Source organism: Varanus komodoensis, unplaced genomic scaffold (genome assembly GCF_004798865.1).
Source record: "Varanus komodoensis strain SLA01 unplaced genomic scaffold, ASM479886v1 scaffold46_3, whole genome shotgun sequence".
In the NCBI taxonomy this organism is placed as follows: Eukaryota; Metazoa; Chordata; class Lepidosauria; order Squamata; family Varanidae; genus Varanus; species Varanus komodoensis.
Genome location: NW_025336044.1, coordinates 1693565 through 1836705, shown reverse-complemented (window position 1 = coordinate 1836705; position 143141 = coordinate 1693565). Strand labels below are relative to the sequence as shown.

General features: G+C 50.6%; 1 protein-coding gene across 1 annotated transcript; it reads left to right on the top strand.

Annotated features, from left to right (window-relative positions):
• Positions 1-83108: 83108 nt before the first annotated feature.
• Positions 83109-142314, top strand: RGMA (repulsive guidance molecule BMP co-receptor a). Its single transcript, XM_044445004.1, has 6 exons — positions 83109-83211; positions 83405-83553; positions 109236-109444; positions 117327-117442; positions 138229-138740; positions 141601-142314. The coding sequence occupies exons 1-6, from the start codon at positions 83109-83111 to the stop codon at positions 142312-142314; spliced, it is 1803 nt and encodes a 600-aa protein (XP_044300939.1).
• The last annotated feature ends 827 nt before the right edge of the window (positions 142315-143141 follow it).

Below are 143141 nucleotides of genomic sequence, written 5' to 3'. Positions count from 1 at the left end.
GATGCTGTTTTATACATTTTAAATTGAGCTTTTGTTACCAGCTCTAGCCGTTAATAGGAAGATAATGAAAATTCAGAAATTAAATAAGCACATTGCCACAGCTGAAAGAATTGTCTTTTTCAGTCACTAAACACTGCAACGGGATTAAAAATAGCTTGGGGAATTGATTTTGAAGACTATGGGAAGGGTGGCTTGCCCTTTGAAGCCTGGACTCAGCAGGAATTAGCCCTGGAAACTCTTCTTAGTGCTTGGAATCAGTCCCAGAGCACTCGGAGACGGTGTCATAAAGCACGGGTAGAATGATTTCCTTGAACCGTGAAGGATGCTTATGCGGCTCCCGTATCTATGGGGTCAAGCATTAAAGAAGCAAGTTGGCATCTCAGTGCTGATCTTGAGGACAAAATACGCATTGAGGAAAAGGCCGGATACTTTTTCAGCTTCTCCTCTTCCACCATACTCCAGAGCAGGACTGCATGTCCTGAGAGGTGGATTAATAAACTGAATCTTCAGCTGGTTAACGAGTAGGTGAAGTTTTAATCCATGGACCAACTGAAACGGGTTCTGCTCCAAGGATGAGATTATCCCTGTATCTTGTTGAGCTACTTAGGCAGACAGAAGAGTGCAGTCCCACATATGCTAAAGGAAAGGAAAGGAAAGGAAAGGAAAGGAAAGGAAAGGAAAGGAAAGGAAACATTCCCAGCCTAACAGCAATGCTTAATTTCTCAACCAGTCCATCCCACTAGACAACAGAGCAAAGGGACGAGCATTTGTTGTGCAAACCCTTTTGTTATCCTTCGAGGAACTTTCTCCTGGGTTATGTATAATATGCTCAAGAGATGTCTCCTAACAATATATTAGACCAACCTGGAGAAGAATTTCTAGAAAAAGATACGTGTGTCCCTGTGTGTGTTTAACTCAAGCTACAGTTTATATTTTCTCCATCCACCCTGAACAGTTAATTCACAAACAGATGCATAATAATAATAAAAAGAGATAAACATAGATGGCATACCTCATTAAAAAAAATTAGCATGTCATATTTAAACCTGTTCCCTTGATTTGCAGGTTAATAAAAACCCAGCCAGTAGCCACAAAGAAAGTAATTAATTGACAAGCTATAAAATTAACATTGTGTGTGGTGCTGAAGATAAGGTTTCCCGTTATTGCAAATACTCAAGGCCACTCAGCTCAAAGCAAAGGTACATGTTCTTGTAAACGGAAACCATGTTCAGAACTGCTCTGAGATGTTATCTGCTTCAATAATTGCTTTCACCTACTCCCTGGCTTGGCAAAAAGATACCATAAGAGTAATTCAATGGAGACATTCAACCTTGCCTAGAAATTACTTGCGTTGTTACTGTGTTCATTAACTGAGTCCATCTCTCTCCCAGAATGAGGAAAGGACGCCTGAGGATGGCAGGCAAAACATGGTGTTTTTATTCCAAGGGGTGGCCCCATCCATTTCCCAGGCCTTCCTTGGGGGTTTGTTCAAATGCACACATAAATGCCAGCAGAGTTTTCTAGAAAAGGGAGTTTCCAAGGTGAACCCTGCAACCAGTCTAGACTGGTCTTCTTCATCGTTGCCAGGTGGAATCTACTGTATATATATTAAAAGAGACCCCTAGAGACTAGCCATATAACACAGAGGTTTACTCTTTGGAATAAAATCCCTGATATTTTTCATCATCCTCAGACTTCCTCACTTTATTCTACTGGATCGTTCTGGATGTTTGCCCCTATTTCTCTTCTGTCCTCAGAAAGCCACAGGCAACTTGTCCTAACCTCTCTGCTTGTATTGCAGTCTAATTCCATCTGCACAGTGGCTGTGCTGGCTGGGGAAAATGGGATTTGTGGCCCAACACACCTGGCTTGGGATAACTTGCCAAGTAATGTGTGTGCGTGTTGGGAGCTGACCATCTCAATGCTTGTCTCCATGTCAAGGTCTCCAGAAGCCCCAGAATCCAGGGCTGCGGATCATTTGACGGAACTGCCATGGTAGCAAAGAAGGGGATCGCATTCAGCCCCTGCAATGGCAGGAAGCAGAATCCCCCTGGGCTGGCAGGTGGAACAAGCACATTTCCTGCTGTGCATTTTGTTTCTCAGATAATGCAAAATAAGTAGAAGCCCTGCATGGCCAGAGGGGAAGAGCCAGGCATATTGGCCCAACAGGTCTTCTGGCGTATGTTGTTGTTGTTGTTGTTGTTGTTATTATAACATTTTTATGCCGCCCCTTGCCGAAGCCTCGGGGCGGCTTACAACACAATAAGATACATTGAAATAAAATAGAGCATAATAAATTACCACTAAATACAAAAATACAAAAAATACACTGAGATACAATAATATAAAATTAAAATTAACAGTATAAAATAAGTAAATAAAGAATATAGGAGGAGAAAAGAGAAGGAAGAAGAAGTTGCCCTGGCCAGATCATATATTTTAACAATTCAAATGATGTTTAAATAAAAAGGTCTTTACCTGGCGCCGAAAAACCAGTAACGACGGTGCCAGGCGGACCTCTTTGGGGAGTGAATTCCATAGGTTGGGTGCCACCGCAGAGAAAGCCCTCCTCCGAGTACTTACTCTTCTAATTTCTTTCATGGAGGGTTCCTGGAGAAGGGACTCTCTCTGTACGTGGGAGTGGCTGCACCTTCCAGTCTCTTTCCAAAATCTTGAGAATTTATTATTATAAACCATGGGGAAAACCCAGGGCAGGCAAACACAAACTGAGAGAGAGGAGAGGAGAGGAGAGGAGCTTAACTGAGAGTTCCCTGACTCTTCCATTGTCTTGCCTCCTGGTTCATTAGCATGGCCTGCTCATCCAGGTAGGCACACACTTGTCTGTCCCCAGCCTTGAGCAAGACAAGCCGCTGTGTTGGGCAGCTCCAGCCAGGGCTCGCAAGGTCAGAGCACCAGGATCTTTCCATCAGCAGGGAAGATGGCGCCATCATCCATGGCTTTGCTGTTTCCTCTGGGATGTACAGTATTCCCCAGTCTGAGCCCTGAGGACCCTGTGCTGCAGCCCACTCAGCCACAAAGCCTGCCGAGTGGCTTTGGACACTTCGCTGACTCCCAGCCTAACCTGCTTCACAGGGTTCGTGTAAAGATGAACAAGAGAGAAGAGGAGGTGGATCAGGGACATCACTTGGGTTCCTGGGTGGAAAGAAGGGATCAATACCAAGAGCACGTGTGCTGTAGTGGTTAAGAGCACGGGACTGGGATGCAGATGATCTGGGTTCCAGTCCCCAGTTGGTCATGGAGCCAACTGGGTGATTTTGGGCCAGTCACAGGCTCTCAGCCCAACTTACCCTGTATGGTTGTTGTTGCAAGGGTAAGATCGAGAGCTGGAGGAGGAGAATGATGTAAGCTTCCATCCATTCTGCAAAGACAGAGCTAGTACAGAGGAAAGAGCAGGATCTGCTAATGGCGTGTGAGAAATCTGGTCTGTGTGTGGGCCTCCGTCAGATCTTCTTGGCTCAGCTCCCCAGACTCCAGCCCCCTTTCTCTTTGCCCCAAGCCCCCCTCGTGCATCTCCAAGCAAGTCCGTGGGGCCAGCTGCACACTTGCTGCCTGGCACCCACACGCCTGCCTTGCAAGAGGAATTCCGCTTCAGCACAGAGGATGCCTCTGTAGGCATCCCCAGCACCCGTGGGCTTCACCTCGGTGTGGCCTTCTTCCTGGCCAGGCCTGAGCCCAGAAAAGAAGTCCAGCAAGAAAAGCGAGACGGCAGCTTGATCTTCACACCCCCAGCATCAACCCCACTCCCCAGACTTTGAGACTGTATCCTGGAGACGTGGCTGTGGAATTGCCTTCTGCACCACTGAAGGGTTTGGCTCCCTTGCATGTGTTTTGCCATTTAAAAATGACCACTTGTCTGCAAAAAGTATCACCCAGCGACGAAGCCCTTTAAGTGCAGGTGGAAGTTTTGAGCCGTACCTGCGCCAGCGTCCATTGCTTCATTGGTTGGGAGAGCTTCTTAATTTCATCCTCACCCATCTGCCGGAGAGATGAGGCCTACTAGGGAAGGATGTCCTTCATTTTAAACCCCAAGCGGCTCGACTTGGTGCTTCTCCTTCTCTTCCCTCACCCTTGTGCCACAGCCTTGGGGGATCTAGATGTCCTCATGTCATCACAGTGGCCTAATAAAATGCAGCAGTGGGAAGGAGAAAGGAAGAAAGAGAGAGCATAGGCAGTGATTGCAAAGGAGCGTTATCGCTGAGGTCAAAAGCAGAGGCATGATTAACCATTCAGATATTTGAAATTTGCAAGGAAGAATATTCTGTGTGTTTCTGTGGTGAACCACTGTAGGCGGCCTGGACTGCAAGTGTATTTTATATCCATGGATAAGAAAAAATGTGAATACCTGATTTAAATCCCCTCTGGGTCTCTCTCCACACTTGGCCTTGCAGCTTGAGTTCTGGTAGGGAAATAAGAAAATATTGCAGGAGCACCCACCATTTTTATGTGAAGGCAATCGGGAGACAGTCCATACCATCTGTTTGTTAAGGGAAGCAGGAAGAAACGGGGCTATTACATTGCATTTTCTGGATCATAAACTGGATTGTGTTTTTGTTGGCTTGTTTGTCTCAGATACTAGATCGATGGCATGAGCTTCGACTTTTTGCCAAGCCCATCTCCGTATGACCCAGCTAATGCCTACACCTAGCTAAACTCCAGCTCAATGTAGGAAGACATCCCTTTGTCCAGGATAGCCGCATGGCTGGTGATGAAGATGGGAAATATTTGATCTGTCACAAAGGAGTCAGCCCCATTAGTCAAGGGGGCTGGAGCTCCTCAGCAAGCTTTGATGTCATGAGAAATAAGACTTTTCTGGCTTTTAGAAGCTTCCATTTTGCAGTGTATTAGGAATGATTTATTAGCATGAGCAGAAAGACAAACAAGTGGATCCTAGCTGGTCTCAAGCCAGAACTTGCCCTCGAAGGCAAAATGACAAAAATGAAGCTGGCATATCCCAGCATATCATGTGAAAGTGAAACTCACTGGAGAAGACCATCATGCTAGGGAATATCAAGCACAGAGGAAGAAGAGAAAGGCCAAAAATGAGACGATGCATAGGATCACCATAAGCCGGGGACAACTTCACAGCAGGTTGCAGCAGCCACATCTGAACCTAAGAATTCAGCACTGGACCCTGATAAGCAGTTTCAAATAACAGAAGCAGCATTAGCACAGTGGCATCCATGGCAGATTTGTCTGACGTCCTGAGGCAGGACATGAGGAAGGCCGCATCTGGAAGCATAAGAATGCAGAGCAGGGACTAACGTTTAAGATCCTCATTAGGAGTTGGCTTAAAGGCAGCAACCTGAGTAGAAATCACTTGTGGTCTCTCTCACTTGCACATTCCACCAACTTTTCCTAAGTCGCACAGATTCGGAAGACCGTTTGGTTTTGTTTTACTTTCTACATTTTTTCAAAATTTAGTCATCAAAAATATAAAAATCTAAAAAGATCAAAACTCTGCATAGCATGAAAATGCACGTGGGGGGATCTGTGTATTTTGGACCAATTTGTGCATTTTTGAAGTGTGAATTTGTGCAAATTTGTGCAAATGCAGCTGCATGAAATCTGATTCTGTCAATGCACTGAGGATGGAATGAAAGTTGCCCACAAATCTCTCTCTCTAAGCTTTGCATGTTTCACTGCTGCTTTTCTCCTCTTCTTTTCTGACCATGGGGAATCTATGGCGGGGGGTGCTATATTTTGTGACTGGGGACATTCGGAGGCCTTTATCTAGACAGCTACCCTTGGACTGGACAGAGGACATCTTCTAAAGGTGCTCCCTAAGTCCACCCTACCTCACACCCTTCTTATGACTTTTCCAGGACCTTTGGACTAACCAATGGGAAACAAATTGCTCGACTACATGGACCTTTGGTGCGATCCAGTAGAGCAATTTTTCATCTTGTGATTTCTTTCAGAGGATGTGAGAATTTCAGTTTTGTAAAGTGGATCCCAAAAGTGAGCACAAACACACAGCTGCCAAAGAGATTGACAAAATATCTACCCCATGCTCACATTCCTTTCATCCCCACTTCCAAGTTCTATTTGTGCAAATACCTTTCACAGTCCAATTCAGCCCCATTTGCACAAATTTGAAGTGGTTCTGTTCTTACAAAGCTCCCATTTGATCTCCCATTTGAGCAGCATCACAGACATAGATCGACATCAGGCACGGAATGCAGGATGACATTCCAAGAGTTCTGGCCATCTTGGCCATGGCTCAATCACCTACCCTACATTTCTCTCCCTGATTTGCATGCCTGAATTGGATTTCCCCTTGATAAGCTTGCAGAATTCAGATCAAAACCATCATGTGCTCTATTTGTATCCATATCCCCAAGACTCTCAACAGGCAAGGCTCTCTAACGCACTTTATTTCAGTCATCGTAGATGTAGAAATATCCCTATCACTTTGCTGCAATATCGTGCTGTAGATTCATTGGCCATTAAATGTGCAATTCTCGTGTTAAGAGCCTCACACAGCCCCATCAGCGTAAATATTAGAATGAAGGAAAAAGACGCCTTTTCAGGTTCAGAGGAATTGTCTCTGTGATCCACTTAACTATTTTTATTATGCAGTGTCTCCAGAAGAAACCCATTAAAGGAGGTCAGCTGAATGCAACAATTCCAGCCCTCAAAGGAAAAGAAAAGCAGTGATTTGTATTCAAAACTACATGGTGCAAAGGAAGGCAGAAACACGGTTTTTCAGAATATTTTATGAGCTCCTCTCATTAGAAGACAAAATCTTTCAAGGAGCATTTCTTTGCTTTTTGCTCGTATTGTGGAACCAAAAATTTCAAGCAAGAAAAGTGTTGGGGCATCACCCCTTCCACTTGCTTCAGGTTCAGCTGATCTCTTTAAAGTCAGAAGGGAAAATTTTATGATTCTCTGTTGAAAGGACTTCAGGATGTTAATGGAGCTTTGCAATAGAATTATAGCCTTGCGCATCATCTGCTGTCTTTCATCCTTTTCTAGCCTCACACACTCTTCCATTTAAATGATAATCCTTAGCCCAGGACTGGTGCCTAATTTTCATGGCTTGTATCTTCCCTGCTAACACTCAGTTTCTCTCGCACTTCATGGAATCCACACACATTAGGTTATAATGCAATTGACAGGTTAGAATAGCCAGTTAATGGGAATGGCCTCTGACTCCCATCTGGAGATATTCCCGGTGGATTCTCCAAATACCAGACATTGAAACTGTTCTCTGTCTCGCTCACTCTCAATTCCTGCAACCTGTGGCCAGGTCGTTAGTGATATTCACTGTAAATGTTAACTCCCCAAGTCAGCAGGTGGTACGATTTGGACCTCTGATGATGAATCATTGAAGGAATACTGCGTGAAAACCTCAAGGAACGACGCAGACAAGGACCAGCCCTCCCCTGAAACAAGGAGAGGCAGGCAGCCGCCTGAGGAAGTGGTGCGGGAGGAACAATGGCGTGAGCCGCTTCTTCCCCCCACCCCTGCTGCTGTGCCACCTCCAGTGGGGGTACTGGAGAGCCTCTCCAATTGCGATCCAGATGTGGAATTTGCCACTGTGGACAGGCATCTGGTGGGGCTCTCTGGAGCCACAGCCCACCCTCTGTGGCCTTTCTTTCAAGCCACTGTCAGCTTCTCTCCTCCTCGGCGCAGAAATTCAACTCTGCTTCCCCGTGGTGTGGCAGTCGCGTGGCTCGCTGTAGGACCAGCATCGTCCTGGCAAGGGCAAGGGGAAAGGGTGCGCGACGGGGGGGAGCACATGATGTCACAGTGGAGCTTGCCTGAGGAGGCAGGAGACTGCACGCCAGGAACAATCAAGCACTGGACCTTGGCAGAATCAGACTGGATGACAGATCAAAGGATGATGTGATTGCACAACATATGAGACAGGGCATTTCCATGAATGCAACCGGACATGAGACATGCCATTCAGTATGATCCTAGAGATACACACCCTGGTAAGAACAGTCTACACTTCTACACTTCTTAAACAGAAAGAGCTGAGGGCATTCTTTCTTAATTTAAAACATTTGTATGCCGTCCAAGTGTGCCGGAGCACCTCTGAGCGGCTCACAGTCATAAGATAAAAATTCACGTTAGAGTTCTCCTGAACACTGGACAACCCTGACTTAGGAAACATCTTCCTCTCGCCCTCTGGAAAGGTGCTATGCTTGCGCTATGCTTGTCACCTCCTTTGGAAGTTAGTTTTGCATGCAGCAGGAGCAGGGCCTTCTCCAGAGTGGCACCGCACTTCTTGAATGCCTTTGCTCACCAGGCACCACCAACTCATCCATAGCAAGGGAGGACTCGTTCAGCCCATGGAGCAGAGCACCCTGTTGGATGCTTCACCCTGCCCCTCAGTCTCCTCCCCTTCTCCTCTTCCCACACCAAGAACCCCTTTGGAGAGAACCTTTGGGCACCCCTTGGTTGTCTTCAGTAAGAGAGGAACTGCTGATTCCTATGTGCCGCATGCTACATGGCCCAGCCCCCGAATGCTCGTGGGAAGATGATTCCAACTTCACGGGAGGCAGCCCCGGCGGGTGGTTGTGAATCCCCTTCCCACGCTCCTTGCGTTTCAAACCAGGTGCAAGGAGCACGGGCAGCCTGTCGGGGCCTCCAAGCCAAGGACCTTTCTCTGCCTACAGAGGTGCACAGACCTCTTTCAAGGCGGAGAAAAATTAAAATCGGGTGGGGCAAGACAAAGGACATCACTGGAGGAAGAATGTCTTTGCGGTGCCTGGCCCATGCCCTGATGTCACCTGACCACCAGCTTGGTGCAGGGATTATCTGGCACATAGATCACCAGCGGTTGCCCTCCACAATCTGTGAGTACATAAAGACCGTCATTTTCCAAACAAAAATCAACACGCACAAACACACACACACACACAATGTGTTGGACAGTTTGGAAGATCATAGAATATTTGGGTCAGAAGGGCCCAAGAAAGCCATCAAGTCTTCTGGTGCTGGGCGCCAGCTACACCATCCCACTCAGATGTGCACTTGAAGTGTATTCTGAGCTGGCCTTCCACTTCAAATGCACACCTGACCTGCTTTGGTTCCATTACACAGGAAAACATAAGACAAGAAATACATTCAATATATAGATGATAGCAGACGGTGGTGGTGGTGGTTGTTCCCTGGAGGGCCATCACCTGCCGTCAGTTTTATCCCAGCGCAAGACTGTGTGACGTTCCAGCAGAAAACTTAGCAAAGCAGTAAATGTTTATGAGCTCGCGGGATTCACAGCCAGGGACTGGATGGACTGGAGCGAGGGAGAGGGACAATGGACACACCTGGCGAGCATCATTCATTATCTGAGCAGACGGCTCTTTCCTCAGGGTTGAGTCTGGGGGCTGCTGTGGGAAACCACCTGGACCAGCCCACCGTGGGGCCGAGGCATGTTTCAAACAACTGGAACGAATTTGCCAGTCACGTTAAAGGTCTGGAATGAGTCTTTTTAGTGATGGCGCTCAAATCTGAGCCTCCTAACCTACCATTATGGTCATCAAAGAAGCAAGAGGCCATTATTTGAAAGACCGCTGGAGAGAATAGATTGGCTTAGCCCGGCCGGCTTTTGGTAACAGCTGGAATGTTTCTTTTCAGCAGGAAATAAGCAAGACATTGCAGGGGTTTTGTCTGGAGAAGAATCGTGCAGAAATCACATCTTCTGCTACATGACCAGGGATAAGGTGGACCGGAGAACTAAAACCCGTTTCTTAGTGACCTGCATGTCTTCGCTCGGCATTTCATTTCCTTGGAGGATGCATTTTTCCCCTGCTCCCTCTTATTGTCTGTCTCTCACCAGCCTAGCTCAGAGGCAAAACAGCTGTGGCACTGGAGACCTCAGAACGAAAAACAAATCCAGACCTTTGGAAGCTTTTAAAACATATGATTACATTTGTATCACAGCTTGTTTTCCTCTTGCAACGAACTGGAGACGCCTTGATGTGGTAGCCCTTTTCTGCCTTTTTCCTTGCAATAACCTGGTGAGGTTGAACATCAGTGGCTGAACCAAAATCACCCCCTGACTTCCATGGGGACTAGGACACAGATCTCCCAAGTCTCTAACCACTAGGCCACTCCAATTGGAGCAGCAAACAGGAGAATGTAGGGAGCTGCCTTAAACCAAGGCTAATCCATGCTCTACTCAGTTCAGTCTTAAGGAAAGCTCTCTCTGCAGGGTGCAGAACCCACAGCCTGTGGGCCTAATCCAGCCGATCAGGGGGATTTCCTGGTGGGACCTCTGCTGCTGTTTCCAACCTGAGATCAGAGGTAGCAATTGCAAGCCCCCTGCAATTCATCTCAGCTTGGAGAGCTCACCGTCCTGGAGGATCCGGCCAGTGCTGGGAACAGCCTCAGTTCCTCCAGGCTCATCAGAGCAGCTTCTTACAGTGACCCCACCAAGGGTTGCTACCTCTACACTTTTATGTGCAGTGTTTATTTATAATGACTCTCTCTTCTAAGAGAGATGAAAGACCTCACCTTTCTCTCTCACAGCACGGAGAACAAAATGGAGCTATTAATCCCACTAGGGAGCAGGTGGATGGCTGGGGAAAGGAGCGTGTGGTACCAGCCTCTGCCTTTCTCATAGAAGGACTGAAAGCAGAGCTACAGGGGGAAAATTAGCTGAAGCCAGCAGACCCCTTCTCCCCAGAGTCACTGCCCGGGTTCAGTTTATCCTCCACAAGGCTCCTTTTCAAGTGCATGTTCGTATCTTGGTTTTTGCTTTCTTTCATCAGAGGAGCCAATCACAGATTCCCATCTGCTTACACATCACTTTTACTGCAGAGGGTTACCCCGCTAACCATGCCTTCAGTTTGTGCGTGGCAAGCTTTGCAATGCGACTGGGGCCGTGGTCATGAACCGCTGAACATTTGGGAACATTCTGGCAGTGATCATGGGACCTGCTCTCCAGCACACTGGGGCTGCACCAGATTGAGGTAGCTTAATGCCTTATTTTCTGGTATTCAAAATACATCTGCCCCTGTCTAAAGAAATTAATTGCATCTGCTTTCCCCAACGAACTGGATAATCCAGGGTCCCCAGCCTCTGCAGGAGCAGTTGCAAATTTCAGCTTCTGGCGAGGCCCCATTCCAAAAGGCTGCATCAATGCATCACCTGCCACATTTATGCATTTTGGCCCACCTCTTATTCAGTGACAGCTTCTGCTTCCTCTCTGTTGACCGCAACTTCTCTTTAATAAGGAATCAGCTAATTTGGCTAATTGCTGGTGGTACCAACAGCTAATCTTTCTTTTGAACATACAGTTGGTAATGTCCTGAAATCACTTCTTTTGGTGGGGGGAGGTTGTTATACAGATAAATTTTGTACTGGAACCCTCTTGTATATTCCATTATGTACAAATTCTTCCAGATTATACCAGCTTCGTGGACATTATCAAAGGGAACGGGGGAGGATTCTCAGAATCCTTTTGGCAACTGAATGATTTTACACAACTGGAGAGATAAACAGTCACCTCCTATAATGCAATGGACTCATGAGGCTTTCAATAAATGAATTGGGGGTTTATACGCACTCCCACCAGATGGTTGCATGTTTAGATATTTAGCCTACTTTTGCTGAAACCTATGGCTAATTGCTGGAAAGCTGTATGTGTTTCATGCAAATCCATGCAGAAGTTCTTGGAAGTTCAAGAAGTTGCATTTAAAAACAAACTTTATTTATCCAAAATACAAAAAAAGAGAAAATTGGAATGATATTTTGGATTTTTTTTTAATGGAGTACCCATGGGCAGCTCTTGTGGGGAGATCACTTTCTGGGCAGCTTTGGGGGTGTCTGCAGGTGCTGTGATGCCTTCAGGAGCTGCATTGGTGACCTAAAGGCTAATCGATTAACTCTGTTTGCCTAAATGTGTGTCTCAGCTTAAATACAAACCCAGTTCTGTGGCCACAATCCTATTTTTCTTGGGATGATAAAGGGAATGTGTTGCTAATAGACGTCAGTACAGACAAAGCAGGCCCACTTATGCAGTGTGGGGCATCTCTCTTCAGATGGTTGTCTCCTTCTACAGTTTTGACAAGTCCGTCAGGAAGCTTGTTATCAATTCAGACTGTGCTCTTATAAATACTTGCCAGACTGTCTGTACTGCTGAACTCCATAGGACTCTCTTCTCAAAAAGGATTATATAGGATTGTGTTGTACATGTTTTTAAGCAATGAAGTTAAGCTGCTAATTGACTGAACGTGGCAATTCCCCGCACCACATCACCAATTCCAACAGTTTCTTCGAAATTATTTCAGTGCTGTATGAGAACACAACAGCCTTACAGCAACCAGGTTGGCCCATCTTATTTTCTCTCTATTTCAAAAGCGAGGGCTGAGCTTGAGAGAGACCCCCCCCCCAAAGCTTCATGGCTAAGATGCTATCTCAGCCATTGATGCCATGTTGTATGGGGCCCAAACTGCTTGCACACGCCGTGGGGCTTAGCATGGCCAGGGGGCAACATGGACTGGTAGCCGGTGGTACGAGACATTGCCGAGTATGAACAGCAAGTCTGCGCATCAACATGATGCAAACACGTCATTGATTTGCTTTACCAAACTTAGGTAGGGTGGCCCATGAGTTGGACTTTATATAGGGCAATTCTATATTCAAAGAGCAGATACAGGGCAGTTCTCTATTTCAAGGTTCCTCTGCTTCATGGGTAGTCCAGTACGAGTCCAATTCAAAGTCAAAAAGCCATAAAGGAAGAAAGTTCCAGGGACCATGAAGTTGTCCATCAACCCGTGGTACCTGGAGAGCAGGTAGAGCAAGCAAGCAGTCACCTAGTCTGTCTTCACCGTGGAGAGATCTCTTGTATTTCTATTTAAATGACAGAGTTTCTCAATAGGCATGCGATCCTATGCAAATGTCATGCAAATTAGCCTCCTGTTTTATCCTTCTTTTTGATGATGGATTTCTTCTTTTCTTCCAAGGTATAAGTGGCTGCCCTAACATGGAGGCTTTCCTTTCATGGTTAGAGGTCTGTAGTACATCCCCACTCTAGTATCGCTTAACCAAACCCCAAAATCCAGCCCAAATTGCCATGGGAGAAGAGTTTGGCTGCCATTCCTGCAAGATGATTTTTCTCTTTCCACATTTGCAAGGCAACCCTTTGAAGGTTATGCCGCAAATACAGTCAAGTGGCCCAGCTGTTCTAACTTCTGGTTCTGAAGCTTGCAACGCCAGCTCTGGGTGTCCCAGCCCTGTTCTTGTGCCTGGTCCTCTTTCTCCTCCTCTGCTCAGTGCCAGAGTTGCTCAGGAACTAGATGTGGGCTGCCTTGCTCTGCGTGGTGCCAAAGGCTGTGAACCCCACATTAGTCACAGCCTCGTGGCAAATCTCATAATCTACCTTGGGAACTATGCAATCGAAGGAGGGGAGATGCATTTTGCCATCAGGACGACCCTCAAACATGGGGTGGATGAAGAAAAGGGAAGCCACAGCCAGGAGAAACAGATAAATGTACATGCACTTCTCTGCCACAGAAATTTAAAAAATAAAAATAAACAGAGGGATCCCAGCTAGGATGGTGGAGACTGCCAATCCCATCATGCTTCTCCGGGCCTCCTAGTCTGGGCTTAAGACAATTACACGGTTATTTTTTGTTGGAGTCGCCAGTGAGTGGGGGAGACAAATGGACCTCTGTTTCACCCGCTCCATGAAAGATTACTCAGACCTTTAACTCATCTGTCTTTGTACCATTTTCCTCTCATTATAGGCTGGAAATGGAAAGTTGTTTTTATCACTGCGGCTGACACCTCGCAGGTTGAAAATGATACCCCAAGAGTTGATGCGTTCTGCAGAAGGTGAAGTTCATTATCCGCAGGGCTAGATAATGGCCTCACATGTTTCCTATTTGTCACTTGGGCATTATCCATTATCTTACGCCCCATCCCATAGTTATGCCCCAGGATGTTTATTTTTTATTTTTGCCAGCAGCAACACCAATGGAATACCCCATTTCTGGAGCTAGCAGTAAATGAGGCATGTTCACGGAGGCATTCGTGATAAGGTTCCTGTACAATTCATTTAAAATGGAGCTATAAAAATAAATAATATTAATCACGGCTGTGCCCGTGATCTCAAAGGTTAAAATAGCTACACATACATTTCAATGTACATTACCTCTACCTGCAAAACCCAGGTGAAAGACGGCAGGAGCTGGGGACTATGTCCAGTTTAGGAACAATGATTCCTAAAAGGGATGAGGGCAAACATGTTTTTATGCGCCAGAAATAAGCCCCAGGTGCCCAGCAGAACATGATTGCCAGGTGATGCGCCCATGCTGAAAGATGCACATAGCAGAGATATTTGTAGAGGAGCGCCACGGATGGGTGTTTCTGTGCTAAGGTTAGAGAGCTCTAAGCCAAACTAGGGAAGTTGGAGTGCTTGGCTGGGGAACACTGGCATGGTGGGCATAACAGGAACTGAGCTTCACCACGAGAACCTTTTGGAAATGACCAGCTCTGGATGCGACCACTGTATAGAGAAGAAGGGCATCTTACCAGGGTGGAACCCATGAGAAGAGGGACCCAGGATCTTGTGTGCAATCCAAGTGCAGTTAAATCCATTGGAAAGGACGGCCACAGCGCTATCAAGTCGAAGCCTACATGGGAAATTTCCCGGGAAGTCAGCCAAGCCATAGCTGACTTCAGAAGAAGAGACTACTCAGAAAGGAGGGCACAGATAAAAAAGGAAATTGAAAGGAAAGGTCAAGAGGATCAGAACCCTCCAGAATGCTTGGGGTTACTCAAAAGCCCAAGCTCAGCTTAATGCATGCACCACAGACCTAGAAAGCTACCACGCGGAGCTTAACTGCATGCTATTTTTTTACACTACATTCAGTGCAGAACCCTGATCCACTTCAGCAATCCAGTTTGATGTGTAGCTCAGTCTTTTAACCATGCCCCGTTTGACTGCTTTAAAAACATGCTGCAAAATCCAAGCGTGTGTCCTTTTGCCCTTCTGTTGGTCAGCAGAACTCCAGCTGCAGCTAGAGGGACTGTGGAGAACAGATAGCTTCACGTGTTGGGAAGCAGAGAAACAAAATCAGTAAGGATGACAATGAGAATAATAATCATAAAAACGATAAAAATAACACAGCCTTTGGTTTACATGAGCTGAGCAGGACTGCCAAGGACAGGACATTCTGGGGGACTTCCGTCCATTCACCGGGTCTCCATAAGTCAGAGACAGCATAACAGCACATAACAAAAACATCATCTGGATGTTTTAGACTGAAACTCCCGTAACAGGAGGCTGGGTGTGGCGGTCCCAATCCGCTGGGTGGAAGCCAGACTGAGCCAGTCCACTTGCACGAGGCGGAGTTGTGGAAGGCCTGGAAGAACAGCTTTTAGCCACGAGCGATCCTCACCTTGCTGAGAGTAAGCCCCGTGGAGTGGTGTTAATTTCCCCAGGTTTGGGACATCAGAAGAACGAGAGGCACTGGGGAGAAATGAGGGGTTTGGTGGAAAAGCGGGGCTTGGGGCTTCCACCCTCCCCAGACTATCTCTGTGAGCCTGACTGGAGCATCCTTTCAGTGCTACATGACTTCTTAAAACCAGGCGCATTTCCTTGGGGTGGGGAGGACACACACGGCAAGCCTGACGGCGTGCCAGACTGCTAGCGCTTCTTCACTGTGGGAAGCCCAGCTGTGCATGCGCGAGGGAGAAGAGCAGGGACAGGTCAGTTTTTAGAGGTGGGATGTGATTCTTCCTGCATTATTTCTTCTCTTTCATTATTTTTTCTTCTTCGTGACTTTCCACACCAAGGACGTGAAGGGGAGAACAACCTCAGTGATGGGAAGGAAATAATCTAACAAAAACCACATGTATGCAAACAGTGTCCTTCCTGGAAATCCCTCAGTGCCCCCCACTAATATCAGCACGACTTTCTTTTCTCCGAGTTTGGCTCCTACAGAGCTCCAGTCAGGGCCAATCAACTAGATAAGGCAATGCAGCCGGTGCTTGTGGGGCACCTCACAGGGCCTGACTGTGGCTTTATTTACATACAAGACAGGATGACCTTGATAAGAAAGAGGAGAAAAATCAAATCTGTACGATATTCAATAAATTTCTTTGTATGCCAGCCCTTCAGATGCTCTGGGGATCCATCGACCTAAATGCCTTCGAGACAGAAATATATGGCCGCTGATAGATGCATCAGCAGCTGCATTCTGCATGGATATTCATGCAAAGCTATTGTGTATGTCAAAGGATATTCGCCTGCATTCCAACTTCTAAAGGAGAAGATGCTTGAGCTGCAACATGGACTACATGGTGTTCAGCCATTCCTGCTGCAACTGAGAGTAGCTAAAGAACTCTCAGATCTTCAAATCATGGTTTGTTTAGTGTTACATGTTCAGCTGGAATTCTGGCTTGTCTCTCCCCTGACAAGCGAGAGGGGGAATTATGGTTGGTTCTTGGATTATTTCTCTTGCTTGTTTGAAGAGAAACCTGCTAGAGTCCTTGGTTCCCATGTAACACTAAACAAACCACAACCTCTAACTGATCCAGCTACTCCTGCTTGCAGCAGGACATCATACATCAGTTTACTGTTGCATTCATAATATTTTGTTGTGCTGTGCAAACTGTGACACAGGAAAATACGGGGAGGGTCAGTCGAACTGAGTGAGAAAAATTGACAAAGACTGGAGGAAGGTGGGATTTTGAAAGTAGGTTTTCAGAAAGCAAATGAAAAAATAATTTCCCTTTGGAGGCTGTACTGCACACTGCCACATACTACCAGCAGGATCAAAAAACGCCCTACCTGCTCTTTCCTAACAAGGACTATACTGGTGGGATAATACACTTGCAAAAAATCTGTCTGCCCTTCCATTATTTGGAGAACAACACAGAGGACTTGGGAGGGTGGGAGGAGGGAATAATTGTCTTGCTGCATCATTTACTGGGTGCACCATCACCCCCATGGCCCATTAACTGGGCAAGTTCGATTCGGCATGTGTTCGTGGGGATTAGTGCCGCAGTAGCAGAAGAATTTGGACTGGTGGGGAGCGAGATGCACTGCTGGGGGATGCACTGCTCATTGGCTTCACTGCTTACTCTCCCTGTGAATTGGGCAGCCTGGCAAATGGGCAGCCAAGATGATGACGGAGGAGCCGTGCAATCTGAGCTTGTCCCAGAAGCTCAAAGGGACTGAGGACCCTTCCCCTGGTGGGGATGCTGGGATGTGAGCTTCGGAGAGAGCCAGCAAGATGGGGATTGGAGTCCAAGGTGAATGAAGCAAGCATGGGGGAAAGCGGCAGGGATGGTGGACAGAGAGACAGCCAAGAAGTTGCACCCAGACAAAACCCAGGGCAGAAATGGAAGCCTTCTCAGAGCCCCTGTGTGGTCAGGGAAGACTAAGAGGATGACTGGGTGAATGACAGAATAGTGAAACACACACACACACACACACAAGGCTGCCCACAGTGTATCAAAGCTTAGCCTTTTGGACTAATCCATCACAACAAAAGGAAAAACACACACACACAAGAGAAAAACCAGGCTTAGGGCCCAGTTACCTGAAGGGGCATCTCCTTCCATACATGCCTGCCCACCCCTAAGATCTGGGGCGGAGGTCCTTCTCTGGGTGCCCTCCCTGAAGGAGACTAGGAGCGTAACTACTTGGAGAAGGGCCTTCTCTGCGGTGGCACCCTGATTGTGGGATTCGCTCCTCAGAGAGGTTCACCTGGTGCCATCACTTTATTCTTTTCAGCGCCAGGCTAAAACCCTTTTATTTTCCCAATTTTTAAGAAATGATTGTTTTAATCAGTGTTTTTTTGTCAGCTGGAATTTTTAGGACACTTTTATTTTACATATTGTATTGTTAAACTGTCCCAACACTTCCATAAGAGACGGTCTAGAAAATTTTTAATAAATAAAATAAACAGCAAAACAAAAGAGGCAGATAAGCATTTGCTTGGTGGGGCCAAGAAAAACAGCCAACCCCCAGGAAGCAAGGCACTGTGTCCGGGATCAGACAGCTCAGTCCAGGTGCCCCCAGCTAGCCACCACTGACCTCTTTCCTAGCCAGTGTGGCCAGTGGCTTGAACCAGCACCTCCCTTGGAGGCCACTTGGGAAGTCACTTCCCCAAGCAGTGACGGCCACCAGTGAACCGCCGGTAAGTAGCACACACAGTTATTTAGTCATTCGTTTTAAGTATTTCTATACCGTTCAAATTAGCATAATGCTCTCAGATCGCTTTACAGAAAACAATTGAAATATACCAAAATAACAGCACTTTAAAACAGAGTTACTTGCCATAAATCATCCCTATAACAGTAAAATTTGGCAGGCATATGCAAAAAACAATAAACCAAGCAATATAATATAGTGCATAATAACAGCTGAAACACCTGTGCCAGAGCAATGTTTAAAAATCAATGGTTAAACTGGAGAGAAAATGACCTGATGCCAAAACTTTGATAGTGGCAGCACCAGGCTTGTCTCCCTGGGGAGCTGATTCCAAAGATGGGGTGCCACAGTCAAGAAGGCCCTTCCCTTCCAATGGGAAGAGTAGCTTCTGGAGGAGGGTTGATGATCTCCGTAGATGATCTAGGGCCCAGGTAGGGGTTTATGGGAGAATATGCTCCTTCAGGTATCCTCCATCGCCTTCCATGAATCAGCGAACCAAAGTCCCAGCTCAGGGCATTTTTGAGCTGTTCCCACAGGAGTTCTCATGTTCATTCTTGGACTTGTAGTTCCCTCTGCCCTGCGTCTCTCCCCAGGACCTGCCCAACTCGAGAGCTTCCTCCACGCACATATCCTGCTGGCTCCTCGGGTTTTGTTTTCGTTCAGAGGGTGGGGCAGAGCAGATCAAGACGGGGTTGGCTGGCTGGCTAATTGCCTCTGGGAGATCCCCTGGCAAGCTCCTTTCCTCTCCTCCCAGGACTTTGCAACTGGACAAGGGGCTGGAAAGAAGAGGCACCTGCTGATGTGACAGAGATGCTACTTTCTCGCTATGTTTGGTGATCCTTATTTTCTCTCTCTCTTTTTATAGCTGCATTTATTGTATTCATTTTTTACAGCTTGCCCTATGAGCGTCTGGGAATGTTTGGGGAAAGTGAGTGCCAGGTTATACATGCAAAATTAAAAGTTAATGCCACTGATTACATCATGGTTTGAAAAAATGCTAAGAACAGTACCCTCACCCCAGACCATGTACCGGAATATCTTTTTCAGGAGCCATCCATCTTGGCCGCCTCTCTGCATTTTATGCCAGAAGATGTAGGCTTGCATGACTATGAATCATATTTTCAGCTCCATTGAGAAAAGCGACACCATTTACCAACAAGGTAACTGTGCAAAAGTATTTAGGAACACAATAATCTCCACCAGCCTTCGAATGGAAGTCGGATGGGAAGAGCTCTCCCCTCCACGGAGGGAAGACCTATGGTGTCAAATTCTGCAGAGATCAGCGGAGAACAATTGAGTCAACAAAAGATTGTTCACCTTTCACAGTGTCTGTTATCTGCCAGCATAAAAATTGCTTTGGAGGCAACGGAATTTGCCAAGGCTGCCTTGGGTCAGGACTGAGCCATACAACCAAGCTGCAGTGTGACGCTTGCAAGCACATAATGCGCCTCTCTTCTCCACGTTACACCTGCTGAATGGGCTTGTTTGGGCCAGGAATTTGGTGCTTGACTTTGGTATTATTCCACGCAAAAAGCCGACTTTCTTTGGCTCCTCTTTCACTGACACTCAGTTCCCGTACATTATTTTATTTAATTAAGGACACCTGAAGCCATAACGGAGGCCGAGCCTAACAGTCCGCTCCGTTGATGCTGTGCTAACAACAACAGGAGGCGCAGGGGGAGAAGAAGGCGCCCAAAGTGTTTCGCACTTCCAGATAAACTTGGCTCCTGAGTGCTGAGGAAATGAAAGCAAACAGACTTTAAAAAAACGGTCCAGTGGAACACTCCTACCATCGCTGGCCTTAGCTGTTGCAGCACACGAATTTTTAAATTAAATGTCAAGTACAATTTGGCACCAAAGGTGTGGGGCTGCCCTTAGAGAAAATGTGACACCTTGGGCTTAATGGTTTCCTGTAGCTCTCTAGTGTTTTCATGGAGCAGAGTCCAAGTTTTCTCCATACAGCGTTCCTTGGGAGCTCGCTAAAAGAACTGGCCTGCCAACGGGATGGGGCATATATTCCAGGTCCCTGGGCCATTGGGAAATTCAGGGAAGGGCCAGACAACCCCCCGCTAAATGTTCTGTTGGCCCAATTTTTCACAGATGAAAATAGAAACCTCCTTGTCTCACCTTAGCCCTCTGGCACCCATCAACAGCAATCATTAATTGACTCCTGCCAAAGTCAAACACGTCCCCCAGTGCTCTGGTCACAGGGCATCCCCACCCCTCAATCCCTACCTCAAGCAAGTTGGGCTTCTTCCATCCATCCTTCTTCCAAAATTCAGTTGCAGAGATGTCTGGTAGGGGGTGTCCATGGGAACGGGGCAAAACCAAAAGGACAGGGCCAAGCTAAGGAGAAAAACGCGGCATATTCGCATATTTTAGATCTGAGTACTTGCCATCCGTGAGAATCATTTCAACATGTTATGGAGGGCAAAAATGATAGAGCAGACAGGACATCACCAAATGATACGTGGTTGCGAAGAAACACACGTGGCCTTCTGAAGAACCTGAGAAGGGCACAACGGGGCCCCAGGGAGGGCAGAAGGCACCCCGTCTTCCTCCCGTTCCAGCATCATCACCCTTGCCCTCCGGCCACCCCTTCTCCCTCAGCGTTAGCACCTTGATCCATCCCTGCCTGCGGTCTTTGCCCTCCAAGCCCACCATTCTCCACCATCCAAAGGTCTCTTCCTTCATAGCAGGTTCAGACAATGTCCCAGGAGGCGAGAAGGTAGGCTCGCTGAGGGAGGGGCCCTGTGAGTGGGACGTGCCCTTTGAAACTGGTCCTCTAAACAAAACCAGGAAAAGTTTTGAAGGACAACAGAAGCTGTTTGGAGAAGAACTGGGCAGAAAGCATTAGCCAGAGCAGGGCACAGAAAAGGCGGTGCAGTCATACCAGCAAGTGGGATCAAATACATTGGCCTCCTCATATGCCGGTTGTATGAGCTGAACCCTTTGCTTCCTGCATGTCCAAGGCAGGGTTTACTGCAAAGGAGCCTGTGAAAAGAGCTGAGGAGATGAAATATGATTGATGCTTTCCCTTGAAGGCACTGTTTGCATGAACTATGCCTGAGCCAGAGGCCCTGAGCCTGCATCATTTTTTATGATGTGCCTGACTTTCAGCCGTGCAAAAAGCCGTTGGAGCTGCACGTGCATTTACACTCCTCCTTCACTGGGATTCACATACTGTAATCACTGAAAAATCTCTACATTTTCCCTTTGGCAATCTGCAACGAGGAAAAAATTATAACCCTGCTTTTGCATCGAAGCGAAATGATAATAAAAGTTCCCCGCTAGCAAAGCCTTTGATAAGCTGGAAATTTCATAAGCAAGGTGTACACCTATTCCTGTATTTGAGGAAGTGAGTCCTGCTGAATTCAGGACTAAACCTGAACCTCGAGCTCTTCAGTGGGAATGACAAGAACTATGTCATTTTCCCCCCAAAGCCAAGATCTTAAAAGCGTTATGGTTCTGCGAGCGAGTGCCCCCCAGTAGTAAAACCAACGAAAGTCGTGTTGGAAGGGGCCAGAAGGCCTTTGGTCAGGTCCAGGCTCCCATCAGGGCAGGGCTCCGAGTTACACCATCCCTTTCAGGTGGCTGCCAATTGCCCCTTGGATGCCTCCAGTGTGGGAGAGCCCCTCACCTCCCCAGGTCATGGGCTCCATTGGGATACTGCTCCAGCATTCACGAAAATTTCCTGATAACTAGCTGGAATCTGGCTTCCTGTAAGCTGAGTCTGTTCTTCCATGTCCAGCACTCTGGGAGGATCAAGAAGAGATCCTGGCCTTCCTCTTTGGGACAGCCCTTCAAATACTTGTAGAGTGCTATCCTAGCTCGGGTCGGTCTTCTCTTCTGGAGGCTAAACATGTCCACTTCTTTCCACCTCTCCTCACAGGGCTTTGTTTCAGGTCCTGAGATCATCCTTGTTGCCCTCCTCTGAACTCCTCTGAGGCAAGAGTGAGGGAACTGGGTCTCTTCAGCCTGGAGAAGAGGAGACTCAGAGGGGATCTGTTGGCAACATGCAGGTATGTGAGGGGGTGTCACACGGAGGTAGACAGAGACCTGTTCTCCCCTGCAGAGGAAGGCAGGACACGCTCCAACGGAGCAAAGCTCAGGGAGCCAAGGTTCCATTTGGATGCCAGGAAGCACTTCCTGACAGTCAGGACCCCGAGGGTGTGGACTGGGCTTCCCCGGGAGGTGGTTGAGGCCCCATCGGTGCGGGTGTTCAAGGATAGGCTGGACGTGCATGTGGCGGGCATGTCGTGAGCGGAGTCGGCTGGAGCCAGGGGTCAGACTAGATGGCCTGGGAGACCCCTTCTGACTCGCTCTGTTCCTATGCTTCTATGTTTCCTTCCAGCTTGCCGGCATCTTTCTTAAACGAAGGTGCTCAGACATTTTGGGCTACTGCTCCCATAGTCCTTGAACCACAGTGATTCAGGCTGCAGCTGGTACAGGTTGCAGCACAAAGCATCCAGAGTTCACCAGCTTGGGGACTGGACAACTTTGTGAAATATGAAAGGGTTGCAACAGGGATTTGGGCACCAGTTCCAGGAAGCAAGGAAGGCTTTAACAAGCCAGCCTCAATCCCTTTTAATAAGCTGGCCTTTGGGGGTTTGCTCTTTGCTGCTTTAATGAGGCTGCCCAGGAGACTGATTGGCGCATTTGTCCATCGCTCTCAGGCTGAAATTTTACCGTGATTAAGCTGTTAAGTTAAAAATGCTCGCCTCTGGGTTGTCGTATCTTCTGGTTTTCAGCGCCATTCTGCTCGGGTGCTGCTGCTCCTTCCCCATGAAGGGATTAAGGCTACATCTCTCAGCATTCCTGGTCCTCTCTCACCCGGCCCACCCCTTTCTGTTTTACTGAGATGGTTACTTTGGCATGAGTCGAGCATGAGCAAATGGAATCTCAGCCCGGAGAATATGGGCTTCTCTGTGTATTTGTGAGCATGAGGAGAGAGGGAACGAGTGTGACTCAGGAAACCACTTGGAGGGGAGTCAACCTCACCAAAGCCCTTCTCTGCCCTTCCCCCACATTTTTGAGGGGGCCACGGGTTTTGCCCTTAACCTACTAATGACAGTTTTCTGCAGGGCCAAATTCCGTTTTGCAGCCACTTTCAGTGGCAAGTGTTGCCAAAGGCGAAGGGCTGGAGCGAAAATATTGCAGGGAATGTGTGAGTCTAAGACTTGCCTGGGGTCCTTCCTGTAACACTAAACAATGGTTTGATTTTACTTCCAAATGTAGCTGATGCCAACGGAGGAGACACAAAAGCTTTGGGATCCATGCCTAAGCAAAGAACGTGGCTGCTTTGTGGTGGACGCTTGACATCAGCAGTGTCTGTGGTGAGCTGCACTGGTTCAGCATGAACGTCGGCTGTTCTCCTTCATGCCAATGGACCACAGGGCAGTGGAACAGCTCACGCTTTGCCTATAGGATGTCCCAGATTCAAACCCAGGAAGGCTGGAGAAAAGGTCTGGGGTACTGAGTTGGGTGGGCCCAGTGGGAGAACTAGTATAGAACAGCTCTTCATGCTCCCACTCTTTTAAAAAAGAAATTAGGGTGGCGCAGGGTCCAATACCAGCCAGTCCTCAACAACCCCCACAAAAGACAGCATACTGAGGATACAAAAGGCTCAACGTGTCAGCAGAAACAACGGCAGCTCCATCATCCTGCCTTCCAGTGTCTGAAAAGTTATCATGCCTACACGGGCTCGGAGAAGGTTCGTGAAGAATGGCCATCCACATAGGAGACTCAGTTGACGAGAAAGGATGGATGTTCCCAAGGCGGAACAGTCGGTCCCTTCGGTGACCCAGGCCCATGGATCAGGCCAAGCATAATTTGCAGTAGGGGCCACAGAGAGGCCCTGGCAGAGTCCTTCCTTGCCTGATGCATGAATGGATGGGGCCACCAGATCAGCTGAAAATGGTGACCTTCCCCTGGTGCCATTTGCCAACAGCTCAAATCACCGCGTTCCTTTTATGCCACCTGCTTCACAGGACTGGCAACACCAAGGGTGTTTGCCCTAAGAGGAAAATTGAGCAATTTTGGCTCTGACTTGGAAGAAGAATTTGTGCCAGCTCAGCATCAGAGCTGAATACCATGTCTGGTTGCAGGTCGATCGGGAAGCAGCTCCAAAGTTCTGGTGGTGGCTTTCCTTAATTGGTGGCAGCTCTCATAACCTCAGGGTGCCTTCCTGTGCATGTTTAGGCAAAAGAAGTCCAATAGCTCCCAGCATGCATCACCGGTCCATTAACTGCATGATCTCCCTTTCCCCACACACGGAGAAGGAAGGTCTGCTAAGATGGTGAAGGCCAACTCCAGGTTCGTTAAATGGCTGTATTTTGAAAAGATAAAAGAGCAAGCAGGTACACTAGCATTTCAGGGTTCTGTCCTGTCATCAGAGTGGGAGGAGAGGGGATTATGCTCCAGTCGAAAGGGGACTGACCTCGCTGTCTCTTTCCAGCCCCTTTTCTCCTCCCAACTCACCTAGGAAAGCAAAAGGAACCCACAAGTGGTTCACCTTCCCCCCTTCACCTGCATGTTCCTCCCCTTCTCTCTAAGTTAACCATCTAACAACAAGCCGAGCCCTTCTCTGTGGCCTCTCTCCTTCATGCAGCTCACATGTGGACTGTCGGTGGATCAATGAACTGTTCTAGACATTTTCTTGAAAGTTTCCTAGTGTGGATTCGATCAGAACTGGGTGCAAGCAACAGCCTCTTAACGAAATCTGCTGCTTAGACCCTGCTGAATCTGCACTCAGCCAAATGTTCAGCAGCTTCCTGATGGCAGGGGGTGTAGAGACAAGCCTGTCTTCAGCCAAGCTCTTTCCTCGGTGCCACGGCTTTCATGACCTCCTGAATTCAAAGTTTGCAAAAAGAGGGCATTGTGGTTGAGGTAGAGGACCCACCGCAATCCAAGCTATACAAGAGCTCAAGAAACCTCAGAAACCTGTCCCAGGAATAAGGATGCTTCAGAAATTCATTCCCATTCATTTTTATCAGGATTTGCACCTTCAGGACCATTCACAGACTCAGATTCAAACTGCAGTCAGACCTGTACATTTCTGAGCTTGCAATCTGATTAGCAGACCAAACAAGTGCCTTCAACAGCATTTGTTTTTGTCCGTTGCCTGTCTGTGCCACCCAATAGCTAAAGCTTTCTCAGCAGTTCACAAATGTACATGAAAAAATACAGACTTTTGAAAACTGCCCTTACACATGTGGAGAAGAATGCCTACATTCCAGGTGCATACAACTGATACATATATTTTGAAAAATAGGCACGGAAATACAGGGATTCTCACACAAACAGAAAAGCTTAATATACAAAAGCATAACAATCTAGTACAGAACCAAGTCAGAACAAGAATTTGGAGACCTTCAGCAAACCTGCGCTTTACTGATTCATGAAGCAGTCTGTATTCAAGTCAAGTTAGACCAGCTCCCACACAACTTTGATACAAGACATTTTCATGTTACAGAGTCTGATGTGGGGAGGGGATAAATTATCAAGGAAACAGGTGGAAAAAGCAGACCACTTGGTTCCATTGTCCATGAGATCCTCACATCTTCATCCCTTTCTTGGCTGCCTTTCATTGAGCCACATCAGATCATTTGCTCCCTCTCCTAGTTGCATTTATTCCATCAAGCAGCACTGTAACTCCAAGCTCAAGATGACCACTGAAACCCTCTCCTTTCCCAGTCCTCTTGACACCACCTTGGGAAAGATGCTTGGATAGCAGCAGCTGAGAGGAAGTCAAGCAGCCAACAGTGAGGGGGGAAATCCTTATCTTGACTGGCGCTCTGGATTCGCCAGGCCCCAAAGGGATGAGGCGGGCTCAGGAGAGGATGGCAATGATTGCGGAAGGCAAGGGAACACAAGAACAGCCTTCCTCAATCTGGCGCCCTCCCGATGGGTTGGCCTGGTCAGGAAGTCAATGAGTTGCAGGCTGGCACATCTGGAAGGCACTCGGCTGGACAAGGCTGTCCAAGACACACACGTCTTCGCCATTGTTTTAAATTCTTGCCGGCCCATCCCTTGGGCTTCAGAGGCTTTCCTATTTGGGACAGAGGGCTACTGCCATTGCACTAACTGCAATCCTGAACTCAGGAAAACTGAATCCTGCAGACTTCTGTGCAAGGGTCAATTTCTCTCTCCACTCAATCAAGCAGATCTGCTAATTTGACCATTATCATGGGCCAACTTGCTAAATTAAGTGCTTGTTCATCTTGACTCCAGCAAAATGGAGAGGGACTGCATGAGGAGACTACAGCATTTTAAATTCTACAAAGACATTTAAGGCAAGATCGTTCACTTGGCAATACGCCACATGCACGCACGCACACATGTAGTGTAAGTGTTGATTTGGAAATTACTCCGATTATCCCCTCTCCTGCCTTTGGATCATTATCAGAATCAACTAGCCTTTAACCAATTGTCCAGCTGGCCAATCCTGCAAAGTCTTCTTTCCCACCCATTTAGACCCATAAACTCCTGCTCTTCCTTTTAAACAAATTTACCTATCCAGCCATTGGTGTCAACAGCACTCCAGACACAGTCAGATCTTGCCCATTCTGCCTCCTTCTCCTATTTCTTGCAGGCGCATTATGGGTGCCTGGAGAACAAGTCTCAAGAGGTCTATGTAAGTGTTTATCCAATATCAAGGGAGGAGCCTTGATATGAGTACGAAACATGATGGTTCTGTAGCTAAGAGCAGAGAAGCCAGGACTAACATTTGCTTGAAATTCAGACTCCAAAGCCTTCTAGTAGCAAAAGGAATGAGATCGGGCTGTGAAAGATCTGACTCTATATATGTTCTTCTTTGTTGCCAACTCACAGCACTGATCCAACTTAAATAATTTCCGATTTCTATGCCATCACTATAATGCCTGAATTTCTACCACTTAGGAGTGAAAGGAGCAAGTTTGAAATTGTTGTCCACTAGTTTCGTTCTGAAAAACTCTGTTGACCACTGCTTCTAGTGCTGAGAACCCCCAAGCAGCCCTTTTCCATTAGTCAGTTTCTGGAGATGTGCTCAGAGGCTCATTCCAAGGGACCTTGGAGCTGCTCAGAAAAGAATCTGGCTACCTCCTGCCCTGGATATCTCCTGCGTGTTGGTTCTCAGAGCCGTAGCTTTGAAGTGATTGTTTACACAATTAAAAGGGATAATGCTTGGATGCGGAATCAGCCACTTTATATGATGTCCTCAAAGGCACTTTAGATGGCTTTTGTCTTCTGCACCATGAACATCTCAGAGAGGAAAACAGTCTCAGCTGCTGATGGATGGGTGACGCCTCATGCGAAAAGGTGTGAGCTACAACCGTGTGCCACACGCTCCTACTCAAGGAGAGAGCTGCAGAAACTCTGTTTCCGGGGGATCCAAGAGCTGCAGCATCTTCTTTCAGGAGGTGAGTTGGGGGGTTCGCATACTGGCCACATAGTAGGGGGATGGGGGAATATCCCCCCCCCCCACAGTGCTGCTTGCCTGTGAGTGCCAAAGACTGTAAACCCTCCACTTGCCAAAAGCCTTGTGATAATTATGGTCTGGGGATCGGCAGCCAGGTCATCTCCTCCGTTCCATGTGCCTTCGCCTTGTTCCATGCTTTGCCGTATCGATTCCAGGCCCTGTTACAGGCAAAGGAATGAAAAGCTCGGCTTGTTAATTTTCCAGTATGTCAAACACCCAGGCTATCTTTTGCACGGCGCTCTCTTGAAGACAAGAGAGTGCTTGGCAACCCGACCCAAGTGTGTTTCCTCCCACAAAGCACTTCTGATCAATTAGAGGGCCAGTCAACATTTTCAGCGTTAAAAAAAGAAGAACACCACAAATTAGGGCTTTGGAGGTGGAATGGTGTGTGATGGAAGGGCAGGCAGAGAAGAGAGGCAGAAATCTCAGATTTCACTGCTTGTCTTGTTAGCAATCAAAGTGGTACCACAACAGTTCGATCCACTCATAAACTTTTATTGCATGTTGATTTTTCACCCATTTAGAGCAAATGGCTTAAAAGCAATTGAACAGAACTGCTGGGATCTAATGAAGGATGGATATGAAGGATGGATTTTGTTTTCTCTCCATTTCTCATTTTTGCACTCTTAAGTTCAGTCTGGAATTTTGCTGGTCTACAGTTGGGTTCATCCCACACTTAATGTTGATGCTCTTTCACAAATTTCCATGGAAATCCATAAGCAGGCTTCGTACCTTTCTCCTGTTATACCTATTTCATGCACAGGTTGCCTAATATTCACACCCTTAGCAAGCAGTTTTCCTCATAAACTGCTATTCAAGTGTTATTCTCCCTTAGACGTGCACGTCTCTATGCATGCGTTGAATGCGAATCCAAAACTCGGAAAAGTGCAGATTGCGATGGATCGCTGACTTTTGCTTCAGACAGCACTTCTTAAGCTTGAAATTAGATACCTCTGCATTAACTGAACAAATTCCTTCCCCATCCTTAGGTCTAATCCAGGAACTCTCAGATTGCAGGGCTGTGACGGTCATTGACTTAAAGAGAGTGCCCTTGAGGATTTTCATTCTCTCCTCAAAAGTCACCTTTTCAATCATGGCTTTGTCTTTATTAAACTTTATATCTTCCCCTCTGGTAATCAAGGATCTTGAGGCAATGTGCAAGTCGTCAAGTCTCTGGTGATCACTGTCCAATCCCCTCATTACAGAGAGACCCAAATGAATGGCTCAAATGAAGCCAACTAGAAATGGAATAATCAGCAGGTATCATGCGTTCTCCCAGTTGCTCAGCCATGGAAACAAACCCCAGGTATGGCTGGTTGGGCAAAGGAGGAAGAATCCAGTTAAGGGTTTTGTAAAAGGCCTGAGCACCCTATAATAAACACCTGTTGTTGTTGGCCACAAAGTCGTGCCCGACCCACCACGATCCCTTGGACAACATTCCTCCAGGCCTTCCTGTGCCCCACTTTCCCCAGAGCCCACTTGAGCTCACTCCAACTGCTTCAGTGACTCCATCCAGCCACCTCATCCTCTGCCGTCCCCTTCCCCTTTTGCCATCTAGTGTTCCCAGCATTGGGCTCTTCTCCAGGGAGTCCTTCCTTCTCATTAGGTGGCCAAAGCATTTGAGTTTCATCTTCAGGATCTGGCCTTCTAAAGAGCAGTCAGGGTTGATCTCCTCTAGAACTGACCGGTTTGATCACCTTGCAGTCCAAGGGACTCGCAGAGTCTCCTCCAGCGCCACAATTCAAAGGCCTCAATTCATCAGCACTCAGCCTTCCTTATGGTCCAGATTTCACAGCCATACATTGCAACTGGGAAAACCATAGCCTTGACTATACACACTTTTGTCGGCAGTGTGATGTCTCTGCTTTTTAGTATGCTGTCTAGATTTGCCATAGCTTTCCTCCCCAGGAGCAAGCGTTTTTTAATTTCTTGGCTGCAGTCCCCATCTGCGGTGATCTTGGAGCCCAGGAAAATAAAATCTGTCACTACCTCGATTTCTTCCCCATCTAGTTGCCAGGAAGTGAGAGGACCAGATGCCATGAAAACTAAGATAAAAGCCTGAGCACCCTATAAATTTATCCACAATAAGAGACAACAAAGTGAATAATTGCAATATTTGATGTGTCAGTGTCTTAATTTGGGATGGAAGAAGAGGAATTAGGCTGTGTCCTTCACTGTGAAGGGGTGACATGCCCAAAAACAAGTTCCTTCCCTCTATCATTGTATCATCACAACAGCCCTGTCAGGCAGCTTAGGTTGAGAGATCAGGCCAGGAGCAGCAAGCAGGTTTGCAAATGAGAGGGGACTTGTCACTGCCGGCAGTGGGGAGTGGGAAGGAGGGTCGGTCGCCAGGCCTGGCCGCCAGCGTGCATCCCTCGTACCCCATTTCCATGGGCGTCACCACTGCTGCCCGATGGAGAGAGTGGGAAATGTTCAGCACCACATCCAAGTGCTTCTGAAAGGAAGCGCTGCCAGTTGCACAGCTGGGCCTCTGAAGAATTCCCGGACTTCCCCGTGGCTTGGCTCACTTTGCCAGACCGGGCCAAGCACAAGAGGAACCACATGGATGCTGGAGGGACGGATTCCAGAGGGCTTCTTCCCAACCCTGGTGCTGAGAACCAAAACAATCCCTGGCTGAGACCCCCAGGACAAGAAACCAATGCACAAATTTGCCTACACTCATTTCCGTCTGATCCACAGTCTGGGCATGTGTGCCGTTAAAGGACTTCAGTCTCCTAAGGATGCCCCTGTTTGTAAAAAGGGATGCGAAAGAGGCAGGCACTGGATTTTGGGGGGTGGGGGGGAATACCGGCAGAAATTTGGGTGAGGGGTGTCGGGAGGTGAAACACATGCAATGTGGGCAAACTGCCAACTAATCATAGGAGATGGCAGAGCTCGTCAAGGACCCTGTACCTTCATTTCACCAAGTGCCCATGGACAGCAGGAGGAGGGGGAGGCATCCCCCCAGAGATTTGGGGTCCCAAGTGAAAGATGCTGTCTCTAGCCCCCGAGGGTCTCCTCTCGAATACTGCCTTAGACACAGACACACACATCTCCAAGAAACTACCCACGATGATTGTGGAAGCCAGAGAGATGTCCGTGCAATTCACTGGCAGAAAGCTTGGTCTGAGCACTTCCCACAGCGCCCAGTGAGTTCCATGGGATAGAAGTCAGATCTGCTGTTCAAAATACTTCCTGCTAAAAAACAGGGAGTGGAGAGAGACATTTGTCTCAGTGTATGTTAATCTGCCTGTTCAAATTTTTATGGCCCTGAAGTCATTAATTTTATAAAGGTCAGGTTTAACATGTTTATTTCACTTGGTGTTCTGCCCAATGCAAAAAGATTCAAATATGCTTGCATATATATAGTTCTTGAAATGGATTTGACATTTTGTTCATTCGGGAGAACCATAGCAAGCATTTCCTCTTGAAAATGACACTTCATTTTGGAAGCAGCTGAACCGAGTGTCCCAGTACAAAACATCTGGCTGCCATGCATAATTGAACCCTGCACCTGGGAACATGTCAAATGTTGATTTTGTAACCATTTGTCCATTCTTTGCTTGCAAAAATATATGGTCTGAGGCTGTTAAAATGCACTTCTGGCAGTCTAGTCTGATAATGCAAAAGGGTTTGTCTTGGAACACTCTTCTTCCAAGATTCGCTGGCAGCTCAGCCTGGACATTCATTTGAGAAGAGGTTGTTTTCTCCCCTTCCAATGTAGGAAGTGGCTTTATAGTAAGTCACAGTATTTGCCCATATAACCGAGTACAGTCCACTCTGACTACAAGTATCTATTCAGAGTCCCAAGCAGAAAGAGGAGTTTCCAGTGCTGTGGTGGAACTGGGGCTCACGAGGTCAACATACCAAGGCTTGCTGACTTCTGTCTCTCCCAGCCTTCTCTTTTCCCTACAAGTTTAACTGGATTTTGCCAGCAATGATATATTGTTGGGAGGGACCCCTGCTGTGAGACAAAGTATTTGGTGTGGCTTGGACTTCAACAGACAATTAAAAACCCATTAGCTTTACAAAAAAGGTGCTAGACAAAAGCTGCTACATTTAGGGATGAACACGGTTGCCTGCCATTTTGAGCTCCCCTTGAAGACCATTGTGATGCTTACCTGCATTTTGAAATGTTCACTGTGCCACTGGGCCTGTCTCACCTGCTAATGCCCAACCTTTTAAAGCTGATTGCACCGAACCCCCTCCATGTGAAACATACAGTCTACCCATTCTCTATGCTGCCTGCACTTGAGGAATATGTATCTCGCAGGTCATTAACATTTAGAATTCCCTCTCTGGGTGTCAACATGGCCCATCCCTTGGATGCCAACTGGTCCTTCTGACCTGAGGAATGTGCGAGGACTGTCTTTTGGGGTCTCAGCTCCCCAGACTCTGGCCTACTTTGTTGTGGCCATAAATCCAAGTTTCTGGTAAACATGCCCAGCATTTGCGCAGAATCGAGCCCACGTCAACACCGCAGAAGTTGCATCCCTCATCCATGGCACACGACGCAGCTTTTCCTGGCACTGCCCGTGACACAGAAGGTTGCTGGTTGTGCAACGTTCCTTCTGTGAGGCTACACGGTCTTCCTCTGGGCTCAGCAAACTTCCTAAGACAGGATCAAGCATGCAAGGAAGCCTGCGAACAGAAGGGATACAGAGCCCAAGCAGCTCCCTCACAACCTGCCTGGCCTGGTTAGAAATGATTCCACGTCAGGCTTGGGTCATTGCCTGAAGAACGACTAACTTCTGCCACTGTCCGATTTGCTACCGGGCCTTCTTTCGTGCCTACGGATCTACCCGCTGGCCTTCTAGCTGGCAAGTCTCCTTCCAGGAGTCTTGCCTCTTTACCTACCTGCAGTTCCTCTCCATCCCTATACAGCCTCCTTTGGAAGAACAGGGACATAGACATTCTCAGGCCCATTGTAGGGCCAAAATGCTTGATGGTGGGGCCACTTAGGGCAAACACCTCCTAACAAAACCCACCTCCAAGCACTGGAGTTCTGCGGCAGACAAACATCCACAGGATCCGTCAGATGTGAAGAGGCCTGTGGAAACCCCTTGGCAAAGAACCTGATATTGTAAAAGGCTCACAGGAGGTAGACGTTTGGGAAAACATATTTGCATTATTTTGTATGCAAGAAGTTTGACTCGGCACTGGGCATGCCATGTCATTTTTCACAGCTTTCTTTCTTGATAAATATCATCTGTTCTTAGAGGAAAGAGTGAACTTTCAAGTGGCTTAACTGGCTTAACTCAAATGGCTGAGCTCAGACTCTCACCTTGTGTGGGCCTGGATGAATCTGTTGACCTTTTCGTATCCTAGCGGGACAACGCAGCTGGAATGTCAGGAGAGAAAATGGCCTCTTGCTTACCGCCAGATGATGCTGCTGATTTGCAGTTTGTCTCCATAAATAAATAACATGCACAGGCAAAGCAGGGTGGTTATTTTTATGATACACAGAGAATAACCTCCCACTGAGATAAGCTTAACACAAGTCTGGGCTTAATAATCAGAATAATAATTCAGAAACAAACCCATCCTGCCTCTAAAAGGCAGCAGCACGAGTTCAGAATTAAGGAACTTAACTAAGGATGACTAAGTTAACTGAGAGCTTAGTTAAGGATGACATCACAGCTTCCTCCTGGACAAACCAAGATGATACAAGTCTTCTTGTTTCATGAAGCAACCTAGCCTAAGCAGCATGTACTCGGTAGGGATGTCTCAGCCCTCTCCAGAACCTGCTTCATGCCCACACATGGAACGTCTTCCAGTGCTCAGCCCTCAAAGGAAGAGAACTGAGTCTGAACAAAGTCTGCAGGTGTTCACGGCAGCGTACCCAGGAAACTTCCCCAGCCCACATTCCTATGGCTTGACTTCTGTGGAACTCTCTGCTACCGGAGATAATGGTTTTGCTGCCTTCTGCTTTTTCGTGCAGGAAGCTTTCTCAAATTACCCAGCCCAGTTGTACGGATTCAGTTTTATTTTATTTTTAATATATTGTTTGATTATTTTGTATGATTTATCATTAAGGTAATGAAAAGAATCTCAAGACTAGCTGTATATACACTTTGTAAATAAATGAAAACTTCTCAAGCCAGGGCCTGGGAGATGTGCCCTTGGAGCCCTGAGGGGTTCTGAGCAAGGAAGGGCAGGGCAGGCAGGGAGGAGATGGCCTGGAGCAGGGATCTTCCCTTCCGGGAACAGGGAGCAGTTTGCAGGGATTTGGGATCTAGGACGGACTCAACAGGGAATGCAGAGCTTCCAGTTTCCAGATGCTTTTTCTGCCATGCCCAGAACCCCACTGAGCTCTAGGAAATCAGTGCTTGGCCCCTTCTGGTCTTCTTGGCTTGGCACAGGACATGTAACAGCCTCAGGTGGTCACTCAACATGCCAGTTCCAACTGCTGGAGCTTCTCCTTCTTCTATTGATTGTGCAAGAGGCAGCCTTCTTCTTTCTCACCTCTGGTCACTCTATGCAGTAAGAGCGATATTACTCTGATATTATATATATGGGGGAAAGATCACAAGAAGACAGAAAAGCAGGGCAGGGCGAGGCGCGGTGAGGCGAGGCAAACTGAGAGTTTTCCTAGGCTGTACGAGGAATTTCCTCTCCCCACTACTGCCTCTACCTATGGAGAAATTGCTGCCTCACTGCACAGCCCCACTGATGGGGTTTCTCATTCACACCCAATGTTTATATTTCTGGGCCTAAGGAACTATCTGTGACTGGAACTCAAAGCCTCTAAGGCCTTCTTCTACTTCGGGCCACATCCCCTAAACCTCCACCCCAGCCAAATAGCCTTGCAGGCTGAGACTGGCCGTCCTCTGGAACAAACGCTCCTCTTGTCGTAGCCCTGGCTGCTGGGTATTTTCTGTGGGGTTTTGCAGAAACCTGCTCGGGTAACCTCCTTCAGGGAAGGCCGTGGCACAGCCTCCTGGCATCACACAGCCCCGGCTTCCTGCTCCTGCTCTTCACCTACCACCTGTGGTTATCCCGGAGAGAGAGAACAGCGATTCCCTTTTTCCTCCACTTTCTCCTACTCCGTTTTATGATGCCACATACCAATCAGCAGAGCTCCTTCTCAGACTACCACAAAGTAACCCTCCTCCTGACTCAGTTCCTCTGTCAACAGTTACACTTTAACTGTGCTTTCCCAGCCATTCATTTCCACCTTGCTGGAATCCCCAGCCAAACAGAACAAAGTTATTTATGTATTTTTAAATTTTCTAAATTATCCAATAGCTGAAGATCTCTGGGTGATTTGCATCAACACATAAAACACAATACAAATACAATGCAAAAACACAAATCACAGGAAAATGTCAAAGAAGTTATACTACAAAATGTAAAAGCCAGATTTAAGTGCCCCATCTTACAATATTAGGTGAGTTCTGGATTTTTTAATTGATGTTTGATCTTAATTTTAATGTTTGGTGGTGCCCTTGATATGTCTTAAATCCTACATTTTGAAATAATTAAATTTAAATGGATTCATCTCATCTGTGGGTTTTCTCTATTTCTCTATGTATTTTATGTATTACTTTATTTTGTTTATTCTGGATATATAAACTATGAATTTTCATAGTTTATTTATGATTTGATGGCTACTGGTCCTTCCATTGAACATTGCCATGTTGTCTCTGTACTGTGTTATGGGTTTTCATATGATACAAGCTGCCCAGAGAGTCTGTGGATAGTGGGGCAGCGTATAAATTGAACGAATGAATGAATACTCCATGCGACCTTCCCTCCCCACTCCCCTTCGGGACATCACGCGGCGACTACTGCCAGGGTTGGGAAGCTGCTGGATCCCCCAGTTCAGGTCCCCAGACTCGGCTCTGCTTTGACGCAGCCGGGAGCCCAAGCAAGTGGCAAGCATGCCCGGTGCGCCATCTTCTTTCGGCTCCCCACAACTGCTGCACAAGCAGCATCCCTCCACCGCATCACGCGCGACAGGCATGGTTTGTGCTGCTGCACAGAACACGGAAGAAGATCACCAGTTGTTCTATGAGGGCTTGCAGGCTTCCTTGCCGCTCAGCTCAGTTCAGCAAAGCTCAGTTCCGCTCGCCTACCAAGAAGCTTGCTTTCTCAGTTCAGCCCCAGGCCAAGCATATGAGGAGGTCCTTGGATGCTAGCTAGTTGTTTGCTTGTTTGTTTGTTTGTTTGTTTGTTTATAGCTTTTCTAACCCATCCATCACTAGTGTCTCGGGCCAGCTTAGCAGAATAAGACAAAACACCACAGCAACCCAGCTAAAATCAAACTTTAAAATGACGGGAAAATAAAAAGGTTAATGCTAGTGGGTGGGTTTTGTGCCGCTTTGTTGTAATGCTACTACTGGTCTGGGGACATGAATCCATCGGATTTCCTCCTCTCAGCTCTCCAAACCCCAGCCCAGCTGCTCTCTTCCCTAAGTCCACTTCATGAGGAAGGTCAAGATCTCTTCTTGCTGATGCCAGAGTGCAGGACACAGAATAATCAATTCAAGTTGTGACAACCCAAAGTCAGGTTGGACATCAGGAAAAGCTTCCTCACTGTGAGAGCAACACAACACTGGGACCAGCTGCCTGGAGAGGTGGTGGGCTCTCCCACCCTGGAGACGTTCAAGAAGAAACTGGACAGCCACCTGAGTGGGATGGTGTGACTTGGTGTCCTGCAACATCAGGGGGCTGGACCCAACAGCCTTCAGGGCCCCTTCCAACTCTCCTATTCTGTGATTCTATGCCAAGTATCCATGTGGGCATCCAGCAGGAAGGGAGCTCATATGGAAGTCCGCTTGGTGTTTGTCACACAAAGAAGTGGCAAGCATTCCCAAGGGTCCCTGGACTTGAACTAAGCTCAGCTCACTTCCTGGCCAGGGCCAAGTGTGGGAAAGAAGTCCGATGAGCACACGGAAGAGACCAAGTCTGGCCTCATCTTTGCACCCCTAACTACTACACGGCCCTTTCAAAGTATCAAAGCAAGGCTTGGGGCTGATTCAGACACATCCTCACCTCTTGGCAGTCCCTTGGGGCGCATGTTTTCACAGGAGGGATCTGGCCTCCTTCAGTGCAGAACTGCAAATTCTGGGGGTGATGAAGCCTCTGCAGGTCTTGATCCCCAGAAAATGTCCAAATGTCCCCCGCCACCAAGTAAGCTTTGTCCCTGAGTCCTTGCCTGCCATCTTAAAGGCCCCCTTTCTGACTGTGGCTGGTGCTTTCCTTGGGCAGAAGCAACAAATTCAGTCCCCCAAAGCCAACTTCATCCGCCAGCTCTCCTTGCAAGGATTTCAGCTGGCCAGGGACACAACAGTGCGAGTGTTATCAGCAAAGGTGCCCGGGCACTATAAATGCCTTGTTCCATTGCTCGGTGTGTGGTTTGTTTGTGAAAAGTTTTGCCTTACCTGACTGGCTTTTCCTGCCGATTCAGGAAATAGTTTTGCAATGCATTATTTCCACTTGTGATTTTATATTTTTCAGCCTCTGGCTGGGGCAAACCCAGCCAAAGGCTCAAATGTAAACTCACAAAGATGCCTCGTGTCTGTTATTTTCCAGTGAGGTGTGGAATAGAATAAACTCCTGTTCTGATGCAGCAGAACCAAAAAAGAGAAAGCTTTCATATTATAGGGCTCCAGTAAACCCGTCAGACCAAGCAAAGAATTATTAACAAAATTCTGAAGCCAAAAGTCAAGAGACACCAGGGTGGACTCCACAGTTCAGCTGATACACTCAGATGCTGGTTAAACTGTTTATTTCCAAGCCCCACATGGCCTCACAGGTTCTTAGCAAATGCCTTCTCTTCAGTCACAACAATTTTGGCCTGGGACAGATGGACTGCCTTTTCCCCAGTGCAGAAAAAACTCAAAACTGTTTACCCAGACATGTTTGAACTGGTATTTCAGATAGCAGAACTGGGATTTTGAACATCAGAAAAGCTACGTCCGATATTCTTTGTAACCCTGGCACATGGACCTGGTGGACCATGGCCTGGGACCCTCCACGGAAGATCTGTAAGCGCGACAGAGCAAGAAGCTGAGAGATTTGGAGCCATCCTAGCAATGTTGCTTTTGTTTTGCAGATTCCTAAATCCGCGCTGACAGCCAAAGGACGCATCTGGCTTGCTCCCTCCCTGCAGAAGGACAATTGCTAATTATCTGCACAGGGGCTGACTGAAGATGAAGGGGAGGGGGAGGAAAACCAGAGCACAGATGGGCTTTGTAGGCAAACAGCACAGGCTTTTAGGATCTGGAAGGTGTGACAGGGTGTGTTGGATGCATCTGCTGCTCTGGCGGGGTTTATGCTGCTCTGAATGAAAGCCAAGCAGCATAAGAAGGATTCCTGCGTCAGCCTAAGTGGAGGCTTCTGTGGGGGTTTTCCTGACTTAGTATAACTTTGCTCCAGAATCAGAGTCTTCCACGTTCCAAGAAACTCTGACCTGGTTGCCCATGGCCCTGAACCAAGTGGGTAGGAGCGCTCCACTGCTTGAATTCCGAAGGGGCAAGGGGTGGTAATCTGAGCTGCGCTAGGGGAGGAGAGGCTTCCAGGACTGGTTGTCCCATCCTCATTGTCTCTCTCTCAAAGAGGAGGCAACGTCACCGGTGCGACCCAGCAGGCCAACTCACCTTCAGTCCTTGGCTGATGGAGGCTGTCATTTGCTTTCCTCCTGTATGAGGCCGGATCTTCCCTACACCCTGGCCCAGGGTCCCAGCTGAATGCTCCAGACGCCACGCCGGCCACCCTGCTGGGGCAGAAGATGTCACGCTGGGCTTGGAGGACCCCTCGCAGCTCAGGGGAGGGCTCTTGGCGAAGTCCTTCCTCAGGCAGAGGCCTTGGCTGGGACACAGCCTTGGAGAAGCCCATGGCAAGGGTGGCCCCCAGAAAAAGCTCCCCAGCAAAGCCTTCCGCTGGGCACGGACGCCTCCTGGTGGGGAGACTGGTTGTTGCAGGAGGGTCGTGATTGCCATGTCAGAGGAAGAGGAGGCCCTGCCTGAGCTGACGTCATCACGGCCAGGGAAGAGGCAGCCGCAGCTGGGGAAACGGAAGAGGAGGAAGAAGCACCTTCTTCATGGGGGGGAAAGAGGCATGGAGAGGGGGAGAGCCACCCCCACCAGCATCATGGTCAGGGGGGCAAGAAGAGGGGGCAGCCACAGGAATGATGGGAGGAGAGAAAGGTGGGCGGTGGTACCACAGCATCGCTGATGTGTGATGGGATGGGGAGGGCAGCATAGCGCCCGTCGTCTTCACCACAGCTGGTGTGGCAGGAGAGGAGAGGGCAACTGCCCTGCTGCTTTTGCCCCGCCTGGCTAACCAGCAGCCCCACCAGCATCACTGCCTCTCCCCATCCATGCTTTGGGGTCCCAGGCTTGGATGGATGGAGCCTTCCCCTCCCTCCTCCCAGGGTCCAAGCAGGCAGCCAAGGACCCTCATCCAGGAGCTTGCAGGAACATTCTAAGCTGAGTCATAATCAGCTGAAGAGGGGAAATGGCTGCCTTTCCAACTTTGGCACATTTTTATTCCAGAAGTCACACACAGCCCCTCATCCAATTTTCTTAATGCGAAAATGGAGGCTAGTTCCCTGCATTTGGCAAGATGGGGACAGCCTCAGTTTTCAAATGTGCCCCTCTGAGATCGGAGCTCATGCCTCGGCCGCTGCCCAGGAAGGGGGCCCAGCTTGGTTATATGCCATGGTTTTTAAAAACCTGCTCAGTGTCAGAACCAAACCACAGGCCAGGTTTTTCGCAGCAGGAGTGAGATGGCAACATTTGCTATTTCCTTCCTAGTTTCAGGCTATGCACACACACACACAATTTAAATGATCATTTGAGTCTCGTGTTTACTAATATCCACAACTGTAAGCAACTCTTCTTGGAAGTCAGTCCCATAGATTTCAATGGGACTAACTTATAAGTAAATAAATATAGGCTTGCAGCGAAGGCATCTTATTGTTAAACCTTTTAAATATTACTGTAACTAATGAAGGTTATTTTTGTCCTTTGAAAATTTATATCTATCATCAGGATCTTGTTTCATTTTGTTCTTTTAAGAAGGTCACCAAATGTGCTATTGCAATGACAAGGTTTTTCCGAACCGGCAGGAGACCCGACTGTTGCTAGGAAGAGACCGCAGTGAAGAAACCAGCATCTCCAGAGAATTTATTTTATTGCAGTATTGATCGCAAGGTGAAAGGAATAATTAAAATGAGGTGTCACGTCAATCTTAATAAGTCAGAATAGCCCCCAGTTGCAGTGCAAATCATTACTGAAAGCCCCAGGATTGCTTGGGGGCTTTGCTGCTTTTGTTCTGGCTTCTTCTTTCCAAAATCGAAGAGAAATACAACCACAAGGCTGGCCTGGCCTCTCAGTTTCTGCAGTGACCATTACAACTGCTGCCATTTGTCACTTATCTGGTGCCCACCTAGTGCTAGGAGCTGCACATACATGAGCTTAGAAGTGGAGCAGATTTCTTGCCTTAGGCGCTTGAAACCCACAAGATGGCCAAGCTGGATGAAGGCGAGACCAGGGGTTGGCCAGGCTACACCGAAAAGGCCAAGTGGTGGCCCAGGTATAGTGGCAACTAAGGGGACAGGGGATCTCAGCGGGGGGCAGAAGTTGTCTGCACCACTGCTAATACAAAAAGTGCCAGTGCGAGAATCCCATGAGATTTGTGTCCTCTGCAAAGACCAACAAGACTTTGGAAGGAAGTTCAGGTGGAACGTCTTGCGCTCTCTTTGTGGCACAAAGGTAAGGAATCCGTCCATGATCAGCCAAGTCCTTGGGTCAGGACCACCAAGGCGGCCATTCCTACTCAAAGCAGCAGCAGCAGCAGCAGACTCATCTCCTTGGAACTGGGTCCCCAAATGTCCACAACTTCTGCTGGTCAGAATGGCTTTGGCATCATTTCAAGGTCTGCATCTCACCTTCCGCGTTCCAGTCTTCTACAACAGCGTGAAGCAGCCTGATCTGGACTTGATAACTTCTACAAAAGCTTCAGCATGGATTTATCAGACTACAGGGCTACAGCATGGGGAAAGGTCATTGCATGGACAGAACAGGCTGATAAATATTGCTTTCCACAGCTTTGTGACAAGTCAGCAAGGGCTAATCATTTCTGAGGGCTACAGGATTTCCGGGTTACTTGGAAAGTGGCAACTGTTCATGGTTGTTCCAATGGCCCAGGTTAATCATCCGAGGGGCAGCCATTCCTCTCCTGCTTGACTGAAGACATGAAAATGAGTAAGGGAAGATGGTAAAGGACCTCTCTGGGAGTCCTCAAAGTCTGTTTCCAAGGCACCCTCCAAGTTCCTCCCCACCACACCCCCCAGGAGTCCTCCATCTCCAAGGTCAGCCTCCATCCCTAGAAAGAAGCAGGCCTCGTTCTCCCAGCACAGGCCAGGGAGAGGGGCAGGGGAGGTGGGCAGAGCTCTGATTCTGAGCTTTGGGACTGCAGCCCTGTCTCGGACCTTGAATCTGGGAGTTTGAAATGTCCTCTCTGTCAAGCGGGAGTGGGTTTGCATCCTCCGCATTTTAATGTTCTAATGAGCATGATGTTTTCATTGTGTGATTTATTATTTGGGTTGCTGCTCTATTGCTTGGGTGGTGGTGTTAGGGAGTTTGATTCGGTTGTGGGTTTGTTTGTCTTTCCCACAAACTTCTCTTGGAGGATCCGCCAGATGGCCAGTACATGCACTCAGGAATACATAAACGCGTAACACTACCCAGAAGCCTGTGCTACACTCAGTTTTCTAGCATTGGAGGTGTTGCAAAGCTCCCCGCAAGCCCCTGTGCCCTGGCAACAAAAGCGGCAATGAGGAGGGGCGGGAGATGCCCCGGCCCCCTTGTTCTCTGCCTGTCGAGCGAGCGAGGAATAGCCATGACGAGAGACCAGATGAGGAGCAGCAAGAGGGACGGCTGCATGAATGGCGGCACGATTCACAGCGCTTGCACCAGGGCCCTCAAAACCCTGCAGCCGGCCCTGCCTCCTGCCTCGACAGAGCTTGGCCTTGTGTCAGCTTCCCCGTCATTTAGGCTCACGCCACTTCCAACTAGGCGGGACACACAAATGGTTAAGTGTGCTTGGCTCAGCAGTTCCAGCTGCGGGGACGGTGTGAAATTGATAAAGCTAGGGTTACAGCATGCGGACCTTGGAAGGCAGAGCAGATAGGTGGAGGGGGAGGTTTGACCCCAAGGAAACAGGTGTCAAGGGCAGCGGATGGTTTATCTTTCAGGGAAGGAGAGATGCAGGATGCATTCTAAATGAGGAAGAAGCCAGAGGGAAGGGAAGGCTGAGAGGACTCCCTCCACCCCCCCACTCCCCCACCCCGACTGTGGTTGGCTTTGTTGTCAGAATTGCTCCCATCATGTTCCACACGTGCTTGCCTGGACGTGAGCTTCAATCCATCTTCATCCACTGATGAACGCCTAAGATCCAGACACTAATGCAGGAAGGAGCCAGTGAAATATAAAATCCCATCCCATAGTAATAGGAACTTTGTCAGTTGTTAATAAGCATCAGTATGAATGCTTAGTACTTGAGAATTCACCAAGTTAATGTCATAATTGCAAGGTATTAGGTGTTTCTTGTGCTAGGCATCAATATTCATTTTATTTATTTAAAACTTTTTAGACCGTCCCTTACCATGGTCTCGGGATGGTTCAACAATAAATAAAATAGAATAAAACACAGCATACTAATAAAAATGTTCCAATCAACAATAAAACTCCCTATTAAAAGAATCAAGTCTTAAAACATTGGGAAAATAAAAAGGGTTTACCCTCTATATAATGGATTGGTATAATTTGTATGATTAGCAATATAGGCTGCAAATTTTAGATCAGTTTTATTGGTAGGAAGGACTTTACATGAAATACCATTGGGGACCAGCCTTCATTCGATGAAGAGCATTGCCAAATTGGTGAGGCTGAAAACTCAGGGCAGAACTGCTTGTGTTTGGTGGCTGTTTTGTTGCAACAGGACATAGGTGAGAAAAAAGAAATCTTAGAAACAGTCCTGTCTCCAAGTTCCAACTACTCCAGTGGCAAATCCTCCAATAACCCAAAAACCCTACTAGATTCCCACCAACTGGGCAGTGTGGGAGATCTGGCATTTGTTTCCCTTCTTCTGGCCTGGTGTGGGTGAGGAAGTATGTGCGCATGTGTTGCCACATCCCTCTCGCTGATCTTTATCTCCTGTGTTGGAGGTGTGACTGCAGACTTTCTACCCTCCCTAGCGGAGAGGTGACCAGGCAGATGTTTCCTCAGGAGCAGGAAGGGCGCAGCAGCTCTTCCCAAGACTGAGTGCTCTCTCTCTCCAACCTGAGGCGGGCGAGCCGATCCATCAGGGTGGGCAGAAGGTAGTTCCCAGCATTCCTAACTGCCTTGGGGCCAGGACATGTAAAGGAGCGCCTCTTCCCATATTTTATTTATTTATTTATTTATTAAAACATTTTTATGCCGCCCCATTCGCCGAAGCCCTGGGGCGGCTTACAACATTAAGTTAAAAAATATACAAACATTAAATTATAACATTAAATTAAAATGTTTGTAAAATACAAACATTAAGTTAAAATGTAAAAAATAACAATATAAAATAAGTCACCCTGGCCAGATAAAATCCAATAATATTAACAATTAAAATGCACCTACCTGGCCCCTTCGGACACCATGGGGCCCTTCTGCAGGACTCCCCTTCTCAGGAAATGCAGAGGGCAGCTACTCGAGGAAGGGCCTTCCCGGGGGTGGCATCCAGAACCAGCTCCCCAGGGAGGTCTGCCTAGCACCCTCTTTGCATTCTTTTTGGCTCCGGGCAAATACCGTTTTCTTATTCTCCCAGTATTTTATCTGTTAAACTGATTTTAATTATTTTAAATGTTGTATCTGATTATAGATTGTGCCTATGCCTTTTATGTTAATGTGGTTTCTGTAAGGTGTTACACTGGTGTAGTTTTACTTGTTTGGTTGTTTTTATTTATTTTTTAAATTTATTTTAATACACTTTAATATTGCTATATTAATGTTTTATTATATATTGCAATTTTGTTTGATTGTGTGTTGTACATTTTTATTTGTAACCTGCCCAAGGAGCCTTATGGCTAAAGGGCAGGATAAAAATCCAATAAATTAATAAGACAATTCCCAACCATTGGCCATTTTGGCAAGATTGTACAGCACAGAGGTTTTCAGCTTCCGGTCGACGGACCGGCTCTGTTCTGCAGGAGCTTTCCTGCCAGTCCATGGAGGGGATGCATCCCACTGGCCACAGACTGGCGCGGGGGCTGCTGTGCCCCACCACCTCTTCCTCATTTGTCATCCCATTCATGGGGGGGGAGGGTGCACTGTGGCCACCAGGGGGCCAGGGAGGGGAGAGACGGCTCAGTGGGAGCCAGTTGGGATCTGTTCTCTGCCAATTTTGGTATTTTGTTCTTTCATTGGCAATTTTTGTTGCTCACTTTCTGCTTGTTTTGGAGAATTTTCTTTCTGTCTTTCTTTCTTTCTTTCTTTCTTTCTTTCTTTCTTTCTTTCTTTCTTTCTTTGGTATTGGAAACTAACGCACAGAATACTGTATTATGTGTATGATGCTTTTTGCTTCTGCCTCAGCAGTCCCCAAGGCCATTTTCCTGTCTTTGCCAGTCCCCAGCTGTGGAAAGGTTGAAAACCACTGGTCTAGCTGTTGAAATCCAAAACATCTGGAGAGCTACCTTCTCTCTGTCCCTGCACCTATTGTCTGGTCTCTCAGGCTCTCTCCACTTGGGGAGGCTGGGGCTGATGAGGCCTCGGGGGACCAGCAGGACCCCCAGCCTGGGACATCAGGCTGCAAGGGGGCCGCTGCGGGAGAGGCGAGGGCCAGGGCACGGCCGCCCACCAGCACCGGGAAGGTATGGCGGGGGTGATTGTTGCTGGAGACTCCCTGCTGAGGGGCGCTGAGGCAGCGGTGTGCCGCCCCAACCTGGAGACAAGGGAGGTCTGCTGCCTGCCGGGCACACGCATCCGGCATGTGAAGGACAGAGTGGAGTGTCTTGTTCACTCCAGGGGTCACCAGCTGCTCCTGGTGATCCATGTGGGCACAAACGACGTGGCCGGGCAGGGTGTGGTTGGGACCACCAGGGACTTTGAGGCCTTGGGGAAGAAACTCAGGGAGCTGAAGGGCCAAGTGGCCTTCTCGTCGATCTTACCTGTCCGGGGATTTGGGCCAGGCAGGGACAGGAGGGCCTCCGAGGTGAACGACTGGCTTAGGGTGTGGTGCCAGAAGGAACGCTTCAGGTTCCTCGACCACAGCACTCGTTTTCTTGCCAATGGACTTCTGGCAAGGGACGGGTTACACCTCATGAGGATGGGAAAAGGTCCTTTGGAGATGCTCTAGCGAACTTCGTCCGGAAGACTTTAAACTGAGCGGGGTGGGGGGGTCAGGCCAATAACGTGTCTGCACTGAACAAGTGTGGGGGGAGGATCAGGGCTCTGGGAGCAGGTTTTTAAAGGTACTGCAGGGACTGACAGGACTCCTACAGAGAGGGGCCAAGTATCAGGGAGGATGGGAGGAAGGAGGAGGCTGGGAACTCCAAGGAAAGGAAGCGGTGGGAAGGAGTTGAGGTGCATGTACACCAATGCTAGGAGCATGGGTAATAAGCAGGAAGAGCTTGAAGCTCTCCTGGGAATAGGAGGGTATGACCTGGTGGGAATCACAGAAACTTGGTGGGATGAAAGGCAAATCTGGAATGTGAACATAGAGGGGCATCACCTTTTTAGAAAGGTCAGGAAGGGAAAGAGGGGTGGGGGCGTAGCTTTATATGTCAGGGAAGGGATAGGATGCAGTGAGATAGGATGCAGCACAGATGGGGATTCGGTGGAGGCAGTCTGGGTGAAACTTTGGGGTTTTGACAGGGAAAGAGACCTGACAGTGGGGGTATGTTATCACCCTCCAGGTCAACTTGAGACCCTGGATGATGTCCTGACAGGCCAGATTCTAAGGATATCTCAAGGGAGAGACAGTAATTATGGGAGATTTCAGTCTCCTGGATATTAGTTGGGAGACTCACTCGGCGTTCACTTCCTAGAAGCTATAGAGGGAGGGTTTTTCACACAGAGGGTCCGAGAGGCAACGAGGGGGGGGAAACATCCTTGACTTGGTCTTGACCAATAGGGAGGAGCTGATAGATGAAGTGCAGATTAGGGGAGCTCTGGATGCAAGTGATCACTCCATCCTTTGCTTTGAGATCAGGGGACTGGGGATGTGCAGCAGGTCGAGCACTAGAACCTGGGACTTCAAGAGGGCCAACTTTGGCCAACTGAAGGCCAGACTGGGGAAAGTCTCTGGGATAGGTTACTGGAAGGTAAGCAAGTTGAGGAGGGATGGATGGCACTCAAAAGGAGGTTTTGGAGGCGCAAGCCTTGACGATACCTCTAGTCAGTAAGGTGGGGAGGCAGAGGAGAGTGCCGCTGTGGATGGGAAAGGAGGTGGTTAGAGGGATTAGACGAAAGAGGAACCCCTGTAGGAAATGGGTACTGGGGGAAATAGACAAAAGGGTATACCAGGAGGAGGAGGCCCGTTGCAGAAGGATTCTTCGCAAGGCTAAGGCTGATTACGAGCTGAGACTTGCCAAGAATATCAAGAGCAACAAAAAGGGCTTCTTTCAGCATGTAAATAGGAATAGGAAGGGGAGACAAGCGGTGGGACCGCTAAATAAGGAGGAAGGGGATCCAGTGACTGATATGAGGGAACAGGCACAGATGCTAAATGACTACTTTGCCTTTGTGTTCTCCCCAAAGCAGGACGGGGGAGATCCGCATGGGAGATTAGATGAGGCCGGGGACTTAGGGGCACAGATTAGAGTCACCCCCCCTTGTAGTCGAGGGGCTCCTCAGGGCATTGGGCATTACAAAGGCGCCAGGCCCTGACGGGTTACACCTGAGAGTACTTAGGGAGTTGGCAGGGGTTCTCTCACGCCCGCTGGCCTCCATTTTTGAGGCCTCGTGGAGAACGGGTGAAGTTCCAGAGGACTGGAGGGTGGCGTCAGTGGTCCCAATTTTCAAAAAGGGTAGTAGAAGGGGCATGGGGAATTATAGACCGGTTAGCCTTACATCCATTATAGGAAAAACAATGGAAAGGCTCATAATAGAGAGAGATCTAGTGATGCTAGAAAGGGAAGGGAGGCTGGCAGCCACACAACACGGCCTCCGCAAAAACAGGTCCTGCCAGACAAACCTTGTGGAATTCTATGACAAGCTTTTGAGATGGCGGCTAGATGGAGGGGATGCAGTGGATGTGGTATACCTGGATTTCAGCAAGGCCTTTGACAAAGTGCCCCATGATATCCTGGTGGAGAAACTGAGGAGTTTTGGGATACACCAAAGCACTGTCCGGTGGATTAGGGCATGGCTGCCCGACCGAAAGCAGAAGGTCACCATTAGCGGGGAATCATCGGGATGGCAGCCAGTGACAAGCGGGGTCCCCTAGGGCTCTGTCCTGGGGCCGATCCTGTTTAGTCTTTTCATTAATGACATGGAAGAAGGGATGAACAGTCTGCTGATCAAATTCACAGATGACACTAAAACTGGGGCAGTGGCCACAACTGAGGAGCAGGTACTCCAGATCCAGAAGGATCTGGACAGACTATGGAAGTGGGCAGGAGACAACAGGATGGTGTTCAATGTAGATAAGTGCAAGGTCTTGCACTTGGGGCATAGGAATGGGTGTCTTAAGGACAGGTTAGGGGACAAGTGGCTGGAGAGCAGCACTTGTGAAAGGGACCTCGGGGTGCTGGTTGTCTGCAGGCTGAACATGAGTCAGCAGTGTGATGCGGTGGTCAAGAGGGCGAATGCCACTCTTGGTTGCATAGCCAGAAGCGTGGCTTCTAGATCAAGAGAGGTATTACTGCCACTCTGCACGACTCTGGTGCACCCACAACTGGAGTATTGTGCTCAGTTTTGGGCCCCTCATTACAGAAAGGATATAGTCAGGTTGGAGTCAGTGCAGCGTAGGGCCTCAAGGTTGGTGGCCAGTTTGCAGGGAATGCCGTATGAGACGAGACTGAGGGAACTGGGTCTCTTCAGCCTGGAGAAAAGGAGACTCAGAGGGGATCTGTTGGCGACATACAGGCATGTGAGGGGGTGTCACACGGAGGTGGGCAGAGACCTGTTCTCCCCTGCAGAGGAAGACAGGATGCACTCCAATGGAGCAAAGCTCAGGGAGCCAAGGTCCCATTTGGATGCCAGGAAGCACTTCCTGACAGTCAGAACCCCGAGGGTGTGGAATGGGCTTCCATGAGAGGTCGTTGAGGCCCCATCGGTGCAGGAGTTCAAGGATAGGCTGGATGTCCACATGGTGGGCATGTCGTGAGCGGAGCTGGCTGGAGCCGGAGGTCAGACTAGATGACCCGGGAACCTCTTCTGACTCGCTCTATTTTCTATGTTTTCTATGAGCCTTTCCCTTCTCAATGACCATGCAACTTCAAGGAAAGAACCTTTGGAGTGATTCAGCCCTGCATCTGTCCAAGCCTTGTCTTGCTTGCTTCACAGCAGACAAGTTTTCTGCTATAAATGGATAGCGATAGTGGCTGGGGGCAGGGGCGGGGGCAGACCCTGCCCCATCACTGGCATGCAGTCCCTCCCAAAACATTTGGCCTGAAGACCAATGCCCCTGCTCCTCTGCAAAGCTGCAACCCTGCCGGGTTTCCTAAGGAGTAAGGCACTCAACACCATGGAGCCCTTTTCGGCATATGATTGCAAAGTCACTCATCCAGGAAAAGGCTACAGCAAAACCAAAGAAGCCCCCTGGGACTGGTTGACTTAACAGCCCTGGTCTTACTATGTGTGCTCCAGAAAGGGAACCAAATTGCAGGGAGTTTCAAAGCAAGGCTCTAATGGAAGGAGATTTCACAGAACAGTCTCCTGGAAATAAATTCAGGATTCACTTCTTTTCTCTCCAATCTGCCAAGGAAATATTATATAGCTGTCATGCTCAAGGTTATCATTTCGATTAGGAATGGATGAAAACAGTCCAGGACCACTGCCTGCTGCAAGAGCACACTGCTTTACATTTCCCTTAATTTCTGGCTGACATGAGCTAATCGGCAATAAATTAGTCCCAAGACGCAAGACTGATATTGATCGCAGTAAAGCCAGGTAGCCCCAGGAATGCTGAGACCAGCAAGAGGTCTAAATTTAACTGCAGTGGGAAGGCAAGCAATCACAGGGTCCTGTGGGTTGGAGGCCTTCTGTCAGGGCCGTACGTGGGCATTCGGGGACCATGTTTCTCAATCGCTGTACGAGACACGCAGAACGTTAATCCTGCCTGTGCCCCAGTGATGCGTGCCCATTTGGGCCTTGGAACTGGCTCTCGGTGCAGGCACTCCATCCTGAAACGTCCAAAATAATAAGCCTGGTTGTGCAAGGAGGTGCAAAGCAGCCATTTTGGGGAGTAACAATTCAAAGCATTTGCCCGACTTGGCTTTCTGCATTCCATTCTGTTTCTTCCACACTTGTGTTGGCTCAGTCAGCCGTGAGCTGAAGCAGCAACAGAAAGTTTTGCAATTTGCTTGAGGATTTGTTTGCTTAGTTCAGAAAATTTATGCAAACTGGGGAGTCTGAAATTTCTGCAAATTCCCTGAGCTTTTAAAATAATAATAATAATGTGCATAAATGACAGGCTAAGGACACAGTAGTGGGAGAACAAAACTGACAAAGATATCTAGGAGAACCTGCTGCAGTCTGTGCTACATAACACACTTGCAAACATGATAATCTGTTACAACGGAGGAAATTTGTTTACACAAATGTGAATAGATTCTGATTCCTTGAAGCTGAAGGCAAAGGGTAGAACCGAAATTACCAACACAGCCAGCCTTTTAGTCTCAAGCTATTGCCAGTAATCAGGAGGAGGGAAACCCAAAGCAAGATCTCATAATGCCCCGCACCCTGGAGTGGTTAATTCTATTCAAGGTACGTGCATTTCTCAAGGTGCACATGCAGCTTTCTCAACCTGCTTTGGCACGGCAATGGCTTTTTGTAGCAGCACAAGGAGATGGAAGCCACTCTGTGCGAAATGACCAAGTGTGTGGAGAGCAGCACCCCTGCCTGCCTGTTCCTCCCGTTTGCGCCTTTCCCTGGAAAATGTGCATGCTTCTTCGCTCGGTGCCTGAGATCACCCTGCAGCCTGGACAGTCAGGTGGGAGCTGCAACCCAACACTGCAGCAGGCGGCATTTCTGTCCGCGATTCTGAGCTCTGCCTGCCGCCGCCCACACTGCTGACATTCCCCTTCCCACAGCCAGCCAGTGCTTCCCGGCCACTGCACGCCGTCGCCCTCATTCACTGTGTGGAGGGTTCACACACCTGTAGGGGTGCTCGTTTTTTCAATGCATGATGGGGTTTTCCGTGCTGATTGCCGCCCCCGCGCCAATGCCCATTAGTACCCCCCTTGCTGGATGGATGGTGTCATCTCATCTGCATAAAGAAACAGGGTTTGCAATGAATGTGTGTGGTGTGTGATTTAAAAAACCCTGCACGCTTGGAGAACCCCTTTTTAATGGCCACACATGTTCAAATGCTTAGCCAGAAATGCTCCCCTCCTTCTCTCTGGTGTTAGAGAGAGGGGGCGATGAGGCGGCGTTTCATCCCCCAGAAGAAAAAAGTTTATTGCATTTCAAAGGCCAAACTCATAAAAACACAAAATCCTTTATCAGGCCTCAAACATCAAACTGCTGTCAGCATGCTGCACATATTTTGCAATTTCCTCCCCTTCAGCTTTTAACCACTTTGCTGTCCTCCTTGCACATTCCTAGCCTGCTGAAGATCTGAAGGCTGTGAGGATTTCCTCTGATTCGGGCCATGTAAAAGCGTTCAGAAGGACAACGAATCCCAGCAGCTGCAATGCCAGGCATGCCAGGCAAAGACCCTGAGGCCCTTTCGGAGAAGGACACGGGGAAAGGGCCTCTGGACACCACGCGCGAGGACTTTCATCATATTCGCTGAATTAATTGCCAGATGATTGCAAAGCTTTTGTACGAGCGAAGGACCGGCCATCCAGATTGGCATGAAAACCGAGGCCTGCCTTGTGGGGTGTGCAGCACGCCCTGTTTGAGGCTGCAATCCTAGGCCTTTTTCTGGAGCACTTGCTTCCCTGGGCACAGGGGAACAACGTCTGCGCAAAGACCTTGATGTGAGAAGCAGAGTCGGAACCCGGGTTCAGCTGAAAGACTCCCCGTCCATCCTGCAGGCTGTGCCAACTCCTGATCGCATCAGCAAAATCATATCCACAGTGGCCGCAATTCTGCATCTCTTTACCTTGCAGGGGGCACCAGGGGGCACCACGGAGTCTTACTGCGGAGTCCATAGGCGTGGGGTCCTCCTATTCAGTGCTTCTCAGTTTCCTTCATTCTCCATTGCAGTAATTTGCCTTCAGAGCCACCATCCTTTCAGCCAATAAAACGACCTCTGCCAACTGACCAGTTGTCTATTTTTTAAGGAATTCTAATACAGTGGTACCTTGGCTCACAAACACCTCAGTTCATGACCAAATCGGGTCACGAACAGAAATTTCAGGGGGAAATTGCCTCAGGTCTTGAACTCCGCATCGGGGGACGATCACGATCGCACCCGTCTCCCCTGCACGAGCGCGACCACGATCGCACTCAGGGGGAGGGGAGCAGGCCGCCATCGTGCTCGGGGGGGGGGGGGGAGAGGGCCACGATAGCACCCGTCTCCCCGGCACGAGCGCGACCACAATCGCGCCCATCTATGGCTGCGGTCGCACTCATGCAGGGAACACAGGCGCGATCACGGTCATGCTGGGGAGCAGGGAGATGGCCAGGATCTTTGTTGTTCTCGGCCACTTTGCTTCAAATTTTTGTGAGTAAAAAAAGTAGTTACAGAACGGATTAACCTAATTTACACTGAACCTTATGGGGAAATTTGACTTGGCTCATGACCAGTTTGGGTCACGACCAGAGTCGTGGAACGGATTAAGTGCGTGAGCCAAGGAACCACTGTAATACCAAGCTGCAGTTCTGCATCAGACCCAACACCGTCCCGTTCACGAGGTCGTGTGTCGTTATGCAGCACCATTGACCTGGTTGAGAGCCAAGCAATGGATGGTGCCAAGAACTAAGCTGACGGGGGAACAGACACTTACGTGGGGTTGGCCCCTCGTGCTCTGAAACAACTCGCTGTAACCCTGAAAGCAGGACTAGTGCTTTGTCTCAGGCTGCCTCAAATACAGGGAGGAGGAGGAAGATGACAGGTACACCCCACCTTTTCTTCTCGGCAAGGAACGTGAGGGGGGCACATAAACCTCACCATCTCCATGCTATGCTCACAACAACCCTGTGAAGCAGGTCTGGCTGAGAGCCAGCAACTGGCCCAAAGCCACACTGGGGACTTCACAACTGCCTTGCCGCACGTGTGAAAACTGGTGGAAATGTGTGTACATTTGACCATAAAGCTTTCACTGTTCTAAAACAAAGGCTGCATTAGCAGCATTTCCCTTGTTATCCTCCTCCAACTTTTTGACTGACTTTGTTTTAACTGTTTACATGGTGCATGCTGAAATGGGAGGTTGTATTTTACTTTCTGTATGAACTGTGGCAATTGCGTGCTGCAGAAGTAAAATGAAATGAGGGAAATGGTTGCAGAAACTGCTCTTGCTAAACAATTCACTTTCTGGCCCACATCAAGGTGTTGCCTTTTGCCTTCCAGGCTTGGAACACATGTAGCACTTGCCACTTCAGGCCAGGTGCTGCCTGAAGTCTGGGGGGTGGGGGGGGGGGCTTCTGCATACCTGCAGGGAGCTGGCCTCCTTTGGGATTCCTGCAAATCCCATCATTCCTAATGCAATCAGGTTCACAGCTTGCTTTGTTTCCTGCAGCTTTTCAGAGCGGATGCAAAGTGACACCCTCATTTCATGTATTTAATTTTTCTATCAGCAAATAGCCAAAGCTTTCAGGGCAGTTTACAAAGATTTAAAAAGCCCTAACATATATAAATTACGTATAAGACAGTCTGGCTGCATCTGTAGCTACAGAGGGGGTGATGTGATCAGGATTTTGTACTGTTTTGGGACAACATGGTCCAAAGCGGTTGGGGATCCCAATGTGAACAGATGCACGTACAAAATTTAAACATTTTAAATTCAGGCATTTGAAAAACTGTGGTGGGTACCATTGCCAAATGCCTCAAGAGCGGACCACCACTTGGTTTCTGCCTGTTGCATCTACGACTGTTGGGCTGCTTCTTATTCAGCAAAAGGGTTTTTTTCTCATGTCTGTTGGATGCTGCAACATCTCTTTAGATTACCTAAATCAGCTACTTGCTGGCAGTGACGGGCAATTGGTCCCCCTTTAAACGTATGCTTGAATGAGGTTATTGCCCAGATAAATTTTGTCCTGGAACAGTCTTTAATATTCACTGAAGTACATGATCTTTATCAAATTACTTAGCTGTTTCATTGAAATTAACATATTTGTTAACTGGAGAAAGTGATGATGTGCTGCCTTTAGACAGCTAAAAGACTCCTTTTACAAAATTAGAAGGATAACTTCACCTCCTATAATACAATGGATTGAATACCTGAAAACGTTTTTGATATATGAATGAGTGGGATATACACATTATCATCAAACTGATATTTTGTTGGAGAATTGTACTGCTTCTGGATTGAAATCTGCTTATAATTGTTAAGTTACATCCATTTCATAGAAATCAATGCATGCATACTTTTTTTCAGAAACACACACACCTTTAAATCCGCCATTTTGCTGGTGCCGTCAGAAGGACAGACACCACACTGGGACCCCTGGTTTACATGTTTCCTAGCCAGCAAGACCTACAGCTGTTTCGTTCTACAGAGTAACCAACAGAATGTCTTTTGCTGTGCCTGTATACTTTTAGCACTGTAAAGAATGTTCTTTGCCATCCAAAATGGTGGTGTCATGCCCCAGGATGGATAGGTATAACTAGAGAAGCAAGATGGTCAGGAGGTGGTTGAGGCCCCATCGGTGCAGATGTTCAAGGAGAGGCTGGACATGCAGACGGTGGGCATGTCGTGAGTGGAGCTGGCTGGAGCCGGGGGTCAGACTAGATGGCCTGGGAGGTCCCCTCTGACTTGCCCAGTTTCTCTGCTTCTCTGTGTGGGTTTTATGAAATGTGTTGTCTGCATCTTGCAGGTTCCAAGGCATTTGTCATCCCGTCAGCCAGGGAACTGAACTGGGTGACAGATCTCAAGGACCTGGCTCAGTAGCACCACTGTGCACTTGCTCAAATGAGCCAATGCAAATTACTTAGAATGAATTAGCTCTAATCTCCCTACACAGAGAGACACACGCCCCAAGTGAAAATCCAGTTTGCAATTCTGTGCAGATCATGTGATTCCAAAACTGCTGCTCCGCTGCAGAATCCTCCACTCACATCCATAGAAAACTGGGCCCACTTGACTTTGCTGTGGATTTTGTCGGCATCCCCAGAGCTGGGCCCGCCAGGAATGGTTCTTGACTTCTGCCTGCAGCAGCACTGGGGTGAGCTGGACAGCACAGTAGTTCCGATTGTTCGGTGCTCTCTCTTGCATACTACCCATCACAACTATTTTTGGAGCGCAGAAGCTTCCAGCTTGCTTTCTTCCACAAATAAAAATCATACCCGGAGCACCTTTTGTCATCTTTTCTCACAAACAAATCGTCCCCCACCTCCAAGGTTTGCCACACTGCCAAGCAGCCTCGGCGAGTACGTGGATGAGATGAATCTCTTTGGCCTTGGACTGTTCATCAAGTTACAGAAGAAGCAGTGACAGTCTGCCAGAGGAAATTCATACAGCCATAAAGTTATGTATTGGCAGGAGAAAGAAATCCATCCAACTAAAAAATAACGGTGCTGAAGAATTGGAAATATATCTCAGATGGGACATGGTGATTGAAGAACGCAGAGATCAAATTACTTTCCTAACCTTGGGGGATTCTTCTCCCAAGATTAGGTTGGTTGGAAGTTTATTGACAGAACAATGATGGAACAGGGAATGCTCTGTACATTTGCTTTAAGGGGTTTAATCTCATGACTTGCCCCATAAGTTCTCAGGGTTACACACTCACAAACAACCCTGGATGCCACGTTTCCATGCTGAAGACAATCAAACATGCCAGCTTCTATATGGAACTGGCTTTGTGGCCTCACCTAGATATAGATTCAGAGAGTTTCTGGACTGTTCTTATGAATACATGATAATTGTTTATGATTACGCTGAAAATTGAAACTTCCTACCTGAGGTGAAGCAGCAAAATGGCAGGCCAACAGCAGCGCTTTATTTCAGATTAATAGACAGGGGAAACATAATTCCCACTTTTCTTTCTTCCTTTCTTACCAGCCTGCCTAGTCACTGGGGTCCCTGGGGGACCTTTCCTGGTGGTTCCATGGATCCAGGAAAGAGCCTTCACTGTGTGGGCCCCACTTTGTCCGAACTCCTGGCCTATGGAGGGCAGGCAGTCACCAGCACTGTGCGTTGGCAGGGCCTGCGAAAGACAGTCTTATTTCAGGAAGCCTTTTCCAGATGACCAGCCATGGTCTTAATACTACTTTGCTTACAAATGTTGTCAATGTCTTGTTTTTATTCCTTTGTTTGTTTAACCTTATACTCCTCAGCATTCTGTTTGAAGATGCAGCAGTACAGAAATGCCATCCACCCGCCATCAGGAGCCTGAAGGACTGGTGCCGAGCTAGAGGAGAATCTTTGCTATAAAATGCAATTCAGAGGCTTTGCCCCACTCCATTCCATTTCTGTTGCATTCCCCCCCCCCCAAATTAGTTGTCCTGTCCAATCCCACCCATGGGGGCAGAGGGGGATCAAAAGAAACAATCAGGAAGCTGCCATTTCTCCCCACACCACCCCAAGCATCTCCGCCTCTTCTCTTTGCCTAACGCAAGGGCCGGACCTCCCATTCCCTTACCTACCCAGCTTCATTCCCACTTGCAACAGATTGGCTGCATTTTCCCTCCTCTCCCTCCACTTCTTCTAACATCTCCCCTTTCTTAAAATACAGCGGTACCTTGGCTTACAAACTTAATCAGTTCCAGGACTCTGGTCTTGACCCAAATTGGTCGCGAGCCAAGTCAAATTTCCCCATAAGGTTCAATGTAAATAAGGTTAATCTGTAACTATTTTTTAATCAGAAAAATGTAAAGCAAAGTGACAAAGAACAACAAAGATCACGGCCATCTCCCCCCCCCCCGCAACCCTGAGCATGAGCGCAGCCATCTCCCCATCCCAGCACGACTGCGATCGCGCCCGTCATCCCTGCAGGCGCCCATCATCCTGGCGCAGTCAGGGGGAGGAGAGACGGGCACGAACAGGGCATGCTGGGGGGGGTGAGAGAGACGGGCACAAACTCAGGCACATGGGGGGGAGACGGGCGCGATCGTGCTGGGGAGGGAGATGGCCGAGATCGCAGTTGCGGTCATGCAGGAAAGACGGGCGCCATCTCGGCCATCTCCCCGCCACCCCCAGCATGATTGCAGCCATCTCCCCACTTGGGGGCGGGGATGGCTGTGATCGCAGTTGCCACCCAATGCGGAGTTCATGACCCGAGTCAACATTTTTATGAAATTTTTGTTCGCGACCTGATTTGATTGTGAACTGAGGCGTTCGTGAGCTGAGGGACCACTGTAAGACCAAGTCTTTGGGGCAGTGTGTGCAGTGGGTTGAAGATTCTCTCTCTCTCTCTCTCCCTCTCAGCCTAACCTACTTGACATGGCTGTTCTGGGGATAAACTATGGGGATATCAGCTCCCCTTTGAGTATCTCTTACCAACACAGCATTTCACGTTAAAGATGCCTTCAACCAAAGGACTGCCATCCATGAGGCTGGACACATGAACTCCCTTGCCCAAATCACCAGAGAAGTTGAGTGGTTGAGTCCTCCCTGGGCTTGTAGACCCTTCCAGACACAGTCTGTCATACGTGCCCAACTACAGCCAGCATGGTTCAGGTGCTAGACTGAGGGCCATGCAACTCACTGGGTGAATTTGAGAGAGTCTCTGACCGTCTTGCAGTGGACAGAAAATGAGGAGGGGGGCGGGGGAAGAGATGGGATATAAATGGGATCGCAGAGAAATAAAAGCTAGAGCAATCTGTATAGCTCACAGACAGCTGTAATATTTCACAAGACTGCTTTTAAAAACAAACAAAGAGCACATGGGCACGACCCCAGACCGTCAGGTTGATTCACGCTTCATCCCCATGGTTTCCACCACTGGGTGGTGCCTCTCGGAGACTTGCTTTTCCAGAGGAAGCCCCCTTTTCCTTCCTCCTCTGCAGAGCTGGAGTTGCCTTCCACTTCCCCTTCAGGTTCACTCACGCTCCTGCCAGGCACGCGAGTGGGACTTATTTGCAACATAAAGATGGCTAATGCAGCCCATGCTTCGCCTCGGTTTTCTCCCTGTCCCGCTGCCCGACAAGAGCAACAGAAATAATTCTCTGCCTTCCGGGTCTTCTACTGATGAACCTAGAAACAGGCCGTGGGTGTCAAATGGTTCTTGCAGCCCCCTGCAGCTCTTCGTTATTCATACGGTGGTTCAGCCAGTTGCCCCCAAACTTGGAATCAGACCTGAATCAGTAGTTCAGGCTCAGCGCTCCATCAGTGCTACAACCAGGCACTCGCGGAGTCCGGACTGCAGGACCTTACAGGGCTCCTGTCTTTGAGTGGTAACATGCGCCCTTAATTTCAAACTGTGGCGAGCCAATGCCAATGTGTCAGCAGGAGGAAACTCCTGGTCACTCTGCCCCACGGAGCCTGGTATGTCTGCCCCAAAGTCCTGCCCCAGTAGGGCTGCACTCCTCAGCTGACCTGCTTCTTGCCCCGTATTTCCCAGGTACCAATCAGGTCCAGAACCTGAAGGCAAATCACTCTGGATAGTCTTTTGCAACCTTTTTATTCAGTCATCCGTACATGCCACCGTGTGGTCAGACAGCATGGTCTGATCTGCAGGGCTGTTCTGCCTCCGTCCTTGCTGCAAAAAGGTGAAACACACGAGCTTATGATGCCGCACCATGAGAACATTCCAAAACCACTGAGGAAAGCAAACCAAAGCACCCAGGCTGCTCCAGGGACAGCCGGAAGATTATGCCAGGAAAAATGCATGTGGAGGCAAGCAGCGTTTATTTATATGTTTTCTTTACGAAGGCAACATGGACACAACTGCTTGGGGCTTTTGAGTCGGTGCTTTGCTTATTGGAAGAAGTTACAAAGCCAGCCAAAAGCAAATGAGCTGTGCTACACAGCAAAACATCTAGGAGCAATTGGAATTTGCTTTTGGTAGGTGCAGCATCGTTTTTATTTGCTGGGATGTTTTCTGTATTTATGGGGATATTGTTGAAGTTCAGGGTTTGGTGCTGGAAATTACACCACCTGTGGCTGAGCAGAAGACCTTTTCTCCTGCTGCTGCTGCCTGAGTCCTCTGGAGCGTGTGGAGCGCTGGCGTTCTGGTACATCGCACCAGCCAGCAGCAGTTACAAAAGCACACTTGCTATAAATCGAAGGCAGAACCTGGGCGTTCTCCTGCCAAACGGCTCCTCATTTTGGATCCAGGGCTGCTCATTCTTTTAAAATCCAGCTTAGCAGGGGTACTCCTGCCCTTAAATGTAAGTATGTGATGTCTCAGTGGAGACCGAGATCAAGATCAATCACACTATTCACTACACAATACTTTCCCGATCACTTATGCGTAGGTGTGAAGGGTGGACAACAAAGGGAAGAAAATGGATGCATTTGACACATGGCAGTGGAGGAAAGCTGTGCAAATACCTGGGCAGAGAGTAAAACGAACAAGTGGAAAGATGAGCAAGATCAGTCCAGATCTCTCCTTGGAAACAAAATGACAAAACTGAGGCTATCATGCTTTGGACACATCAGGAGAAGGCTGGAGAAGACCATCACACTAGGGGAAGCCACAGGCGGAAGACAAAAAGGAAGACCAAATATGGGATGGGAGGGATGGACTTCATAAAGGGGCTGCAGCCTTAAATCTGGAAGACCTAAGCAGTGCTGTCATGGACAGGACCTTTTGGAGGGCCGTCATGCATTAGGGGCTGTAAGTCGGAGATGACTTGATGGCACAAAACAACAACTTTTGTTACAAAGACCATGAGAAAAGTCCTCATTCTATAAGGCATGATGACCCACCAACCAGCCTCGTGGAGTGACGCACAAGTAATCTGCATTAAGATTGCCGCAAAGTGTACATCTGTGTACACATCTATATGGTGCATAGACTATAAGCAGATGCAATGTGTCTGTGTGTGTGTGTGTGAGCATGCATGCAGGTGTCTCTTAACCCCCAAATCGGCATCACATGCAACTCTCTGGTCTGGAAATTTTGTGCATGCCAGAAACAGGCATTCCTGTGCACATTCCAGTTAAAAGGTAAAGGTAAAGGTTTCCCCTTGACATTAAGTCCAGTCATGCCTGACTCTCGGAGGCGGTGCTCACCTCCTTTTCCTAGCCGAGGGAGCCAGCATTTGTCCACAGACAGTCTCCGTGGTCGTGTGGCCGCATGACTAAACAACAAAGTGCACAGAACGCTGTTACTTGCCCACCAAAGTGGTACTTTTTTATCCACTTGCATCTGCATGCTTTCGAACTGCAAGGTTGGCAGGAGCTGGGACAGAGCAACGGGAACTCACCCCGTTGTGCAGATTCGAACCGGTGACCTTTCGATCTACCAGCCCAGCAGCACAGCAGTTTAAACCACTGCGCCACCTGCGTTCCAGCTACACACTTACTAAATGCAGAATAGTGGCTTGCGATGCTGCAGTCAAAACTGTGCATGTATTAATGCAAGGGTTGCTCAGTCAGCCACAAGGCAGGGTGGAAGGATGCTAGCACCACTTGTGCTGTGTTCAGCTTGTAGCCACTGAAGACCTGCAAAGGGCTAATCTGCCCGGTCCATCGGTGGCTGGTCAGAATAGAAGCAACTCGGGTGGTGCAAAATATAGAAAAGATCTGGGGCTCCAAAGCAAATTGCACAGATCTGCACAAGGTCTCTCGTATAGCGTATTCGTTCAAAGCTTTCACAGACTGTTCTATCAGCACATGTTCTCAGAATGGCTTACACTTTTTTAAAACATATATCACACATATCGTCCATATAAAACCCATATCCAAATAATCACAAAAATACAGGGGGAATAAATGACCCGTCAACAGTATACAGTAAGAATAGACAATGTATTACACTACCTGACCCAATGATAATCTTGATTTTAAAAAAAATCAAACTCATAACATCTATTCAACAATTACAGGAGAATAAAAAGGGTTTGGCCCTTAAGGTGTACAAAGTGATGGTGGCGGTGTATCTCCCAGGGGAGCTGGTTCCAGAAATGGGGGGCCACTACTGAAAAGGCCCCTCTCTGTGTGGCTCTCCCCCCGGTTCCTTTAAAGGTGGCTCTCAGAGAAGGACATCCACTGATGATCCTTGAGCCTGGATAGGTGCATGTGGAAGGAGGCCTTCCTTGAAATAGCCAGGCTGTGAGCGCTTTGTAGCAGGCCCAGGCTTCAAAGGCCCTTTCCCCACACGCTGCCCCGATGTGCGCAAAGGGATGCATGCACAGGGGAGAGGAGGGCATCGGATTTCAGGAGAAAAAAATCTGGCGGAGGGATTCATGGTGAGGGAAGCAGCTCGAATTGGAAGCCCATGTGAGCAAAGACCCAATTCATTCAAGGGGCCAGGTGCAAGAGACCCTCATGGCCCCTGGACCTTCATTTCAGCAAGTATCCATGGACAGCAGGATGATGGGATATGTGGTTTCCCTGAGATTTGAGTTGCTCCAGCCCTAACCTCCACTCTGAAAGCAACATTGGCCAACACTAAAGACACAGTAGAAATAGAAACATAGAAACAGAGAGAGTCAGAAGGGGTCTCTTGGGCCATCTAGTCTGACCTCGGCTCCAGCCGACTCCGCTCACGATATGCCCACCATGTGCATGTCCAGCCTGTCCTTGAACACCCTCACTGGTGGGGCCTCAACAACCTCTCATGGAAGCCCATTCCACACCCTCGGGGTCCTGACTGTCAGGAAGTGCTGCCTGGCATCCAAATGGAACCTTGGCTCCCTGAGCTTTGCTCCGTTGGAGTGCGTCCTGCCTTCCTCTGCAGGGGAGAACAGGTCTCTACCCACCTCCGCGTGACACCCCCTCACATGTCTGTATGTGCCAGCATATCCCCTCTGAGTCTCCTCTTCTCCAGGCTGAAGAGACCCAGTTCCCTCAGTCTCGCCTCATACAGCATCCCCTGCAAACCGGCCACCAACCTTGTGGCCCTACGCTGCACTGACTCCAACCTGGCTATATCCTTTCTGTAATGAGGGGCCCAAAACTGAACACAATACTCCAGTTGCGGGCGCACCAGAGTCGTGTAGAGTGCTAGTAATACCTCTCTTGATCTAGAAGCCACGCTTCTGGCTCTGCAACCAAGGGTGGAGTTCGCCCTCTTGACCACTGCATCACACTGCTGACTCATGTTTAGCCTGCAGTCAACCAGCACCCCGAGGTCCCTTTCACAGGTGCTGCTCTCCAGCCACTTGTCCCCCAACCTGTACTTATGACACCCATTCTTATGCCCCAAGTGCAAGACCTTGCACTTCTCCACATTGAACGCCGTCCTGTTGTCTCCTGCCCACTGCCATGGTCTGTCCAGATCCTTTTGGATCTGGAATACCTGCTCCTCAGTTGTGGTCACTGCCCCAGTTTTAGTATACTTCTGATGGAATTATTTTCCAGCATCACCAGATGCAGGAAGCAAAGGGATAATATCTATTGCAGCAAGAATCTGAAGACAACACTTCCGAGCATGGTATTTCAGTCCGGAAGAGCCTGGCTGTTACAGGGCTGATCCCCACCCTGACTTCAGCCACTGCCCCAGTACACTGGCCATTATACACAACATGTGTCTTCCGACTTCTCAGCACAGGAAAGCATCTTCCCCAAAGCATGCCAGGTGCATGTTTTAACTCGCATCTCTCCACGGCTCGCATGAATTTCTCCCAGCAGCAAATTGGCTGAATGTGAAGCAGGCAGGCCAGACAGAAAGGCTGCAGAGTAAATCAGCAGCCCATCAAAGCTATCCAGCCAGAAAGTGGCTTATTACTAACTGTCAAGGATTAAAGTGCCAGACCATCTCTCTCTCTCTCTCTGATATGAAAGAGACGAGACTCATTTGTGAGACCGTGTGGGTCACCTGGGCCATCATCTCATGTGGGTAATGATCATGAGTGAGAGGCACATTATTTGCATGCCAGGAGGTAAGAGAAGAGAGCAAGGATTGCGTTTCCATTCAGACCCTCCATGCAAGCCAGAAAAGCCATCCCTGGCCAGGCAGCAAATTTAATTAGAATCACCTGCCTTAGCAGTGAAAATTAGACATGAAAAGTGCAATGTGCATCATTAAAAAGACCGAAAAAAGCATGGCCTTCCGAGAATGGACTTGTGGTCAGATTAAACACTTGCTGTTTTTATTTGAGTTATCAGCTTCACCAACCAAAGCTTGGGGCGATTCTCATAGTGGGTTCCTTGCAAGAGGAAGAAAGATGTGGAATAAATGTACAATATCGCCATTAAGGCCACTTCACACATGCGTGGTGAACTGCATGGCTGTAACCTTGTTGTTGTAAGCCGCCCCGAGGCTTCGGCGAATGGGGCGGCATAAAAATGTTTTAATAAATAAATAAATAAACCTCAAGTAGTGCCTGGCATGTGTGAACTGGCCCTGCAAATCATCCCATGAAAGATGGGTCTTCCACTCCACACTTCAGTTCATGCTCGTACATGACCGGATGACTGCACACAAAGGAGACGATCCAATGCACAGACACATGGAAACTTGCAGCCTTGTCTGCATCCAGTGCATAGCACAAGGTGGGACAAAGGTGGTGGTCACAGAGGAAGGAGGCGGAGGAACCATTTGGATGCAGCATAGGCCATGCCCCCCTGGCTTCTCCCCACTTCTTCCCACCAATTTATGACCACAGAGAGGCAGGTAGAATGACTGCTTCTGCTTTGGCTCAAGGGGAGCAGGGCAGGGACTCCAGGCTTATCCCAGCTGGACCTCAGAGCTAGGACTCCAAAGGATCCTATGGCCCACCCAGGCAATATTGGAAGGCCAAAGGATTGCACCCTAACTTGATGGCTGGCACCTGAATGGATGGGTTCATCCCATGCGAAAGCACTACATTTAAAGAGGGATTTCTCTGGGGCGTCATATTGGACAACCAGTTGTTACTCAATATTGTAGATATGAACATGTGGGTGCAAGCCAGATGCGAACATAGAAGAATTGAGCAAGGAGATATAAAGCCCGGCACAGGCATGGATCAAGATGGCAGGATCTTGCAGGGAGGGAAGGCACAGCGTGTCCGCAAGCTGGATGCTCGCAGTGATGCTCAGATGAAGGAGCAAATGTCTGGAAGGAGATTGAGGGCTTTTATCAGCTTTTCCAAACCTGGTGGCTCCAAGCATGTTGACCATCCATCCATCCATCCGTATTTTCTTGAAATCCAAAATCATGGCAAACCTCAACACACACCCATAGTGAAAAGATAACACGAGATACTCTCCACCACTAATATATATGATTATCCATAATTCCATTTGATTTTAAATGCAACCATTTTCGCAAAGAAACCAGGTGGCTACCATGGTCCGAACAGTCAAATGCATTCTCAAAATCTGATTTCTCTGAATGAAAAAGAAAGCAAGATAAAAATGTCTCTCTGGGTGCCCTGCACAATGAGCACAGCACCAGACAACCAGTTATCTTCTCCTTTCTCCGCCCACAAAGATGTTAACCCTGTGGAACTTCAAGGAACCTTCCTTCCAAAGAAGCAATAGGCAGGGCTTGAAAATGCAGCTTGTGGGGCGGGGCGGGGAGGGGGAACCCTTCCTTAATAAAGGATGGCAGTCCCAGGATTGTAGTCCAGCTGGCTGGGGGATTCTGGGAATTATAATTCAGTACATCTAGAAGGCACCCAGATGGAGAAGGTTGACATAAATTCATGCCATCACTTATCTCTTCTCCAAGTTCAACCATTTCAACAGGGACTTTCCTCTCCTCAAGCAGAGTCTGGGAAAACAGTCTTCCAGAAACCAGGTTCATGCTGCAGGGCTGACTCTGCCTCTCCCACCTTGTCTGCCACAAGAGGCTGGTGAGCTACAAGATGAAGGAGAAGAGCCAGGAAGATTGATGGACCCCCTGGGATGAGAAGATTTCTCTGGCCAAGCCCATGGCTGACTGGCATTTGCTGAGGAATCCCTCATGCCTCTCCAAGGGGATGTCCCCAAAGTTCAGGTTGGCCAACAGCCTGACCCAGTGACAGGATTCCCGTGGAAATTCAGCAAAGCAGCTGCTCCTCAAAAAGAGGCCGTGTGATCAGAGGGCTGGGCATGGTCTTCAGAGACTGAGTTCTAGCTCCACTCGGCCATGAAGCTCACTGGATGCCTCTCAGCCTATCCCGCCTCACGGAGTGGTTGTGGAAATAAACAGAGGGGAGGGAAACCATGTGGGCCACCTACAGTTCCCTGTAGAGAAAAACAGGGTATAAATATAACAAGCAAGCAAGCAGGGAAGCAAGCAGAGCATGAGAGGAGTCATACCGTGACTTGATCCACGAGAGCAGCTTTGGACTTGGCAAGGAAGCGCACGGAAATGGGTCCAGAAGAAATCTGCGAGACAGAATTCCAGGCCATCCGGACCGATGGAAATTCAGAGCATCAAGCCAACCCGGCCAGAGATTCGGAGAGAGCGAGGCAGTGATCCAGAAGTCCTAACCCGGAGAGGAGGAGCATGGCAGCACGCCTGTTTCTGTACCCTAGACTGGAAAGGGGAGGCTCGTGCTGTTTCCCCACCACTGGCTGGACCGAAGGCTGTTCCCTTTCCTCTGGCTAAGGAGGCCAGGAAGAGACAAATTCCACGCCACTAAGGAGGACCATGTGCTGCAAACCCTGCAGCGGCTCCCAAGGGAGTGGCTACCCACCCGGTCCCTTCCTCCCACTGACTGCCCCATCATGCACAACCTTTGGGAAGGCCTCGCTCGCTCTGACCTTCACACCAGACCTCAGCTGCTCCTCTGGTTTTGCTCCTCAGGGATGCTGGCCTGTCGCTTTGTGGAGAGAGCATCATTTTCGGAAGCGGTTTCTTGGCTGCAGGCAAAGATCAATCTGAAGGAAATAAAGTCAGGGCGGTTCTGTTTTGCTTTTCAACAGAATACCATTTTACTGAGATAAAGTGTCATCTTTGGGGAAATGTGTGATGAGCTTTGAAAAACCCAAAGACCGAAGCCCTAACTAGAATAAAGTACAACTGACGTACGTGGAGGAATGATCTTTAAGTGCCTGTCCTGGAAGTGAGGTGTGCAGATATAGCAATCCTTGCTTACCTGTAAGAGCAGCACAAGGAGAGCTGCCCAGGTGTGCCAGGTGGAATCCAGGTGATTTTAGGTCACCTGGAACAGAGGCTGATGTGAATGAGGTGATGGGCAGGCAGTGAATGGCAGTTCAGAGGGAGAACTTGCTCATTACAAGAGGGATACAGCCAGGTTGGAATCGGTGCAGCGAAGGGCCACTAGGATGGTGGCTGGTTTGCAGGGGAAGCCATATGAGGAGAGACTCAGGGAGCTGGGCCTCTTCAGCCTGGAGAGGAGGAGACTCCGAGGGGACCTGTTATGTGAGGGGGTGTCACACAGAGGTGGGTCATGACCATTTTTCCCCTGCAGTGGAGGGCAGGATGCATTCCAATGGAGCAAAGCTCAGGGAACCAAGATTCAGGGTGGATGCCAGGAAGCACTTCCTGATGGTTAGGGCCCCTATGGCATGGGTCCTCAAACTGCAGCCCACCATGCTCATTTATCTGGCCCATTTATCCGGCCCACCTCAGAACTTTTGGACTTGCTTGGAGAAAATGATCTCTGAGTGAGTCCAAAAGCTCTGAGCCAGTGCAGGCATTCTTTGAAACTGAGCAGAGAGCCGGCGCATGCACCTGATTGTAAAAGCTCAACTGCATGTGCACCAGCTCTTCCCCCGCACCCCCCCCCCCACGCCATTGCATGCATATACTGAATGGGAATACGGAGCGGGAAACAAAAGAGAGGGTGAAAGAGAGAGAGAGAATGGATTGAAGGTAAGAAAAATATAGCTTTTAAAATCTATTTTTAATTATGTGAGCCACGTCCCCAGGCTGTGGGCCAAGCCACAGCCACCTCGCCGAGTCCGGGGGCAGCTGCTCGATGACAGTGGTGGCTTGCCCATAGAAGGCTGCCCCCGGGGTCGGCAAGGTGGCTTGTGGCAGAGGCACGGGAGCCATGGCCTTCAATGGGCAAGCTGCCTCCACCACCATTGAGCAGCTGCCCTGGGGCTTGGCGGGAGCAGAGCAAATATTTTTTATTTTTAATTATTTTTAATTTTAATTAATATTAATTTTAATAAATTTTTAATATGCAGTGTGCATAGGAATTCGTTCATATTTTTTTCAAACTATAGTCCATCCCCCCAACAGTTTGAGGGACAGTGAACTGGCCCCTGTTTAAAAAGTTTGAGAACCCCTGCCATATGGTATGGAATGGACTCCCACAGGAGATGGCCGAGGCTTCAAGAGTGAGGATGTTCAAGGACAGGCTGGACATGCACATGGTAGGCATGTCATGCGCTGAGCCGGCTGGAGCCGGGGGTCAGACTAGATGGCCAAGAGACCCCTTCTGACTCACTCTGTTTCTGTGTTTCTATGTTTCTAATACTGGTCCAACTGGGTCAGTTTCACCCTGACTGGCAGCAGGGCTCTTTGCCAGCTGTCCCTGGAGTTACTGGGGATGAAACCTGGAAAACGCCTGCACACAAAGCAGGAAAGGCAGGAAGCTGCTTTTTCTGGGCTCTTGTCAACCCTGACTGATTGGGACTATCCAGGTTTCAGGCAGGTGGACCTCCTCGTCCTGCTTGGACCTGCCAGAACGGAACCACAGAGCTCTGGCAGGTGCTTGCCCTCGGGGCTCGAGGTGGCAACTCCAGCAGGGAGCCACCAGCGTCTTCAGGAGGTGGCACCGGGGACCCTGTGCTGCAGTGCATCCTCCCCAATTTCAAGGGCACTCCTCGGAAAGCATCAGCTGCTGCGGCGGACCAGAATCACGTGATGCTGGTTTTTTATTTTGTTTCAGTTTTATTCCATGCAGGATCAGAGGCCTGGAGCCAACATAAAAGGAGAAAGCGATTAGCTAAGCCCACTGGAAATAAATTCCACTCCTCCCCCATCCCACTTCGCCTTGCCCTAATTAAAGGAAAGAAAGGAAATGCCAGCGTTGGCAGTGACACAGTCCAACGTACACTGGACTGCGGGTTCCCCACTGTCTTCAGATGGGGAAAGCAGGGCTGTTTGATTTCATTGGCAGAAGAATGGCCATTGCTTCTTGCAAGTTTGCAAGGCGGAACGGGGCAGAGGGGGCCTTTATTGGTGATGAGGGGGCAGTCTTCCTGCTCCCCCCACAGACTGTCTGGCCATTTTTCCAGTAGCACTGTGCAGCAAAGCTGACCCCAGCTAGCCCTCAAAGTGTGTGGACATCTGACAGCCTCGTTTTCTCGGCTTGCTGCAGCTTCATTAACAGGAATGGGTGTGCAGAGAATTAATTCAGCCAGATGGACATCTGCACAAACCCCACTGCAAGAGCAAGAGGCAGAAGCGTTTGTCTTGGCTGCACACCCCCCGCCCCCAGACTTGGCTTCACTCTGTGCGTCATCCTGTCTGTTCTCCCCTCAACTCTTCCTCCAGCACTCAGGGAATGAGGTCTCCTCACTTGGCTTTCTCACAACATGCCCTTCTAATGTGCTGGATTCGATTGCTCCAGAACACAGTTGTGTCCCCGGGGTACTTACTAACATCACACATCCCTGACCTGTTCCTCCGCTATCGCTCCACCAAGCTCTACAACCAATACTGGGTCATCTAACGAAATCTCTGGGATCATTGCAAAACCAAAACAACTGAGCAAGATTCTAGCCCTTAAGGCTGCAAAGACAAGGGATGTATGCACCGTGCTTGTGTGATCCACTGCGGAGATGTGGTGGTAGTACACACAGTTGCAGGAACATTCTGCGGCAAGGGTGCTTGGCGCCTGGACCAGCCCTATAAAGCTCTTTTTGTTTAGCACAAAATAAATGCAGCAATAATCCCAGAGCCCACTCTGATCTTTTGCTGCCTGCCTGAGTGTAGGATTACATATTCCCCCCTCGCCTGCCAAAAACAGAAGCCACATGAAGTGATATGCAGCAGACTCAGCAATGCTGACGGAATTGTGTTCTCCGCAGCACCTGCAATCAGCAAGCCAACTTAGGGGCACCTAAGTATCCAGTCCATGACTGCTTCCCCACACCCAGCACCTGCCACCGAAGGCCCCGCCTCCCCCAGCTTTGCCTAGGTGCGCATTTGCCTCCCTGTAAGTGTGTGAGGGGAGCAGGGGAGCATGAAGGGGCACACGGGTTCCTGGAAGAGGCCCTGGCAAAGGAAGGGACAGCACTGTGTCCGTTGCATTTGGCTGCCTGCAGAAGCACAAAGGAGAAGGGGTGGGGTGGGAATTGGGAGCTGGCCCATGGGATGATGTGCTTAAGGATTTGGGCGGAATCTGCTCCAGGGCGGGATTGGCCAGGTTTGGGCTGCCTTCCTGGAGCATGAGATCAAGTTCCTGGCGCATCCGCTCTCCAGGAACTGAGTCCCATGTGGCAGCTGTGCCGGCCATGTTCCTCTTCTGGGTCGCATGCAGCAGCCCCTTGCTTGCGCTGCTGCACATGATGTGGGAAAAGGTTCCAGGCTGTGCAAGCTCCTTCCATGAATGATTTGCACCAGGCACCCCTGCAAACCTCCCCTGGTGCCCACCAGGTTGTTCTACCTGCCCTCTTTAAAAAAGATCACGTTTCTTAAAGGCCACTGGGATTTTTTCCTGGAAAAATATGGATGTGTAGCTGCCCTCAGCCTCGAATTCTTCTGGGCTCAGAGCCTTTCTTAGGAAATACAGGTGTCCGGTAGCTACAGGCTGACAACTCCTTCTGTGGTGCACCCATTTCACAGTGGGGCCAGGACAGGTGCTCAGACCGCCAGCCCGAAAAGCTTGCCTGCCCCTGCCATCCAGCTAGAAACTGGACTGCAGAGGAAGTAACAGGTGCACAACTCTCCTGCTTGCTGCCTTCTGTGCCATTGTGAGCTGCCTTGGATTTGTTAAGCAGGAAAAGATGGGATGGCTCCCCTCCGGCGCTCCCAGGCAGAGATTGCTAGCACGATCCACCAAAGGACATTGGACAGCTGGTCCTTCTTCTTGGGTGGGCACCACTGTGGAGAAACCAGCCCTGAGAGAATCCCCCCCCCCACCCAGGAGGGAGCCCCCTCTCTCAGGAGATCTGCCCTCCACCAACCTGTGGGCATCCCAGCAATGAAGATTCAGGCTTTCGTTGTTAGTTGTGAAGTCGCATCCTACCCCTCGCGACCCCATGGACAACATTCCTCCAGCCTTCAGGTCCTCCATCATCCCCCGGAGCCCACTTAAGCTCACACTGACAGCCTCAGTGACTCCATCTGGCCACCTTATTCTCTGCCGCCCCCTTCTTCTTTTGCCATCAATCATTCCCAGCATCAAGCTCTTCTCCAGGGAGTCCTTCCTTCTCATTAGGTGGCCAAAGTATTTGAGTTTCATCTTCAGGAGCTGGCCTTCTAAAGAGCAGTCAGGGTTGATCTCCTCTAGGACTGACCGGTTTGATTGCCTTGCGGTCCAAGGGACTCGCAGGAGTCTCCTCCAGCACCACAATTCAGAGGCCACAATCCTTTGGCACTCAGCCTTCCTTATGGTCCAGCTTTCACAGCCATACATTGCAACTGGGAAAACCATAGCCTTGACTATACACACTTTTGTTGGCAGGGTGATGTCTCTGCTTTTTAGTATGTTGTCTAGATTTGCCATAGTTTCCTCCCCAGGAGCAAGCGTCTTTTAATTTCTAGGCTGCAGTTCCCGTCTGCGGTGATCTTGAAGCCCAGGAAAATAAAACCTGTCACTACCCCCATTTCTTCCCCATCTATTTGCCAGGAAGTGAGAGGACCAGATGCCATGATCTTAGTTTTCTTAATGTTGAAGTTTCAAGCCAACTTTTGCGCTCTCCTCCTTCACCCGCATCAAGAGGCTCTTTAGTTCCTCTTCACTTTCTGCCATGAGAGTGGTATCATCTGCATATCTGAGGTTGTTGATATTTCTCCCAGCAATCTTAATTCCAACTTGTGATTCATCTAGGCCCGCCTTTCTCATGATGTGCTCTGCATATAAGTTAAATAGGCAGGGTGACAGTATACAGCCTTGCCAAACTCCTTTCTCAATTTTGAACCAATCAGTGGTTCTGTGTCCAGTTCTCACTGTTATTTCTTGACCAGCATATAAGTTTCTCAAGAGACAAATAAGATGGTCTGGTACTCCCATCTCTTTAAGAACTTGCCACAATTTGTTGTGATCCACACAATCAAAGGCTTTAGCATAGTCAATGAAGCAGTAGATGTTTTTCTGGAACTCCCTAGCTTTCTCCATGATCCAGCGTATGTTGGCAATTTGATCTCTAGTTCCTCTCCCTCTTCGAAATCCTGCCTGTACTTCTGGTAGTTCTCGGTCCACATACTGCTGGAGCTTGTAGGATTCTGAGCATAACTTGGCTAGCATGTGAAATGAGTGCAATGGTGCGGTAGTTTGAACATTCTTTGGCATTGCCCTTCTTTGGGATGGGAATGCAAACCGACCTTTTCCAGTCCTGTGGCCACTGCTGAGTTTTCCAAATTTGCTGGCATATTGAGTGTAGCACTTTTACTGCATCGTCTTTTAAGTTTTTGAATAGCTCAGCTGGAATGCTGTCGCCTCCACTAGCTTTGTTCTTGCTCAGACTTCCTAAGGCCCGTTTGACTTCGTGTTCCTCAGGCTGGCCCTGCCATTAGACCTGTGTGCATTCATCTTGAACCTATGGTCTTGCCCTTTTTGGAAGCTGTTGGGGAGGGGACCTACAGGGACAGTCCAAGATACTTTGCTATTGTCAGCGTCTCTTTGTCAATGGCGGGAATGAATTACCAGGACCCACAGGGAAGGTTGACTCACCTTGAACCCCGGCATTTTATGGGTGAGATCACCCAGGCCCCTGCAGTGACTTATGGCAGCATGCTCCCGGGTAGTGGTCTCCACTGCCAACTACAACCTTTGAGCATACACAGAGTGTTTTATAGATTCTGAGTCACATGGGCCCAGCAGCTGGGCAGGTGATGTTGAAATAAGGTGATTGCAGTCAAGAAGGTGAGAGGTCTGCAGAGGGGGCTCAGTACAATGGCATTTGATTGCAGGATATTAACATAACAATCAGTGAGGCACTGGAATTATTGTGAGTCTTGGCATGCAAATACGGGTGATTGCAATGCTGTTAACCTGGCTGCCTTATCAGCAAAACAGCAGCCCTGGCAGCTTCCTGGGGGCCCCATCAGGTCCCTCCTCTTAAAGCAACAGCAAATGCCAAACAGCGACCTGGCTTGGAATTTTGGGTGCTTCCTGAGAAAGGGGTGCAGGCATTCTGTAACACAAAGGCACATGAGCAACTCTTTTCTGCCAGGATTTAGCTGAAGCTTCCCAGCACTATCCAAACCAAAGGCAAGAGGATACCCTCCACACCCCCTCCTCATTCCACCTCCAGAATCTCACTTGCCTGGCAACCAAATCTTAGTCTGGGTCTGGTGATCAGGGGGTATCCCCACTGCACTTGTGGCAACCAACTAGATTGGAGAACCCAAGATTCTCCACAGGACATGCACAGTTCTGTCCCCTGAAGAGGACAATGGCCGGAGCTCAAGAGAAAGAGTCACTACGCCCTCCAGCGTCTACCACCAGAGCCTCATGCTGGCATTTGGACTGGGGCCATGTTGCTGGGGGAGAAGTGGAACAACCCCCCCACCACCACCCCTGCCGTCCCTTATGCCATGGCCCTGGTGGAAAATTCCCTCCCGGAGCCACTGTTATCCAGAGAAGAGAAACTGCAGCCACAAAACAGCTTTGAAGGAAATGATTTGCTTCAAGACGCAAAGCATTCAAGTGTTTTCTTCCCACCCCTGCAAATTGCCCCCCTCACCTGCATCACAGCCTGCTTTTAGCAAAGCAAACTTCTTTGCCATGCGTACACGCACACACACACACACACGCACACACACACACACAAAGAGATCAGAGATGCTTTGGCAAAACTAGACCCCCATTGTGTCTAGTTTTGCCTTAATTGGCTTGATTAATTGAGATGGATTGATTTGTGGTTTCGGCCTGCAAGAAACTGATGTAAACAAATTGAACTGGGGGAAGGGAAAGAGACAACACCCCCCCACCCCCGATGTTCAATAGCGCCATCAGTGACCTCCAGATGCTTTGGACTTCAACTTCCTTCCACCCCAGCTTGCATGACTGATGGTCTGACAGGCAAGGAGCCTTCATCCCAAGCATCTGAAGAGCACAAAGTCAGGGAAGGCTTTGGCAGTATTTTGGTCTCCCTGGGCAAGTTCCTGAGAAACTGGCAAGAAGATCCATTTTTCTAAGCTGGAGGTGGGTGGGTGAGTTCTTTAACAGCAGGAACTCACCAGCAGTCCTGAGGACAACTCAGTCTGAGGAAGGATCACAAGCCATTTCAGATCTGGTCTTGTGTGTGTGGTGCAGAAGGAGGACCTCAGTCATGGGATCCACCTAAACAGGTTTCTGTTCCTAAAGAAAAGGTCTCAGCCAAATCTGCAGGGGTTTCTTTCTTACTGGAATTATCAGGGCCTGACACATACATGGTTTGATGCCTCAGTTCTCCCCTTTCCACTTAACAGCTCACGGTTGCATGCATGAACCTACACTGCATAGCTCTCTGAACTGGGTTCAGACAACCCAATAATGCACACTCAAGTTCCGTGTATGCAGGTCATTTGTGAAATGTGGATTGCCAAGTTCACTGAACCTAACCAGGCTAACAAGCCATGGTTTGTTAACCACAGTCAGCCATGAAGAGAATCTGTGGGTTGTTGCTGGGTTGTGAACTCTGGGCTGTTCATTGCTGCGTTCAGATGACCCAGTGCTTCCTTTCCCATTCTTCTGTGGTGTAACCCCTATGTGGCACCGCGAAAGAGAGAAATAGCCCAAATACAGAAGTGGTTTCTCCCCCTTTCATATACACCTTGCTCTAAAAACCAAGGCACAGAAGCAAAACAGGAAGATCAGGATGCTGCCCAAAGCAGCCATTAAAATTCTTGGAGTGAGGATACTTTCCAGAATCCGTGGCAGGGTCTGCAGGAAAAGCTCTCCAGAGTCAAGCTCTCCAACTTGTGCCCACCCAGGTGCTCACACCCACTCCTTTGGTCTTTGCCAGATCCCTTGCCCCTCCTGATTTTAATTTGATTTTCTAGTATTATGTTTTATGATTATTTCTTTAAAAGTGCCTGAGAAGATTCAAAGCAAAGGGCTGCCTTCCAACACCACCTTTATTCAGGTTGAATAAAGTCTCTCCCTCCAGTCTCTCCTGACTCTTCAGCCCATCAGCTTCATTGGGGAATCCCGAGTTCTGCTACCGGGGGGGGGGGGGGGGGGGATGGTCCCACTGACTTGTACCAAACCATGGCATAATTTAATACACTTTGATCATTCCTGCCCCCCTGAGCCCTATAGGTACCTTGGGTTGCAGCCCAGACATTAAAGGAGCTATTCATGGTCTTTTGAGGGTATGGTTCAGCACCACGGATAGCTACAGCCAGCAGCAGATACCGCTGGGGGGAGTTGGAGCCTCCAAGATCTAAAAATCAAGCAGGTCCATGCCCTCTTTGTCGCCTCCTATTTTATTGTGACTTGAGGCTTCCAGCACTGTATGCAGCCCCCCACCCCCACATCCACGCCTTTGATTTCTAGACAGTGGCAGCTTCATTGCGAAGCTCTTTGGCATGAAACCCCCCCGCCCACCCCCCGGTTCATTTTTTAATCACTGCCATATTGTGTTGATGTTTTCACTGAGCTGTCGACTGCGACCCTGAGATCACTGTCTTGATTAGTCGCCACCAGTCCAGCATACCAAGAAGCTGGGGTCGAGGGGGAGTCTGTGCCGTTTATTGCCAGTTGTCTAGATTTGCTTCAAAGCACACGACCCACAAGTAACGCTTGCCTTGGCCAAGCAAACCCATGTGTGCGGTACAAATATGTGTCCTCTGTCCAGATGGTTTTCCTTTGATCAGCTCAAGTACCATTCTTTCTCCAGGAAAAGCATGACCTTTTCGACCTTGCTGGAAATTTTATTTAATTCTAAGACTTCATCCCCTGTCAACTAACCCAAGAGGTTCTTGCAGTGGCTGGGAAGGTAGACAGGGGGCAGTCATTGTCCAGAAATTCGGGAAGCAAAGCGAATGTAAGGATCATTAATGTCTGTCTGTTTGCCTGAATGAATGTATATGAAGGGGACAGCAAGGGCCACGAGCAACGGAAATCACTGGCCAGGCAGTTTCTCCGGAAGTCACACCCGGTGAGTCGGCCAGAACTTAGCTCTTGTAAACGCACGTAGAATTTCAGCCCTGCTCATCCTTCCAGAGGAAGCAGCAACAATGACACCCCAACCTGGGATTGCTATAAAACAGGAATGCTGGCTGGGGATAATGGGAGTCGCAGTTCAAGGCATCTGTGTGGCACCACGTGGGGAACTGTCTGCGTGAGACCATCCCGATTGCCCAGGGGGATCGTCTCCCCTCCAAGCTCAGGTCAGTCCCAGACCTGCTTACCTTCAACACGGCGGATGCCTTGGGCTCTTCAGGCCACCCTCTGGGCTGCTGGCCAGAGTTCTAGGCCTATCCAGGACTGGTCCAAGATGCTTTGCCACCAGAGGCAAAGCACACAAGAGCATCCTCTCCACCAGCCCACACAGAAGTTGACTGGACTACGTGTGGCAACGAGGCTTGGCATGGGTGAGGATCTGGCATTCTGCTGCCAGACCCGAGGGATGCAGGCCAATTTAGGGGGTTCCAGAAGATGTTATGGAATACACACTTCTACCCAACAGGGGAAGGCAGCTGTGGAGGACGGGGGACAGCTGGAGGCACTATCGTCCCCCTCAGGCAATCTCCTCAGCTCTGTCTCAACAAGCACAAATTCAGTTCTGCATAAAGTATGAATGGGCCACAATTTGCGTGCTCACAAAGCCCTCAACCCAACAGACCAGGGTCTAAACCCATGGCTTAAGAAGTTGAAGCTTGACATGAGGAATGGGGAATCTCAAAGTGACTTTCTGTCGATGTGGATGTGATTTTCCACCACGTCTTTTCCGTTGGCAGCTTTGGATGCCAGGTGGGATTGTGCTCTTGCTCTCACTATCGCTCTCAATCTCTCTCCACCACTCTAACAGCCCTACAAGTGACATTTCCTATAGTTATCTAACCTGAAGTGGATCCAGCTGTTTCAAAATAATGGATTATTTACAGCTGCCAACAAAATTCAGGAGATTTCATTTAAGAATACATTAGGTCAGATTCCTCATCTCTCTGAGTCTTCGTGATAATTGAATATCCACAAATGCACCATGGTGCATTTGCTCCCAGTAATTTGAATGGTGGAAAAAATTATTCTGACAAATAATTAGCTCTGGTAACATGTGTTGCTTTTGCAAAATGAATCCCAACTTCCTTCCCAGGATTCCACATGACATATTAAGCACTTAATTAATTGAGACACCCTGCCTATTATTAATGCCATGCAGCAGATTTAAATAGGCTTGGTGTATCAGGCCTGGTTCATTTACATATATAAGGAATGCAGCCCTGTTGCAGAATATTAGAGATCCCAATGGACTGATTCAGACATTGGGCATGTGGTGCAGTCCTTTCATTGGACTATACCATCTAAGAATGCAAATGTGCAACTGCTCCTTTGAAGGGGCTGCTGCATCAGAAAGTCCCTGTATATAGAAAGCTAGCCAGTCACAGACTCTCGGCCCAACCTACCTCACAGGGCTGTTGTTGTGGGGATAAGATGGAGGAGGAGAGATGATGTATGCTGCCTTGAGCCCTTTGCAGGAAAAGGCAGGATATAAATCAATCAATCAATCAATGTTTGGAAGAGAAAGGCTTTGTAAGGGAGTACTTTCAAATAGTCCTAAGATAGTTTTGGAGATGCACATGTCTGTATGCACTGAAACCACCAGCATATGGAGAGTGAAGGTTTTAAAAATGACATTTCCTTCAGAATCTTCTGCCTAAATCCACTGTGAAAACGTTGGCCCTTGCACTCCCATTTGGAGGTGGTACATTCTGGGGGAATGACTGAAACATGCGGTGCACCTGAACATCGGAATCAGTACATACTGGAATACGGGATTTCAGAATTAAGGCATTTCCGACCTGTGCAGATAGGTACAGGTAGGAATGCATTTCCTCTAACTGCATTCCTCCTGGCTTTCTTCCTCACAGCCCAAAGGGATGCAGGGTGTGACGCCCCCCCACCATCCCTCCATCCTGGGGATTCCTTTATTTTTAAATCTGAGCAGGGATGGGTTTGGACACAAAGAGATGTTGGGCCTGAAGCTGTAGAGAAGCACTAGGAAAGACGTCCCCCCAACTTGGCACCTTCCAAATGTGTTGGAGTCCAACTCCCAGCATCCCCCAGCCAGGGTGGGCATACTGGGACTTGCAGTCCTGCTTAGCTGGAATATGCCAGGTTGGGGAGTGTGAGAAGCAAAGAAGAACATGGCTGGATCGGGACAGGGGTTCTCTCGTCCACCACTGTGGTCACACAGGTGCCAAGCAGCTGCCCCCAGGAAACCCAGAAACAGGACATGGCATCCTCACACCTATGCTCCCCAGCAGCACATCTGTCTCTGATGCTGGAGGTAGCATATAACCATCAGGACTAGTAGCATTAATAGCCTTCTCTTGCAGGAATTGTTCCATCCCCTTCTAAGGCATCCAAACTGGGTGAGGGAGAGAGAGTTCCCGTTAAGTTCCGGGCAAGCCCACACAAGATCGCCATCTTCAACGGGCAGTGGTGCCCCTTGATTTCATTTCTGCCCCACCCACTAGCCAAAGCCCCCAGGGCAGAAAGGCCCACCACAGAGAACCGCGGCACCGGGAAACACCATCCAGTAAAGCGGCATGGCACGGAATGGGATTGTTCCGAATCTGAGCCCTGGAAGAAGTTCAGGCCTCTCTCCCCAGGAGAACTGCCCCCAAGCGGGGCCTCTGGGTGGGGAGCAGGAGGGGTTGTCGGCCCCAGTGGGGCAGCCCCTCTCCTGGCAGCAGGTCCGCTTAGTGGGGCTTCTTCAGGCTCGGGCCAGCGTTGGCGTTCAGAGCTTTCCTAAGCTGCACCCAGCGTCCCGACGGAATTGCTTGCCTTTTGGCTAGGAGCGCCCACAGTGGCCTGTTCGAGTCCAGCCACTTTTTCCACTGGAGCTATTTCTCAAATGCCCACATTTGCCTACAGAGCCGGAAACCTCGTCTTCAGCTCTAAATATCCGCAGCAGAGAACAATCATGCCGAACTCTCTATTCCCACCCTGCTGACTCACAGATGTGCTGTACTACACCTTCCATCATCCCCAGCCAGAGAGGAATCCAAATTATGGTCATAGCACATGTTGGGAAGGAAAAGGAAGGGAAGATCTTGGCACATGTTCCAAGATCAGGCAGACGCAGACTCGCCAAGTGATTTTGGGAATCAGAGTTCTCAGGCATTGAAACAGAAAAAGCGAAGGGGCTTCTCTCAATGTTGAGAATGGTCAGGATTTACAGCCGCAGGGAAAGGGTGTGGGAGAAGAACCCTTAGCCAGCTGAGCCTGGCACGACTCTTGACCCCATGTCGCAGCACGGGGAGAGACAGGCCGGCCACACGGAGGGCCGGTGGGCAGAGGACGGGCTCGCCTGCTTCCCAAAGCATCAACCCAGAGGGAGAGGCCCCGGGGCTGCTCAAAAGGAGACTGCTGGGAAGCAGTCCTTAGACTGGGTTCAATGAACTGCTCTGCGCATGCTCAGATTCATTCTTGGTTGTTGTGCCTGCTGGAAGTGCACTGGAGCATAGGGAGCTTTGGCCAAAGGACAGCCTATGTTTTGGCAGTGTGAAGGGGGCAAATCTGGCTGGCAGCAGCCCAGCACTTCTGGGGAGCACCAGCCATGGAAGGCTGTTTTCATGGCGTCCACAGGCCAGGGCCGCAATTCACTGTTACTGCCTTTTGAGGCCCATCTTAAGTCACACAACTGTACTCCTTGTTCGGGAAAGGGGAGAAGAGGAGAAAGGGAGAAGGGGAAAAGGATCTTTCTCCAGTGGAAATGCTGATTTTCTAAACATGGACTCTTTTATCCCAGACGAGTTGATGGAAAGGTGGAAGTAGATCCACATGACGAGAGGAGGCTGAGAAAAAAAGGAAAGCAATGTCCTTCAAGAGGAATGCCTTCCGGGGCCTTTTCTTCCCGAACCTCATTTGTCTTGGAGCCCCGGCTGCCAAGGGCTGTGGGAAAGCACCGAGCCCACAGAGCGGCTCGGCACCAGCCAAGATATCTCGGCCCCGGCTCCCCGAGAGAAGCGGGAGCGTGCTAAGGAGCATCCACTCGTGCTTGGCAGCCCGGCCCTGACGGAGACACCATCTTTCAGTGTCTTGGCTCAAGAGCGCAGAGGAGGAATAGCAGTGCAGCTCTGGGAAAGGCAAGCACTGAGCTGGGGGGCAGGGGGGGGGATCTAGGAGCCAGCGAGCCAGAGTACCGCAGCATGCAGCCCGCTCTCTGAGGCGCTTAGCCTGCCTTCACAGCTTGGAGGCTCAGAGCATGTGCAGCGATTAAGAGGAACAAGCAACCTCAAAGCCTCTCTTCATTTCAGCACGGTTCTGCGGAAACAACCTGAACCCTAGCAGGCTTGTAGCCTCTCTGGGGCAGAGACTGCGGGCTGCACTGACAATGTAGTCTGAATGCACCAGCGTCATGTCTCCCCTCAAAGCCGAGGATCATAATTTAAATCGGGGGTCCTCAAACTTTTTCAACAGGGTGCCAGTTGAAAGGTGTCGTGATGGGTGCAGGCCAGCAAGGCAGTGTGGGCGGGGGGGTGCGGGGTGGGGGGGGGGGGGGCGCTCAGGGGCACACGCCCAGAGAGGCAGGGGTGGGTGCGCACAGAGATCATTTCCGAGTGAGTCCAAAACAATCTCCTTGCGAGCAAGCTGCCGCTGGACACACACACAGCAAAGCGCCGGCTTGCTTGCAAGGAGACCCTTTTCTCCGAGCGAGTGCAAAACATTCCCCACACGAGCGAGTCGCCACTTTGCCGTGCAGTGAGACCAAAACCTCTATGGTGGACTGGGTAAGTGGGCATGACGGGCCAGATCCGGCCTGCGGGCCGTAGTTTGAGGACCCATGATTTACATTATCTGCTTCGACCTTCAGGGTTCTAGGAGGATGCAGCACCCATCATTCAGTGCACACTTGGCCGTATGCTGAGCTCGCCTCCAGGGTCCTCCTCCAGGAGTCCCACCGACTGAGGTGAAACCTGCACAAGAGGAGACTTGTTCAATGCTGGCAGCCCAGAATTGGCACGTGGTCCCCGGAGAGGTTTGCTTGACCTCACTGCTTTCTTTTTGCACCATTTTTCTCAGCTCCCCGCATTCCATGGGGGTTGCTCCCACTCTCTCATGAAATAGTATTGAACAAAAGATAGTCAACATTTGGAAAAATAGGCCATTTAGTTATATAGTCATTATACATTTTTTAAACTGTGCAGAAGCTGTTTTTCTCTTTGGTTCACTTGTATTTTCCACTGAGGTTTTCATGCTTACGTTGCACAGTTTAAAGTGTTGTGTGAAGCCAGATCTTATGTCCATTCAAAAGAGCGTTGCTGCATATTCATTGGATCGATCTTTAAGCAGTAAATCTTACCATTATTGAAACCGCTCTGTTGGTTGCCAATCTGAAAGTAGCCACAATTCAAAGTGCCAGTGATTACTACCCCAAAACCCTATATGGCTTGGGACCTTTACCTTTAACAGTTTCTCCTTGACCTTATGTCCAGTCATGCCTGACTCTAGGGGGCAGTGCTCATCTCCATTTCCTAGCCGAGGGAGCCAGCGTTTGTCTGCAGACGTCTCCATGGTCATGTGGTCTGCATGACTGAACACCGAGGTATAGGGAAGGCTGTTACCTGCCCACCAAAGTGGTGCCTTTTCATCTACTTGCATTTGCATGCTTTCGAGCTGCAAGGTTGGCAGGAGCTGGGACGGAGCAATGGGAACTCACCCCGTTGTGCAGATTCGAACCGGCGACCTTTCGATCAACCCGCCCAGCAGCACAGCTGGTTTAAACCACTGTGCCACCTGCAGTCCCACAGCTATGTAAAACTCTTCCTGACATATCTGTAGGATCAGGTCAGGTGTGAGCACAGGGTATTCAAGGCTGGTTTTGATGAAGATAAGAGGATGAGATAAGATGGTAAGAAGATGAGATGGTAAGAAGACAAGAGAACATAAGAAGATAAGAAGAGCCATGCTAGCTCATAGCCAATGTCCCTCTAGTCCAGCACTCTATATCCATGGAGGCCATCCAGGTGGCCCCGGGCTCGCCTTCTCCTGCCCAGGCTCCTCAGCAACTGGTGCGTGCAGGCAAGCACCGCTGGGGAAGGAGGGAGCACAAGGCCTGCAAGGCTAGTAGCCATGGAGAGCCCCTCCCTCATGAATCTGCCCAGTCCCCTTTGAAAGCCATCCAGATTGGCGGCCATCTCCACTTCCAGTGGCAGCAAGTTCCATAGCTTAACGATGCACTGTATGAATGAGTACTTCTGTTTATCTGTCTTAAACTTCCTGCCAATCGATTTCATGGGATGACTCAGGTTCTGGTGGGACAGAGAGATAAATGCGTCCTTCCCCACTTTGCCCACGCTGAATTATTCTAAGAACCTCCATCATGCCTCCCACGACTCACCCTCCTTCTAAGCTGAACGTCCCAGCTGCAGCCGCTCCTCAGAGCAGTTTCTCCAGCTCCGGATCAATTTTGTTGCCCCCTCTGTACTTTCTTCAACTCAAGCATGTCCTTTTTCTGGTGCAGTGACCAGAACTTATGACAATATCCCAAGGTTGGTGATGCCAAGTATTTATATAAGGGAAGTAAGATTTTCACTGTTCCATTTTCTATTCCATTCCTGATTATGCCTAGCATGGAGTTTGCCTTCTTCACAGCAGCTGCGCACTGGGTCAATATTTTCATCAAGTTGTCCACTTCTACCTGAAGATCCCTTTCTTGATCAATCACTACCAGCTCGGATCCCATCAGACTATAGAAACATAGAACATAGAAACAGAGCGAGTCAGAAGGGGCCTCCCAGGCCATCTAGTCTGACCCCGGGCTCCAGCCAGCTCCGCTCACGACATGCCCACCATGTGCATGTCCAGCCTATCTTTGAACACCCGCACTGATGGGGCCTCAATGATGGGGCCTCAATGACCTCGTCAATATACCTGAAGTTGGGGGGTTTTTTGCCCCAAACATGCATTACTCTACATTGAAGTGCATTTGCCATGTAGATGACCATCCTCTCAGCCTATGGATAAACAGAGAGGACGTAGAGGAGGGATCAGACCATGCGGCCCACTAGATATTGTTTGACTGCGTCTCCCATCCTCCCTAGCCAGTTTAGCCAATGGTTCAAGATGGCATGAGCTATATGACGAAGGCCACACGATTCTCTTCCCTGACTTAGAACATCTTCCATTATTCAGAGCCAAAGGCATTCAGGGCTGAGAATTCTGGTCATTGGTTTGAAAAGAAAATAATGCAGCAAGGAGAAGGTGAGCAAAGAAAAATTCTGGTGCCGTACATTCTGGTGGGAAATCTTTCCTTCCCTCCCCAGGGAGGGCTTCCAGAGGAGAGACAAGAGAACTGGCTGACAGCTCCTTGAAGCTCTTTTTGCTGGTTGCCTAGCAGGCTGGATTCCCAGTGCCAAGAATGCCCCTTGCACAGAGTTAGAGCTTTCTCACCGTGCCATTTTCCCTTAAATCAAGCCCAAGATGCCCAAAAGAACATTTGAATTCTCGAATAATGCTGTCTTTGAGTCAGCCCATCGGTGTCTCTGGCCCATGAATGGCAGAAGCTCTCCAGAGGTCTTTCGCAAGCCTACAGTGGGAGACAGAACCCCGCCAGGCCTCGCCTTCCGTCACATTCACATTAACAGCCTTCACTTCTGCAGGAAGGACACTCTTCTTTGGACGTACGCCCTCTACACTGGTTTTCCAGAGCTCCAGCTCATGTGCAGAAAACACCCTCCTCAGAGTGTTTACACATATAAATGAAGAAATGTGCATGCAAAGAGTTGATACAAATGGGGGGAAACAAAATCAGTATAAACACAATAATGCAAATAAAAGAAAAACCCTAAACACATTGTCAAAACCCAACGCAATACAACAAGGCTTCATCCACAATATTTGGGGAAACTCAGCCTACGATGAATGCCATAAAACCAACCCAAAACTACTGACTATGCAGAACTTCCGTGAGGAAGGTGTTCCACATACTTGGATTGCCACAGAAACTGGTTGTTCCCAGATTGCTTCCCACTGTGAAGACAGACCACTGGGATCAGGTGGGTTCATTTGGGAGAGGTAAGATCAAGCCCAGTTGCTACAGCCGGGAACAAGGACAGAGTAGGCTCCTGGTGGCCCACTTTGGGAGCTACGACAGAGGACTAGCTAGACTGTTGACCTGACCTGGCTGCATTTTTCTTAGATTTTTGCTCACCTTTAACTGGAAATGCCAGGAAGGAGATATGAGAGAGGCAGGCCTGTGCCGGTGACGTTGGGTCTCTGCCGGTGAACGAGGCCTCTTCCATTCGGGACGTGGCTTCGTCCCAGTTCATCTAGTGATGCGAAAGGGTATTAAAATGGCCAGACAAATGGAGCATTTTTTCTTTCAAGAAAGAAAGTGGTGTCTCCAATTAAATGAGATGAATGCACCTTTAATTCTTTCAAGGAGTGTGTGTATTTTGAAAAACGTCCCGTGTGCGTAAACAGAATACAAAAGGTGCTTTGACTAGAATGGACACTCAGCTTTAAAAAAGCTGTTTCCCAACCTTCTCAACATTCAGAATCAATGTACCAGAGAGACCAGAATGACTCCTGGCATTGCTTGCAAAATACCCAGAGAGGAGCTGCGGAATGTCACAGAGCCAATCTGTCTTTCCCATCACAATGTGATATTTTCTTATGCCCAGAAGAAATAAGGTTCACCAAGATGAAACATTTCACAAGTAAAGCACAACTACTTTTCCCCAAGCAAACAGCTGCCGTTTTGCAGAGCCCTGGCAAAAATTACTCAGATGTGCAGAAGAAACAAACAGGAAGCAGAAGAGACCTGGCCTGGCTCTGCAAAATGCAACATGGCAGCCCAGCCATGGCCAAGGTGTAAATGAGGACCCAAAGATCAAGGGGGTAGAACTTTTCTCAGCCACAAAAAGAAGAGTGGCCCATGGCCTTCCAGTCATTTTTGGATCCCACCCGCCATGGGCCCCAACCAGCATGGCCCTGGTCAAGAACGGTGCAAGCTGGAACCCAGCAACGACTGAGCTGGGCTCAGCTGTCTCAGACTCCCCGCCCTCGCAATGGCTGCATTGCCTCCAGGGTAACGCACTGTGGGAGTCAGAGCCAAGGCCAGAGTAAGGGAGACTGCTGCTTCCCAATCTCTCTCTCTGCCATCCCTGTCTGGCTGTCCATCTGTCTGGCTGCTTCCCTCCCTGGCCCCTCAGTTCTTGATCACCCTCCTCCCTCGGAGTCACCCAGTCCTTCTCTCTCTCTCTCCCTCCCTCCCCCCGCAGTCACCCTCCTCTTTCTCAACCACCCCATGTCCTTCGAGAGGAATGCCTTCCGGGGCCTTTTCTTCCCGAACCTCATTTGTCTTGGAGCCCTGGCTGCCAAGGGCTGTGAGAAAGCACCGAGCCCACAGAGCGGCTCGGCACCAGCCAAGGTATCTCGGCCCCGGCTCCCCGAGAGAAGCGGGAGCGTGCTAAGGAACATCCACTCGTGCTTGGCAGCCCGGCCCTGACGGAGACACCATCTTTCAGCGCCTTGGCTCAAGAGCGCAGAGGAGGAATAGCGGTGCAGCTCTGGGAAAGGCAAGCACCGAGCTGGGGGGCAGGGGGGGATCTAGGAGCCAGCGAGCCAGAGTACCGAAGCACGCAGCCCGCTCTCTGAGGCGCTTAGCCTGCCTTCACAGCTTGGAGGCTCAGAGGATGTGCAGCGATTAAGAGGAACAAGCAACCTCAAAGCCTCTCTTCATTTCAGCACGGTTCTGTGGAAACAACCTGAACCCTAGCAGGCTTGTAGCCTCTCTGGGGCAGAGACTGCGGGCTGCACTGACAATGTAATCGGAATGCACCAGCGTCATGTCTCCCCTCAAAGCCGAGGATCATAATTTGAATGACCTTTTTCTCTGCCACCCTCCTCTCTCTCAGCTGCCCTGATCCTTTTCGCTCCTTGTCACCTCCCTCCCTCTTGGTCACCTCTTTCCCCCATCCCCTTCCTTCTCCTGGTCTCTGCTTTCTCTCTCATAGCCCTCCCTGGGTCTCTTGCATTCTCCGCCCCCCTATTCTTCCCCTCACCCCCAGTGGGCTGCTGGGGAACCACAGGCCAGCCTTGCCACCTGGAGAGGCACCTGCTTTTGTCCCAAGGTCACCCGTGGGCGAGGTTGACAGGCAAGCTCCATCCTGGCTGAGGGGGAAGGCCCGCTCCAGTGACGGGGCATCACAGCCATCATGGGGAATGCATGCTATCTCCTTCTCGCCTTGCCGGATGGGCACGCAAGGGGTGCGGGCAGAGCAGAGGCCCTGGGATGGTGCAACTTGGGGTCCCGCGACAGCAGGGGCTGGGCCTGATGGCCTTCTGGCCCCTCCCAGCTCGACTCTTCCAGGATCCTTCCCTTCACACAGGACAGTGCCACAGCTGGGCCATGTGCTCTGCCAGATGTGATGGGTTTTCGGAGACTCTAGACAAATTCATGGAGGAGATGAGTCATGCGACAGCTCAATGGAGCCCCTTGCTCAGGGGGGTGCAGTTCCCAGTTACGGGAAGGGGGAAAGAGTTCTGGCCTTCCTTCCCTGTTCATGGGCTTCCCAGAGACACCTGGAGAAACCAGATCCTGGACTGGGCCAGTTATGAGGCCCCTCCAGATGTTTCACCGTACATCTCCCATCATCCCTCACCATTGCTCAGCCTTATGGTAGTCAGACATGGGTCACCATTTGAATCGGTGGACCCACCTTAGCTGAACCGTTTTTGTGTCAGTTTATCAAGAACAAAGGGGACCGCATTTTAAGAAGCACAAGAAGTACAAGCCAAAAGGTCTATAGTTTCTCAGCCCTTGCATTTTCCGGCTCAGCAACATTCTCTTAGATCCTGGAAAAATTCCATCTGTGTGCACTGTGTGGAGTGTATAGGAGGGAACACTTGGTTCTTCGCGCACACACAAATGAGCTCTCTGCAGCTAGGATAATTTTCCATGCTGCAAATACAGGGCCCAGACCAGATAAGAGTCTTTCTGAGCCAGCACCCTGACAAATATGCTTTCCACACCAAGACTTCCTTTGGTGGGAAAAACAACAGACTCATTCGAACTGCTGCCTCTTCATTCATGCGCCGCCAGGTGAAAAGAAGCGGCTTCCTCATTGCCTGCCCTGGCTGGTGGAAACAGAAGATCTGTTCGCAATGTGGGACCGAAGTGCGCACCAAAGGGAAGGAGCCGCCTCTATTTATCCTCAGGGTTAGAAGGGCAGTTTGTTCCCAGCAGGGTGCCCCTCTTTCAACTGCAGAGAACTCCTGCATCTGACATTTCAATGGGAAGGGAAAAGAGAAGGAAAGGAGGAGGCTGGAGGGAAGGGGGGGGGGCAAGGGAAGAGGCTGGGAAGCAGCATAAAGAGACCAAAGTAAGAAAAAGCAAAATAACACACGCAGGGACACAAAAGTCGCCATCCCTCGAATTCTTTGGCGTTTCCCTCCCAATGGGACACCCAGGAGAAGCAGCACAATTGAGACATTCATGGAAGATGAATCAGGTTTGGGGGAGCCCAGAAGCAAAATCCAACAGGCCTCCTTCTTTGCAGACAAGATGGGATGCCTTGAATGGGAAGGGCTGTCACTCTCAATGCAAGGAGAAATAGAAAGCTCGTTCTCTGAAAGGCATGCATCTTGTTTCATTCCAGCTTCCTGAATTGCTGGGGAGCATGGGAGTGGCTACCCAAAGTCCCATCCCTGCATTGTGGTCCAGTGGAGAAAGAGCAGAATTTGTATTCTGGAGTCCCACATTCAAAGCTCAGTTCTGCTTTGGATTCACTAAGGAGCTGGGGACTGGTAGCATCAGTATTATTTATTTATTTAAAACTTTTCTGGACTGTCCCTTACCATGCTCTTGGGATGGTTTAACAATACAGCCCACTTCCTCTGGCCACGTCTCCTTCCCTTGTCCCTCCCCTCCCCTTCCCCACTGTTTTCCAGGCTTTTGCATGGATTTTCCCATTCTAGAAGGTTGAATTGCTTCTCCAAAGGCTTTCAGAACTTTAAGTTAAACCAGGCTGGTATTTTTGGTATTGACATTGCATCTGTTGCCTCTGGCCCTACACTTCACTGGAATAAACCCCACAGGAGTTTCTGGGAAGCAGAATCAGGCTGAAGGAGGCTCCCCAGTCTTGCCACATGGCCTTGGGCAAGAAGTTCTTCCCAAGGTTTAATTTTCCCATCTGCCCACCAAGACAGCGGCAGCCTTCTCTCTAGATGTCCATATGGGTTGATTGCTGAAGGTGCTTTCTTAAGAGGCTTTAATGACTGGTAGCCACCAAAATGTTGCGCCCCACGCTGGCCTGACTGCATAGGAGGCTGAAGAAAGCAGTCCTGCTTGTCAGAATCCAGTGCAGAGAGTGACAGATGTCTGAATTGGGCAGAAGAGTCGCCAAAAGCCGCACTTCTGAGCACTGCAAATGTAGGTTACTACAACTTGGACAACTGGGGCTTTTTCCAACTCTGCCAGCCCAGTAGCTTACCCTTCTCCTCCGTGAAATCCAGATGCTTCTTCTAAATAATTTTATGATCTCTCCCCAAAGGGAAATTTTTTATGGCAGCTCTGAAGGGATCCACTGCCCGAAGAAGGAGGGAATGGTGAATGACAGAATGAACATAGCAAAGCGGGTGTTTTCCATGAGTGCCCCTTTAGGTTCCTCAAAGAGCCAAGCAGGCCAAGAGCTGTGCTGATAATAACCCTGTTGTTTGTTCAGGGGATGAATGCTCTTGCCACAATATTCTGCATACACTCCTCAGAGCGGCCTGAGATGCTTGCCTGGTGCAAGGGAAGCTTCAACAACTCTCAGCAGCTGCAGGAAAGCGATTCCTGAAGGGCAGTAATGGCACATCACCAAAATGAGCCAGAAATGTTTGCCTTTTGCAGGACCGGGAAGGATTCACACCGTGTCTGCCAGTATCACAGAGCAGCTGCAGCAGCATTTCCTAATGGGCTGCACTGCAACTCCCATTACCCCAGCAAGCTGGCTGGGGATAATGGGAGCTGTAGTTCAACATGTCCAAAAAGGTGCCGGTGGATCCAAAGAAGTTGTAGGTATACACAATATACATGTACGTGGGTGTGGAGGAGAGCAAACACTTCCTTCTGAATGAAAGGTTTACTTTCACTGTTGGTGCATTTGTGTGTGTGTGTACCTGCAGCAGCCTGGGATTGCTCCCTCTCTGGAAATTGCTAGGGAATCGTGTGCTTTTTTTGGAAAAGGCCAGATATCCCACTTGAGGCGTGGCTTCTTAAAGACAGACCAGATGGCTGCATCCAGCCATGAATGAGTTGCAGAACTGCAAAATGCTGGACTGGGACGAAGACATCCTGGGCTCAGGTCCCCATCTGGCCATGAAGTTCACTGTCTGATTTTGAGCTAGTCATTTTCTTCCATCCACAGTTACCTCACAGGGTTGGTGTGAGGATAAAACCACCTGTGTTTCCCTGCGTTCCTTGGAGGAAAAGGTGAGGTTGGGGGAATAACATGATAAGTACATTTTGATACAACCATTCTAGCACGGGGAGGGACATGGCATCCAATGGGAAGAAATGGGGTGGGGTGGCAGATGTCCCAAGAAGCCGCATGGAGCAGGAGAAGGACTTATGGGGCAGCAAGCATCTCCTAGAGATCCTGAAGGAAACCGAGGCAAGTTGCTCCCCCATACGTGGTCACCCAGGCTCACAAAGTCTATGATGGGAGATCTGGACCTGGACCTTCCTCCAAAGGAGTCAGCTGGACAGTTTTCTCCAAAGGGCAACCCAGGACAGGAGAGCTCTCCCCTGAACTCTTGGTAAGATGCCCTCAGCAATTCCAAAAGAGCCGATTCTGGGAGCTGGAGGCCAGCTGGGGAGTTCAGGGAAGGATTATGCTAGAGCAAAGGGGAGCAAAGGTATTTGGACCTACAAATCCCATAGAGCCTTTACCATTAGCTACTCTGGCTAGCATTGATGGTAACAAAAGCTAAAATCCAGAAAGCCCCAAGCTGCTCTTCCCTGCCCAGACACAGAGAAAACCTGGGTAAATAGCTTGACTAAGGGACAGAAACCTTTGTTTTAAAGACCAAATATTTATGGGATAACTGCTGGGGGTGGGAGGAGGAGGAGGAAACAAACACCAGACCCAGACTATTGCTTTATGCATACATAAGGAATTAGAAATTAAATCTGAACCATCTTATTCCACCATCACGCAAGAGAACGATTAGTTTTCTGGGCAACTGAGCCACTGTCTTCATAATTATCCCTTGGTTACATTGCTTGGTTACATTACATCAGGATGAGGGAACCCCAGGAAAAAGGGAGGGACTTTCCACCTTTTTATTCTCATTGAGGCCGTTTGTTACGAAACTTGGGCACTCGTCAGCTGAACAGAAAAGCTCATCACAGGAGAACATCTCTCCCTCCCTCAGCAGCACCCCCAGGCTGGGCAACTAATTCAGTGCCAATAAAGCTAAACAGGGAACACTCCCTGGTCCAGGTGAGAGCAGGCAAAGCCACGAGAAATGCTGACAAGCAGCACCGCTCAAAGCAGGCTGAGCTGGAAGGCTTCCACCCTGCCCAAAATGTTTGTGTTGGCTCTGCTCCATGGCAAGAACAACCCCAGTGACCTCACTCAAATGGGGCAGGGCAATAAAGGCAGCAGAAGAATGGAAGGGGAATCCCACACACACTCCCAACCGAGGAGGCCTTCCTTGCCATGGCCCACCACCCCCGGGAGCAGGCTGGGAACCCCGCAGGGCACACCTGGCTGGCTGCCTCTGCAGGTGGTGCTCGCAGCACACCTGCGTTCCACCTAGGCACATCACGCGATGGGACTGGGGGCCTTTTCTTCTGGCAGCACTGATGGAGCCCTGGCCAGTTCGACCCCCAGCGGCTTGGTCCACTGAGCAATGCAGCTCCATGTTTTACTTGTATGAGGCCCTGAGGCCATTCATTGGCTTTCCCAGGTCTCCGGGGCAGAAGACACTTTCCCTGAGCCGGTAAACCAGCCTTCTGCAACCAAACACCCAGCAGACGTGTCATACTAGAACATCCATGATCCACAGCGAGCAGGAAAAAGTGCCTGCAAAGATGTGCAATTTTGATGAAATTGCATAAAAATGCCTGTATGGGGAGAACTGTGTAGGCGCTTCCATGGAAACTTTGAAAAAAATGTCAAAATCCGGGACTGACCAAACTTAAGATCATAAACATTCCCAAATACAGAATGAACTGAACCTCAGATTGGAAAACTGAGAAAGAGAAACTGAATTGGCAAATTCCTGAAGAACAAGAGTGTGGGACAGAATGGGAGAGATTTGAAGAAATGGCTAACCAGCACCTTGCCTACAGGGAGAAGGAGAGCAAACACCTTTGCAGCTACTCACACCAACATGGCCTTCTCGGCAGTTCTGACTCTCTTTCGGAGGCACCGCTTCCTTCCAGGTTTGGACACCGGTGGCTGCCTGATTTGCAAGAAAGCTGCTACAAATTAAAGAGGGGAGATGGAATGAATTGCCCATCGGAAGAATGACAGCACTCCCATTGCTAATCTCCTTGAGCTTGCAGTGATAAATTTTCCCCAAGCCTATTAATAAACTATAATAGCAATATTCAGAGAATAATGGCCCATTATCTAAAGGCTCGGAATGACAGACCAATCAAAAGGAAGGTGAATTATGGATAGGGTGGAGGGAGGCAGCGAGCAAGATGATGCGGGCGGAGAGGCTTTGCGATGGTGGCCAGGAGCGTCGAGGGTGGAGCGGGCTAACAGCGCTGCTGCCGCGCAGGCAACCCTCTTAAGACTGCGCCGAATCCACGGCTCGTGAGCTTGAGGAGGCCTTGCGATGTGGAAGGGCCTGATGTGCTTCCCAGCGCCTCCTGGGGAGGGTGTTGCCTGGCTCTGCTCCGTGCCCTGTTTGCTGCTCGGCCTGAGTATGTGGGTTTTCCATTTAGGTTCACGGGGGATTCCACAAACAAGGAGAACCTCATTGGTGTCCCCCTCCAGCCCGGTGTCTCTGCCGCCAGAATTCAGGAGAGGGAGGATTTTGCTTTCAGCCAAGATGGGGAAAACAGAGGCGGGTCTTCGGATTCGCCCCAGGGCGGCCAACGGAAAAGCTTCGTACTGCCTGCCAGTCCCGGCTTCTCCATGACCATCATTCCCACTGAGCCCAAGGCCGTCAATTCGAGGCCCCAAGAACCCCTCACACCCAATCCCCCCCCCCCGCATAATGGAGGCACTCCCCAGCCCAGTCCACCCCGGATGTGTTCAGTTGCCACTCCTTCATCCTTGTGATGAATGATGGCGTTGTAGTCCAACATGTTTAGAGAGCACGCACTGAGGCGAGCACAACGTGCTGACGAACTGCGGAAATGGCAGCGTTCGCACGGCTCGGGCCTGGATTCCTCCCTCCAGCGGCGAGCGAGGACGCCAGAGCTGCTCCACGCAAGCGCACCGCTGCCCCAGGCCCAAAGACCGCCCGAGGCCACGCCGAAGCCTCGCTCTTCCGCTGAGCTGAAGGTCAGTGGCAGCAGCTCACTCCTGCGAGCGGAGAAGGCATCCCACACCCCAGCGCAATTTAATTGAATCAGGCGCAATCGTGGCTGCCACTTCGGATGACAGTGGCTTTCACAGCAGACGTTTTTAATGAGATAAAAGCAATCCCATGAGTCAGCCTGGTGGAGAATCCAGTTGAACGCGGGGGGGGGGGCGGGTGAATGCGTGCACATGTGTGAGGGGAGGTCTGGATTGCTTTATTTCTTTGCCGACTGATATGATGGGGAAATGTTTTTATTGCTAAAATGGAATTATGCTGTCTCAAATATTATGATTGCAAGGGCTTGCGAATGCACCTTCCTTCTCTTAGCTTCCTGTAAAAGTCTAAAAGGTAAGTCATTTTAAAAATACACCTGTCTTACCCTTAGGCTGAAAAACCTGTTCACAACATTTATAATAATTCAAGTTGTAAATTCTTTTCCACAGAGGCTGAAGGAAAGGAACGAAAATATAACAAGCCTTGTTATATCAGACAAAGGTCAGAGCAATTCAAGCGTGAAGGCAACACTTTCCTCTATAGGCTGTCCCAATATTTGTACAAAAGTGAAGACTGCCTTTGAATATGGAGGTTCCATCTAGCCACTGCGGCTGCTGGAGCATTGACAGGGCTCTGGTAAGAATTGTAGAAAGTCCCCAGTTAAAATGGAAGTTGGGGGGAATGCGATTCAGGGACGTTCCTGTGAATTCCTTTACATTCCAAGATTTAGAAAGTCACCACGATGCAGGATCTTAAAATATACTGATCTTTCTTCTTTCTTCTTTTCTTCTCTTTCTCTTTCACTTTCTCCTTTTCCAACGGGTAAAACTCAGTTTCTCCCAAATGTGTATATGCACACTTTTGGCAAGCTATTTCCCTAACAATGCATTATTTTCATTTAAAACCTAAAATGTGTTTTCCTGAGCACTAACATAAAAATAGCATGAAAATAGCATTTTATATGCATTTTCAAATATTGCAAAATTCTGATCATTTCGAAGGATCAGAATTTTGGATTTCTAGGTTGGTCTGAAAGCACAAAATTAGGTAAGTTTGCATTAACACACAATCCAGATAATTCCTTTTCCATACTTTATATTCAAAGGGCAGTCAAGCAGAAGAGGAAGCAGATTTTTCCCTGTTTCTAAGGATGACAAAACTAAAATAAATGCAGTGGAAATTGCAAAATGGCTAAGCATTTGGAGACCCAACAGAAGGGCTGTTGGCTACAAAAAAAGTATCCTCGCAAGGTGCTGGACTGCAGGGGCAGTGCTCGCTATGGAAAAGATCCCGTGCTGAGGCCCCAGAAACGAGACATAATGTTTCATTTGTCAGCAAAATGTAGTTGCAACCTGGACCGGTTGACTTCCAAGACCCCTTAGAATCATGGAATAGTAGAGCTGGAAGGGGCAATGAAGGCCATCAAGTCCAGCCCACTACTGGTTCTTGCAGGACACCAATTTACACCGTCCCACCCAGGTAGCTGCCCAGTTTCTCCTTGAATGCCTCCAGTGTGAGAGAGCCCCCCACCTCTCCAGGCAGTGGGTTCCACTGTCGTGTTGCTCTGACAGTGAGGCAGCTTCTCCTGAGGTCCAGCCTGACTCTGGGTTGTTGCAACTTGACCTGATTATTCTGTGCCCTGCACTCCGGCACTGGTGAGAAGAGATCTTGACCTTCCTCTTTGTGACAGCTCTTCCAGCTCTTTGATGTGAATGGGTCTTTAACATCCACCCTGAACTCTAAAATAGCATACCTGGCTCCAGGCCACCCAAAACACGATAAGATTAAAATGAGATGTGATCTTTGAGGAAGCACAGCTCTCTTCAAAAATGCTTCTCCAGTCCTTCTTTCACTGGAACGCAGGATATCGTTGGAGGCAATGCGGGCTCACTGTGTGCGGCAAGATGCAAAAGCCCCAGTACCCAGTCACCTGCTCGTGCACGGGGCTCAAGGTGCCACACCTGGGTGTGTATGCAACGCCTCTTGCATGAAGCACTGTGGGCACATTCAGCTGAATGCAGACTTTCCAAGCACGCTGTCCTGACCAGCGTCCGGGCACACTAAGGGGGGCCTTATGCGTGGGCTCGCGTCCCCTCCTGCTCGAGTCCTCCATGCAACCAGGCAATCAGCCTGGCGCAGGGCTAGCATTTCCTCAGGTCAGCAAGCCTCTGTCCCCTTGGGCTGGTCTCTGGATGCTCGTTGCCAGGAAACACCTGCCCGCTTCCTTCACCCCATTGATGCTTTCAGAGAGATGGCCTGGTTATGTAATTGAGCACTGCACGCTCTGTCCCAGGGAATGCCCATCAGGCTCATTTTTAATCCCCAACTTGTCTGTCTTCACCCATAATTTAGTTTCAGGAGGCTAAGAATAGGATGAGCTACCATCTCGTGTCAAAGAGGAGGAAGGCATCCTGCTGGATTACCTTTCCCTGCCTTGGGAAAGGCAATTAACCATAATTTTGTTTCATTTGCCTGGTATGAAATAAGCCTAAGGAATTCAGAGCCCAGAAACAGAGGAGGAAATGGCTTCATTTGCAACCTCTCTATGATTCCCAGAAGCAGAATCTGCCCTCGTGTTTCGCCTGATGAGTTAGGCTTGACCAAATCGAGAGGGTCGGGAGGGGTGAAGGTAGGAAGATGTGAGATGGCAGCCTGCCAGCCAGGTGTGAGAACTGGCCAGGATGAGAAAGAGCAGATGAAGTGCTGATCAAAAGCCAGGTGTCTGGGGGAGTGAGGCTTGTCCACAAAAAACAGGGAGCTGTCCTTGCCCATTTGGGTCAGGTGGGTTCAGGTTATACCTGCAAAATTAAGGATCTTGTTATAGATGAAGGTGTACAAGTATCACAAAAACACATAAATTAGAGAAGGAGGAAAGGGTTTTTTTCCAGAACAAGAATAAAAAAGAAACCCTTCTCTTTTTTATTTATTTCCTTGTTTGTTTTATAACAGGTACACACAGTATGAATTACCTTACTGAAAATTCAGTAATGACAGTGGAAGGCAATACACTCAATTTGGCCCTGCTATCCAAGAAACTTAAAAGAGGATAAATTTGAGTGTGGATTTTTGGAAATAAATATCAGTTGCACTAATCCGTACAAAAATCTTGGTAAGGTGGGCTAGCAGGAAAGACTCATCTGCTCTACTGTATCTTGCACTTGCATGAGCCTTCAGCAAGCTGGTACTGTCTGTTTGGACTACAACCCCCATTATTCCCAGCCAGTACTGTCAACAGGATGCTGGATGAGATTATGGATTCTGTAGTCCAACATGTTTGAAAGGCATCAGATTTGGAAAGGCTGCACTGCAGACTGCAGCGATGCCCTAGATCCTTAAAAAAATCCCACCCTTTAACTAAATAACCCAGCCTGGAAAGAAACTGCTACTCACTGTCCTCCACATTGACCAGAATGTGCACTTGCCAGGGGACAGACCCGATGACTCACCAACGGCTCACCAACATCTTCTCCGTCTCCCACAGCAAGCAGGGATGTGGTGCAGTGCAGTGGTTAAAGCACTGGGCTGAGCTGGGAGGACTTGTGTCCAGATCCCCCTCAGTCGTGAAGTCAATGTGGCTCTTCAGCCTGGCCTACCCTACAGGGGCATTGTGAAGATAAAAGGGGGATCGGTTGTACCTCTGTGATAGAATAAACGTGTCACAGATACAAAGGTCAAGGACTGAATTCTGAAATAAAGGAGCACAAAAATCTCATCCAACTTGATCTTGAACATGTTTCTTTGGCAAAGGTCCCACTGAATTTAATGAGAGCTACTTCCTGGAAAGGCTGCTCCGGGTGGCAGTCTTCCCGGTATAAAGGGACCCCACCTCTGAAACAGGATCCAAACAGTCCAGCATCCATCTGATGTCATGGATGGACAGCGTGCACAAAAGCAGAAAGTGTCTCTGGGTAACAACAGTTGGTGCGCTCTGTCGGCCCTGGGAAAGTTCATTCATGCTTTCTTAAGGGGAAGGCTTTGGAGGACAGAGAGCAGCAGCGACCAAGGGAGCGTCCAGAAATCCAACATACTCGCCTCTGTGTGCAGCACTGGCCCCTTTCCTTTCCTTTCCTTTCCTTTTCTTTCCCCCTCACTTGGCCCGTCCATGTAAGGAACAGTTCTCACCCCATCCCCACCCCAAAATTCGGCCAGAGCCAAATTTCCAAGCTTCCTCTGGAGGCCCCTCTCGAATGCAGATGCTTCTTTCTCCACCCTTCAGCTTCTGGACACACCCTCTTGCCCCAGCCGCATGTGGGCAGCATGAAGGAGGCCGAGGACTTTCCATTCTCCCCCACGGCTGGGGTGGTGGGGAGTCTGAGAGGGCGATTCCAGGACAGCAGCGTGCTTGTTCTGCACTCCTCGTCACATGCACACAACTTACTCGACTAAACACTGGTGCGCTCTACTCCGGAAGAAGCGGATGCTTGAGGAACTACTGTGGAAATCCCCCAAATTCATGCAAGTGAAATCAAGGAACCAACATTGCATGTGAGATATTCATTAGGTCAATCCTATGTAGGTCAATCCTATGTATATTCAGAAAGAGAGAAAGAAGCTGGGCAATTGTGAGATTTGTAGGACTTTATGCTGTCTACATAACTCACTGGAGAAGACCTTCATGCTGGAAATGATGGAAGGCAAAGGAGAAGGGGACGGCAGAGGATGAGGTGGCTGGATGGGGTCCCTGGGGCGGTGGGTGTGGGCTTGAGTGGATTCCGAGGGACGGTGGAGGACAGGGGAGCCTGGAGGAAGGCTGTCCATGGGGTCATGAAGGGTCAGACACAACTTAGCAACAAAACAAAACAACCAAACAAGGCTGAGTGGTGAAGAATTGAAAAATTGAAATCAACCCTGACTGCTCTTTAGAAGGTCAGATACTGAAGGTGAAGCTCAAAAGCTTTGGCCACCTAATGAGAAGGAAGGGCTCCCTGGAGAAGAGCCTAAAGCTGGGAACAATAGATGGCAAAAGAAGAAGGGGATGGCAGAGGATGAGGTGGCTGGATGGGGTCCCTGGGGCGGTGGGTGTGAGCTTGAGTGGACTCCGGGGGACGGTGGAGGACAGGGGAGCCTGGAGGAATGGTGTCCATGGGGTCATGATGGCTCGGGCAAGACTTTGCAACTAAACAACATGCTATCTACATATGCACAGGATTGGGCTTTCATTCCTTTATTTCATCATCATCATCATCTTCATTTCTATACCATCCAGTAGCCAAACATACTCTGTGCAGTCCCCAGAAATCACATCACATATAAAAAACTTGGATGTGCAAAAGGTTATAACAATTTAGAACAGCTACAACCTGAGATGCCAGACCTGATAAAAACATCCCACCAGTTAGAACATTGGACTGGAGGCTCCGGGGTACCAAGTTTTAGTGCCTCCTTGGCCACGAAGCTTCCTGTGTGACTCGGGGCCGGTCGCTTGCATGCAGCCCAGCCTCCCACACGGGGGTTTTGTGGGCTGAAAAATGAGTGCATTGCGACACAACAGCAGTCATTTTATGAATGGGCATCAAACAGCAGCCCTTTGGCGAGCGTCTCCATGCCAGACATTGAAAACATTCAAAATGTTCCTACTGACCCCAAATGACCAGAGACCGCTAGTGAAGCCAGATGGCTGTAACCTAGATCTGAAATATCACACAAATCTGAGTACTATACTCTAATAGCAGTTTTCAAATATGGGCAAGCTGTACCCACATGAACTTCTTATTCATTTTATTTTATTTTATTTTTATATGCTGTCCCAATACTAAAAGTCGCTGGACAGCTTACAAAAAAACAAAAAACAAAAACAAAACAACCATATACAACAACCAACACACAACACACTACATCCAATAATGAAGATAAAAACAGGGATAAAACCAATTAGCTGTTAAAATATTGGGAAAATGAAAAGGTCTTCACCTGTTGCCGAAAAGAACGAAGCGATTTTATTAAAGCAACTTCTTGTAGCCTAATTAGAATAGGGAACACGGGCAGCTAATGCTGGGTGCAGTCTGGAACAGGCATGCCAAATACGGAGGGCTCAGATGTCCAACCTTGTGCTCTTGGGCAGAGGCTCAGCAAGGGCAGCGGGCTAAGCCAAAGAAGAAACATTTCATCTCCTTGCAGACTCTGCAGCATCTGCAGTTGAATGCAATGCGGCATATTTGGCCCACTGAAACTGCCGGAGTGGAAGTAGCGGGGAATCGGCCACAGGCGATGTGGGACCGTGACGGCCATCGATGGTTCTCATTCCTTCGTGTGCTTGTTCCTCACCCAACACCTTTGGAGCATGAGCAGTCTATCTGAACAATGGGAGCCTGGAACTGCAGCAGCCACTCACAATGTGTCCCTGCAACCAATTAGTAGGGAGGAGAGGTTTGCAACTGGACAGCTGCCAAGCTGTAGAAATTGCTAGCTTCAGTGTTGGGCTTATCCAGGCATCCAAATTACCTCTGCATCTTGGATGAGGTCCAAGATATTCAGGGAGCTGAACTCGTATTCCCGTAACTTTCATTAAACTGGTGTAAGGAATTTAAGGAGAGGCATCCCTCGTCCTGACTGATGAGAGAGGCAAACGATTTTGGCACTGGGATACGATCTGCGGTTCTGCAGGGCAACCTTAAGTGTGGAGAGTTTTGCTTCGGGGGAGTCCTCCTCTGATCCTGGCCCAGATCATTTCAAGCTGCCGGTTGCCTCCGTGTCCTTGCTGTGCGGTTCCGCAGGTGCAGGTGTAGGGCTACGCAGCCCACCGTTTCATTGTGGATAATTGTGCACAGACGTGATTGTGCTGTCCCACAGAGACCAATTTTACCTCCTAAGGGGGTGATGGGCAGCGATTGGGAAGGAGATAATTACCCCTTTGCTTCCAAATCTTATGCCTGGATACTGATTTGCAAAGCTCTTACGAGATACGCTGCAGCTGCTCTTCTCAGGCAATTCCAGAAGGCCCTGCCTCCAGTTTCTTTTATTCTTTTCCAAAAAAAAAAAAAAAAAGTAATTCAATATTATTTCCATATCAAGTAAGATTCTGAGAAGGAGAAGACGGGAATTTGGCAAAGAACCCAACAGCACAATGTGAGCCGGAAGGTGTTTCCTTTCCCAGCCCCCAAGCCTTTCCTGCTTTTTCTAACTCCCACCCAAAACACACACACAGTGAGCGAGCAAGCGAGCTGAAGTGTTTTGTTTAGATTGCTGCACAATACAGCAGTGGCATACAACTTCTGAAAGCCAGGTGGACATACCTGAAATGTTGAGTACTGGAGAGCTGCCGTGAAATTTTGATTTCTCAGAAGACAAATTGGTGCATGACTAAAGGCGAAGCGATTTGCCCAAGAAATGGGGTGGGCAGAGAGGGGAAGGAGTTTAACCTTCCTGTGCCGGAGCACCAGGGCCCTGATCCAAATTAGAGCCATCTGTGCTTAAATGGAGACAGGCTTCTGCTCCATGGTACACGATTTGTGTAATGTGTAGTTGGCCCTGAATTCTGGCCCACAGCTCAGGGGCACAGATGTGGATCTGGTCAGAACATGCAGGGGCTTAACCCGTTTGATTCCTGAAGCAACCTCAGCGGAGGCAAGACAGTGGTGTGATGCAGTACGAGAAAGTTCATGGGTTCAACCAATTAGAGGTTTTAATTGCTTAATCATTCATCTTCAAATGGACTGATCAGTTCATTGAGCCATTAAATGGAAATGAAGTTGTCTACTTTTACCAAAGCCTCAGCCCAGGGGTCTTGTTGGGAACTTGAGTGAACTATAAAATTACATAAAATGAAGAAACAAAAACAATCATATGGGTAAGAAGAAGAAAAAGTATTACGATAGTTTAATTCCTGGTTGTGATACAGCTTTTTAAACATCAACAGACATTAAGATATGTGTCCTTCATTTTCAGCCTAATCAATTAAAATTAGCCCACATTCAATTAAGGTTTTAGTTAATTCCTCTCCTAATTATCATTGGCAAACCATTCCTTTATTGCTTTCCGGGTTCTGATAAAGTGCACTCTCATGTTGACAGCACAAACCTTCAACATAGAGGGAAATGCAAGGGGGAGAAAAGTAGGTCCCATCTTCCCCTGCTCCTGGAAAGCTCACCAGCGCCCATATGCAGAAAACAGGCTTTTCTTTCTACCAAAAGGTTCACAAACATTCCTCCCGCTCCTGGGTGGGTGTGAAAAGAGGCCGCACTAATCCACAGTCCAGACTTGAATTTGCAAGCATCCTGAGAGCAGTGGCAAACTTTGAGGGGACAGCTTTCTCTGGACACCGGCTTGCCTCCATCATTCATTCACTCCTTTTCTTGGTGCCTCCGCCGGTTCTCTTAGATGTTCTTATTGTGGGGTTTCCATCCCCTTTTCTTTTCAGAAGAAAGAAGGTGGCCCGGCTGAGTCCCTCCTCCCCTGCCACCCCATAATGCTCATCCACCCCCTTTCTCCATGGGCTGGGCGCTTGCAAACTTTAAAGAGCTGTTTGCTTTGTTCTGCGTTTTTGTTTTGGGCTTCCTGGGGCAACACAGGTGCGAAAGAAGCTGGTCTTGTTTTTTGATGGTTTTGCTTGCTTTTTTGGTCCGGGCGATGCTGGGGCACTAATTAGGCCAATGGAGATGAATTAGGAACAGGAAAAACAAGGGAAGAAATGCATCCTCGGTCCTTTTGTAGGAATACAAAAGCATCCCAAGAAGAGCTAAAACAGATTGCCGTTGGAGCTGACCTCCGTCCTCCACAGAGGTGGCCAGCAGAAACTTGAGCAGCAGCCCTTCAAAGCAGGAATTTGTTTTAACACTGGAAGCTCCACAAGTCCCCACCTTTACATCCCACCTTCCTTCCTCTTGCGAGGAAATCGTAGCACAATCCTTCTCCCCATATTTTCCTCACAGCAGCCCTGTGAGGTAGGTCAGGCTGAAGGCCGGCGACAGGCCCAAAGTCCCACAGTGAGTTTCATGGCTGATGCAGGACTAGAACCTGGATCTCCCACGCACCAGTCCGATGCTGTAACCACTACACCATAAAGTTGCTATAATGTCAGGCACCCATTCCTCTCTGAGGTGTGGTTGGTTCCGTTTAAGAGAGATCATTAAGGCACAATCCTATACCTGTTGAGACAGAAAAAATGACGCTCTTCCCAGCATTCCCCAGCTGGGTGCATCATGTTTTTCTGTCTCAACATGCCTAGAATTTTGCCCGAAGCTTATTTACAGGCAGAGGCAATGCAACTCCCCGCAAGCATTAAGCCTTAACCCCACCTCCAATCCCCAGAGAAAGGGACTTCCATCCAGCGACTTCTCTGCTCTCTCAGTTTTACTCTCAGGCTCTTTCTCCCCTATTTATGAAGTTATCCTATGGGATACTCTTCTTGAAAAAGAAATATTCACCACCCCGCTGACTACATTGGAGCCAGCTGCCTCGCAGCTGATAAAGACCCACAATGTATTGGATGGGGTAAAAATACCCAAATAAATAAATAAATATGAAAGAAGACAACCCAACTCCGCTCAAAGTTTTCTGGTCATGGGCACGAGGCCCCTGTGTAGAAGCATCACCCCTTTCTTTCTTTCTTTCTTTCTTTCTTTCTTTCTTTCTTTCTTTCTTTCTCCAGTTGCTGAAAGGAAAAAAATGGAGAGAGGCCCAAGGGATTTTTGTGCGAAAAGGCTGGAAGCTCAGCTCTGCCCAGAAACAGCCTCATGCTGAGCTCAAAGATAGCTTTTCCCAGTCTCTAAATAGGTCTCTGCCCCACTAGGCAAGCACTGTTTCCAGCTGGGCCATGACAGAGGCATTGAAAATAATGCATGTGCAGAGAAAGTTGAGAGGGGGAGGTTTTTCTCCCTCTCCCATGATGCTTGAACTCAGAGGGGTCATCCCAGGAAGCTGCTTGGTGGGAGGTTTGGGGCAGATAAAAGGAAGTCCTTCTTCACACAGTGTCAAGTTAAACTGTGGAACTGGCTGCCACTGGAAGTAGTGATGGCTCCCATTCTGGATGGCTTTAAAAGGGAGTTCAAGGTCTTGCACCCATCCTGCTGGAGGAATCCTGCAGACAGTGGTTTGCCACTGTGAATACGGAGCGCTGGACTAGCCGGCTTTTCAGATGTTCTTAAATACAGATGCAAAAGTACACATCTGCCAGGGAGCTTTGGCTGCTGGGGCAGTATGGAAATGAAATAAATAGGTAAATGCCAGTGATGGAGTGGGTCCCACAAGCCAGAAGCCTGCCCACAGCTGCTCTAGAAGTTCCATCTGAAGTCGAAGATGAGGGAACAGAGGCGGGCGGCTCCCTGACCGCGATGCTCATGCGTCTCGACACATTGCGCATCAGTGCTAAGGCGACACCCGATCACACATGTCCAGACTGCTTCCATTTGGACTCCTGCTCCAGCCTGCAGGCCAACCATGTTTCTCTAGTGCCAGTTTTTTTGCAAAACACCAGAGACACCCCCTTCTTTGCTTTTCAGAGAAGAGCATGATGAGGATTTGCGGTGGGACTAAGCATGCGAAGTAGAACTTTTGCTGGTGCATCACAGTGCACAAATCAGAGAGCAGGCAGTGCTTCTCGGTGGGTTTCCCGTGTAACGATACAGCTTCGGAACCAGGACAAGTCTGGCAAGCGTGGAAGGGACAGAAATGACCCAGCTCCATGCAGCAGCTGCAGCCATTGCTGTAAGCAGTTCTCTCCGACTTCCGAGGTGCAGCTTTTAGCAGGGGGATACTATTGAAGGGACCGGCTTATGACTGCCAGTTCCTCCCACTGGAGGAAGCTGTGGGCTTTCTGCCTTTCAAACAGGGCTTCTGAACCGAGCGACACTTCCCGCCCCGGGCCCACCGTTTCCCTGTGACTGTGGTCAGTAGCACAACCCGAGGGAGTCACGTTACCCACATCAAATGCTTGTGATCCTGACCTCCTTTGAACTCCAGCCAGGGTATGAATGGGAAAATGGAATCACATCTGGAAAGTGAATTCCCTTTGCATTGACGGAGGCTTTAAACTTTCAGTGCCCATACAGGATTTTTGGCATTCCTAGCCTGATAAGCCTTCTGGAAAATTTATTATTTCATACCTGGCTCGCCTTTCTTCCTTCCGCCAGAAACACAAGGTGTTATCAGAATCAGGAATGCAAGATACCAGCCATTAGAAAGAAGGGATCTGGTCACATTCCCATCTTGAGCTGTGCCCAAAACCAGCAGAACTGTGGAGAGTGGTTTCTTTCAGCACTCCCTTCAGAATGGATGAAAAGGCACCTGTTTGGGGGGCCAAGAAGGTGCCAAGAAGGTACCTTCAACATGGCAAGGAAGACTAGAGCGAGCTTCTGCGCAGACAGACAGGTACCGTTCTCTGGTACCTCACGGTAAGGCTGGAAAAGACAATCCTAGGTTTGAGCCCACCCCCCCAGATAAGGTGCTTTTTTGGGGGGTGCCTCTCCCTGCCCTCCACAGTAGTGACTCACTTTCTCTTCTGTATTGCCGTATATTTTACAGGTGAAGAAAAGCAAGAATCCTCCGGGGGAAATGAAGCATCTTTTCTTTGCTGCTGTTGGCCACACCCCTGAATTGGCGTGCTCAGGTGGTGCCCCAGGTGTTCCCCAGGTGTTCCCTGGGGGGACCAACCGCTTCTTCTGCCCCTTCCTCCATGTCTCATGTCCCTTCTCCCAGCCGTAGTCCCCTCCTTCCCGCTCAGCGGCACAGCCGGCTGCCCTGTTGGGACCTGCAAGCAGAGCTGAAACCGAGACGACTGAGGTCACCACAGTTTGCCTCACCTTCGCCCTCCAAGCCGTTTGCTGCTGAACGCAGGGGCCATGGGGCAAGCAGATGGACAGGACGGCACGGAGAGGAGTCGCCAGAAACAGGACAGCTCCGGGGAAGGAGAGGCATCAGCAGAGAAAGTGGGCAAAGGGAAACGGAGAGGCATTGGCACAAAATGTTCCTGTGCTGAATGATAGGCTGGGTGCCTGGTTAGAAACATTCCACTTTTATGCAGAAATGTGCCACAGGGAACCCTTCCAAAAGAGGCCCCAAATTCTGTAGCCAGGGCCAGGAGTCAAGGCAAAAGCCACGCCTAGTCCCTCGAAGCTTGGGCCATCCCATGCCTTTGGCACCCCGCTCAGTCTGTTTTTTGAAAGGCCACCATTCCTTGTGCAGTTGCCTTCTCGCCATATCACACTTTCCCTCGTGGGCAAAGGCTTCCGAGCCCCATGAGCCATGGGGCCCCTGTTCCTCTCTGGCATTGCAACCCAGGCGGACACCTTGCAAGATCCTCGGAGCTTTTGGCATATCACACCTCCCTTCTTCACCCACCGCACCTAAATCGCTTGCAGAGCCTTTTCTGAAGAGGCAGGTTTGGCTCGGGGGGAAGTGAGTGCGAGAAGGAAGGAAGGGGAAGACAAAGTGGAGCGGGCAAAGAGGGATCAGAGCTCAGGGATTCCATTCTGGGCCTTAATTGAGTTTAGAAGGCTTTGATTTCATGATGGTTTTCTTAGTCTGCTGCTTAGGATTTTGCTCACACTGCGCCTGAGTGCAGTTAATTCAGCAGCTTTGCTTCCGAGCAACCCTCTTTCTCTCTGGGCATTAGGCTTGGAGTCCTCATTTCATGCATCATTTACCGCCTTCAGCCCCCAATTTTGCAGAATTGGTGTGCGCTCTTAACAAAGCGCAGTGGAGAGTGGGCGGGGGAGGGGGGCATGCTGGCGTACAAAGAAGGCTGGGTCCCACTGGGTCTCTGCATAACTTCAAGCAACAAGTCCTATTGTTCCTCCAGCAGCCCCCCCCCCCCCCCAGCCAAGCTGGCTTTCAGGGGGCCCAGACCTGTCCCTCCCCAGCAAAGTCATCTTCCCTTTGCAGTGCATGAAGCCTCCAAGAAGGCCAGCGGGTCGCCATCCTTGGTTTGCAGGGCTCTCTTTCTCTGCGTAGAGGCAGCCCATACAGGACGGGTTGCCTGTGGCCCCCTCCCCACAATATGATGCAGGCAGTGAGCAGGGTAGCCAGGTGTCTACAGAGGACAGTCCTCTCTTTGAAGGACTACACAGATCCCCATCTTCACCCCATTCCGCCACCTACTTTAGCCTGGCAAAAGGGGGAGGGGGTCTGTTTTGGTTCAGAGAGCATTCTTACCGTGGTTTCTTCCCTGGGGGACAACTTCTCCCTTTCTGAGGGAAATATTTTGGTGTGGCTGAGAGTCGTCTTGCAGAATGCGGAATTCACGTGGCCCTTCAAATTGTGGACTCTGACCCTAACTGCTAACCCCTAACACCAACCCTACTACTTGTGGGGTGTTAACAGGATAAGTCACTTATACATCACCAAAAGATGAACTGATGTCCCCCACCAAAATGGGGGGGGGGGGGCAATGAAGTGCACAGAAGTACATTTTTTGCGTGTTGATCGAAATGTATGGAGTCACACTTAAAAGCTCTTGCTATAACTTAAATAGAAATACAATACATCATAGCATAATGACGAGGTGTCCCATGAGCCTCACTCAGTCTGTTACCCAGGACCTGACCAAGATGCACAACTTCAAGGTCCCTACAGCATTCCTTGGTCTGGGAAGTAGGAGACTTGGCCGCCCCACGGGGAGCTCCCATCAAAGCCCTTTTGCAGGATTTCACATTGCCTCAAAACACCCATGAACCTGTTGGGCCAGGAACAGCAGCAGAACAAAATAAAGCTGCACGTGGAAGGAAAGGACGCCTCTTTTCAGTCAGCTTCAACCATCTGAGTGGAGGAAAATGCCTTCCATCAACCTGGGAAAGGTCTCCCATCATTCTTGCACCTTCTAAAAGACACTGTGGGTCACAAGTTGTGTATAAAAAACAACCTCTGTGCTGCTCAGTTTCTGGTGAACCTCTCTGCTTAAATGAGGCTCTGTTCCCCAACCCATCAGGCCTCATCTCCAGCTGAAAAAATGGCACCAACAATGGTGCCAATAACCAGTCTCTGCGATGGGCAGCAACTCCAAGAAGTGATCCACAAGCGAGCCCAGAGGCCTTGAAGAGCTGGCTGAGCTTCGCTTCAGTGACTTCTAATTCGTGTTTCAGTGGCTGAGAGGATGCCGAAGCAGCAGCAGCAAGACTGGCCACTGGGACATCATTTCTCCAAGGCCAAGATGCCCCCCAACCACTGACATAATTCCGCACCCTCGAAGTGTTGCAGCTCTGTCCGCGTCCTTGGGCCACATTTCCTATGACGCGCCTATCACTAGAATGAACCAGGCAAGCAGCTTGCCAAGAGTTCCCTGCACAACATGGAACGTTTCCCCACCGCCCCCAAGGGGATTTTCTTTTGCTTTGATATAAAGTTGAAAATTGAGGCAACCAAAAAGAAGAGTGCTCAGAACAAAAATCTCTCTCGAGAAATCCTATACTGCTAATAAGGAGCACTAGAAGAGCTGTTATGGATCAGGCCCCAGGCTAGAAATTTTATTTAGGAAAGTTGAACTTGATCATTCTTCCTTCTGAAACTTTACAATGTACATGAAGTCTTAAACGTTTGCAGATTACAAACAGAGTCTTCACCTGAACCCTTTCCCCACCCTGTTCCCATAACTGGGAGTCGCCACATCCATCACGGTCGGTCCGTGTCTCCTGCATTCAATTTGTTTGAAATCACAAGTTCTTTCCATCCCAAAAGTGTGCATGTGAATACATTCCTGTCAAGGCATTCCCTTCCAACTGCCCCAGCCCCATTTAAGAGGTGCGGCTCTGCCAGCAAAGCAAGGTCCCTGGGAGGAGGAGGAAGAGGAGGAAGAACCTGCTCACCCATTCCCAGAGGGCACCTTGGCTGCTGAGTGAAGTTTTGGAGGATCGCAGCATTAATTTCTCAATAACCTTGACAACACTAAATGGTTTCACACCCCTCCACGGAGGCAAGTTTGCATTTAATTTGATTTAATACTAGGACATTTACTCACCTGCGGATGGGGTGGAAGATGGACAGAATCCGCTGCAAGAATATTAAGCCTTTCATTTTCGCTTAGAACTTGGAATACAAGTTCCAAGCTCTCTTGCCCAACTGGCTGCAAAAGCACTCCTTGCTTTACGTATTTGATCAACCAGAGCAATTCAGACACTCATCTTTTCTCTGCCCAGCACCCCCATTCCAACCCCACTCACTGGCATGGCTTGCCTTGCCTTGCCTTGCATGTGTTGTTCTCTTGCACTGGAAAGGAAACTAACTTGTCCAAACAAGCTCCATTCATGGGCTTTTGCCAGCGCACTTGTGACGTCTTCATACCTAATCAGAGCCAAAATGTACTGGGATCAGTACAGGTGCACGACCAGTGAGCACTGGGCACCCACACATAAGGTCATCTGATATTATGATCATGTGCACATATACACTCAGCGTTAATGCAGGTTTAAGTGAATATATAGTTAGAACTAAACTGGGTGTGATAACTTTGGGAGGAAAGGTGCCATTTCAGTTTCTCTCGTATCCTGACAGACAACCTTGTATCAGCCCTTACTTTCTCCAGAAGGATCCGGAAAGACTATGGAAGCGGGCAGGAGACAACAGGATGGCGTTCAATGTGGATAAGTGCAAGGTCTTGCACTTGGGGCATAGGAATGGGTGTCATAAGTACAGGTTAGGGGACAAGTGGCTGGAGAGCAGCACTTGTGAAAGGGACTTCAGGGTGCTGGTCGACTGCAGGCTGAACATGAGTCAGCCGTGTGATGCGGTGGTCAAGAGGGTGAACGCCACCCTTGAATGCATAGCCAGAAGTGTGGCTTCTAGATCGAGAGAGGTATTACTACCACTCTACATGACTCTGGTGCACCCACAACTGGAGTATTGTGCTCAGTTTTGGGCCCCTCATTACAGGAAGGATATAGCCAGGTTGGAGTCAGTGCAGCGTAGGGCCACAAGGCTGGTGGCCGGTTTGCAGGGGATGCCGTATGAGGCGAGACTGAGGGAACTGGGTCTCTTCAGCCTGGAGAAGAGGAGACTCAGAGGGGATCTGTTGGCGACATGAAGGTATGTGAGGGGGTGTCACACGGAGGTGGGTAGAGACCTGTTCTCCCCTGCAGAGGAAGGCAGGACACGCTCCAACGGAGCAAAACTCAGGAAGCCAAGGTTCCATTTGGATGCCAGGAACCACTTCCTGACAGTCAGGACCCCAAGGGTGTGGAATGGGCTTCCACGGGAGGTCGTTGAGGCCCCATCGGTGCGGGTGTTCAAGGATAGGCTGGACGTGCACATGGTGGGCATGTCGTGAGCAGAGCCGGCTGGAGTCAGGGGTCAGACTAGATGGCCCAGGAGGACCCTTCTGACTCGCTCTTTCTATGTTTCTTATTTGAGTTTATGCCCCACCTTTTCCCACTGTAAACTCGGGGTGTCTACATGCAATCACCCCACCCAGCACTCACACAGTCCAGAGCAAAGGCAAGGCAGCTGCCAGCTGGGCCAGAAGAGATTTTATCAAAATGTTCCATGGACTGATTGTGGGGCTGGATTGGGCCCATGGCCTGAGTTTCTTCTGGGCTGATCTAAACCCTCCTGCAAAACAGGGGGAATGAAATACGTTCTCACAAAGCTGGTTTAAGAATCGCCAGAAAACAGTGTGGCGTGCTGAGCGGAGACACAACCTTAAAAGCAAGAGACTTGGATCACGATCCCTCTGCCCCCGCAGCAATACAGTTCAGGGGCTGATCTTCGGACACCCTTGATGGTGTACCCTACCTTATAGGGTTCTTGTAAAATTAAGGAGAGATAAATGGGATGTTTAATGAAATAGCCAATGTGCATAAAGGGCTTTGAGCATTTAAATGCCCTGTGTAAAAACTGTTATTGTTGGCATTTTACATGCCCATTTTTTGACCATTTTGAAGCGCCAGCCCCTTGGGAATCTGCACCACTCAAACTACATCGCTACTCCACCCCCTCTGCTCCAGGCAAACAAGCCAACCTCCCTCAACCATTTCTCACATGACGGGTTGCCATATTACTGGCCATCTTCAGTGCCTTCCGTGAATCCTTCCAATTTGTCCATATCCTTCTTAAGTGTCCTTCTTAAACCCAGAACTGACATAATACCAGAGAATGAAGTGGAACTTATTATGACCTGTGGCTTTTCCATTGGAGGCATTTAGCATGTGCTCATCACTCCCCACTCAGAATCATATGCAGGTTCTTTAGACAATGCTGTGACTCTTTGGCATTTTTTGGCAAGTTTGTTTTGCTTTTCCCAGAGCAAGGAAAATGTGGCGTTCAAATGTAGAAGTGGAAGAAATGCTTTTTCTCCATCTGTGTTATTCTGCTATGCCACAGTGCCACCTACAGGTTACATAATGGAAATGCAGGTAGAAATGCTCTTTATGGGGCACTTGGATTTCAATTTGGCAACAAACTGAAAGCAAGGGAAGCATATTAAAAACCTTGTGTAAAACAGCTCTTGGCAACCACAGTTGTGTTAGTGGGGTTTAAAATCACAGTGGTGCTTTTGCTTGTTTGTTTGTTGCAGCCATACCCCATTGCTGACTCATGTTCAACAGCCAAGCAGTATTTCAACCCTGCATTACTGTAAAGGACTGCGGTTAAATCTAAGGTCCCACTAAAAGTTTTTCCAAACACTGTGGGAACAGCCAATTTCAAGTTTGTCTCAGGCACCCTCAGTACACCTGCAATCTGGCCTTGCACGCCGCAGAGCTTTTGATGACGGTTGCCCCGATGCAGAGTCCTGGAGCAGCTGAAAGCTTGCTTTGATTGGGTGCCCTTTGGGTTGACCCTAGTAAAGACATTGCCTGAATGGGGAATTTTAGGTTTCTGCTTCCGAGGCAACCTGTAGATCTCTTTATTTGCAACCAACTTTAAGGTTTCAAAATGACTTCCTGGGGCTAAAATTAACATCTGTAAACTTCATCTTAGCACCCGCGTGGGGGTTCCATATGAAAAAACTTTTCAGGATTCAAAGCATTCATGTGCATTATCTAGTTGCAATCCAAGTGACCACCCTGGAAAAGAAATCAGCAGGAAGAAGGGCTGAAATGGGGAGAAGGTGGCTTGCTGAGGGCCGCCAGATGAGGTCCTGATGGAGGAGCGCTTCAACCAGCCTCCCAGTCTGCAGCAGAGCCTCATGGCCGCAGGCCACAGCAGCTCTCTCTGGAGAGCACCAGGGAGCCCGGAGCCTTCCTCCCCACACGCCATTTTGAATATTGACACCCACTGAGGGGCCTCTCCGTCCCCTGATCCCAACCACATCTTTTCACCAAAATAATTCCCGAGGCTATTCAACCCATGCTGGCCAGGCCCAGTTGCAGAACAACGATAGAATTACCCTCAGGACACAGAAAATGCGCCTTCCTATGGTGAATTAGGCAGGCATAGGTGGCATTCCTAGCCATAAAGGAGCGGCAAGTTGCTAGTCCTCAAGGCTGTCTCTCCGTTTTCCACCTGCAAACTGGGGAAGCCAGGTACTCCACCCCCGTGACCTGGGTGGCTCTCAGCCCCCCCCCCCCTCGGCTTCCCTTGCCCTGGCCCCCCACCGCACCCATCCACACTACTGATCCCCCTCTGTGGCACGAGCGGAGCCCGCCGCCCCACCTTCCCGCGCCAGCCCAGGGCCGAGCGAGGAGCTGCCCGGCTGCGCCCCCCGCCCCGCCGGCCTTCCTTCCGCAGAGATGCAGCAGCGGGCGACGCGCGGCCCGGCCGCTCCCTCCTGCTAAGGGCGCTGCAGGACCGAGCGAGTGCGGCGGAGCAGCAGAGGCGCCGCGCGAAGGGAGGCGGCCGGCTTTGTCGCGGACAGTCCTCGCCCGCCGAGCCTCGCCCGAGCAGCGCCCGCTCCGGCTGCCTCCGCGCCAGGTGGAAGCGCTCATGCAGCCGCCAAGGTATGGCGGGGGGGGGGGGCATTTCCTGCCTGCAGGGCATAACGGCGCGGGGGGGAGGCTGGGGGCAGTTTCCTCGAGGCAGGGCGCGCGCCCCCTTCCATTCCTCCCCGTTGGATGCCTCTCGCGTACTTTCCTTTCCCAACCCAACCTTTTTGGGGGGGCGGGGGGCACGACACCTGGCCTCCCTGCTGCCCGCCCTTCTGTCTCCCCGCCGCCGGTTAGCGCAGGAAACGAGCGAGACGGCCCCTCTTGTCTCCACGCGCTGGAAATCGGTTTAACTTTTCAAAGGCACTTTTTGCCACGCTCCTAAAGAGGGAGGGAGCGAGCGCGCACGATCCGGGAGCGAAGAGGCGAGGAGACCCTCCTCCTAAATCAACCGCCCAGGTGGGGCACACCTGGGGGGGCTCCGGAGGACGTCCCGCGGCGCCCCCTTGGGCGTAAGAGGAAGAGCTGCAGCCAGGTGTTGCGCTCGCCCCCTTGCGCGTTTCCTCGGGAGTAAGTCCCGCGGGAGCCAAGGGCGCCTCTTCCCAGGTGGGCTAGCAACGTGTGACCGCGCAATGAGCACTCGCGTGCGCCCAGGTACCCGGGGAAGCCCTGAAACTCTCCCGGATTCAGCAAACCTGCTTGCACGTGTTAAGCTACAGGCTGGACAGGCACCTGAAGCTGAACGTTCACAGGGAGTCATTTTGCTCCCACTTGCTTCCTGTTGACCGGATGGGCTTACTTGTGAGTCAGCCTGCAGTAGACAAGACATCTCAGTCCGCTATCCTATGCATTCTGGCTTTATGAGTAAATCTTCTAGTTTCCATAGGGTAGTTCCTAAGACTCAGTCTCTGTGCGTGAGAGAGAGAGAGACAGAGAGAGAAATGCCGCAATCTTAAACGCAACCATTATTGGAAGAAACCTCCTTTCCTGGATTTCCCTTACGGATGCAATAGCGAGACGCAGGGTGCGCGCAGCCCTTGCTCTGTGAAACAAACCGCGCAGATCGCGCGCTCCTGCTTTCGGACACGGACATCCTCCTCGCTCCCCACGCCCGGCCACCCCGTCCTTCCGAGCGCGTTCGCTTGAGGATGGGCCGTGAGATTTTATGCGAAATACATGGTGCCAAGTGCAACATGATTTTAGGTGTGGCTTGCTGCGTATTTGTCTTAATGTGTCCCCGCAGTCTCTTTTGACGGCCCCGTCCAAACGAAGCCCCGGTGGTCGCGCGGGCAGCCACAGAAGAGAGTTCGGCGTGGGCTGAGGCCCTTTCCCTCTTGCGCAGTGCTCGGCGCGCATTAGAGGTTGCGTGCAGGTGCGGAGCATCTCTCACATAGCAATAGCATCAAAAGTTTGCATCAATCCCGGGTGATTTTAACTGGCTTTTGTTTTTTACTGAATGAACTCAAGGGCAAGGAGGCAGCATTCATTTTCCCCGAAGGAAAGGCGCAGTTACTCGGGCTTCTGTGGGAGCCTCTTCATGGGAAGGAATCACTGCTCTTCCGTTCTACACCTGCAATCTTTGCGACTTCCTTTGGAGGAAGGCTTCTTAAATTCAGTGTGATTCATTTTAAACATGTACAGAATTGCATTGTAAGTATGTAAGAGCAGGTGATTCCTTAGTGGTGAAGGACAAGTGCTATGCAGAATTATGGTATCATAACAGATCTAGGTTGGTGAGTGACGAGTTTACATACGGAAAGGGCACTGCTAAGTGAGGTCCCAAGCATCTGGTGGCGTGTGTTTGTTTTTAACTTGCACCATCTAAACATCCAAGGAACATGAAGGGTTGCTAAAAATAGTTGTGTTTAATAATTGTATTATTTTTATTATATTTCTATACCACCCAAAGCCAGAGTTCTCTGGGCTGTTCACAACTTTTAAGTCACCCATCCAGATTTCAGCCAGGTCCAACTCTGCTTAGCTTCCAAGATTAGGCAGGACCAGGTACTTCAGGCTATATACCAATATATAATTCCAAAAGATATACGGGGGGGGCGGGGGGGGCTTACACAGGATCCCTGATGTGCTTCAACAGATTGCAATTTTTTAAAAAATGCAATGCAGAGTTAAAATAGCATGATGGGCATCTAAGCAACCATTCCGATGGTGAAAGTATGGAAGCCAGAGGAATAAGGCAAAATTTCTGGATAGTTATCGACTGATACATGCACACTATATATTTAGCTAACACGGTGGATTGGAACTGATAAAAGGTGCGCCCTCTCAGCCATTGGTGACATTCAGTACAAATTCACAGACCGTAGACTTTCCTTCCCGGTTTTGGCCACGCTTCTAACATGTTGCAATGCCTTTCTCATTTTTTAATAAGTCTCCATTGCGTTTGCAAAATGAGTAGGTGTGTATTTAATGTCCTTGGTTGTAGTGTGCAGGCAGGAGATGCAAGTTTGGTGTTGTTTAGATGTGAGCCCTGATTGCCGCCTGTTGGAGTAATTGCATTGCAATTGCTCTGAGGTGGAATCAATTTCCCAAATTGAGATTTTAATGGGAAGCTTGCAAGCGGCTGTTATGTCGTGTGGTTTGGGGAGGCTGCGCACGGGTCTCTCTCCCTGCCCGCCCCCGCGCCGTGGACCAGGGAGAGCAACGCCACCTGCTGGGAATCACGGCGCCAACGCTGCATTTAAAATCGGGGGAAAGGCAAGCAAGGCTGCACGGATGAAGGTGGACGGCGCAGAAAGCTGGCAAGAAGCGAGCGCTGCACTCGAGGCGTGGTGCTGGAGGAGAGCTGTGCGTCCAGGACTGTCAGGAAGACGACCAAGGGGGCCTGGGGGCAGGTCGATCCAGAGCTTTCCCTGGAAGCAACAAGACAAACCACAGCCTGTCCTACTTGGGACACATCATGCAAAGGCAAAACTCCCCGGACAAGAAAAGAAAAGCACATGAGGCAGAGGAGGCAGAAGAGGAAGGGGAAGGCCAGGCATGAGGCGGTGGACTCCGCAGAGGAAGCCGTGCCCAGAGCTCGGTGGGTTGGAGGAGACTCGCCCGCACGCAACCCACACATTCCGCCGAGTAGGGAGGCAGCATGAGTCGGACTCTCAGTCTGAAGAGAAGCCACAGGAGCTGACCAAATGAGCCAGTGGTGTAGTGGTTAGAGCAGGCGACAATAAACCACTACCTTTAGACAGTTTTGATGCTACCTCCTCACCTTCAGTTTGAATGTCAAAACCGAGCCTGAATTGCACTGCCATGAATTGCACTGGAGGAAGCGGCACAGCTGAGAGATCAGAGACTCCAGAGTGCATGATCTTCTGGGGAACCTTCTTTAGACGGCCATGTGGGTTGTATCACCAGCTCCAGAAAGTGGCGCGCAAGTCCTCTTGCATGTGGGGCCCTAGACATCCACTCCCATGCTTGCCCTGAGGGCACCACTTGTTGGCTGGGTGACCTTGGGCCAGTGGCTATTTCTCAGCTTGGCCTACCTCGCAGGGTTGCCATGTTTCCTGACGCAAGCTCCTGGGTGGAATACAGGGCCTAACTCGTTCACACTGGGACTGGTAAGCCACCTTTAGCATTTAGCTAAAGTAACCTTGCGTGGAATCGCCAACTTTTTACGGGCCTGGAATCCATAAAGCAGCTTAGCTTGCTGCACTTGTCTCTCTGCCATGAAAAGGCCCAGCTACCAAGTCCTACAAAATAAAACCACGTTAAAGACAAAGAAGCAGATCAGTCTAGTATTTTTTTCTAGTCAGGTGGCAACCAAAGATGAGTGAGGATTCATGTCTTCGGGCTTACATGCCTCCATGCCATGATCCTAGCCAAGCTTTCTTAGAAATCCACGTGTGCATTTCTGAATGGGACATCCATTGTTGCAAAAGGGTATACAGTCTTTGAATCATGGACCTTTCTTCCAATGAAATACTCATTTGCTTGGCTATGAGGGAATTCTGTAAGCCCCCCAAATTATAGCCTTTCCAAGTTGGCAACAAACCTTAGCCTTAAGTTCTCATCTTTGCAGCGATATGATCAAAGGTGCGACTTCATAAGTCCTTGGGTTCTGAGGCCATTTACAGTGTAGAAATTCCCCAGACTTGTAGCATAGTGTGATAGGATGCAAGAACATTGTGTTCGGAGGGTAGGTAAAAACTCAACAGACTTTTCCTTTTTAGGTCTGGATTTCATTCAGTTTGCTCCCACACCCACACAGTGGGATCACCTGGATCTTTTTTTTATATGTATTTTAATTGGCTATCTTTTGCAAGTCCACCACAAAGGCATGCCTCGCTCCTAGAAATATCTTTCTCAGTTCAGCCTACCTCCTCTCAATCTCTCCTGACAACAACCCTGCAAGGTAGGTTGGGCTGTGACTGGCCCAAAGTCACCCAGCTGGCCCCATGGCTGAGCGGGGACTCAAACCCTGATCTCCCAGGTCCCAGTCCCAAGCTCTTAACCACTACACCGCCCTGGCTCTCAAAATCCTTTGCGGAGCAGGGAATATGGCTCTGCAGAGCTAAATCCAGGCAGAGGAAGGATGCACCCAACAAAGATATGGACAGAAGGGAAGGTTGCACAGCGGTTTGCACAAGGTTGCCAATTAAAAACACATAAGAATTATCGCATCAGAATTTGTGCCATATTTGAAGATACCCCTCACATTGTGCAAGTTGCACAACTGGTGGACTCTGAAAAAATGCCCACACTCTTTCCAGAATCATCAAAAAACCACTGCAGCCCCAGAATGGAAACACTGAGAAACCCAGTTGGGCTTCAACAGAGCAGAATCTCCTGCCTTGCAAACAGGACACACTTTCCCCCGAGCTTCCCTCTTGGCCCAAGCCACCAAATGTGCAGAGCTGTTTATTAGAGAGTAGCCGAGATGTGAAATATGTACAGTTGGGGAATGTTATTTGGGACAAACGCTAATGGATAGGTAAGGGTGGCTCCCTGCTGAGAACAAAATATACAGAGAGAAAATCGCAGCCAAGCCCACTGCGGAATGGTTTAGAGCAGGAGCCCGTGATGTGTGAAGTTTATATCTCGTTTGCAACAGGAGGCGAGAAAGAAACGCCATCTGCCAAACTGTGTATACAAGGAAGGCTTTGTTCCATCACAAATATCTCTGTGCCGTCTCGTGAGGAGGTGTTTGGAAGAGCCTCGCCTCGCCTCGTCCTTCAGCACGTGTGGTGGGCGTCGCTGGGGAGCCCCGGGGCCTGCAAGCCCGGATGTATTTATTGAAAGGACTTTCAGGCAGCTCCTCAGCCCCAGAGAAGGGCTCCAGGAGGGGCTCACAGCCAGGCAGAGCAATAATCTGCTCCCCAAAAAGGAAGGTGTGGCACCTGAGGAGGGGAAAGGAGGGGAGCAGAAAGGGGAAGTCAGCCTGAAGCTAGAGGTGCTTGGCTTGCTCCCACGTCCCTCTCCTGGCTAAGTTCTGGGTGCCTTCTGTCAAAGTTTGCAGCAACCAGTGGGTCACAGCAACCTCGTCTTCGTATGTTTGTTTGCTTTTGCATATGATGGATCTCTCGGCACGCCTGGCTTCAGTGTCCACATGCCGTGGCTTGGAAGGGACAGATGCTGCCTCCAGAATTCCTCATTCTCGTGCCATCCCAGTCCAACCACCACAACTCCACTGGCCACACCATTAGGGGCTTACTGTGGTTGGAGTCCAAAACAGCTGGAGATCCACCAACCCCTGGTGATCCCGAGTGTAAAAGAGAACAGCCCTGTCATGTGGGAAAGTGAGGGGAAAGTTACGGCCTTTCTACGGATTGAAGAAGAAAGATTTGATGTGAAAAGGAAGTTTTGCCAGTCATCTCACAAGGCTGCATTCCAATAGCCTCCAAACCGTGTAGTTTGAAGGACCACTGGAATTAGCTCCGAATGCAAGTGTTCCTTCCCTTCACTGCCTGTTCTGTCACACACAAAGCTAAGCGCTTTGCTTCCTTGTTTTATCCAACATCAATCTGCTGTTACGTCTTACGGATCTGATGAAAGCTCTGGGAGAAGCAAACTGAGAAAGGTGCATGTCTCTGAGTAATTGCAGGCTTAAAACATAAGTGGATAAACTAACTTGCACATATAATTGTGCTATAATTTCTAAATGAATATAAAGAGCGAACACCCATGCATTTCAGTGGTCTCACATACAACAAAACCCCAGTTTGTCTGCCTATATACGCAATGTAGTATTGTTACCTCACCTTCTTCCCCTTGCGAGGAATGCCAGGCAAATTACGTGGCTCTCCCCCTCTCCTCACAACAACCCTATGAGGTAGGCTAGGCCAAGAGTCCATGGCAGGCCCAGAGTCACCCAGTGCGCTTCATGGAACCAGGAACTCAGCTTTCCCAAGTTCCAGTCCAAGTCTAACCACTGTGCCATGCTGGCTCTCGCAGGCGATGTCACGGAGGCCTTCCACCTGTGGCTTAAGAAGACTATTTTGTTCAAGGTAACATATATCATGGAGCCTGGGCCAGCTGGCTTTGAAAATGTAACTGTGCGACCTCATGTACCAACACCCCTAAGCTAGCCTTGCAAGCCAGCAAGCTGGGCTGCAAGGCTGCCTTGCGTTCTCCGGTCCTAGTTTAGCCATTTGGATGCAACAGCCAGCTGGTTTAATTCAAGCAGGAGGCAAGATCTGCCTGCAAGGGCAAAAGGGCAGGTTTGCATTCAGGACCCATTCTGGGACCATTAAACCAGCAAGCTGTGCCCCAGACATGCAGGCTGCCACGTCCAGAACTCCTGGCATGGGCTGCGCTGGCTGTGGCTGCTGGGAATTGAAGTTCAGAACATCTGGCAGGTGCCAGGAGGAGGAAGAACCCTTTGCCTTATGTCTTGGACTGGCATGCCTCAACCTAGTTCCCTCCAGGTGTGTTGAACTAGAACTCCCATCAGCCACAGCTGGCAGGGAATGGTCACCCAAGTGGAGGCACCAGGTTTGAAGGAGGCTGTTCTGAAAGGTCATGGAATGCTCCCATGGTTGGAAGCTGCAAGCCACAATTCCGTTCCCTGTGCGTTGTGCTGTTCCCAGGGTTGGGAGGGCCCCTGGGCAAAATACCCTCCCGGCTGGTCCCCAGGTGCTTCTCCTCCAGGGGTTTCAAAAAAGCTGACAGACAGACAGGCGGACAGGGTGGATTGTGACTGCAGGCCAAGCCAGCTGCACGCCTTCCCACGCAGGAGTGTGCACTGATTCCAGCCCTTCAGACACCTTACGGGAATTGCTCCCATCAGACGTGGTTTCCAAAGGCCGCCTCCCCACGCAGCCCCTGGGAAGCGAGACCTCTCAAACATCCTTCTGCCTCTTGATCTTGGGGGGTCGGCTGGCGGCTCTTCTCGAGGGCTGGGCTGTCTCTGGACAGCAAATGCTGGGGGCGAATGACAGGCCGGGCCCGTGGGAGCTCCTCGGGGCTCCAGCTGTCCCCCGTTGGAAGCAGGATGCCGGGCGAACGGGCCTTGGCTGCGTGCCGCAGGATCGTCCCGCGTTTGCGCCCTGAGCTCCTCTCCGGCGACGCGTCCCCGCCAGGGACGGCCTGTGCAGCGTCCCGGAGCTGGGCGCCGCCTCCTCGCCAGCCCCTTCGCGTTGGTGCAACCAGACGCGCGCCTTGGCGACGCGGGCGGAACCTTCCCTCTGAGTGGCGGAGCCGCGAGAGCCGCAGCAGCTGCGCAGACACTGGGAGGCAGCAAGAGGTGATTGATGGCCGGGCTTTCTCCTCGGGAGAGAAGGGTGTCTGGCGCGCTCGCTCCATCCCCGGGCTGCAGTTCCCCGCACAGCCGAGCTCTGCTTCTCCTCTGGGCGCGTTTCTGCCGCGTTCTTGGTTTATTTTTCCTCTCTGCCGCCTCCTCCTTGCAACTGATCGCTTTTCCCCACTCCTCTTTCCCTTCTCTCTCTCTCTCTCTCTCTCTCTCTCTCTCTCTCTCTCTTTCTGTCTGAAACAACTCTTCTTATAGGGAGAGCCTAGTGGTTAAAGCTGAAGCTGGATGGATGGGTATGGGGAGAGGGGCAGGAGCGAAAGCCCTGGCACTGATGCAAACCCTCTTTGTCTCTCTCTGCGTCTTCCCGACAGGTAAGAGCGCGGCTCCCGTTTTGCCTTCTCTCCTCCGCGGGTTGTTTGAATGCCTTTGCCCAGCCCCGGTTCCCTTGCGCCCCTCCGTCCCCGCCACTCGCCTCTCCTGCGGCCTCTGCTTTACGCGCCGCTCACGGCACTTGGCCACATGCGCGCAGCGCCGGCGGTCGCTTCCAGCCGGAATCACCCCGAGCGAGCGAGCGAGCGAGCCCTCCGTCCCCATCCCCTCGCGCGCTTGCCCCGGCTGCCCAGCCCGCTCCGCAGTCGCTAGCCTGCCGCCTCCGGGCGCCTTTCGCCCTCCCGCAGAACCAGGAGGGCGGACGGCTGGGGAAAGCTCCGCTTCCGCGGCAGCAGCGCCGGCCCGCTTCGTGGCGCGGGGCACGGGCTTCCCCAGCAGCGCTGCCCCGGCGGGTGCGCGTGACGAAGGCGCAGGCGGGTTCGTGCCGGCCAGGTCCTTCTGGCTGGCTGGCTGCCTGCCACAGGGACAGCGAGCGCATCGGCCAGGAGGCTGCACGCCTTTTTGCGAGCCCCAGAGAGGCCTTTTCATATTTCTTTCGAAGCTGGGAGGGACCGTTGTCTGGATTTCCCTTTCAAACACGGTTGGACTTAGCACTTTGAGAACCCGGGCCAGGAGGTGTTGCGTGGGTATGTTTGGTCGGGGAAAAGATGTTTCTTCACACAAGCGTAGAGAACAGCCAGGTTGCTTCCTTCCTTCCTTGTGGCTTTGTTGCAATGCACCAGGCTTGGACCTGCTCCACCGCTTCCCGGTTTGATTCCAGGCACAAAGCAAAGTGCAGTTCATACCTGTGAGGCCCAAAGTGGTTTGGAGCTAGAATTATCTGGAGAGAGCAACCCTGTCAGCTTGCCCGAAACTTGAATTCTGTCTCGGAGGCCTTTCTGTGGATCTCACCAGCAAGAGAGGCTGAATCCAGGGGGAGTGCAGAGCAGGACCTCCTCTGTGGTAGCACCCCAATCGTAAAAACTTTCGCTTAAGGAGGTCACACTGGCCTCTCCTTTGTTCAGTTTTAAATCCTTTGTTGTTGTTCTAGGTGGCTTCTGAGTGATTTTCTGCATATTAACTCTAGCCTCTTGTTTATAAAATATTGTTTTTCTCCTGTTCTTAATTTACTGTATTATGAGATGGTGTGCAAGGTTTTAAAATGTGTATCAAGGTTCTAAATGGAAGGTTTCTCAGGGCACTCTTTCGGGGTGAATAAGTGGTTCGGAAATATTGCTGTGCACCTACCAGATCATGTGTCGCGTCTTCACATGTTCTATGTATAATAAACCAGATTGCTGAGTTTGCTATTGGGGCAGTAGGCAAGGAATGACCCTTTGGACACACTGCCTCCTTTCTTTAAAAGAAAAAATCGGTGGAACATGCAGCCAGATGCATTTCCTTGCCGTAACCTGCCCTGGACTGCTGTCTCTGGTTACCTGGTGAGAAACCTTAGCCGAATGGAGGTCTCCAGATGTTACTCTAATCAACATTCCAAGGCAATAAATAAATTAAAAATGGGATGTCTGCTACACACACACAATATGTGTCTCTCTACACACACAGAGAGATTATCTCTTCAACCGCCTCCCTTCAAATCCCCTTCTCTTATTTTCTTTGAGAAGAGCTAACTTTCCTTTCTGCTAGCATTCCGGACTGCATCCACTGCCCCCCTCTCCCCCCCCCCGTGCCCCCAGTGCACGGTTTGTTTTTATGGTGTCAGAAAAGGAGCGAATTTTCAGAATCACAGCTGAAAACGCCATCTGTTTCCAATGAATTCCCCCCATTGCTTTTCACAATGTTTCTGGCGATTCTTGCTTGCACATTCCTTAGAGCTCCGAGGGCTTGTTTTTGTTGGGGGAGGGGAAAGTAACTTCACACAGGGAGAGTTTGTTCCTTCCAAACTTCTCCGGTTTCTTTGCCTCTATGCCGCCCCCCCCCCACCTTCATTTAAGGCAAAGTTTGGGGGTGGGAGTAGAAGGAATTATTAACGCTCTAGGAGTTGAATCTTCTGATAGCCTTTGCTACCTTAACCGTATTTTGCCTTTGCAACACTATTTTTACGTCGTAACGTGTGAAAGGATTGTGCCGAAGGGAGTACTCTTGAAAAGGCAAAGCAAAACAAAGCACACGCCGAAATTAGTTATTTTTGCATTTGCTCCGGTCTCGCGTTCAGCGACAGCCCCGTCTTCACACACCGGAGCAATTCTAACGAAATGCTTTGGAACCGCCTCGCTCTCGCCCGGCTGCCTCTGTGCAGATCGGCCGGGAAGGTGCTATTGGATCCAAGATGTTACTGAATTCTTTTTAAGCGAAACATGCCGGAGCTGAGATCACCTTGCAAGAAAGGACTTGATCTTCGATCCGGGGTGTGTGGTGACTTGCGTGTGTACGCTTTCTTATTCTTGCCTGTAGCGGCGAGGATACATTAACCGAGAGTGGCTTGGGGCCTTGATGTGTAGCAGTCTCGACTTTGGTTTTTGCTTTTTAGGAGGTAGAACCAGGAGGTTATGGGACAGGAGTGCAGATGTTCCAAACAGGGTTGTCTTGTTCCTGTCTGTCCCGCAATGTCTTAACTCCCCTGCCCACAATCCTAGGCATTAAAAGGAAAAGTTGGACCCGAATGTTTGTGCAGCCCCCTCACTGGACCAGCGTTGATTTCCAAATGCAAGCTTTCTTAAATCAGGCAGTGCATCTGTCCAGCAAGCATTCTGCTTTCCTCGGGGCCGGGGCAAAGCTTTGGGTGCTTGTCCTTCCGTTTGTCCCAGGCGCCCACTGCACGGAAGGTCCATTCAGCTCTGATGGCGGTAGTAGCTGACAGACACTGTTCTCCTCCATGCATTTGCCTAGGCCCCCTTGAAAGCCTCTTGACCATCCACCACACCACAGCTGGTGACCACCCCAGCCAAAAGTCCAACCCGGGATTGCCAAGTGTGCTTGGACTCTGTCTCCCACCATCCCCAGCTGTCCAAGTGGCGGGAATCGAAGCCCAGCGCTCCTGGAGAGTGCTGGGTTGGGTGAAGGCCCCCGGCCATGCGTGCAGTCCGATGGAAGTGCAGGCTCCGGCACACAGGTGCGTCTGGCTGGCCTGGAGAGCCCTGCAGGCCTTTTTCTGTCTCCGCGGGAATCGGGTGGTGCTTGGAATGGGCTTTGCGGAGCCGTGAGACAATTGCTGCTTGGCCTGCCGCAGCTGGCGTGGGCACGCCTTCCCACGTTGCCCGTCAAATTCTACATTGTGTGGTGAAGGGTTTCCTTCTGGCAGGCCCAAAGTTACCGACGTAGCGTTGCCGGTAAACCGTCCCGTGGAGCGCCCGTGCTTTGGTCAGGCCCCCCTCTGCCTTTCCTTCCCCAAAGAAAGGGCTCCAGCCCCACACCTGGCCACACCTCGGTGGGCGTTCCTCCCAAGCAAACGAGCCCTAGGCTGGCCTTCCCCCCTCGCCTGCTTTGAGGGTTTGGATTTCCAGTGCCTCCCATCACTGCTGGCCGTGAGCCACCCCACCCGGACTGATAGGTGCAGTGGGCCAAGCATCAGGGAGCCCCTCAGCCATGTGCCATGTTGGTCCGGGGGGACTGTGCCCCTGTCACCTGCCCGCGGTGGTGGGTGTGGCAGGGCCCGTCCTGTGCTCTCCAAGCAGAGGGACAGGGGGCTTCTTCCTGCTCGGGAGGCCACATCAGTGGCAGGGATGCTCTCGGAGGTACGAGGATGGCAGCCTTTCGGCTTGTATCTCTTGCTGCCAGCTGTGAACCCTTAGGAGGGGCATCTCAGCCTTTTCAGGTGCAGTGAACTGCAGAAGCTGGTGGCTGGTGGGGGGTGCGGCCTCCAGGGCCCGATCTGTCCCGGCAGTGGATGCCTTGCTTGACTCTTTGGGGTATGTAAATGACCCCTGAACGAACGTGCGTCTGTGCAATGTTCAGCTACTTTTGCTATGGGAAGGCAGTCCCCCCTTTGCACGGCTCCCCATGAATTGTGCAGACATCCAGCCCGAAGGCTGGACTGTCTCTGCCCCTGGTGCTGGCATCTGCATTGCCACGGAGGACATGTCTTCCTTCCGTGGCCACAGAGCAAAGCTTGAGCCACCCAGCGGGAGGTGGGGAAGCCTCTCCTGGAGAAGGGGAGCCAGGCGTCTGCTCCAGCCCGCAGGGGCCCGGCCCCTGTGGCGGCAGGTCCAGGCTCAATGCACTCCGCACTGCAGCTGAGGGGTGTCAGCTGGGGAGGGGAGGGGAGCGGAGCGGTGATTCGTTGCCTTACTCATTGATTGCATGCACACTCAAGTGACGCTGAGCAATTGTGGTGCTCTGAGAACCAGTGTGGTGTGGTGGTTAGCAGCCTGGGAGTCAGGAGATCTGGGTGCAGGCCCCTGCTCAGCCGTGACTCTGGGCCAGTCACCGACTCTCAGCCCAACCTACCTCGCAGGGTTGTGGTTGTGGGGAGAAGACTGAAAGCTGGAGGAAGAGAATGTTGCAAGCTGCTCCGAGTTCATTGCGGGGAAGGCAGGATCTAAGAAATAAATAGTATTTGGGTGACTCCACCTTTTGTCCTGGGCTAGGCAGAAGTGGGGTGGAGAATTGCAGGCCTGGTCCCTGAAGGAAAGCAGCAAAGCTCTGCTCCTTTGGCTTCGGTTCATGGTCAAAACGGAAAATGAACAAGAAGGAAAAGGAAAACCAAAGCATTTGTCCTGGTGACCTTCAACTATTGGGCCAAAGAACTTGGGGGTGAAGGAGACGTAACTAGTGGGCCCTTCTTTGAATGGCAAGCTGTGATTGAAGTGATCCAGGCTCTAAACTTCAGAGGATAGTGATGGTCATGAGGTGTGTGCAAGAGTCGGTTGAAATGGGTTGCATTTCTGCCATTTCTGAATGTGAATTAGAGTCACTGCAACCTCATCGGCACCAGACCTGGTTCTCAGAAGCACCCCTGAAATAACAGGGGTGTCTGTGCAGGGATGAGGGCTCCGGCCCACTGGGGGCCCCTGCTTTTCTCTGGGTTATCCTTCTTTTGTTCGGTCCAGAATGCTGGACTGGTGGAGCTCCTCCGCCCACCTGCCTCTCCATTCAGGGAATGTGGTTCAGCCAAGATAAGACTGCCAATTGGTTGGAGGTTTTGTTGGGTAAATTGCTAATGGGTTTTGCCTCTGAGCTGTCTGGCAGGAGAAGTGATTCCGGGTGCCCAGCTGGAATTCAGAGCAGGACAGAGCTGCTCTGCTGGATGTAAAAACACGTTCTCTGCTCCTAAAGGGGCCCAAAGGGATCCCCCATCCTGTGGTGGAGAGAAGGGGAAATGCCCAAGAGAAATGCAGGCTGTTTGGGGGGATGAGGGTCTCCTGCAGAGTCTGACGGCATCCACTCCAAGCTCCGCATGGATCCCCTGTGCTCAGACCTCACGCCATCGCTTCTGGAAGAGAACAACTGGGGGGCACCTCCCTCAGCCCCAGCTTGTGAATTTCCCAGAGCAGTTCCAGCAGGAAGGACACTGGACTATGATGAATCTTGGATTGGGTCCAGCAGGGTAGATCCAGGTGTGGGAATTGGACATGCAGCGTCCATGTAGATGGCCTACAGGAGAGATTTGCATGTGCTAATTTATATGTATAGGTACAGATTTGGAAATAATGGTTTAAATTGAAATAGAAATGTGGTGCATCTCCACACGGGGTGGGAGACTGGCCAGGTGGCCATGTGCTGATCCGATCAGTCTGATCTTCAGTTGCTCAGCCTGGACAAACGACGTCAGTAAATCTGGTTCCTTGTCTTTAATAGAGCACTATCCTTTGAAAAGAAAACACCCGGCACCCCTTGGGATGCAGACGAGGAATCCAAACCATTAGGCACAGAGTTAATTTTTTACAAGCTGGCATCTCATTTCAGGGCACAAGTGCTGAACAGTGATGCTGGACTATCGTTTCCTGCAGCCTGGCCAGCAGTGAGGTGGCCAGAGAGCTTCCCTGTGGGGAATGTCAGGGTGGACAACCTGGAGCCCTCCAGGCATTGTGGACTACAACTCCCATAATTCCTGACCATTGTCCACCGTGGCTGGTCTTATTGGAGCTATAGTTTAAAACATCTGGAAGGCACCAAATGCCGCCTGCCGGGCTACAAGGATCAGGCTTCTTGGTTCAGTTTTGCAGTGCAGACCCAAACAGGTTTATGGAGCCTGAGTTGGGAAAGCGGTTAGAGACATTTTTTCCTTTCCCTCTCACAGCTCCAGAACCGTGGAGTCAGTCCACGAGGCAGGTCGGAAGCGAAGCCCAGCAGCCTCCTCCGTGCAGTAAACCGCGGCAGTGGCATTAACACCGGGGCTGTGGGGGGGGGGGGGTAGTTACATATGGAGCGTGCCAGGTGGAATCATGCACTCAAGCCTCTGGCAAGCTGGCACCATCCTAACTCCCATCAGCTGTTACCGCCAGTGCCTGTTGTTGTTAGTTGCGAAGTCGTGTCCGGTCCATCGCAACCCCACGGACAACATTCCTCCAGCCTTGCTGTCCTCCACCATCCCCCGGAGTCCCCCCAAGCCCACACCCACCACCCCAGTGACCCCATCCAGCCACCTCATCCACTACCGTCCCCTTCTACTTTTGCCATCAATCGTTCCCAGCATCAGGCTCTTCTCCAGGGAGTCCTTCCTTCTCATTAGGTGGCCAAAGTTTGAGTTCCATCTTCAGGATCTGGCCTTCTAAAGAGCAGTCAGGGCTGATCTCCTCTAGGACTGACCGGTTGGATCGCCTTGCGGTCCAAGGGACTCGCAGGAGTCTCTGCCAGCACCACAATTAAGAGGCCTCAATCCTTCGGCACTCAGCCTTCCTTATGGTCCAGCTTTCACAGCCATACATTGCAACTGGGAAAACCATCGCCTTGACTATACGAACTCTCACCGCCAGTGCTAGTGAGCCCAAAATGCCTGGACAGCCATGCACCACTTAGCCCTGCTTTAGAAGGGGGATGGAATGACCGTCAATATCAGAAGGGATGTGCCCATGGACCTGTCGCTGGAGAATATCTGGGGAAGGTCTGGTTGCGCCCAGGTTCCGCTTGTGGGCTCCCATAGGCAGATGCTTGGCCACAGTGTGAACAGAATAGCCTTGGTTGGACCTTCTGGAATTCTTTGGGTACTGAACGTCATTGACTTCAATTTGCTGAGAAGTTTTAGTGCTACAGTGCCCCCATCAGGCTGGTGCAGCAGGCTTGGCATCTCTGCCCCACTTGGATAGTGCGTTCTGGGGGCTGGATGTAGACTGGATGCATCCTTTCTCTGCCATTTCTCTTCCAAGCTGACTTCCCCCCTCCCAGCCTGGGGATCACAGAGGAGCAATAAGCAGAATGCTGAGGTGCCATAAAGCCACGCTGGCTGTCCGGAATGGAGAGGAAAGGCATAACTCAGGTGTGGACGGCACCAGCATTGCGTGGCTTGCCTTTTTGTCAAGGAAGAAGCCACAGCAGGGCTCGGAGTCCTGACTTTCCATGCGGAAGGTCCCCAGCACTCTGCTTGGCAGCTCCAGCTGCCAGACCGGGAAGGCCCTCTCTGCCTGAAGGCTTGGAAGCTGATATTCACCAGGACCCTCAGACCCAACTGGGGGCCCAATCCATCCCTCTGGAGCTCCCCAGGTGGCCTTGAGCCTGCACCTCTTCTATAAGCACAGATTGTTTGGGTGACTCCTGGCTTCAGCATGCACATGTGTTTTCCCCATTCCAAGACTTGGAAGTGCTCTCCGAAGGCCTCGCTGTTGGCTGCTGCTCTGTTGGCCCACTCCTGCAATGGAAATGGAATTCTCCCCTTGGCCAAGAGAGATTCAGCATCCCAGTCTACACTGACCTTCCCCAACTTGGCGCCCATTGGGAGCAGGACTTCCACTACCCTCAGCCAGTGCTAATGCTTGCTGAGAAGCAGGGAATATGTAGTCCCAGAGCTCTGGAGGGGCCAGGCTTGGGGGAGGTTTGCCACACAGACTGGCATCTGTAAACTAGATGCATCAGTGAGCAGTTTTTGCCACCATTACAATCTTCAAAGATTGCCCCATTTCCCCCTTTTCAAGCTAGCCCCAACTTGAAACTGGTGGGGTGTCATAAAATATTTGCCATTATTATGCTTTACCTATGATTTCGTATTGCACGAACTGCTCTAGCCAGTAGTTTGCACTCTCTTTCATACCAAAGAAGGATTAGCTTGGCCTGAAGAACAACATTTGGTTGCTTTAGGACCAGCTTCGAGCTGTGTTGCCGCGCATTCGATAGATCACCAAACTGGGTGTAACTACCAACTGATAGTATTACAACAAGTTGCAACAGATCTGGGCTCCTCGCGGCAGAGTTGTTGTCTATAATATCAGGGAATTTCAGAGCTCGGTCACGTTGCTTCTGAAGCCTGGACGTGCCTCCCTGAGATTTCCAGTCCCTCCAAAGCAAGTCACGGGAACAGCTCGGGTCTCTTTAATGGATGCTTTCGACTGAGATGCGAGTGCTGCGGAGGCCTGGAAGGCGGTCGCAGATGAGCCGCGTGGGCAGAGTTCGGGGAGGGGTGTGGGAGCTGGGAATACCTGGAGGGTTGAGTTCGTTGGTGCGCCCGGCCGGGGAAGGCGGAGGCTGTGCTGCGGCTGGCTGGCTGGCTGGCTCGGTGTGGCGCTGAACTCGCCCTGCCGCCTGCAGAGCGAGCGAGCGGGGACTCCCTTCCACTTTCACGAGGACTGGGATTTGCTCATAAACAGTTTTTAAAGGCTCCGCAACCTGCAATTGTCAAATTTGGTGATTAAGAATGGAGATCCCACAAAGCAGCCTGCATGTGGGGGAGGAGCCAGCCCCACAGGGCGGCGATCATGGCAGCGAGCGTGCGAGTGGAGCCAGGCGGCTCTTCGCGCCCGTTCGTTCCGCGGGGCAGAAGCAGCGGCCGCTGGATCGCCCCTCGCTCCCGCAGGCGCTTGGGTCCTGCGCTCGCAGGCGGCGGAGCCAGGCACGCTTCCTCCAAGTGCCTCCATGGAGTTCTTGGCACCAGCGTACGAGCCAGCTGACCGTGATGGCTGGGGCTGATTGGGGCTGTAGTTCAACTCATCTAGAGAGCATGGGGGGGGGGGGGAATGCTGACTCTGCCAGGATAGCAGCTGGCATAAGACCAGGCTGTGTCCTTTCAGGAAGCAGCCGTCCTCAGGGCATGGGTGGACTACAGGCCCCTTCATCCCCAGCCCACAGGGCCGGTGGACCGAGCTATACTAGGCTTGTAATCTGACGATGCCTGGACATCTACAGGCACTTCACCCTCCATCAAACTGGTTTCCGTCCAACTGTGGACAGCCTGGAGAACTTGCAAGCCGGAGCTATGGAAGTGGTGCCTTTCCTTTGTCCCCTGTGAGAAATCGGGCTGCTAGTCCTGATGGTGGCATTTTTCTCTGAGTATCAGGCAGGGAGCGGCTCGGCGCATACGGCTGAGGCGCTCGCGTCGGAGGGCACGCGTGGGCTCTGCCCCACACCTGACCTGTGCCCGGGAATCGGGCCGGGCCCTGAGGCACCAGAGCAACTCGCCTCCGCCTGTCCGGGGTTCAGGATTTCCACCCTGCCCAGGGCAGTCCGTGATGTCGACAGGGGCGGAGGCGATGCCGGGGCTGTGCAGGCGTCAGAACAGAAGGACGGGGCTCTAGGTGAGGAACAGGGAGGCAGGTGTATTTCCAGCTGAAGGCTTGGCATGCACGCATGGAGAGAAAACCCTCTTCAGGTCAGGCTTGTAAATAGCTGGTTTCCTGTAGCCAGGGAGGGGTTAATGCCAGGAGGCCCCGTGGCCTTACCAAAGCTTCTTCCTTCCTGACAAACTGACAAGCACCAGTCCATCTGGGGGAAACTGGCCCAGTGACTTCGGGGAGCTGTATTTATTTGTTTGCATTGGAGATATGTCCCACGTTTTCTTCCTTTTGCAAGGAACCCAAGACATGGTCCTTCTCTCCATTTTTCCATCCCAACCACTCTGGGAGGCAGGGTAGGCTGAGTGCCAGTGACTGACCTGAAGGCACCTAGGGAGTGTCCTGGCCGACTGAAGGCTAGAACCCATATCCTTATCCGGTGCGCTAACCACTAGGCATCACTGGCTCTTAAAAGCTCTTTTGTCCATGGAGGCTGCTGAAGCATCAACTCACACTCAACAGCCCTGTTTAAAATGCTGCTGGTGCTCTTGCAAACTTACCCTTGCAAACTTACCTGCTTCCAGTTGAGCTTCTGGCCCTTTTCCCAACACCAGCCCCAGCCCCACCACAAAGTACATAGACAGATCTTGCAATATATTTTTCAAGTTCCACTTGGTGGGAGGGAAGCATTTCGACAGAGGGCGTAGAGGCATGTGAATCTGGGACCCACATAGATCATTTTCCCTAGAGGAGAAACCTGTCAGTTTTGCTCTCGGTAGACTGGGGAAGGATCCGAGATCAGGCCCCGATTAGTTCAAATGCATCAGCGAGCCTCATACCATGGCAGCCCGTTCCTGGAAATTTATTTTTAACCCACGAATTGCACAGCCTTCTCGCCGTGCATCCTCCGCGCCCATTGCTGGCATGGACGCTTCCACCTGAGATGCGGCGGTGTCTTGGCAGGAAGGGACTCGGCCACGTGCGTTGTGTTTGTTCAGAGTTATGTGCCTGGAGCCCTTTTCCTGCATTGCTTAGGCCCTGCCTTCGTACGAGGTGCAGGGAGCAAGCAAGAACACGCGTGCACCTTGCGAAGAAGCGAGCAGTCCGAGGGCGTGAGCTCCCACCACGACCTCTGGTTGGGCCAGTTAGTTCCTTGGCCGAGGCAGAGGCCCCTGGCTCAGCTGGCACCTGTCAGGGTTGTGATTTACGGGCAGAAAGCAAATGTGAGGAAGCATTTTCGGTTTCTTCCAAGGACCTGGGAGGGTGCCTTGTTGCCCTGCCTGGAGGAGCTCATGACAGAGCCCAGCAGGGGATTTGTGACCTAGTGAGAGCGCCACCTGGTGTCATATACTGCAAAGTGTCATATATGGCGAAAAAAATGCTCTGGGAACTTTGGGGGTCCAAAAAGGGGAGGCGAGATTTGGCAAAAGGGACCAGCCAATGTGCTCCTACCAGATTTTTCCATCTGCGCTGGCTGCTAATTCCTGTCTGGGCCCAACTCAAATTAACATTCAGAGCCCTAAGTGGGGACCCAAAGAATAATTTCTTCCCATGTATACCTGCCCAGACCCTAAGATCTCGCTCTGCAGACCCCTGACTATGGAAGTGAGGGGGTGGCTACCGAACAGAGGGCCTTTTTTGCTGTGGCACCTCAATTGTGGAAAGAAGTTCCCAAGGAGGCTCACCTGGCACTTATGTTGAGCTCTTTCGATGCCCAGTTATTTTCCCCAAGAATTTTAATCTTTCTGTCTCTGTGGTTTGAAATACTTTGCTGCATCTTCAATCTTTGCACTAGGCTTTATTGGCTTAATTGTATTAGCCACTTAGAGAGCCCTATTCAGCAACCTATAAATTTGAAAATAAATTAAAAAATGAATATTGGTGTTTTACATTCTGTTACTGTATCTAATGTTGTAGGTTATGGTTTTAGTTGTTCTGGGCAGCCAGAGAGCTTCAGCAGTTGAGCTGTGTAATAAATAGCTAAATAAATGCTTCCCTGCAGTAGTTTCCCTAAACAGAGCAGCTGTGCATTTCCCCTGAGGCAGGAATGGGAACCCATTTCCTCTGTGAAAAAGAGAAAGGGTGGATTTAGCAAGCACTAACCCGGGACTGAGGGTGGTGTGTACTTTCAGATGCACACACTTTGCCGCCCCTTTCATATGCAAGGTCTCTTCCATTCATAATACGGGCCTTCTTTTTTTCCCTAAACTCTCATGCAGTCCTCTGCACTTGGTGCCCCCGCCATGTGTTGGAATGCAAGTTCTATCATCCCCAATTCGCATGCAGCTCAACAGCAGGTTGGGGAAGGCTGGCTGGGAGGGAGTTCAGCCTGTTGGACTTTCTCCATGCAGCTCCCCAGACTCAAGCCCGCTTTTCTTTCCCTCAGCCTGACTAGCACTGAGGGCTTGTGCACGGATCCAGCAGGAAGTGTCCCCCTGTTGCACGGCTAAACCTCGCGTGGCTGGCTTGCACAGTGCACAGTGCCTGTGTGCCCACGGTGCAAGAATGCTTCGCTTCTGCACACACGACTTGAGGTCTTTGCATGCTTTGCAGAAGAATTGTTTGGTGCAAAGAAGGGGCCAGCCCCAGACTCCAGGCACACACAGACTTGACTGGAGCTTGGATCACTTCCTAGGCCAGGCGACTGAAGGCCTGGAGTCCAGCAAATGCCAAGCGGCAGAACTGCGGCTTGCTCCTCATCCGTAGGATGCGGTGATTGTATTCCCTTAGCTGGTCCATTTTTTCAGAGCTGCCTTGTGTCCTCATAGTCCTAGCTGGAGCTCAAGCTTTTCAGTGTCTGTTGACTGTGGTTGAACCAAAGGAATCGGGGATCCTGATTTGTTTTATAATCTGCAGAAACGTCTCTAGCAGATCATTCTAAACTTGATCTACAAGGAAGTTCTCCTGCAAAGCCAATCCTTCCAGAGGAACCAGGATTGTGTGGGAGCACTGCTGTACCTTTGAAATGGGGGCTGCATAAAGAAACAGCCCTGGAGATTGTGCCCCCCTGGTTTTAGGTGTGTGCTGTGCTCTCTACCTTGGGAAGATTAATAAGCTCCATAAATAACCGAAGTCCATTTGCAGGCATGGGGGTGTGTGAGAAGTGATCGACGAAATACAGAGAGATTTAAAAGGCCGCTGGCCTGCATGAGCAGGTTTTGCCGAAACTCCCTCTTCAACTGTCTGACTCGGTTTTAGCTTGTTGGGTCGGGGCGACTGGGGGGGAAGTTTACAACCAGCAGAGGGCTGGGCCAGTCAGGTCGACCACATGTTAAAAACATCACTTTTCAAGCCAGAGTTTATGATTTCACTTCTTAGGCTCACTTCTCTTCCGAAGGCTTTGGCAGACTTTCCTCCAATTCTCCGAGCGGGCTCCCATGAGTGTTGCACGGCCTTGGCTGGTGGCTTCTTGGCTTGTGGCCTGCAGTGGGCAAGGGGGGCGCCTCGTGTGCACCCCCAGCCCAGACTTTATCTGTCGCCTTCTCTGGCCAGCCTCCAGAGTAAGCACTTGGCGTTGGGAAGGTTTTGAGAGGGAAAGGGGGTTCTGGAGTGAGTCTACCCACCACCCCAAAAACGCCACCCTCAAGTGGATCTGTCCAGCCCAAGGCGCTGGGTCCATCCAGCCTCTTGCCACTGCGAGAGGGACAAAGGCGATGGCCGTCCCCTGTCTGTGCCCGGGAACCCGGGACTGAGAGGGCAACTTCCTGCGGCTACCCAGGGAGGTCTGAGCTGAGGCCTCTCCACTCCAGAGGGGCCATGTCCCACCCTGTGTACTTCACCAGCACGAGCTGCCCTGCCGGGCGGGAGGACATCAGGGCATCCCAGTCTCGGTGCAGCCCTGGGCAACCACTCCTGCAGTGGAGGAGTCGCCTGCAACCCCTTTTGGAGCGGGAAGGGGAAAGCCCTCTGACACTGTCTCGGTCGCCAGTCCCTTGCTGGCCATGAACCTCTGAGTCCTGGCAGGGCCACAGGCTGCCGACTTTCCAGGCTGAAGTGGTTACTCTTCCGCAGAAAATGCCCCCCTTGCCGGCGAAGCCCATGCCGCTGGGAGTCAGCGTTGGTTCCACACTGGCTTGAAGCAGAGGGCGGAACCTCTGACCTGCCTGGTGTTTTAGCCTACGAGTCCCTTTGTCCTTCATGATCGGTTGTGCTGGTTGGGGCTGATGGGAGTCGCACTCCAACACATGGTGCTAGTTTGGGAAGGCCCGAATTGTGTTGCACGGCACCCCCTTTAAATGTGGCTGGCCTCCCTGCATCCACAAGCCAGCCTAGTCTGAGGATGATGGGTTTGGGGAGCAGGGCATTTGAACAGTGCAGCAGTGCAGTTGGCAGAGGCTGTCGCAGAGCTTCCATTTCATAGATTTTGGAGACGCTCTCACCCCAGCGGGGAGAGAGGTGGATCTGGATCCCTTTTTCCATCACGCCAGGCATCACACCACAAGAGGGATCAGCCATAGCAAAAGGAGCCTTTGCCACTTCAGAGGCAGCATCACTCCGAATACCAAGATGGCGTGACATGCCTGCTGAATGCAGAGCCTAAAAGGGGGAATTTGTTTCATCCCCAGCTTGGGATGAAAAAAGTAAAGGCTGGAGATCTGTTGAGAAACCGAGCCAAGGCTGCTTCCCACACCATTTTTTGAAGGCCAAGAGAAAGTCTTAAAATTTCTCCTCCATGTCGGAAAGATTTCAGAATTGCTCCTGGCCCCAGAAAACTTTGTCAAAATGGTCAGTTTTGATGCTTTCTTATAAAATTTATATCCTACCTCCTTCCTCTTGTAAGGAGTCCAAGGAGGTTCGCGAGCTCTCCTCCACTCTGCTTTATCCTCACAGAGTTAAACATGGATTGTGTGAAGTGGTAATACAGTGCCTCTGAGCATGGCAAGAGGGCCCACTTTTCCACTGAGAAGCCCCAGCCAGGCCTTGCATGATTGGGATGGGGGAAAGGGCTTTTGCATTCGAAAGTGTGGCATCCACGCCTGCTCCCCCATCCGTAGGACCCCTTTGATCTCCGAACTAAGCTCTGCTCAGGCCCGCTTCTTCCAGGGCTTGTATCCAAAGTTAGGTTCTTGCAGATGGGCTGCTGGGACTGGACTTTCCCGACCCCACTCCTCCAGGGCAACCTGTCCAGCCCTCTGAAAATGCCCCATGTACAGTTCAGGCCCCACTGGAGGGGCTGAGCTGTGCAGACATGAAGAAAGTCCGAAGAGGCCTCCTTCCGCCAGCGGTGCTGTGTCCAACCATGGAGCTATCCCCAGCTGTTTTGGACCTCAGGTCCCATCAGCTCTGGCCAGCATTGCCACGGATGCTGGGATTTGTAGTGCAAAATACCCAGGGGTTGTCAGGTGGGGAAGGCAATCTCAGATTTGGCGAATGAGGCCTCCGGGGGGGGGGGGGGGAGTGCTGAACAGCTTTCCCCAACCTGGTGCACTCCAGATGTTTCGGACAACATGCAGCATCCCCAGCTGCAAAGCCAGCCTCGGAGCCTGGAAGTGCCCCCCCCCCGCGACACAGTGAACCCACTCCCCGGCTTTTCCTCAGCCCCCCTCTCACACGCACAAGCAAATCACCCTTTTAGGAATGCCCCTCTCGTATCACAGCCCTCCCCCGGCATTGGTTATCCAAGTCTGTCTGCCTGCCTGCCTGCCTTTCTCTCCCTCCCCCCCTCCCTCCATGGCAGATCCCATTGTCTCCCCCCTTTTTATTGCGACTGCCCTCAAATCACCTTCGGGGGACCCTCCCCGCCTCGCTGCTTTGTCATGCAAATCAGGGGCTGCTAATCAGCCCCTTCCTCGGAGCAGTTCAAAGGCTCGGCAGCTCAATGCCTGTCAGGGAAGCAGCAAAGCCGCTCGCCCCGGTCCGCCCACCGGCCCCGCTCCGCTCCGCCCGGCCCGGCTGAAAGGAGGCATCAATCAGCGCTCGGCGAGGGGCAAGAGGGCGGCTGCCGCTGGGGACCCCGCGCCCCTCGCCCGGGCGAGGCGAGGCGAGGCGCGGCGCTTCGGGGAGGCGGCCGGGCCCCAGCTTCGCGGCGTGGCCTCTGGAAAGGATGCCAGTCCGCAGGCTGCGAAGGAGCCCCTTCCCCTGAGACCCTCGCCGGGCTTTCTGGGACCTTGCAGGATGTGGCCCAGGGTGCCCGTTGAGTCAACGGAGGCCTAAAGAGGCCGGCGGCGGAGGAGCCGCCGAAAGTGCAAAGCTTGTGGGAGGGAGAGGAAAACGGCGGGGGGGCGCCAGGGGTCGTGTCCAGCGTGTGCGCAGCATTTTCAGCTCACTAGCCCTCCTTGCTTGACCGGGCCCCATGAATATTGGGGTGCTTGAAAGGCTTATGATGGGGCTTTCTCGTTTAGGGCCCATCACTCCCAGATCTCGTTTGATGTGGATCAAAGAATCCGACGGTGTCGAGCGGGGAGAGAGCAGGGTCAGGGGCTAGAAAGGAAGAGGAAGAACCCTGCCGGAATATTTTCCAAGATTTGCATTCGAAAATCAGGGCCCAAGGGAGCAGAGTGCTTTGTGCATGCCACTGGAAGTCCACGCAGGCACTGTGTGGTAGCAGTTTGTCAGGCGTTGTGTCGCAGCCATAAGGACTAGGAACTTGCCGGATGTCATGTGTTGCAAAAGAAGGCATCAGAGCAGGGATTCCCAGGAAACTGAGCCAGAGAGTCGCACCACACGTGCAGTTGTGCCTGTCACGCCGCGAATGGAAGAGAGCAACCTCCTCTCTGTCCCGGCCGAGTGGTTCTCCTTCGCCTCCCCTGAGCGGCAGAAGCAGCAGTGCCAAGTCATCCACAGCTGAGAGGCAGATGTATTTTGAGTCAATGGAAAATGGATTATGAGCCAGCGAGTTTTTCCCTGGTGTCCATTCAGATACGTTTTCCAGAGCTGTGCCAAAGCCGCCTGCCAGAGAGAGCGCAGTGGCCGAGGATTGGGCTACCAGGAAATGGCGTTGCTTTCCTGGCCTGCTGCCACCATGGGAGAGGGGGCGAGCCGAGGAAAGAGGGGCGAGGCTCGCAAAGCTGGGCTCCCCAGGACTGTCAAGGCAGACCCCCTTGAGGTGAAGCTGGGGAGAATGTGGCCCCTGCGGAGGAGCCCTTTGCTGCTTTTGACCCCAAAATCCAGAAGCCTTATCTGGGGATGCACTGGAGGCTTGCCTGAAAAAATGGCCTCAGGCAGGGTGTGGGAGCATCGAGCCCGGGAACCTGGCTTGGCACTGTTGAGGTCCCAGCCCAGCCTGGGGCTCCCCCAGAGCGCCTGTGCCCCTTTCCCAAAGCCTTTGCCAATCCTTGGGTACCTTCCTTGCTTTGGGGCAGCTTTTCTCCCGTTCTCCGAAGGTTGAAAGGCCGTCACCCCCGGAAGTGCTGGTCATGGGACTCCCCTTTGCTGTGCTCATTGCGTTGGAGCCAGATGTTTGCTGGAGCAGCTGTGTGGAAGGAGGGGAACCCTCCTGCCCAATTGGTCTGGGGGCCTCGCACAGGCGGTCCTTCCTCCCACAGGAGGCTGGTCCTGGATCCCATGCAGAGGCAGTGTGACATAGTGGTTCATAGAATCCTAGAATAGGAGAGTTGGAAGGGGCCATGAAGGCCATCGAGTCCAGCCCCCTGCTATTGCAGGACACCACGTTACACCTTCCCACTCAGGTGGCTGTCCAGTTTCTTCTTGAACGTCTCCAAGGTGGGAGAGCCACCACCTCTCCAGGCAGCTGGTTCCACTGCCATATTGCTCTGACAGTGAGGAAGCTTTTCCTGATGTCCAGCCCGAATCTGGGTTGTTGCAACTTGAATTGATTGTTCCGTGTTCTACGCTCTGGCATCAGCAAGAAGAGATCTTGACCTTCCTCTTTGTGACAGCCTTTGAGGGACTTCTAGAGGGATCTCATGTCCCCCCTCAGTCTCCTCTTCCCAAGGCTGAACATGCCCAGTTCTCTCGGCCTCTCCTCACAGGGCAGTGTTTCCAAACCCTGGGTCATCTTTGTTGCCCTCTGCTGGACCCTTTCTAAGCTGCTAAGCATGTTGGACTGGTATTGGGGAGTCCCAGGTTCTAGGCCAGGCCACCCACCTCTCCTCTCCAGCGGCTCCGGCAGGCTTTGCCTCCCTCCCAGATGCCTTTCCGGTGCCCTGGCAAGCCGAATTGTGCACATTGGCCCAGGCGGCATCGCTGTCTCCTCCATCTGGGACGGGGGCAATCGCCCCTTGGCTCTTGCAGAAAGCCAGCTGTGATGACAGCAACACCGAGGCTTGTGAGTGTTCAGCAGACCTGGCTGAGACTGTCTCAATGCATTCTCTGCCAGGCCTCTTAGCCCTCAACTTCCTTTCCGCTTGCTCTTTGGAGCATGCCCTAAATGCTGAAGGTGTCCCATCTAGCAGCCCTGAGCACCAAGGCGGTGTGGTAGTCATGCCATGGGACCACGACTCCAGGGGTCCGGCTTCTAGTGCCGCTTTGTCAAGAAAGCTCCCTGGCTTTGGGCCAGTCACGGACTCTCAGCTAAGCCTACCTCTTAGGCTGTTGTGAAGATAAAATGGAGTGGTGCAGGGAGCATTCAAGCCACTTTGGGTTTCTTGGAAGAGGAAGACATTTAAGTACCAATGTAGCCGACAGCACCAGCCATTAAGAGAATGGTGGCCTCTTTGAGGTCACCGGTTGAGTTCACTGCAGAGGCAGAATTCGAACTGGCACCTCGGTTCGTGCTCCCAGCTGCCCAGGTCCTGCACCTCAACCCCACCTGGGCTGGCCCCGTAGCGTTGGAGCCTCGGCTTTGGGTCCCGTGTGCTGCCTCCGCACGTCTCTCTTCTCCTTGCCCGCACCTCCCCTGGCAAGGAAGCCAGCACCCTTGCCAAGGCGACTGAGTCACACCGGTGTTGTGCAATCCAGAGGCAGCGGGCGCAAAGCGGAGGTGCGAGAGGCTGCAGTGGGACACGCTCCCTTCACGGAGAAAGCCCTGCTCTCCTCTGAGCAGGAAGGTGAGAAAGGCGGGGCCCCCTCCGACTCTGCGGTCGCGCACGAAGCTCGCAGGCGGGCAGCAGTCCCAGACTGGCTCCATCACGAGGGCGATGGGTGGGTTATTCTAACGGCGCAGAACGTCCCCAGAGCGCCCACCTTTCCTGGCCAAACAAGAGACAACCTTGAGGTGGCCTCCTTTTCTGTCCATAGCTGAAGCACTCAGCCAGGAATGGTGGGAGTTGTAGTCCAACACTCCAACCAGGCACCAGGTCGGAGAAGGATACTTTTGTTATGCTTTCATGTGTAATGATCTGGCTTCCTCGTTACTGTTCGACCTTCACTGCTGCAAGATGTGCTGATGGGAATCAGATCAGATGCCTTTAAGAGGGGCTTAGAACTGGGGGGTGTCAGGGATCAGGCTGGTGGGATCAAGGAAGCATGAGCTGGGAATTTGTGTCCAGGAACGGGCCGGATCAGAGCTCGCCGTCCGCTCCTGGGGGCCCCCCGGACTTTCTGCATCTCAGCAGGGGCATCTAGGATCCCAGGGATCGGTTCTGCAGCAGCTGCTGTCAGGCGAGCTTTGCTGATCTGCTGGAAATCAGCCAGAAATTTGCCAGGAGTTCCAGAGCTCCTGTGCAAGACAGATTGGTGGGGAGAAGACTGTGGGTTGGTCCTTCTTGCCTCGATGGACCTTCCATGTCCGGCAGGGGTGGGCCGCTGCATATCGACCACGGAGGAGCAAGGTCAGGTGGCTGCTGCACCCGCATCGCCGGCTGAGGGGCCGTCCAGGGGCATCTGGCCGGGAGTGTGAGAAAGGGAATGCTAGGGAAAACTAACCTTCCGCTACCTCGTTAAGCTCTTGGTAAGCCTTCCACAACTGTTCCACCTCCAGGCTGGATCCTGGCTTCTGGGATCCCCCAGCCAATGTGTCCCGTGGGGAGCTTGTCAGGAGTCTTTTTTTAATTATTTGTGTTCATGTTGATACCTCCCAATACCCAAAGTTCTTTCAGCAGCTTACAATTGTTTGCGAAAATGGATACAATAAAGTACCGCCGTGTTTCCCCCGCAGATGCCAGTAAACTGTGAACCTCTAAAACGATCTTATTCTGAGGTCCGGCACAGCCGGGCTGGGGAAGGCTGTGTTCGTTTTACAAGGACGCGGTGAGGTGGAAGCGCAGGGTGGTTTTGCATGTCTCTGTTTGCGTCTTCCCCTCCCTCTCTCTCATGCATACGCACACACAGACACACACTGATTTTGTCAAAGTTTATGTCTGACACCTGGCTTTGGAAATTTGGCCTTATATGGAGACGTGGATGAAAAGGACAGGGAGATGCTGCTGCAGAGCTGAGCTGTGTGAAATCTGTGGGAAAACATCTCCCCCTGCAGGGCCTGAGAATGCTTTCCTCTTATCGCCTGCTGGAGGGACGTGTGTGTGGAGCGGCCCCTCTCTGCTGGGGAGTTGTCATTTGGGAGGGTTGTCTATGGACATTGGCTCATGGTGGAGGACGCAGCTCTGAAGTGCAGGAACTTTGCTTCCTTCTGGCAAGCACGGTTTCTGCTTTGAGCAGTTGCCACAGGATGAAGCACGGGAGGAAGCGTCTTCTGAATTGAGCCACCCCTGCGGCTCGGTCTCCCTTCTTGAGGAAGTGGCTCTGTGGGGCCTCAGATGTGGGATCTTGCGCAGCCCTGCCTGGAAATGGACGAGAGTGTGCCTGAAGCCTGGCCGAGTGCCAAGCAGGTGGCCTGCCCTCCTGCTTCCATGTCCAAATTGGGCAACTTGCGGTCCTCCGGTTATTTTTGGATCGCAGCTCCCACCAGCCCTAGCCCTCATCACCACCCTTGACTCTGACGCTGAGGCTGCCAGGTGGCCTTTGCCACTTCCAAACTCCGCTAGCGTTCACAGCTGGGCCATTGTTTGCTGTCAGAAGTGGGACTGGTACAATTTGCAGTGGCCCAGCATTGCACCCTTGACAGAGCTTTTAAACTCTGGTTGCTCAGTTCCTGCGGGAGTGACGAGAAGAGCGTCTGCAGCGGATGCTCCCAGCCAACAGCAAGCGCCATTTTAGTTGCTGCTGGACTGGGCTGAGGAGTTTCTGCATGCAGGAATCTCCCCGTCTGCAGAGGCCCCGTGGGGGTAGGAGCGGTACTTCTGTAGGGACTAACCCCGGAAGGATGGCATGGGACATGTACCTGGGCGCAACTCCTTGACGGGAAGTGCTCAGCCTGCACAGCTTCCCACCTGCAAATGCTCTTCCCCTTCCAGGGATGTCTCCGTGCAGAATCATGAAGTGCAACTCCGAGTTCCTGGCGGCCACGTCAGGGCCTCACCCCCAGGCCGCTGAGGAGGCCCCCGAGTTCTGCACGGCCCTGCGCGCCTACGCCCACTGCACCCACCACACGGCGCGTGCCTGCCGAGGAGACCTGTTCTACCACTCGGCCGTGCACGGCATCGACGACCTCATGGCCCAGCACAACTGCTCCAAGGACGGGCCCACCGCGCCGCCCCGCCTGCGCCCGCCGCCCCGCGGGGACAGCCAGGAGCGCTCCGACAGCCCGGAGATCTGCCACTACGAGAAGAGCTTCCACAAGCACGCGCCTGCCCCCAACTACACCCACTGCGGGCTGTTCGGAGACCCCCACCTGAGGACTTTCTCGGACACTTTCCAGACGTGCATGGTCCAGGGGGCGTGGCCCCTCATAGACAATAACTACCTGAATGTGCAGGTGACCAACACACCTGTCGTGCCCGGTTCCATAGCGACTGCCACAAGCAAGGTAAGTGTGGTGCATGCCCGGGTGTTGCTTTGGAGGCCGCCCTTGCATTAGGGCGTCCTTCCCTCCATTTCTCATTCTGGGCAGAGGTGTGGATGATGAGCGCTGAAGTCCAGCCACATGTGCCAGGTGCAGAACTGTGGCCGCATGCAGTGGAAGACTCTTGGCAGAGCCATTGGGGGTTCCCTCACGAGGGGGTGCCTAGCAAGGATCGGTCAACTTGCCCCGCACTGTTGCCTCTCAGGACAAGGTGAGGAGGGCAGAGAAGATGGGGCAGGCCTAGGCTTAGGCTTCCCAAGAGGCCCTTCTCCCTACCTCCAGATGCAAGGAACACTAAACAGAAGACTAATTGGGAAATAGATGTGGTCAGATAGTTTCTTTCCTGTTCGAGTCACTTTCACCTCAGTTCATTCATCATTCTGTCCCACTAAAAATGTAAAATTGAACGCAACCAAAACGTATCTAAAGGCATGTGTCTGAATGTACTTTGGAACATTTTTTGAGCCCGGATGTACATTGTGAATTCTAAGTGCTAAGCCTGAAGGAGCGCTGTGCCTCGATCCATCCTGTGGACTGCCAAGTGTGGATCGGTTGGTTCAAATCTGAAATGTCAGTGAACAAATTCCTGAAGCTGCTGTGCCCGTGACCCCCTGCTTTCCTTCTGGAAAGGGTTCAAATCACATTAAAAAGAGTGCTATCCTAAAATCTGGGCAAATAGAACATGCTATAAAGATATCGGAAGCAAAATACAGTGATCTAATGTACTGGGGAATTGGCAAGAGACCTAGCAATTAATTATCACCAGAAACATGAAATACTGTTGTCATGGCCCTCACTTTGGCAATGAACCGCCTGCCTCTGCAGCATGGCAGGAACCACAATTATGTATTGAGCTCCTAACATGCCTCCTCCTGCTGAAAAACATTTGGGCTGCAACCTTATGCACCATTTCTAGGAAAGGACCTTATTAACTGTATGCCAATCCTTAGAACGTCCGTCTCCATGAAGCTGCACGCCGCCTCCAGCTGCCTCCCAGGATGCCCGGTACACACACACGTGCACACACACACATCCTGGTCACCGCAAATTTTGTAGCTTGCTCCAGGAGGGATTATTTCCACGTTATTATTTCTTGCAATGGGTTGGGTCCAGAGTTTGGTCAACTTAACTCCTATGGAGCTCAATAGGTTTAAACGAAGTTTGGTTAAACCTAGGTCTGCATTTAGCTAAACAAAATGTGACACCACTGGGGCAATTAGCGCTTGTCTTCCACTGCAGTCCCAATCCAGTCTGGAAGCCCAGGAGCTGCTGGTGCCACGGGAAGGCGTATTCCCGTTAGTGCCAATAGGGCTTTTCTTCCCAGCAGAATTAGCAGGTGCACAGGACGTAAGTCGGACTGGTGCCACAGCAGGGAGAAGGGAGTTGAAGCTGCCCTCGTCCAACCTGCAGGAAACAATTAGCCCCACCATTGATCGTGAGAGGGGCGTTCGTGTCGCATCAGAGAAATATGTCATCCGGATTTGTTGCAGGGCTGCATCCACGGGGGGCCCACACGTGAGGCAAGGGGGGCTCACTGTGCCAAGTGGGCTGTCACGGTTGTGGAACGGGCCTGGTGTGGCTCGTTCCATGGCGAAACCTTCCAAGTGGGAAGATTTTCCAGGGGTGGAACCTTTGCCACCCACGTGATAACCAGCGAAACAGGACTTACTCATGAATGCCTGGGGTGTTCTGCAGGTCTTTGAGGGACAGGCCCGTGGAGCAGAGGAGTGCCTTGTGGGCTGCCAGAAAGGCAACATAAGGCCAGGTGGAACTGGAGGTTCTTGGGCAGGCGCCAGATGCAGGCAGACGTGGGCTTGGGAACGTGTGCTCTCCTTCGTTTGGCATCCAGAGCAGTGTCAGGCCACAAGAATGAGTCATTCTCTTGATCTACCACAAAGCCCATGGCGGCATTGTTCTGGGAGACTGTGGGACATTGACAAGGTGACCCCTAATTCTCTGCCAAGAGCCCCACACTCCCCCACACAGAGGGGCCATTTTGCCCCTGAGCCTTTCACGGGTCTGTTCTCAGAATGATTCCGTTTGGGTCCAAGCTAACATTTTAAGAAGTAAGCTAGTTTTGCAATTAGCACCTTGTGCCTGCCTCTTTAGCCAGGTAATGTGGAGAAGTGGCTTCCAGCCACAACTGTTTGCCCAGATAAAGGGCAATTTATATCAGGTAGTGGCATGGGATTGGCCCTCTGGTGTCACCTGACCCTCATGGCCAAGAGGATTCTGGGCTAGCTGAACTGCCCGCCCTTGACGGTACATAAAACCTGGTCCCTGGAGCTCTACATTATTTGATGCGGAAATCACCTTTCATTAGCGGAACATCTTGAGTTGGCTGGAATGTTCCAGAAGGCTAGTCCGAGGGCCCAGGTGCTGCCATTTCCCAGTGAGGGCAAAAGAAACGCACATTTCTGTCTTTCAAAGCATGGCACAAAGCAAAACTTTCTCTTTGGTGGAGTTCGCCAGCATACAACGTACATGCGTACAAAGATGTGCTTATTAGGGAAAAGTGTACACTTGTATGCATAATTTCACTGGGAGAAATGTGCACAAAAATGCTTCAAACATGAAAAACAAAGTTCTCCTAGTCAGTCTCCAGAATGACCTGAGCATATAATAAGAACAGGAGAAGTTCTCAAAGCTGAAGATGAAGTGGACTTAAGGTAGGACAAATGTAACACTGAAGGAAATCAGAATTGAAAGATTTGTCCTAAAAGAGATGGGTTGGGAGAGGAGAGAAGGCATAGAGCTGGGTTATCACTGAGATCTTGGCAATGTCAGTGAATTTTCCTGTCCATACCCTCTTGCCTCCGCACAGCTCACCATCATCTTCAAGAGCTTCCAGGAATGCGTGGACCAGAAAGTGTACCAAGCCGAGATGGACGAGCTCCCAGCGGCCTTCGCAGATGGCTCCAAGAATGGGGGAGACAAGCATGGTGCCAACAGCCTGAAGATCACGGAGAAGGTGTCTGGCCAGCACATCGAGATCCAGGCAAAATACATTGGCACCACCATCGTGGTGAGGCAAGTTGGCCGCTACCTCACCTTTGCCGTGAGGATGCCCGAGGAGGTGGTGAAAGCTGTGGAAGATGGAGACAATCAGGGCCTCTACCTCTGTCTCCGGGGCTGCCCTCTCAACCAGCAAATAGACTTTCAGGCCTTCCATTCCACGTCTCAGAGCACGGAGAACCGGGTCCGCCGAAAAGGCCTGAGCCTGCCATCCCCACCGGAGGCCTTCACCTATGAAATGGCCACAGCCAAGTGCAGGGAGAAGCTGCCGGTGGAGGACTTGTACTTCCAGTCCTGCGTCTTCGACCTCTTGACTACAGGCGACGTCAACTTCACCCTTGCTGCTTACTATGCCTTCGAGGACGTCAAGGTGCTCCACTCCGACAAAGAGAAGGTGCACCTGTACGAGAGGACACGAGAGTTTGGGCCAGGCAACGAGGCCGCCTCGGAGCCGTCCGGGTCGCTCCTCCTCCAGCTGGTGGCGGCGCTGTGCTTGGGTGGATGCGCCACCCTCTTCTTATAGGCCTCAGTCACGGGGGGCTTCGTAAGACAGGGAGACTGACAGACTGATGATCAAACGGGTTGCAGACTGGAGGAGGAGGAGGCCCAGCCAACTGGGGTGGCGCATGGTTTATTAAGCCTCCTCCCTCCATGAAAACCAACCCCTGGAGAGCTTGCAGGCCTTCCACGGACGAAGGCCCGTCTCTCCTTGGAAGACACGCTCGACGGGAACTCACCCTGAGCCATCTCTCAGTTCTTCCTCCCGTTGCCAAGGAGGATGGGAAGAGCCTCCTCGCTCCCTACCCTGATGCCCCCTCCTTTGTCGTACTGCAAGTGGTTGTGGTGATCGTGACGTTGGCGTTTGTGTAAAGTTGAATAGTTTGTGGAGAGGCAGAGGGAAGGAGTGGCGGGGTGGGACTGGGCCCAGAGGAGAGGAGACCCATGGAAAGGGGTCTGATCCACCAGAACCCCGCATCGGAAAGCACTGCTCCTTCTGTGTCTGGCCTTCAGTCCAATGCACCTGCTTTGCCCAGGAGCCCCACCTGGGCCCCACACGCTGCTCCTCACCTGTGCACCCCCTCACCTGTGTGGCACCTGTCTGGGCACAGGTAAGCCTCTGCTGGTGCACCCCTGGCCTGCTCTTCATGACTTGGGCAGCTGCTGGCAGCTGTCTTGGCACAGGTGCCCCCAAGGCTTCAGACATCCCCCCCATTGTCCCACACTCCACTAGAGAAAGGGCACACGGGAAGGAGCTGGCCGGTGCCCAGGATGCCCGAAGTTGTTCCTGCCAGTCCCCTCCTCTTGGTTGAGGGTGCTGCTGCAGCTGACCCCCCCCCCCCCGGGGGGCCC

What these genes read in the sequence shown, in the direction of transcription:
- RGMA (XM_044445004.1), top strand. Translation starts at nt 83,109, where the DNA reads ATGGCCCTGGTCAAGAACGGTGCAAGCTGGAACCCAGCAACGACTGAG. An exon ending in GCGGCTCGGCACCAGCCAAG is followed by an intron (nt 83,554 to 109,235) that starts GTATCTCGGCCC and finishes TTCCTTCCGCAG; the next exon opens with AGATGCAGCAGCGGGCGACG. An exon ending in GCGCTCATGCAGCCGCCAAG is followed by an intron (nt 109,445 to 117,326) that starts GTATGGCGGGGG and finishes CTCTTCTTATAG; the next exon opens with GGAGAGCCTAGTGGTTAAAG.